Source organism: Aulonocara sp. 'chitande type north' Nkhata Bay, linkage group LG1 (genome assembly GCF_057382095.1).
Source record: "Aulonocara sp. 'chitande type north' Nkhata Bay isolate Kocher_YH1m ecotype deep benthic linkage group LG1, A_spYH_male_GT1.1, whole genome shotgun sequence".
Classification (NCBI taxonomy): domain Eukaryota; kingdom Metazoa; phylum Chordata; class Actinopteri; order Cichliformes; family Cichlidae; genus Aulonocara; species Aulonocara sp. 'chitande type north' Nkhata Bay.
The window spans coordinates 14,113,205-14,257,383 of record NC_141344.1 but is presented as its reverse complement, the minus strand read 5'-3'; the positions used below and the strand labels follow the sequence as shown (position 1 = coordinate 14,257,383).

Below are 144,179 nucleotides of genomic sequence, written 5' to 3'. Positions count from 1 at the left end.
CCACTTTGATTTTTGATTGCTAAATATTAAGAAAATGCACCACTAAAACATTTTTTAAAATAACTCACACTGATATGCCACAGCAACTGTGTAAAACTTTACAAAAGTACAAAGCCTGAAAAGCTGAAAGACCTTGAGTGGTGATGGTAGGCTGGAGAGGTGAGAAAGAAAATAATATGTGGATAATAATGGAAAGTCTACAAAAAAAAGTTTTTAAAATCCCTCCAGTAAAAGTAACAGTTTGGCGAGACTGTGGAAAATGTTCTGTATGTGTTGGCAACTGCCTTATGAAAATGCATTAGCCTTGAAGACAAAATCTAAATAGCAGAAAGCAGTGGGGGCAAGATTAACAAGTCTATACCTGCTCTTGAAGACAACGACAATGTGCTAACATTTTACTGACACATTGGGCAGACAAATGGGAAGGAGGGAGCGAAAGAGTGATGATATCAAGGTCAAGGTCAATAAATAAATAGAAAAAGTCTGGAAGACCTATATTAGTCAGATATACATTTCCAGCCTTGCCACAAACTTCTGCATGTTCTTGACATTGCATCAGAGGTGGCAAGTACAAGTACTTTGCTACTGTACTTAAGTAGAATTTTCAGGTATCTATACTTGAGTATTTATTTTTCTGAAAACTATTTACTTTTACTTCCTACATTTTAGCATATCTCTACTTTATACCTTTTACATTTTAAAACATGCTTGTTGCTTTAGGTTTAGTTATTTCCCTTCACTGCACAACTTCCCAAAAATATCACATTAAAATAATTTTATTAGTGTATCCAGTAACAGCACAGACAGAACAGGAGAGAAAGAAAGGTGGTTATTTTTAGGTATTGCTCAGTGACATTTGATAAACTGAAAGCTTGTTGTATTTTTTAGTAAAGTTTGTATTTATATGTGATGTGTTGGTGAAGTTCTGTTTTTTCATGTTGTGTAAAACAAATTATATTCAAAGGTTGAATGAAAATACTGAGCAGTTAAGTGCAGGTTAAACAGGTTAGTTTGTTGTACTGTTGTGAATTTACAGTAAAGCACTGTGTTGGACTAGTGCAAAGCAGTTGTGGTGTTCATGGTCACTGTTAGGTTACATTAAGGTTTGCAGACAGCAAATTAAATTTAAGGTGATGATACTGGTTATATCCACTCACTGAATCCCACCTTTATGCTAGCTTTATACTGTATAGTATTACCCTTTTCTATGCATGTGTTCTATACAACACATGTTCAACTTGAGTTCATTCTTCGTATTAGAATTTAGATTGAAATAAAGATTTCATTCGTGTGCATTAATAATATTTCATTATGTTAATATGGCACAAGTTTCAGTTTCATTTACAAGCAAATAACTAGAAGATGTGCCCTCCACATAGTTACTTTTTACTTCTATGCTTGGATTAAATTTTAGGCCCTGTACTTTTTCACTTTTTCAACTTTTTCACACTTACATATGTACTTCTGCTTAGGTGAAGAATGTCTGTACTCTTGCCACCTCTGCTTGGCATTCTCTTATGGCTGACAGTGCACTCACTTATCTATCCCTCTACACGTACTCTATCTGTCTGCCTGTCTGTTCATCCGTCTGTCTGCTCTCTCTTTCAAACACTTGAACACTTGGTTATTTTGGGTTCGCCATAGGAAGTGCTGCTTCTCACCTGACGTCCCTGAGACATGGATTCATTACTGAGCCCGACGCCAATGGGATGCTCTGTGTGTGCGTGTGTGTGTCTCATGGAACTCATCTCAGAGCAATTAAGTTGTTTGGGAAATTGCTGAGAGTAGTGTAATATACTCCCTCCCTCTAAATTTTCATCTGTTTCCTCCTATTCCTACTGTTCCTGTTTTTTGTTTTTGTTTTTGTTCTGTTTTGTTATCCAAAGTGTAGAATCAATAAAGTACAGCTTCTTTCATGGAGTAGCCAGTTTTGGATACTTAGTTGACATCTTCTGAATTAACTGAGGGGCATTCGCTGTGAAGCAGCTACAGGAATTTTTCCTAAGTACAAAGTAGTCAAGTGTTTGTGTTCATTTTCTTTTTCTGTTGAGTTGCAGCGCATTGAACCCTATCGTCATCCATCCTTTCTTCTCTATTCACAGTTGTGGGGGGTGCTGGAGCCTTTCCTAACGGTCACAGGCAAAAGACAGGTTGTCAGTTCTCAGTTGTCAGTTCTCTCACAGGCTTACTGCAGAGTTCATGCTGACATTCATACCTATGGCCAATTTACATTCCCCAGTAACCTAACACACATGCTTTTTAACTATAGGATGAAGCCAGATTACCCAGAGAGAACACACACAGACACAGGGAAAGACATGAACTCCACAGCATCCCAAATGGCTCAAGCCCAGGACCTTGTTGCTGTGAGGCTAACTACTGTACCAAGTGCGTGCCCTCAAATCTAGACTCATAACCCTGAGGTATGAGTTCCATGGCCACTGTCTTTATTTGAAAATCTGAGAAATTAAGACGGACTTAAATCAGAAAGATGAATTCTGTTCTGAATTGTAGTAGTTTAAAATAGAAAAACACAAATTTATACAAGATGTTTTTTGAGGGACTGCTGCTTTAGCAAATCGTATCACATTTGATCAAGGTAAGCAACACTTCTTGCTTTCTTGCACATGTGGGGAAAGTTGAGCCTGTGACTGCAGTAACTTGTCTTATTAAAGTTCTTTTGCTTTTCTTTCCAATCTTACACGCCTTTTCCCTCCTAACTCTTTCCACTGAATATTTGTGTCTTTCTTCTAGCTCGCCTCTCTGTCTCCATCTCTTGTCCCTCTCTCCTTTTCCTCCTCCCTCTCTCCCTCTCAGTCTCCAGCGTCTCCCAGCAGTGCCCCCAGTGAGAGCAGCTAAAATTAAGTGGTGCCACTTCTCAATGACACTTTAATGATAGCACCGCTGCTCAGCACACAGAGAGACGGGAGAGGTATGAGCATCTGCTAAAGATAGGCCCCTCAGACACAAACACACAGTATACAGCCACACACACACCACAGACACACACAGGCAAAAGCAGACACACTCACACGTCCAAACGAGTGAACCTCCCTTTGTCTCGCCTGCCACAGGGACCATGGGGGACGGGTGGAGTCTAATTAAGAATGTCTGTAGGGAGACGTTTGTGTATACTTGTGTATGTGTGTGTCATTCCAGCTTGGCATCACCATCACCTGCCTGGCACTGCCATTATGGCTGGCATCTATAAGAGAGAGTGAGAGAGAGAAAGAGAACTAGAGATAAGGAGGAGACTGGTAACAGAGAGATGCAACACTTTTAACATGAAAGCAAAGAGGAACGGTTGGACATGTGTGAAGTCTTACCAAAGCATGTTCTCGCTATCATTCCTCGGTGGAATTCTTTTGGTAAGCTGATTTAGCTAACATATGACAAAGGTAGGGCCTTGTGTGTGTACGCATGTATGTTTTCCACTGAGCTCCTTCAAGTGCCCTGGTGATGGAGTTCCAACATGTTCTTAATGTTGTCAGCATTAAGCAAGTGGTTAATCAATTAGGCCACTACTACCCTTACAAGATCAATACCCAGACTTTAAACCTGTATCAATAATGTAACAATGACTGTGAAAACACATACCTCTCACTGTATCCGTCATATCTCAACAGTAAAAATTACAGTCTTTACTTTTTTCAGTGTTTTTTATTTATCAATTTTCTACTATTTAGAAAACAGGAAAGCAAGAAAAACTATAGTATTAATGTGTGTTTGGGTGTGTGCGCTGAGGTCACTGTCAAGTTAAAAATGCAGCTGTAGGCGAGAGTGCCAAGTGACATTTTAAGAGTCCCTCTCAACCCCGACCCACCCCCAATCACAACCACATACTCGCAGGGGTCTGACTAGACTAGACAGATCATCAGCAGTGTGATTCAGGGCCTCATCTTAACTTGCACACACACACACAGACACTCACATAGACAGACATGTCACTTTTGTGGCAGTTGAGATCAGATGTTCTCTTCTCAGCAGACCTCATGTAGTGAGCTACATCTGCCTCCCCTAACACACACAAACACCAAAAAATACTCGTACCAGGCCAAACTATTTTCATTCCTTTTTTCAAATCATGTCTCTTCCATAACATACAACTGAGTGTTGAGGTATTTGCTACATTGGGTCGGTGGTTTAGAGCACATGCTCCACTTACATTGGAAGTGACTGATCACAAACACTATCAGAGACAGATTTGTGCACCTCTTCTGCACAAATGAAACAAACAGGAAAAAAGGGAAACCAATGGTGGAAAAAAGCTAATCACCTGTTTTTTTGTGTTTTTGTGTCTGTGTTTAGGTTTTTTGTAGTTGGGAATTATGGTAGAATAACATCAGATCACATCACATAAATGTGTAAATAACTCCACACAGATGCTACAGTTTTATCAAAATACAAGAACAAGTGCACAGCACAGTGTATGGCCTTTATCATCCTACATATATTATATATTCTACAAATTTGCACATAGTTTCTCATATATTCTGGTATATTATTATAATTACATTGAACAAAGAGTAAGATTGGAGTTCGGAATATTTATGTGTTCATAATAACATGTTCATAATAAGCTAGAACCGTGTCCCGCTTGCTCATTACGCTAATGCACCAACTTATATTCTTGTGCTTTACACTTGTGCTTTTCTTGCTTTTATAGCTCTGACAATATGTATAGACTCAAAGTAAGCTCTGAAGTTATATATATTTATGTACATATTTATTTACACAGCACCAAATCACAACAACACTCGCCTCAAGGAGCTTAGATAACTATAGTTTACTATTTCTGTGATATCTGTTTACGTGGCATCTGGAAATTGAGTTCCTCAATTCCAGCCCATCAGCACTGGTGTCATATTGAAGCCATCATGTTATATTCCATCAAGGGGAAAAAAGAAACCATTGTCATGAGTGAAAACAAAGGTTGACATGATGCAAAGAAGCAGCCACCTGAAGCTAGGTGTGTGTGTGTGTGTGTGTGTGTGTGTGTGTGCGTGCGTGCGTGCGTGCGTGCGTGCGTGTGTGTGTTCCATTACACCTTTGCTTCAGGTACATTTTGTGTCTCAAAGGGACAGAGAGAAGCATTAAGGCTGAAGCACATCATACAATAACGGCATGAGACCTTCCCTTTCTGGATACACACCTGCATACACACACACAGTATATTAAAGAAATTATTAATTATACAAGATAAAATAAAATATTGGCAGGTTACTGAAGAGATTTTGATTTTCAGGATAAGAACTTCTCTTTGAAAGACACACACATATACACACCGGCCTTACCATACACACATGTTACGTTATCCTTCTGGAGGTTGACGCACAGTAATTACCCCTGACATCTAAAAAAGATATTTAAGGTGCGTTCATTATAGATGCCCCTTTTATACACACAGGTATATATGTGTGCGTCCGTGTATGTGTATATATCCATGTGTGCGTGATTGCTGATAAAATGTGTTGCACTTGATTTTATTTGACAACTTAAAGGGTGTATAAATAAAGTTATTGAAGTAATTTAAGATTTTTTTAATCCGGTATGCTATGTTTTTTAACAGAACTTGCAAGTGAATAGCTCATTATATACAAAAGAATAAATACTTGCAAGGACAGCCTAGAAAGAAAAGAAAAAGCATACCATGCAATCCAACCGTAAAGGAAATGTATTTGGACTGTGTGTGGTATGCCAACTTTTCCATTTAGTTTTAGACTCATCTCCACTAAACGGGTTGTAGCTAAGCGTGCATTTTGTGCATTTTACTATCTCATGCAGTATTTCAATTCTTTGTTTGTTGGTTGATGTTAGTGAGCTGTTATTAGGATAGTCACTAATAAAGTGTTCAGGCAAAAGTTAATAATTGCCATGTTATATGCGTTAGTCTGTACACCTGAAGTCACACCAGAAGATTCCAGTTGCTACGTAATATTGATAGATCATTCTACATTACACTGATACGTTAATGAAAATTCTGTAAATTTATGCAAAGCTATATCCTTAACGCTAAACTGATACACAAAGAAACAAATCAGTATTAGTTTAAACAGCTTCAGCGCAAGCCACTAGGTGGCTTTAGATTAAAAGCGGGGATCCATTGGTGGTGTCTCCTGGGACTCAAATCTGAGCTTGATCAACTTCCATTAGGTAACTTTGATGAGGGTGTCTGATGTTGAAAAATTTGAAACATCCTATGGTTACTGGATTACTGAAGTTACACCCCAAAGAGAACATTTAAAAGATATATCTTAAATACAATTATATCTTTAAAAATGCTTGAACTGATATCATACAGAATTCACATAACTGCTTTTTTGCATCTTTAAGGTCTTTTAAAGATCACATTTTGCATATATATTTTAAAAAGAATAATATTAATTGAAGTTTACCAATAATAATAATGACAATGATGGAAAATGTAAGAAAGGTGTTAAATATTGTCTGGTTTTAATAGTCCATAAATTTAAGTGGAATTTACCTGGTATTTCTAATAAAAATATCAATCAAGAAGTGAAAACTAGAAAAAGTTGTAAAAAAAAATGTTGAGTTTTTCTAGAACCTTTGAGTGGGGTAGTGTAATATCAAACTTCCTGCTTAACTGCTACAAAAAAATTCCCTCCTCTCTTTAACTCCCATTTTCTCCATATATGTGTTTGTCTTCTGTTCATTACTCTCAGTCTCACTGGTTTTGCCCGTTGATTTGAGGTGTCCACACTGAGCAGACCTGCGTGTCATGTCTGTGGGAGTCATATGCCATATTACCAGCTCTGCTTGCAGTCATTGTTGCATTTGTCTTCGCAGGCAGCCTGGTAAAGAGAATCAAATCACATTTACCTGTCCTGTCATGTTCTCATCAAAGAGATTGTTGTGACCCTGTTTATGTACAAAATGTGTGTGTGTATATACAACACTTTTGTATGTACAGTATGTGCAAGCGTGTGCTACTGAAACAACTACCACATAATGAAGCCGTATAGAGCAGTGAAACAGGACAGGGACAAATTGCACTGCAGGCCCTTGTTAACGCCACTCTGATAAAGGGGCATTGTTCTGAAAACTATCTAGTGAACTGTTTACAAAGAGTTACAGAAAGTCATTGAGATAAAAATGAGAAGGGTTTTTGTTTGTTTTTTTAGAAAAAACAATAATAATAATGTTATGTTTTAGACTTTACTTGTAAGTACACAAAATATTGATCTCATAAGATAAAACATTATTTTAAAGATAAGGTTAACACATTAACTTTCACATTTTAAGACTAGAAAGATAAACACAATGTACATATTATAGGAGGGCTATAATAAGGAGAGTGATGTTGGACAGATTAATTTACATGGATGAAATGAAGAATAAAAAACCCAGAGTGGATACACAGGGCCAAATCATTTGTCTACAACTTACTTGTGAGGAGACCCCCCCCCCCCCCAAATCCACTATCCACCTTTAGCACACACACACACACACATAAATCACATGAGTTTTGCTAATGAAGCAAATTATTTTGGTAATCTTCGTTTGAACTAAGACTCGTGGTAAGAAATGCAGGATATTACTGGGCAACCTGGGTGTAGAAAGACTGGGCATATGGCAGAAATGCAGAAAGAGTTATTAAACTGTAACCATCCAATTTATTTCCATTTCTTTTCATAAAGTCTGTTCTTTGTCAGACATTACCTGTGTGTGTGTGTGTGTGTGTGTGTGTGTGTGTGTGTGTGTGTGTGTGTGTGTGTGTGTGTGTGTGTGTGAATGTTATTAGAGACCTGCTGGCAGATTTCCCAACTTTCAAGTTGTCAATCTTCAGACAAAGTCAGTTGATCTGAACTAAAGCTTTGCGTCTTAAAAGAGGTCTGGAACATTTTACGCTTCAAATGATTCCGTTTTTTGACGACTTTTTCTTTGGTTAAGAACATTAGTCAGAACCCGATTTTTTTTTTTACATGGGCGCTTGTCAGAAAGCTGGAAGGTAGGAAGGCAATTCAGACATCTGTGGTACAATCAGTATTAAAAACTAAATAATTATTTTTAAATGTTCTCAGAAGAGACTTAAAAAAAGCAAACCTTAAAAAGTATATCAGTGTAGATTTCCATTTCCTTAAGCTGCTGGTGGAAGTTTATCAACTAAAATTTGCTAATGTTTATAATTTCGATATATATACTGTATGAATTCCTCTTTGGGCATCAATTAAAACTCTGATACTCATCCCCTTTCATCAAAATGCCCTACTTAGAATCATTTATTTTCCAATGAAAATATTAATTGCATCACCTAATGTGGACTGGGTTCCTAATATGCTATATATAGATCTATGGGTGTGCAAATTATTGCCCTCCCTATCCTTCAGCCGCTTGCCTGGAGCCTCAATGTGCCTCTGCAACCAGTTGCCCCCAGTCACGTTCATGTTTTCCAGATACTCATGAAGGAACATAGAACATAAACCCAGTCCACAGAGGCCCACAAATGGAAACATCTCCACTTCTTGGTTGTCATGAAGACTTTTCCAGAGTGATGACTGTGTGACATCTGTTTCTATGTACTAGCTGCAGCTTTCTCTCAATCAGTGGTCTGTAGCCGGTGAGAAATGACAATCTTAGGGCACTGGTTGAATTTCAGCTCAATGTGTGAGTCTCTGTGTTTTATTTGAATTTATGGTCAAACTCAAAGAGGATTCACTTGACAATAATGTTTGAATTGATTGCAATTCCTTACGTTACTTTAAATTCAGTAACTTTTTCCATTAAAACAAAAAACAAAAGTAGAAAGAAAACAACGGAATTTGAATGAAAACAACGGAATTAGAATGTACAGAACAGAGTTTGAATGAAAACAACGGAATTAGAATGTACAGAACGGAATTTGAATCAAAATAATGGAATTTTAATGAAAACAACGGAATTGGAATGTACAGAACAGAGTTTGAATCAAAACAACGGAATTAGAATGTACAGAACAGAGTTTGAATGAAAACAATGAAATTTGAATGAAAACAACAGAAGTGGAATGTACAGAACAGAGTTTGAATGAAAACAACAGAATTGGAATGTACAGAACAGAGTTTGAATCAAAACAACGGAAGTAGAATGTACAGAACAGAGTTTGAATGAAAACAATGGAATATGAATGAAAACAACAGAAGTGGAATGTACAGAACAGAGTTTGAATGAAAACAACGGAATTTGAATGAACAGAACAGAATTTGAATGAAAACAACGGAATTAGAATGTACAGAACAGAGTTTGAATGAAAACAACGGAATTAGAATGTAGAGAACAGAATTTGAATCAAAACAATGGAATTTGAATGAAAACAACAGAATTGGAATGTACAGAACAGAGTTTGAATGAAAACAACGGAATTAGAATGAACAGAACAGAATTTGAATGAAAACAACGGAATTAGAATGTACAGAACAGAGTTTGAATGAAAACAACAGAATTAGAATGTACAGAACAGAGTTTGAATGAAAACAACGGAAATAGAATGTACAGAACAGAGTTTGAATGAAAACAACGGAATTTGAATGAACAGAACAGAATTTGAATGAAAACAACGGAATTAGAATGTACAGAACAGAGTTTGAATGAAAACAACGGAATTAGAATGTAGAGAACAGAATTTGAATCAAAACAATGGAATTTGAATGAAAACAACAGAATTGGAATGTACAGAACAGAGTTTGAATGAAAACAACGGAATTAGAATGAACAGAACAGAATTTGAATGAAAACAACGGAATTAGAATGTACAGAACAGAGTTTGAATGAAAACAACAGAATTAGAATGTACAGAACAGAGTTTGAATGAAAACAACGGAAATAGAATGTACAGAACAGAGTTTGAATGAAAACAACGGAATTAGATTGTACAGAATAGAATTTGAATCAAAACAATGGAATTTGAATGAAAACAACAGAATTGGAATGTACAGAACAGAGTTTGAATGAAAACAACTGAAGTAGAATGTACAGAACAGAATTTGAATGAAAACAACGGAATTAGAATGTACAGAACAGAGTTTGAATGAAAACAATGGAATTTGAATCAAAACAGTGGAATTTGAATGAAAACAACAGAATTGGAATGTACAGAACAGAGTTTGAATCAAAACAACGGAATTAAAATGTACAGAACAGAGTTTGAATGAAAACAATGGAATTTGAATGAAAACAACAGAAGTGGAATGTACAGAACAGAGTTTGAATGAAAACAACAGAATTAGAATGTACAGAACAGAGTTTGAATGAAAACAACGGAAATAGAATGTACAGAACAGAGTTTGAATGAAAACAACGGAATTAGAATGTACAGAATAGAATTTGAATCAAAACAATGGAATTTGAATGAAAACAACAGAATTGGAATGTACAGAACAGAGTGTGAATGAAAACAACGGAATTAGAATGTACAGAACAGAATTTGAATCAAAACAGTGGAATGCGAATGAAAACAACGGAATTTGAATGAAAACAACGGAATTAGAATGTACAGAACGGAATTTGAATCAAAACAATGGAATTTTAATGAAAACAACGGAATTGGAATGTTCAGAACAGAGTTTGAATCAAAACAATGGAATTAGAATGTACAGAACAGAGTTTGAATGAAAACAATGGAATTTGAATGAAAACAACAGAAGTGGAATGTACAGAACAGAGTTTGAATGAAAACAATGAAATTTGAATGAAAACAACAGAAGTGGAATGTACAGAACAGAGTTTGAATGAAAACAACAGAATTGGAATGTACAGACCAGAGTTTGAATGAAAACAACAGAATTGGAATGTACAGAACAGAGTTTGAATCAAAACAACGGAAGTAGAATGTACAGAACAGAGTTTGAATGAAAACAATGGAATATGAATGAAAACAACAGAAGTGGAATGTACAGAACAGAGTTTGAATGAAAACAACGGAATTTGAATGAACAGAACAGAATTTGAATGAAAACAACGGAATTAGAATGTACAGAACAGAGTTTGAATGAAAACAACTGAAGTAGAATGTACAGAACAGAATTTGAATGAAAACAACGGAATTAGAATGTACAGAACAGAGTTTGAATGAAAACAACGGAATTAGATTGTACAGAATAGAATTTGAATCAAAACAATGGAATTTGAATGAAAACAACAGAATTGGAATGTACAGAACAGAGTTTGAATCAAAACAACGGAATTAGAATGTACAGAACAGAGTTTGAATGAAAACAATGGAAGTTTAAAACAAAAAACAAAAGTAGAAAGAAAACAACGGAATTTGAATGAAAACAAAGGAATTAGAATGTAGAGAACAGAATTTGAATCAAAACAATGGAATTTGAATGAAAACAACAGAGTTTGAATGAAAACAACGGAATTAGAATGTACAGAACAGAGTTTGAATGAAAATAACGGAATTAGAATGTACAGAACGGAATTTGAATCAAAACAATGGAATTTTAATGAAAACAACGGAATTGGAATGTACAGAACAGAGTTTGAATCAAAACAACGGAATTAGAATGTACAGAACAGAGTTTGAATGAAAACAATGAAATTTGAATGAAAACAACAGAAGTGGAATGTACAGAACAGAGTTTGAATGAAAACAACAGAATTGGAATGTACAGAACAGAGTTTGAATCAAAACAACGGAATTTGAATTAACAGAACAGAATTTGAATGAAAACAACGGAATTAGAATGTACAGAACAGAGTTTGAATGAAAACAACGGAATTAGAATGTAGAGAACAGAATTTGAATCAAAACAATGGAATTTGAATGAAAACAACAGAATTGGAATGTACAGAACAGAGTTTGAATCAAAACAACGGAATTAGAATGTACAGAACAGAGTTTGAATGAAAACAATGGAAGTTTAAAACAAAAAACAAAAGTAGAAAGAAAACAACGGAATTTGAATGAAAACAACGGAATTAGAATGTAGAGAACAGAATTTGAATCAAAACAATGGAATTTGAATGAAAACAACAGAGTTTGAATGAAAACAACGGAATTAGAATGTACAGAACAGAGTTTGAATGAAAATAACGGAATTAGAATGTACAGAACGGAATTTGAATCAAAACAATGGAATTTTAATGAAAACAACGGAATTGGAATGTACAGAACAGAGTTTGAATCAAAACAACGGAATTAGAATGTACAGAACAGAGTTTGAATGAAAACAATGAAATTTGAATGAAAACAACAGAAGTGGAATGTACAGAACAGAGTTTGAATGAAAACAACAGAATTGGAATGTACAGAACAGAGTTTGAATCAAAACAACGGAAGTAGAATGTGCAGAACAGAGTTTGAATGAAAACAATGGAATATGAATGAAAACAACAGAAGTGGAATGTACAGAACAGAGTTTGAATGAAAACAACGGAATTTGAATGAACAGAACAGAATTTGAATGAAAACAACGGAATTAGAATGTACAGAACAGAGTTTGAATGAAAACAACGGAATTAGAATGTAGAGAACAGAATTTGAATCAAAACAATGGAATTTGAATGAAAACAACAGAATTGGAATGTACAGAACAGAGTTTGAATGAAAACAACGGAATTAGAATGAACAGAACAGAATTTGAATGAAGACAACGGAATTAGAATGTACAGAACAGAGTTTGAATGAAAACAACTGAAGTAGAATGTACAGAACAGAATTTGAATGAAAACAACGGAATTAGAATGTACAGAACAGAGTTTGAATGAAAACAACGGAATTAGATTGTACAGAACAGAATTTGAATGAAAACAACGGAATTAGAATGTAGAGAACAGAGTTTGAATGAAAACAATGGAATTTGAATCAAAACAGTGGAATTTGAATGAAAACAACAGAATTGGAATGTACAGAACAGAGTTTGAATCAAAACAACGGAATTAAAATGTACAGAACAGAGTTTGAATGAAAACAATGGAATTTGAATGAAAACAACAGAAGTGGAATGTACAGAACAGAGTTTGAATGAAAACAACAGAATTAGAATGTACAGAACAGAGTTTGAATGAAAACAACGGAAATAGAATGTACAGAACAGAGTTTGAATGAAAACAACGGAATTAGATTGTACAGAATAGAATTTGAATCAAAACAATGGAATTTGAATGAAAACAACAGAATTGGAATGTACAGAACAGAGTTTGAATGAAAACAACTGAAATAGAATGTACAGAACAGAGTTTGAATGAAAACAACGGAATTAGATTGTACAGAAAAGAATTTGAATCAAAACAATGGAATTTGAATGAAAACAACGGAATTTGAATGAAAACAACGGAATTAGAGTGTACAGAACAGAGTTTGAATGAAAACCACTCAAGTAGAATGTACAGAACAGAATTTGAATAAAAACAACTGAAGCAGAATGTACAGAACAGAATTTGAATCAAAACAGTGGAATTTGAATGAAAACAACGGAATTAGAATGAAAAAAACGGAATTAGAATGTACAGAACAGAGTTTGAATGAAAACAATGAAATTTGAATGAAAACAACAGAAGTGGAATGTACAGAACAGAGTTTGAATGAAAACAACAGAATTGGAATGTACAGAACAGAGTTTGAATCAAAACAACGGAAGTAGAATGTACAGAACAGAGTTTGAATGAAAACAATGGAATTTGAATGAAAACAACAGAAGTGGAATGTACAGAACAGAGTTTGAATGAAAACAACGGAATTTGAATGAACAGAACAGAATTTGAATGAAAACAACGGAATTAGAATGTACAGAACAGAGTTTGAATGAAAACAACGGAATTAGAATGTAGAGAACAGAATTTGAATCAAAACAATGGAATTTGAATGAAAACAACAGAATTGGAATGTACAGAACAGAGTTTGAATCAAAACAACGGAATTAGAATGTACAGAACAGAGTTTGAATGAAAACAATGGAAGTTTAAAACAAAAAACAAAAGTAGAAAGAAAACAACGGAATTTGAATGAAAACAACGGAATTAGAATGTAGAGAACAGAATTTGAATCAAAACAATGGAATTTGAATGAAAACAACAGAGTTTGAATGAAAACAACGGAATTAGAATGTACAGAACAGAGTTTGAATGAAAACAATGAAATTTGAATGAAAACAACAGAAGTGGAATGTACAGAACAGAGTTTGAATCAAAACAACGGAATTAGAATGTACAGAACAGAGTTTGAATGAAAACAATGGAATTTGAATGAAAACAACAGAAGTGGAATGTACAGAACAGAGTTTGAATGAAAACAATGAAATTTGAATGAAAACAACAGAAGTGGAATGTACAGAACAGAGTTTGAATGAAAACAACAGAATTGGAATGTACAGAACAGAGTTTGAATCAAAACAACGGAAGTAGAATGTACAGAACAGAGTTTGAATGAAAACAATGGAATATGAATGAAAACAACAGAAGTGGAATGTACAGAACAGAGTTTGAATGAAAACAACGGAATTTGAATGAACAGAACAGAATTTGAATGAAAACAACGGAATTAGAATGTACAGAACAGAGTTTGAATGAAAACAATGGAATTTGAATGAAAACAACAGAAGTGGAATGTACAGAACAGAGTTTGAATGAAAACAATGAAATTTGAATGAAAACAACAGAAGTGGAATGTACAGAACAGAGTTTGAATGAAAACAACAGAATTGGAATGTACAGAACAGAGTTTGAATCAAAACAACGGAAGTAGAATGTACAGAACAGAGTTTGAATGAAAACAATGGAATATGAATGAAAACAACAGAAGTGGAATGTACAGAACAGAGTTTGAATGAAAACAACGGAATTTGAATGAACAGAACAGAATTTGAATGAAAACAACGGAATTAGAATGTACAGAACAGAGTTTGAATGAAAACAACGGAATTAGAATGTAGAGAACAGAATTTGAATCAAAACAATGGAATTTGAATGAAAACAACAGAATTGGAATGTACAGAACAGAGTTTGAATGAAAACAACGGAATTAGAATGAACAGAACAGAATTTGAATGAAAACAACGGAATTAGAATGTACAGAACAGAGTTTGAATGAAAACAACTGAAGTAGAATGTACAGAACAGAAGTTGAATGAAAACAACGGAATTAGAATGTACAGAACAGAGTTTGAATGAAAACAACGGAATTAGATTGTACAGAATAGAATTTGAATGAAAACAATGGAATTTGAATGAAAACAACAGAATTGGAATGTACAGAACAGAGTTTGAATGAAAACAACTGAAGTAGAATGTACAGAACAGAATTTGAATGAAAACAACGGAATTAGAATGTAGAGAACGGAATTTGCATCAAAACAATGGAATTTGAATCAAAACAGTGGAATTTGAATGAAAACAACAGAATTGGAATGTACAGAACAGAGTTTGAATCAAAACAACGGAATTAAAATGTACAGAACAGAATTTGAATGAAAACAATGGAATTTGAATGAAAACAACAGAATTGGAATGTACAGAACAGAGTTTGAATGAAAACAACTGAAATAGAATGTACAGAACAGAGTTTGAATGAAAACAACGGAATTAGATTGTACAGAAAAGAATTTGAATCAAAACAATGGAATTTGAATGAAAACAATGGAATTTGAATGAAAACAACGGAATTAGAGTGTACAGAACAGAGTTTGAATGAAAACCACTCAAGTAGAATGTACAGAACAGAATTTGAATAAAAACAACTGAAGCAGAATGTACAGAACAGAATTTGAATCAAAACAGTGGAATTTGAATGAAAACAACGGAATTAGAATGAAAAAAACGGAATTAGAATGTACAGAACAGAGTTTGAATGAAAACAATGAAATTTGAATGAAAACAATAGAAGTGGAATGTACAGAACAGAGTTTGAATCAAAACAACGGAAGTAGAATGTACAGAACGGAATTTGAATCAAAACAATGGAATTTTAATGAAAACAACGGAATTGGAATGTACAGAACAGAGTTTGAATGAAAACAACGGAAATAGAATGTACAGAACAGAGTTTGAATGAAAACAACGGAATTACATTGTACAGAATAGAATTTGAATCAAAACAATGGAATTTGAATGAAAACAACGGAATTTGAATGAAAACAATGGAATTTTAATGAAAACAACGGAATTGGAATGTACAGAACAGAATATGAATGAAAACAACGGAATTAGAATGTAGAGAACAGAATTTGAATCAAAACAATGGAATTTGAATGTACAGAACGGAATTTGAATCAAAACAATGGAATTTTAATGAAAACAACGGAATTGGAATGTACAGAACAGAGTTTGAATCAAAACAACGGAATTAGAATGTACAGAACAGAGTTTGAATGAAAACAATGGAATTTGAATGAAAACAACAGAAGTGGAATGTACAGAACAGAGTTTGAATGAAAACAATGAAATTTGAATGAAAACAACAGAAGTGGAATGTACAGAACAGAGTTTGAATGAAAACAACAGAATTGGAATGTACAGAACAGAGTTTGAATCAAAACAACGGAAGTAGAATGTGCAGAACAGAGTTTGAATGAAAACAATGGAATATGAATGAAAACAACAGAAGTGGAATGTACAGAACAGAGTTTGAATGAAAACAACGGAATTTGAATGAACAGAACAGAATTTGAATGAAAACAACGGAATTAGAATGTACAGAACAGAGTTTGAATGAAAACAACGGAATTAGAATGTAGAGAACAGAATTTGAATCAAAACAATGGAATTTGAATGAAAACAACAGAATTGGAATGTACAGAACAGAGTTTGAATGAAAACAACGGAATTAGAATGAACAGAACAGAATTTGAATGAAGACAACGGAATTAGAATGTACAGAACAGAGTTTGAATGAAAACAACTGAAGTAGAATGTACAGAACAGAATTTGAATGAAAACAACGGAATTAGAATGTACAGAACAGAGTTTGAATGAAAACAACGGAATTAGATTGTACAGAACAGAATTTGAATGAAAACAACGGAATTAGAATGTAGAGAACAGAGTTTGAATGAAAACAATGGAATTTGAATCAAAACAGTGGAATTTGAATGAAAACAACAGAATTGGAATGTACAGAACAGAGTTTGAATCAAAACAACGGAATTAAAATGTACAGAACAGAGTTTGAATGAAAACAATGGAATTTGAATGAAAACAACAGAAGTGGAATGTACAGAACAGAGTTTGAATGAAAACAACAGAATTAGAATGTACAGAACAGAGTTTGAATGAAAACAACGGAAATAGAATGTACAGAACAGAGTTTGAATGAAAACAACGGAATTAGATTGTACAGAATAGAATTTGAATCAAAACAATGGAATTTGAATGAAAACAACAGAATTGGAATGTACAGAACAGAGTTTGAATGAAAACAACTGAAATAGAATGTACAGAACAGAGTTTGAATGAAAACAACGGAATTAGAATGTACAGAACAGAGTTTGAATGAAAACAACGGAATTAGATTGTACAGAATAGAATTTGAATGAAAACAATGGAATTTGAATGAAAACAACAGAATTGGAATGTACAGAACAGAGTTTGAATGAAAACAACTGAAGTAGAATGTACAGAACAGAATTTGAATGAAAACAACGGAATTAGAATGTAGAGAACGGAATTTGCATCAAAACAATGGAATTTGAATCAAAACAGTGGAATTTGAATGAAAACAATAGAATTGGAATGTACAGAACAGAGTTTGAATCAAAACAACGGAATTAAAATGTACAGAACAGAGTTTGAATAAAAACAATGGAATTTGAATGAAAACAACAGAAGTGGAATGTACAGAACAGAGTTTGAATGAAAACAACAGAATTAGAATGTACAGAACAGAGTTTGAATGAAAACAACGGAAATAGAATGTACAGAACAGAGTTTGAATGAAAACAACGGAATTAGATTGTACAGAAAAGAATTTGAATCAAAACAATGGAATTTGAATGAAAACAACGGAATTTGAATGAAAACAACGGAATTAGAGTGTACAGAACAGAGTTTGAATGAAAACCACTCAAGTAGAATGTACAGAACAGAATCTGAATAAAAACAACTGAAGCAGAATGTACAGAACAGAATTTGAATCAAAACAGTGGAATTTGAATGAAAACAACGGAATTAGAATGAAAAAAACGGAATTAGAATGTACAGAACAGAGTTTGAATGAAAACAATGAAATTTGAATGAAAACAACAGAAGTGGAATGTACAGAACAGAGTTTGAATGAAAACAACAGAATTGGAATGTACAGAACAGAGTTTGAATCAAAACAACGGAAGTAGAATGTACAGAACAGAGTTTGAATGAAAACAATGGAATTTGAATGAAAACAACAGAAGTGGAATGTACAGAACAGAGTTTGAATGAAAACAACGGAATTTGAATGAACAGAACAGAATTTGAATGAAAACAACGGAATTAGAATGTACAGAACAGAGTTTGAATGAAAACAACGGAATTAGAATGTAGAGAACAGAATTTGAATCAAAACAATGGAATTTGAATGAAAACAACAGAATTGGAATGTACAGAACAGAGTTTGAATCAAAACAACGGAATTAGAATGTACAGAACAGAGTTTGAATGAAAACAATGGAAGTTTAAAACAAAAAACAAAAGTAGAAAGAAAACAACGGAATTTGAATGAAAACAACGGAATTAGAATGTAGAGAACAGAATTTGAATCAAAACAATGGAATTTGAATGAAAACAACAGAGTTTGAATGAAAACAACGGAATTAGAATGTACAGAACAGAGTTTGAATGAAAATAACGGAATTAGAATGTACAGAACGGAATTTGAATCAAAACAATGGAATTTTAATGAAAACAACGGAATTGGAATGTACAGAACAGAGTTTGAATCAAAACAACGGAATTAGAATGTACAGAACAGAGTTTGAATGAAAACAATGAAATTTGAATGAAAACAACAGAAGTGGAATGTACAGAACAGAGTTTGAATGAAAACAACAGAATTGGAATGTACAGAACAGAGTTTGAATCAAAACAACGGAAGTAGAATGTACAGAACAGAGTTTGAATGAAAACAATGGAATATGAATGAAAACAACAGAAGTGGAATGTACAGAACAGAGTTTGAATGAAAACAACGGAATTTGAATTAACAGAACAGAATTTGAATGAAAACAACGGAATTAGAATGTACAGAACAGAGTTTGAATGAAAACAACGGAATTAGAATGTAGAGAACAGAATTTGAATCAAAACAATGGAATTTGAATGAAAACAACAGAATTGGAATGTACAGAACAGAGTTTGAATCAAAACAACGGAATTAGAATGTACAGAACAGAGTTTGAATGAAAACAATGGAAGTTTAAAACAAAAAACAAAAGTAGAAAGAAAACAACGGAATTTGAATGAAAACAACGGAATTAGAATGTAGAGAACAGAATTTGAATCAAAACAATGGAATTTGAATGAAAACAACAGAATTGGAATGTACAGAACAGAGTTTGAATCAAAACAACGGAATTAGAATGTACAGAACAGAGTTTGAATGAAAACAATGGAAGTTTAAAACAAAAAACAAAAGTAGAAAGAAAACAACGGAATTTGAATGAAAACAACGGAATTAGAATGTAGAGAACAGAATTTGAATCAAAACAATGGAATTTGAATGAAAACAACAGAGTTTGAATGAAAACAACGGAATTAGAATGTACAGAACAGAGTTTGAATGAAAACAATGAAATTTGAATGAAAACAACAGAAGTGGAATGTACAGAACAGAGTTTGAATGAAAACAACAGAATTGGAATGTACAGAACAGAGTTTGAATCAAAACAACGGAAGTAGAATGTACAGAACAGAGTTTGAATGAAAACAATGGAATATGAATGAAAACAACAGAAGTGGAATGTACAGAACAGAGTTTGAATGAAAACAACGGAATTTGAATGAACAGAACAGAATTTGAATGAAAACAACGGAATTAGAATGTACAGAACAGAGTTTGAATGAAAACAATGGAATTTGAATGAAAACAACAGAAGTGGAATGTACAGAACAGAGTTTGAATGAAAACAATGAAATTTGAATGAAAACAACAGAAGTGGAATGTACAGAACAGAGTTTGAATGAAAACAACAGAATTGGAATGTACAGAACAGAGTTTGAATCAAAACAACGGAAGTAGAATGTACAGAACAGAGTTTGAATGAAAACAATGGAATATGAATGAAAACAACAGAAGTGGAATGTACAGAACAGAGTTTGAATGAAAACAACGGAATTTGAATGAACAGAACAGAATTTGAATGAAAACAACGGAATTAGAATGTACAGAACAGAGTTTGAATGAAAACAACGGAATTAGAATGTAGAGAACAGAATTTGAATCAAAACAATGGAATTTGAATGAAAACAACAGAATTGGAATGTACAGAACAGAGTTTGAATCAAAACAACGGAATTAGAATGAACAGAACAGAATTTGAATGAAAACAACGGAATTAGAATGTACAGAACAGAGTTTGAATGAAAACAACTGAAGTAGAATGTACAGAACAGAAGTTGAATGAAAACAACGGAATTAGAATGTACAGAACAGAGTTTGAATGAAAACAACGGAATTAGATTGTACAGAATAGAATTTGAATGAAAACAATGGAATTTGAATGAAAACAACAGAATTGGAATGTACAGAACAGAGTTTGAATGAAAACAACTGAAGTAGAATGTACAGAACAGAATTTGAATGAAAACAACGGAATTAGAATGTAGAGAACGGAATTTGCATCAAAACAATGGAATTTGAATCAAAACAGTGGAATTTGAATGAAAACAACAGAATTGGAATGTACAGAACAGAGTTTGAATCAAAACAACGGAATTAAAATGTACAGAACAGAGTTTGAATGAAAACAATGGAATTTGAATGAAAACAACAGAGGTGGAATGTACAGAACAGAGTTTGAATGAAAACAACAGAATTAGAATGTACAGAACAGAGTTTGAATGAAAACAACGGAAATAGAATGTACAGAACAGAGTTTGAATGAAAACAACGGAATTAGATTGTACAGAATAGAATTTGAATCAAAACAATGGAATTTGAATGAAAACAACAGAATTGGAATGTACAGAACAGAGTTTGAATGAAAACAACGGAATTAGAATGTACAGAACAGAATTTGAATCAAAACAGTGGAATGCGAATGAAAACAACGGAATTTGAATGAAAACAACGGAATTAGAATGTACAGAACGGAATTTGAATGAAAACAACAGAATTGGAATGTACAGAACAGAGTTTGAATGCAAACAACGGAATTAGAATGTACAGACCAGAGTTTGAATGAAAACAACAGAATTGGAATGTACAGAACAGAGTTTGAATGAAAACAACGGAAATAGAATGTACAGAACAGAGTTTGAATGAAAACAATGGAATTTGAATGAAAACAACAGAAGTGGAATGTACAGAACAGAGTTTGAATGAAAACAACGGAATTTGAATGAACAGAACAGAATTTGAATCAAAACAATGGAATTTGAATGAAAACAACAGAATTGGAATGTACAGAACAGAGTTTGAATGAAAACAACAGAATTAGAATGTACAGAACAGAGTTTGAATGAAAACAACGGAAATAGAATGTACAGAACAGAGTTTGAATGAAAACAACGGAATTACATTGTACAGAATAGAATTTGAATCAAAACAATGGAATTTGAATGAAAACAACGGAATTTGAATGAAAACAATGGAATTTTAATGAAAACAACGGAATTGGAATGTACAGAACAGAATTTGAATGAAAACAACGGAATTAGAATGTAGAGAACAGAATTTGAATCAAAACAATGGAATTTGAATGTACAGAACGGAATTTGAATCAAAACAATGGAATTTTAATGAAAACAACGGAATTGGAATGTACAGAACAGAGTTTGAATCAAAACAACGGAATTAGAATGTACAGAACAGAGTTTGAATGAAAACAATGGAATTTGAATGAAAACAACAGAAGTGGAATGTACAGAACAGAGTTTGAATGAAAACAATGAAATTTGAATGAAAACAACAGAAGTGGAATGTACAGAACAGAGTTTGAATGAAAACAACAGAATTGGAATGTACAGAACAGAGTTTGAATCAAAACAACGGAAGTAGAATGTACAGAACAGAGTTTGAATGAAAACAATGGAATATGAATGAAAACAACAGAAGTGGAATGTACAGAACAGAGTTTGAATGAAAACAACGGAATTTGAATGAACAGAACAGAATTTGAATGAAAACAACGGAATTAGAATGTACAGAACAGAGTTTGAATCAAAACAACGGAATTAGAATGTAGAGAACAGAATTTGAATCAAAACAATGGAATTTGAATGAAAACAACAGAATTGGAATGTACAGAACAGAGTTTGAATGAAAACAACGGAATTAGAATGAACAGAACAGAATTTGAATGAAAACAACGGAATTAGAATGTACAGAACAGAGTTTGAATGAAAACAACTGAAGTAGAATGTACAGAACAGAAGTTGAATGAAAACAACGGAATTAGAATGTACAGAACAGAGTTTGAATGAAAACAACGGAATTAGATTGTACAGAATAGAATTTGAATGAAAACAATGGAATTTGAATGAAAACAACAGAATTGGAATGTACAGAACAGAGTTTGAATGAAAACAACTGAAGTAGAATGTACAGAACAGAATTTGAATGAAAACAACGGAATTAGAATGTAGAGAACGGAATTTGCATCAAAACAATGGAATTTGAATCAAAACAGTGGAATTTGAATGAAAACAACAGAATTGGAATGTACAGAACAGAGTTTGAATCAAAACAACGGAATTAAAATGTACAGAACAGAATTTGAATGAAAACAATGGAATTTGAATGAAAACAACAGAATTGGAATGTACAGAACAGAGTTTGAATGAAAACAACTGAAATAGAATGTACAGAACAGAGTTTGAATGAAAACAACGGAATTAGATTGTACAGAAAAGAATTTGAATCAAAACAATGGAATTTGAATGAAAACAATGGAATTTGAATGAAAACAACGGAATTAGAGTGTACAGAACAGAGTTTGAATGAAAACCACTCAAGTAGAATGTACAGAACAGAATTTGAATAAAAACAACTGAAGCAGAATGTACAGAACAGAATTTGAATCAAAACAGTGGAATTTGAATGAAAACAACGGAATTAGAATGAAAAAAACGGAATTAGAATGTACAGAACAGAGTTTGAATGAAAACAATGAAATTTGAATGAAAACAATAGAAGTGGAATGTACAGAACAGAGTTTGAATCAAAACAACGGAAGTAGAATGTACAGAACAGAGTTTGAATGAAAACAATGGAATTTGAATGAAAACAACAGAAGTGGAATGTACAGAACAGAGTTTGAATGAAAACAACGGAATTTGAATGAACAGAACAGAATTTGAATGAAAACAACGGAATTAGAATGTACAGAACAGAGTTTGAATGAAAACAACGGAATTAGAATGTAGATAACAGAATTTGAATCAAAACAATGGAATTTGAATGAAAACAACAGAATTGGAATGTACAGAACAGAGTTTGAATCAAAACAACGGAATTAGAATGTACAGAACAGAGTTTGAATGAAAACAATGGAAGTTTAAAACAAAAAACAAAAGTAGAAAGAAAACAACGGAATTTGAATGAAAACAACGGAATTAGAATGTAGAGAACAGAATTTGAATCAAAACAATGGAATTTGAATGAAAACAACAGAGTTTGAATGAAAACAACGGAATTAGAATGTACAGAACAGAGTTTGAATGAAAATAACGGAATTAGAATGTACAGAACGGAATTTGAATCAAAACAATGGAATTTTAATGAAAACAACGGAATTGGAATGTACAGAACAGAGTTTGAATCAAAACAACGGAATTAGAATGTACAGAACAGAGTTTGAATGAAAACAATGAAATTTGAATGAAAACAACAGAAGTGGAATGTACAGAACAGAGTTTGAATGAAAACAACAGAATTGGAATGTACAGAACAGAGTTTGAATCAAAACAACGGAAGTAGAATGTACAGAACAGAGTTTGAATGAAAACAATGGAATATGAATGAAAACAACAGAAGTGGAATGTACAGAACAGAGTTTGAATGAAAACAACAGAATTAGAATGAACAGAACAGAATTTGAATGAAAACAACAGAATTAGAATGTACAGAACAGAGTTTGAATGAAAACAACTGAAGTAGAATGTACAGAACAGAGTTTGAATGAAAACAACGGAAATAGAATGTACAGAACAGAGTTTGAATGAAAACAACGGAATTAGATTGTACAGAATAGAATTTGAATCAAAACAATGGAATTTGAATGAAAACAATGGAATTTGAATGAAAACAACGGAATTAGAGTGTACAGAACAGAGTTTGAATGAAAACCACTCAAGTAGAATGTACAGAACAGAATTTGAATAAAAACAACTGAAGCAGAATGTACAGAACAGAATTTGAATCAAAACAGTGGAATTTGAATGAAAACAACGGAATTAGAATGAAAAAAACGGAATTAGAATGTACAGAACAGAGTTTGAATGAAAACAATGGAATTAGAACGTAGAGAACAGAGTTTGAATGAAAACAACAGAATTAGAATGTACAGAACCGAGTTTGAATGAAAACAACGGAATTAGAATGTACAGAACAGAGTTTGAATGAAAACAATGAAATTTGAATGAAAACAACAGAAGTGGAATGTACAGAACAGAGTTTGAATCAAAACAACGGAATTAGAATGTACAGAACAGAGTTTGAATGAAAACAATGAAATTTGAATGAAAACAACAGAAGTGGAATGTACAGAACAGAGTTTGAATGAAAACAACAGAATTGGAATGTACAGAACAGAGTTTGAATCAAAACAACGGAAGTAGAATGTACAGAACAGAGTTTGAATGAAAACAATGGAATTTGAATGAAAACAACAGAAGTGGAATGTACAGAACAGAGTTTGAATGAAAACAACGGAATTTGAATGAACAGAACAGAATTTGAATTAAAACAACGGAATTAGAATGTACAGAACAGAGTTTGAATGAAAACAACGGAATTAGAATGTAGAGAACAGAATTTGAATCAAAACAATGGAATTTGAATGAAAACAACAGAATTGGAATGTACAGAACAGAGTTTGAATGAAAACAACGGAATTAGAATGTACAGAACAGAGTTTGAATCAAAACAATGGAAGTTTAAGTGTTTGCCGCTCATATTCCTGGACACGTGGGAGAACATATCCAGGGAGATTTCCTCGGGGGTTTGTTTTTTCCCATTCTGTCTCTCCTGCACCCTGACTAATCAGCACTTGGTATTTAAAGACTCGCTGCCCTCCACCAGATCATTGTCACCATCATGATGTTCCCTGCTTGAAGCCTGTGTGGTCATTCCTAGATCACTAACCTGCATTTCTCAGAGGAGTTTGGAGAGCACTGCTGAAGAGCACTACTGAAGAAAAATAGGCGGCTATTTATCTTGAACCAAGCTTCGGAGTCAGAGTTTCAGCAGAAGTCCTGCAGGACATGTGGCTATCCTGAAGATAAACTATTCCTCCATCCAATAACATAATGAAGCAGTTTGCATAAACTGGCATTAGGTTCAGTCAACAGTAGGTCTATGTGTTTAGGTGAGAAGAGGATATAGAGATGACTGCTAGATGCCAGGCTTTTATCAGTGTGTGACTTTGTTGGTATTACATCTTGACCTTCTCCACATTTGTGTGATGTATAACCAGGTATTACATACGATCTCTGGTCGTCAGGTATTTGTGTGACCTTCACCATTATTAACTATGATTAATCAGTGTGTCATCATAGCAAGCAGAGCTGTGAGTTTATGTGTAATGTACATGGCCCTCTTCATTTGATTTGCATATTCTGTATGTTGTCCCCCATACCCTGATTACTGAACTATCAAAAAGTCAGATTAAAGTGTCACTACCCCAGCGGCTCAACATTTATTATTAAATTATTTATTATTAAACTGAAGATAACTTCCTTATCTATCTTGCGTTTTCTTATATATATTTGAAATATATACATATATAGAGTTACTCGCACCTTTTTTTTTCTTTTCTTTTTTTTTGGCAGGGTTGGGGGTATCCAGGTCTGAACCACCTGACTTTCCACTTTATGGACTGAGTCTTACTAAAAGAAAAATGTAGGTTGACTATACACATGTGGCAAGATTTGTCAGAGGTAGCAAAGGAATAGTTTCAGTACTGTGTGCAGAACTGTACACATATTGTTGAAACAGGGGAGTTTGGTGTGAAACACGCTGTCTGTTCTGAAAGCAGAGCATATGTGCGTGTTTGGGCTTTTGTGTGCGCCGTAGCTGTGCGCTCTACTTTCTAAGAGCACAGGGCGGAGGGAGCGAAGCGGAGCGGGGTGTAATTAGGCCACGATTTGAACTCTCTTAGTTCCTCCCTGAGAGGGGGCACATGGTCATGCCAACTATTATAAATCGAGCTGGGTTGTATACTGTATGTGTTCACGTGGGTGTAGTAGTGTGTGCCTCAGTAATTTCTGTATGTGTATGCATAAAAGATATAGAAGGAAGAAAAGAGATAGCTTCTGATTGGTTTAAAGTATGTTAAATATAGCTTCAGGAGGGCAACCTAATTTGTCACTGGTTTAATTTGGTTGGCTTTTTAATATACTGTAAATTCAACCCAGAACTGATGTGTGATGTTAAACTACACCCTCACAGCTTTTTTTTTTTTTTTTTTTTAAAGACTTCTTTAAACCAAATGGCAATGTCACGAGTCAGTAAAGCCCCAAAATATTAATAATACTGTGTCCATACGAATGTTTCCTCACCCGTCATCCTACCAGTGTGGTACAGATGAGGTATGTGTTTTGTCATATTTCAAAGATGCATTATTATATAAATGCTTTTTGTGATTTTATCAATCAATTTGTACTTTACGACTTCATTATGTCCTGTTTCAGTTTTTATCAATGCTTTTAAAAAATATGAATGTATTGGCATCCTGGGGACCACCGGCAAAAACTTTAATTTGCATGTGCTCAGTTTTAATATTAAGAAGTATTGAATAACTCTAACTGTATTTGCCATGGATTTTATTTCAAAATATCATATGCATGGAAACATTATGAACAAGCTGAGATGTGTCACATATCATGTATCACGATATATTTTTAACAAGCAATTTCAGGTCTACAGACATTTATGTGCTAATAGGTAATGTAAACTAAATAATACTTCTGGACTTCCTTAATGTTTGTTTATTTTTGGTTTTTGTGAAGACAAAATACTGTATAATGTTGTTGTTTAACATGTGTAAATGCTCTGTATTTAGTATTCTCAGCCATTCCAGCCATGCATTTACTTTTCTTCTAATATTACCTCCATAACCATGTTACCTGAAGGAGCATGTTACACACCTTCCCTTGTGTTTGCGTCCTCTTTTCTGCTCCACTCTCTCATTTCTCTTTCTCAGGTTGATGTAATTAATGATTGACCTGCACCTATTTAAATGAGGCTCTTTCTCCAGACCAAGAACCTCTTCAGCATCCAGTGATACCTGCTTCTCTGTGGGGATGTGTTTTCTTTCCTTTTTTCCTTTTCCTTTTCCTTTGTTTTTTTTGTTTTTGGTTGTTTGTTTTTTTATTTTTTTTTATTAGTTTAGGTTTAGGAGGGAAGTTTGAATTCCTACGGCCGACTCCGTGGCGGTCTCAGAACCTTTAGTTTATATTGCTTTCTGTTCAAATGAAATAATTCTTATTGGTAAGCTGGAATTCTAGGTGGTAGATGTATGTCACTAAGTCATAAGATGAGATGAAGTCTGGATGGAGATATGGTTATACTATATTTGAGTGCTAACAGGCGACATTTTCACACACATTAGTTAGTGGTTCACTGGTTGTTCATAAAGTTTACATGAATTAATATTTTTTCATGGCACAGTGGTTTGCATGTTCTCCCCGTGTTTGCGTGGGTTCCCTCCGGGTACTCCGGCTTCCTCCCACCGTCCAAAGACATGCAGCTTGTGGAAACTTTTCCAGCCAATGTACTTCAACATTTATTCTGTGTTTATGTACAATTTTATTGCATTATTTTTTTTTTTGCTACATCACATTTTTTCCAAAACACTTCTCCTACTGTGGCTAAATATTACTCTATCAACAGATTTTTCTTTTCTTTTCCATCTTGTAGCATCAGTATAATTCCATGTTATCTTGCCTATAGAAATACTCTGCAGTGGTTGATGTGTTAGTGTTAAGCAGGAGGATTAGTTGATGATCCAGTGACAGGAGGAGTAGAAGTACTTAGAAGTAGCAGAGTAGAAGTAGTGTCCGCATCGACAACAGGCTGAAATGAAAGACTAACATAGAGGATCCTAACTATGAGAGAAGGGAAGAAGAAACGTTTTGTCACTCATTCAAGTGATTTATATAAAGTGACTGAAGAAGTGACGAAATGTTTCTCCCACTGAACACGCTACATCCAGATGAACAGAATCAACCTTTTGGGATTACTGAAAAAAATGTTATCCATCATGTGTAATCCTGATCACCACCACTTACTAGGCAGACTACTTGGTTTAACCAACAGAATAAAGCATTAGTATTGTTTCTATGGTTACTTGGAGTATCATATTGTAAAGTGGTCATTTGACAAGATGAAGCTTTTAACCAAGTAAAAGCTGCATTCATTTGGTTTCATAATTAGTTGTTGTGAAAAGAAAATCTGACACCTTTTTTATAAATTATTTTTCAGGCTCCAACTTGATGATAGCCCACTTTGGGGTCACTGATCAATTAAAGTCATTTTGTAACCTCCCCCGAACACACACGCACAAACACACTCAACCCATTAATGTATGGACGGCTAATTAAGACTCAAAAAAGCGAGGGAGTCACTTCTTTTTGATTGATAGCACCCACTGTCTTCCCTTCCTGCTATTTTGCATTTTAATGTTCATTAATAAACTTTTATTGTTTTGTTAATTATAATATCAACCTCCCCTGTTGAGATAATAACTGAACAGAGCAATTTGTTCAGAAGGATTTTCTGCTACATGAAGAAAGACGACAGATGAACTGCTTGGACAAAGAGAAGAAACTAGATGGAAAGACAGAACACCAAAGAGGCAGAAAATAAATAATAGAAAGTGGAGGGTTGTTAGAATTTAAAATGGGCCCCTTTTTCATACTCAAACAATACGATGCATTTCATGATTGGAGTATAATTGAGTTTTTAATAGCAGTTCCTTTTAAAGCAGCAAGTGTCTGATTTAAATCTATAACCTCTTGTTTGCCTTTTTGCAGTAGCTTTGTGTGAGGAACTGCAAAGCAAAAGGCCCACAAACCTTTTGTAAAACAGTTGTGATACAATTTCACAACTTTCTCATTTAACAGTAGTCTTAAAAGGTAATGTTGATTTGAGAGCAACTGTGTATTCAGTATTTTTTACAGTGTGTACATTTGTCCATGGGGGGGGGGATTCAGAGCAAAAGAACCGTTTGCTAAATATTTTCATGCTTAAATACATCTGCTTGTTTAGGTGCGTGAGTGTGTGTGTGCTCATTTAAATCAGAGTGCACATGTGCACTGTGGGCCTAAAGGTGCTAGGCCAGGGACGTGCATGATGGATCGTGGAGGCCAGTTGATAGCGCCATTACTCACTGACACACACACACATTTAAAACTCGCACACATACAGTGCACACCTGCCTGACACCTGTACCCCGTGGGGGTCTGCCTGCTCCTGAGGCCATTGCCCCAGAGACGAGCAAAGCCCAAAATTATTCTGCATGCCAGCAAATGCATGTAAAGTTTAAAAAGGAAAGAACTTCAAAACTTTGTAGGACATGCCCAAACATTTCCTCTCTTCTCATTTAATAAATAAAGATATGCTGTTATACTGTGATAGTGATGGCATTCGTTGTAAGATCCACTGACTTTATTTCATCTTGACAAAGAAAGTATGCATATTCAGAATATTAGAGCTCACTCATAAGCAATTATTATTTACAAGAAACTGTAAAATTAGCTGACAGTCTCACATGTCTAAAATGTAAGCATCAGCAAATACAAATAACAGCCCTCTACCATAGTGACTGTACTTTCATATATTTGGTACCAGTGCATAGTGGGTGAACATTTCAGACTATGCATTAAATAGACTGTGAAAAATTGTTTCGGCTTTAAGCTTGAATTTCAGTCTTGACATGTTTTTACAGCATTAAAATGTAGTAAAGGATCCTTATAACTTTTTAAACCACTCATGCAGCACACCTCTGAAAAAGCTGCAGAGCTTTAAAGCGTGTGCTGAAGTGTGAAGTGCTGCCGTAAACTTGAATGCGTATCCTATGTATTTAGGTTTAGCAAACTTTACAGTGGTTGAGCAGAGGAAAGATAGTAATTCTCCTGTGTTGACTTACATTATGAGAAGAAAGAAAAGCTCAAAAGAATAAATAACTCTGCAAATTGAGGTTCAGTGGCCAATTAGCATTAAATGGGGCACTTAATTGGCATCGAGAGCGGTGAGAAAACACTCATATCTCACTTCATCTTCATTAGCAAAACTGATGTGATTTGTGTGTGTGTGTGTGTGTGTGTGTGTGTGTGTGTGTGTGTGTGTGTGTGTGTGTGTGTGTGTGTGTGTACACTTCAAAAGGAACAGTAACCAGCCGACAATGATAAAAAAAAAAACAATATTACGAGGTCAAATGCATATGACCCAGTGATTTTGAATCACTCTTTTTTTTCAGCATATGACTAACAACAGTAATACAACTACATTGCATTGGTTTGCAATGCTTTTAGTCTTCATGCTGATTTTCCATTGGCTAAAGAAAAATAAGATCAGTAGTTTTAAATTTATGTAGTATGTGCAACTGACCATAACTTGTGAATAAATTCAGTGTATAACATATGTGACATAAGTGGTTGGATAAGGTATGCGTCAGTTTCACATACTGAATACTCCACCGCAAAAGTAAAATGCAGAATAGACTTTATGTAAAAGTCATTTTTTTCTGATATCAATCATTCCACACTGTGACAAACTACATGTAAAGACAGGCCCAAAGCTTTATGGTGAGTTGTTTAACTCTATATGGAGATTTATTGCTTCCTGTTGTTGTATATATATTGAAGGGGGGGGGGGGGGTTGTGGTCCATTAGTATTTAGTTACATTACTAATATCACGTGTGCATCTTGGAAAGCCAGTCAGAACTTTTGAGGCAGATAAACACTCTGAAGTGGACAGACAGAAAGGGTACTATTCTGGTACACATACAGGTAGCTAATGTTATATATAAGGACTCACAGGGACTTGCTAGAGCACACAGCATAGCACCTGGGGACACTGCAGCCATATGTTTAAGCTTTGTCTCGTCCTACAAAACTCAGTCTGCCCTTCACGTGATTTGTCAAAGGGCCGTGCACAGTGACAGGTACAGGGTACAGGAGGACCTGAGATACTGAAACACACAAACCAAAGGAGAGAGGTGGATGGAGGGAGAACAGCCAGAAGAGGGAAGGGTGAGTGGTTGAGGAAGGTGAGGAGAAACTAGAGGCTCAAGATGCATGGAGAACAGCATGAGTGTTGGTAGCCAGAAAGACTAAATCTGAGAGCTGAAGTGTTGTAGGGAACAAAACGGGTGTGTCGAGGGGGTGTTTGAAGGAATTTAGGACACAAGTAAGCATATAAGGGGGGGGAAAGGAAAGGAAGGATTGAGAGAAACATGCAGGGTGAACACAGGAGGACCACAGAGAGTTTAGAGATGAGGTGCGGAGGGGGGGGGGGGTGGGGGTAGGTTAAGAAGAGGAGTGCCTTAGGGCTCCTTTTCCTTTCATTCTCTCTGCTCCCTCTCTCCCTCCACCCACTCTTCTCTTGTCCTGTCTTTTAGTCCCCCTCTACCTCCCACCAACCCACACCTCAGTCACCCCCACCTCCCCCACTATGTCTCTGTCCTTCTGTGCAGGGGGTTGAGGCGCTGAACAGATTATAGCGTAATTAAGGCGCTAAAGCAGCACATTATCCACCTGGTGGCTTATCCGGGGTGGCTAGCACTAGGGCTAGGCTAATCAGCCTATCTGTGTGTATTTGAAGGTGTGCATGTGTGTTCCTGTTTATGTGCTGTATGTATGTGCAGCCAACACACTTTGCATGTCTGTGAATGTGTATTTGACGTTTATGCATGTGCGTATGTACAGCCAGTAACATCGGGGCCCATCTCACATGATTAAGACCTCTTATAGGGATGTGTTAAAAGCATTAGGTAAGGACAGGAGTGTAATTCGTCATGTGTAAAGGGTAGAAATTGAATCAGGGATTAGGTGCCACATACTCAACTAATGTCTATGTCTTTCTCTCTGCTTCTGTTTTTCTCGTCGTCTCTCTTCATTGATCGTTTTATACTCTCTTATTCTCCATTTCCTTCTAATTTCTGCTTTTCAATCTCTCATATCCACCTCTGTCTCTCAACACTCTGGCGTTGTCTCTGAGGATAAATATAGACAACACATCTCCCCACACACTTTTCTGCTCCCGTCTCTGTCATCTAAGTGGTTAAATTGAAAATAATTGTGCAGACAGACCCCCAGAATGCAATCAAAGACCACGACAATGTACTTGAAAGAGAAGCTGATATTATTAGGTTGAAGAGAGTACTAAGTGTATAGTGAAATACCTCAGAGAGTAATTTTATACCTTCGGACTTTATTAAAGCTAATAGGTTTATATATACCTCCCCGAGGCTGGTCAATTCATTAGTTTTAACCGTTAGGAACTATCATGCAAAAACCAAAGTCAGTGCACTTGGACAGACAGGAAGAGCGAGAAAGAGTGTGTCCCTCCCTTGCCCTATTGTATTCTTGAGACATGTCATTTATGGCATTGTTTATGGGAACATTGAATTTAGAAACATGGAAATCTAAGCAAAACTGGCATTTGTGGTGAAACACGTTATGTGTTTTATTTAAGACAATAATTAAAAGACACTTGATAGAAATAAATGTAACATAAAAATAATGTTGGGCAATTTAAAGAAAAAATAGTATAATGTCTTCTTTATTATTATTTGTAATTTTCTTTTTTTCTTTTAAATGTATATATCAGCATTTAAAGTAGTTACGTTGATAGATACTAATAATAATTTCAGTATATTTTCAATATTAACAGTTTAGCATTAAATGTGGTTTTAAAAACGTACGCTTATGAATTGTTTTTGCGAGTTCTGTCACGACTCATTTGACAAACTCCTCATGCAGTGACGAAAATCCAATCAGGAAACTTGAAAGAAAAAACAAGGCTGACTCGCAACGCTGGTGTGTCTTTGGCAAGGACGCTGTCTTTATTTTCATACACTGCTGAGTGGGACATGTGGAACAGTGAAATGGTGAGCGCTAAAGAGGCACTAGTGTGTGTGTGTGTGCGTGTGTGTGTGCGTGCGTGCGTGTCCTTATATGTGAGAGACACCTTGAGGGTGTATAAAGGTGATGATGGCTAAGTCGAAGCCTGTCTGAACTATAAAAAAACGATGAAACAAATTACAGCACATTTTTGTTGGCATGTCTAAATCGAATGCTTTATTAATAAATGACATCAACACCTTTGTGACCTTTTCATTGCACTCCAAAAAGCCATCACACTTTGTTGAATATAAAGTGTGTATGTTTAGGGAAAACACTGTTTAGGAAAAATGATTAAAGCTAAATTGATAGCATATGCAGTATACTGGACGCTGAGTGGTTCCCATACATGTCAGTATATAGTTACCCTTTCTCTCTGACCTCCCCTGTGGCTGCAAATAAAAGAAGTAACACTACAAGAGAGATTAAAATGCAAAAGTTCCCCGATTCCTTTAAAAGGTACACGTCTGTTTGGTCAACGCACACAACATCACAAAATTAAATGCTGTTATCCACATCATATAAAGTCTAAGAAATATATTAAAAACAATCTGGATGGTCTAAAGAAAAGCTGGAATATTGTCCCGTGTTTAATCAACAGCTTATGAAAAGCTGCGATAGAAAACAAGAGTTTGACTTTTACCTCTCTCCCTATCTGAAACCTCATCTGGGTTACAGCAACACTATATCTTAGAAAAGTTCAATTAAATAATGATAGAAAGCATCAATACAGAGGGCCTGAGTCACTGTCAAGGACACCTTTTTTATATTCAGAGCAGGAGCCAACATATGTAAACGTGCATCTGCAGTTTCTGTTAAATCACAGCATATGGCCCAAAAATCTTCTGCAATATTTAATCAGTGACTAAATGCTGAAAAGGCAAAATATGTGACATTGATCATTTCCAGGATATTTTATTGAAACCAAATTCTGAAGAATATTTTAAAAGTCAGTTTGATTTAGAGTTAGCATTTAATTTTGTTTTTTCCCTGCGATTTGCACATGGATAGTCAGCCTGACATCTGAGCCTTCAAATCATTTGAAGAAAAATGCAAGGTAAAGCACTACTACTAATAATAGTAGTAATAATAATTGTTTAAACAACAAACCAACAAACAAAATAGAGGATTAAAAAATAAAAAATCTAAAAACTAGGCAAACTTATTTTAAATTTACTTGAATATATTTTTACTATTTTAAATTGATTTATTAAATACTTCTCCAGTTAATAATAATAATATGGATTTGACCTTAAAAAAATCTGCTGTCTGCGTTCTCTTTTTGTCACTTTGTTGTAAATCACCACTTTTCACTTGGCTATACATACACGCTTTTGCGACGCGCAGTGAAGACCGCAGCACTGAATGTGTCTTTTGGTCACATCTGTCTTTCTATTTTTAGACTGGAATCCCTGTCAGATTAATGTCATTCCCAGTAACACCGAATAAACAGATTTTACCCTGAAACGCCTTCATGCAAAAGGTGGATGGAAACAATATGACATATGTGTCACTCAGTGGCTCTTAGATTGAGGCAGGAATTATTCAAGCTCTTATCCACAAGGTGCACGTTATTATAAAGAGGAACTAGCTTAAGATATGTAATTTTTTTGCAGGTGATCTGGAAAAAAAATGCACTTACTGCTCGTGTCTCAACTCGACAAAGAATCAAAACGCTCTATGTCTGTGTTTGTTGCTGCTTAGATTCTGTAATTACAGTGTAATTACTGTGTAACTGTATGTAACAAAATGTGGCAGCTGCTTAACCACTGGGTCAGTTATTCACCTGACCTTGAATAAATGATTCTCTTCACATAGATGTGATGATAATATAACAAATATGCACAGTCTATTCTGTATGTCTTCCTTACTGCGACATATCACTAACCATTTTATTTCACTCTATTTTATTACACTCTGCTCACCGAGAGGAAAAAATCCCATTATGTTGTTGTTTAAATAAAATATTTTTTTCTTATTGTTTGAGAAATAACAACTTCTGCTAGAACGGTAAAACAAAACCCTAATTGTAATTACAATTACATTTACCCTCAATTATAATTTACATGTGTGATGGAATGTATGTTTCTTCTTTTTTTTTCCTGTTATGCTTTTATTTGTAAGCCCGTTTTCTGTCATTTAAGATGTAAACCTGTTCAAGCATTAAATAATCAGCTTTTTTCATTTTCTTAATAGAAGTTTAGGCACGAAACAATAGTTTTCATAACTAATTGAACCCAGAGGAGTTTCCAGTCCAGGTATGCAGGCGATTCTGTGAATTATGTGAGAGGATGCAGTTATCAGAAGGAAATGTCATCCTGGCCCTGTCTCTCTCAGTAATCTAGTGTGCTCTTTTTTGTTTATAACTTCACTTTATGCGTGGTTGTTCTGTAGCTATTCTGGTGCTGAATGTGCTGGATGACTCTGTCTGCGGGCTCAAAGACAAAGAAGGACGGTCATTAGACTATTCTGTAACATCAGGTACTGTACACTTCTCTCTTTCTACTCCCTCCTTCTTCTTCTTTTTATAACACACACACCCAGATACATACACGCTTTCCATCTTTCTTGTTCTATTTTCCCTTTTCTCCAGCTCTCCCTCTCTCTCCCTCACACACACGCGCACACACACTCTTATTCTGCGCTATGGTCCACATTCCACCACAGTTCTGTATCATTTCCTGGTGCAGAGCTCCATCTACAGGTCCAACACTGTACACCTCAGCTGCTGCGCAAGTCTCAGTCACCAGTTTTTTAGAGACAAACATTTTTTTAGACTCAGCAACATGCTCGAGAGGACTATCCGCTGAGAAATGACAGCCAGCATTTATTAATATTTTTAAAATGAATACAATAAAAGGCCATTTTTCTTCAGAGAATTATAGGCAGAGATCCAACCACTATTCATAAATGGGGACTGTGTAGAAAGGGTGGCAAGCTTCCGCTTCCTGGGAGTCAATATAGAGGAGAACCTTTCCTGGAGTGTGAACACCTCCGAGCTGCTGAAAAAGGCCCAACAGAGACTGTACTTCCTGAGAATTCTCAGGAGGAATAACATCACACAGAGACTGCTGGTGTCCTTCTACAGAGCCACCATTGAGAGTGTTCTAACTTACTGCATATGCATCTGGTACACTAGCTGCACAGGGGCTCAGAGGAAAGCACTCCAAGGGATCATTAACACCGCCCAAAAGATCACTGGCTGCCCTCTCCCCACACTGGAAGTTCTACACAACGCCCACTGTTTTAAAAAGGCCCAAAACATCATAAAAGACACCTCACATCCTGGCCACTCCCTGTTCGAACTGTTGCCCTCAGGCAGACGGTACAGGGCAATCAGAGCAAGGACTAATAGACTCAAACACAGCTGTTATCCAACTGCAATAACACATCTGAATACTACAAAAAAATGTCCATCACGCCACTCTTGTGTTAATCTATGCACGGTCTGAAGCATGTGTGTGGGAATGTATGTGAATGTTTTACTGTTATATCTTATTAGTATTTTAAGTATTCTATCTATTTTATTTATTGAATTTTATTGTTTTATTTATATTTTGATATTGCTAGGGATGATGCAATGATCGGGGACCATTCTTAATTTCGTTGTTCTCATGACAATGACAATAAAGTTTCTGATTCTGATTCTGATTCTGATTCTCTGATTCTGATTCTGATTCTGATACTCAAATAGTCAAATAGTCAGTCAGTCCCAGGTTGGGTTGCTAGGAGAAGAAAATACTGAAAGTGTTTTTTATGAGGTGTTGGTAAAGTAGTGGTACATTAAGTACATGTGAAAGTGATAAAATTGTATTTATTTTAAAGTTGCTCAGCTGTATTATGACAAAAATTCAGATAAAACTTTTTAATTTTTACTAAATGCACTGAAATGTATGTCCATGCAGATCTGTGCCTGCAAATGTGTGCACAGTAGGTGGGTAATGTGTCAGACTAAAGTGCAATTGTTTTGGCTTTTGTCTCCTGTTTTGCAAGCTCTTACAATAGCCTGTTATATTTGCGAAAGTGATGAATGAGTTTGCCCATTCCATTCTTCATTGTGTGTGTGCGTGACTGTGTGTATGTGTGTGTGCGAGAGAGAGAAAGAGAGAGAAAGCATACATGTGTGTTCCAGCATTTTCAAAGTCATTGTTTCCCTAGAGAGAGGTCAGTGTGCTGGTCAAAGCTTTCTGCTGCCACACTCACCTCCCAACCACTGACCAAAGAGGGAGCGAGGGAGATCTGCTCACTTTTACCTGCAATGTAGGAAAATTGTGACCACTTTTTTTCTCATTGGTGTTCTAAATTCTATTTAGAACTATGATTGGGGGGGAAAAAGATCAGTAATAAATAAAGGTTTAAAAATACAAGGTATTCTTCCACTAGACTGGTCGATAACTAAATAAAAACTAGAAAAGTCAGATAAACTGAAGTTGAGGAATAAATCTGATCCTAAGTTTTAAATGAGGCGTTATGGTCACAATTTCAAGCTTGCTATTATAAATTTAAGAGAAATGTAGTTTGGAATAAAAGAAAATACCACAGGACCTGCCATCTCTACACACACACACACACACATACACACCATTATTAAACAGTCCATTGTGGGGTTTGAGTGTGTCCCCTCTCTCCCTCCTTCGCTCACTGCCCCTAGAACAATTTCAATCTTAATAGCTTTTACTATGTATTTGAAGCACTGGAGACACAGAAAGAAAGGGCAACCCACGCGCACAGAGTGAGGGAGAGAGAGCGAGTCCCCCGCACCCCCTGTGTTGAAAATAGAGCCATCAAAAATGAAGGCCAGCCCAATAGAGCCCACAGACAGACAGACAGACCCCAGGAGCATCTTGTAATTATCCCTATGGACGAGTTGCCTCTAGCTGGGCTCAGCTACCCACCCCAGAACCCTCCCCCCTCCTCTATCATCCGTCCATCCTGCTGCTAACCCCTCCACTGCTAATTTCATCCCAGGGATTAGCCCCTGCTTGCTTGTCTATCTTGTAATATTTCTGGAGGGTGAAATGGTGAAATATCGCCTTCTTCTAATTATAATAGGACTTACTGGGCTGGGGCGGGGCATGCTTATGACTCCCTCCCTCATCCCTCCTCTCTCTACTGCTATTCAGAGATTGGGGGTATAAAAAAAATGAGATAAGGGGAGCGAGAGAAAGAACACCCCAGAAAGTGCTGCTGCTGCAGCACAAGCTCTACCGGGAAGTGACCGCAGAGAAGGAGTGAAGGTGAAAGTGAAGGCAGTGCGCGGCGGCGCGACGCTCTGGTAGTACCTGCAGGGCAATGCAAGCTGTTTTCTTTATGCATAAAGGACAAGGAGGGAGGGAGAGAGGAGGTGAGGGAGTGAGAAGAGACTGACAGAAGTGCCACACACTGCATAGCCACCACCCAGTCTTTTGTCTACATATCGAATGATGATCTGCAATGCATGTCTGTCTCTCCCTGCCTCACTTCTGTCATAGCTAGTTTTAACTGGTCATTCAATATGTTTGTCTGAAATTTGCTAGAGTCTGCAAATACAGCCTGTCCAGAATTCTAACGCTTTGTTAAAGGGCCTTCACCAGGTAGTGAATTAGAAAATCATTACACTTACTGCACTACATTCCAAGAAATGAAAAAAAAAAAACCCAAACATAAATACATATTAAAGAAAAAAATAAAAAGAATGTATTAAATTTTCAAAAAAAGGAATTTTAGCATTACTTGTGTACAGATGTGTTCTATTTACATCTCGGTTTCTTACTTGGATTTCATGTATTTGATCTTTTTTGCTTTTTGTTGAGTATGCAGAAATGCCACAGGTACTTGTCACAGGTTTTGTTTTTGTGTGTCTTACTGTGTTGATACACGGAGACACAGGCAGAGAGACAGCAAGCAAACTCCACACAAAAACATGAGAATATGCGCACTTCACATAAGCAGGAGCCAGCTGGCTGGTGAATTTGAACCCAGGACCTTCTTCCTATGAGGCAACAGCGCCAAACACTGCACCGTAATGCAGCCCTTACTGTGGAGGTGTGAGGAAAATGATCAGCAGCCAGTTTCAACTTTGTTTCCCAGGATGGCAAATGTCAAAATATCAAGCATTAGGGAGCATTAAGGAGCTGGTGCATCCTGATTACTGGGATGGATAGCATCTCCACTGATCAGGATGCTATACTGCATCGGCTGACTAGTCGTCAAAAGGTGTAAGTTGTGCTACATACTGATTTTGATTACAAGTCTTCAAAATATAATGCATGGGAATCCCGATATTATTAAAATTGCATTTTGACTCCATTTCTATGTATATTCTTTGTTTACCTATGTGTATCGAAAGTCATGTGAGAGTGTGTCTATATATTTATATCTTTCAACATGCATGCTTGTCTGTCCATCTGTGTGCTTCTGCATGCGTGTTTGTCTGTTCATACACTAAATGACCTATAGCCCTCTGTCTCTCCCACACTCCTCTCCATCACTCCAGCCTCTCATTACAGCTGCAGAACCCCAGCCTGTCACGTAATTAAAGGCAAAGTTATAAATGACCAGCAGGCCAAAAGCCATATTTCACAGGTGGCCGCATATTTATTTATAATTTTTCACCTTTAAATGTGTTTCTTATGCAAATGAGGGCCAGGACACTTTTCAATTAACTTTGGGGGCCAGTCCCTCTAAGTACCACAGAAGCTTGTTATTGAAAATAGAGTATTTTTGTTATCAACCATAAATTATTCCTGCATGTCAAATGAATTGGAAGATGTAATGTAAGGAGCTATATTTGGTTCTTCCAGAGGTGGCTGGTGTGTTTCCCCTCCCTTAAAAACTTGTTTGATGATTGCTTTTCAGGAAAATAATAAATAAATAACTACGATTCTTGAACAGGTGCATTTACTGAATGATGTGTCCCTCCCTTTTTTGTTCTCCTGCCATACTCTCATCCTCTTTCACATGCGCTCTTGGAAGTGGGCGTGCACACAAAGCCACAATTTACCCTGCACCGCAGTTTAACAGTGTTTTATATGAGCTACTGGGAGCAGGTAAGTAGGTATGGTTCTTTTATGGTGACAGACAGTAAGTGTCCCCCTCTGCCTCATTTTCTCCTTAACTGACCCACTGAGGGAAAGCAATGGAGCGACCCTGCTATACTATCCTGAAGAAGACTGAGAGAATGCAAGACTCAACACAGCTGACTTCATACATCCAGAAAAAAGAAGACAAAAAGTTAAGAGAGTAGATGTGACAAAGTGAGGAGAGCACCAAAGAGAGATGGTGACCGGTAACTGGGGAAAGAACATGCTTTTCACCTGCTCCTCCTGTCCCATCAGCTGCCCCTCGCTGTGCGGGACATGTAGGATATGCTTGGAGATATGTGTATGTGCATTCGCAGATGTGTTACCTTTCTTACACTGTGTGTGCATCACGCATTAAGGTGTGTGTGCAGCTGTGCCCTCTCCCTGGTGCGTAAAAAACGTCCATTAATTGAATTCCCCCTAATTTCCCGTCAGCCTTGCCTTGCAGAGCGAGACGCCTGCCTGCCAGCCGCGCAAAGCCACACTTCAGGTATGGTGGATAATGGAGGATGACATTTCTGTCCCACCATGCCTGGGGGCAGCATGTGATACATGGCTTCCTCTATGAAGGTTAAACTCAGCTAACCTGCCTTTGGCGTTTCATTACCCACTTGTTAAATACTCTTTTGGTAATAAAATGATTAAAAATTTTATTGCTTCTCTCAAATGAGGCCTCTTTTCAAAGGGATTTAATGACTTTAGAGATGGATATGAGTGTGTGTGTGTGTGTGTGTTTGTGAGGGTGTAGTCTATGTGTGCATGCAAGCATGTATGTGTGTGTGTGTGTGTATCCAGACAAGTGCATCTCCAGTTAGGCACGACCAGTGTGTAAAAACCTAATGAGAGTGATATGCTTTACAGCGAAACCACCATTATTCTCAACCAAACGACCTGGGCCGTCATTATGTGTAAAGTAGCAATACCTTTTCCCTCTGCTAGGGCACATTCAAATAGACATGTTTTACATACAGCTCAGTCTGTGAAGCGAAGTGAAGTATTTATACTAAAATGAATGGGCCTGACTATTTTTACATCACAAGTTAAGCACCGTGGCTATAGCAACGGGACATAAAATATTATATTCAACCCATTAACAGGAACTACAAGCCTTGCCTAGGCCAATATGGCTCCACAGCGACTTAGCAAATCATCATACCTAGTGTCATTTTGGCTGTAAAATTAGCAGTAAAGGGACTTGAGAAACTGATCTCAAAAATCCAATAAACCAGTTTCTTAAGGTCTGAGTCACAAAGTACAAGTTAGTGGGGAGTCTGTTTTAAGGCCACCCAAAATTTAAAAAGAAAACAAAATCAATTAAATTTGGATGTTTCATTTACTGAGTTAATGTTAAAGCATAATTTGTCGTGTATCTGTCAGACAGTGCTGACAGAAAGTCTAGAGCCTTTTAATGTGACTTCTTCTCTTTTACTATCAATAAAATGTCTCCTTTTTGTCTTATAAAATTATTAATTGCTTCAAGGAAGCCTTTATAGTTTTTCTTAAGGGCTTTCCCAGCTCAGCCTGGTTCCCTGTAGCAGCTTTGGGTCCCAATCATTTTTGTTGGGTTTCATTGTTGTACCGCTGCTGCCCTCACAGGACCTCTACACACACAAACACACAGACACACACTTAATAAATGGCCGGGTCCCCCTCCCTGGGGCCAGAGGAGTCGGTGCTGGCCGGTTCATCTGATATATCATGGCAGCCCACTTCGCTCTGCTCCACTGGACCCTGTCCAACACCTGTTCTCCCATCAGGGGATGTTGTGTTGGCGTGGCATGGTTATGCCACTGTACAGATTGGCACTGCCCAGTTGGGGTAGTAGAACGATGAAGTATGAGAATCCCTGTGACAAAATATAAACTGTAATCAGCAGGGAGGATAACATGGGAAAATTTTTATGTCTTTTACAAATATCTGGATTTTTTTAAGTATCCCTGCACATTATTTTAGCAAATGAATCACACCACTGACTTTCATTTTGAGGTTGGTGTGTAATATGGCATTTATTTCATCTGTTATACCAAATGATAAATTAATATTTCACAAAAGTGATTGAGGTATGATATGATCTAGATTTATTTGTCACATGAAGAATGCATAACGTTTGCATTTGCACCTGAGATATACAAATATTTGTACATTTTTAGATTTGATATTGTTTTTAGAATTATTTACATAAGACCTGCCTCTAAGCTGTTACTGATAGAAATTCTGTGCAAAACTTAGAAACAAAAATGACACCCCAATGCAGCAGCACCCAAAGGACTGATTCAAGCTCCTATCTACAGCATAACACAGCCACAGCTGCATTTGCTGTGACTGTGCTCCCTAAATGGGTTCTATGGGACCAACAAAGCTATCCTTATGAGACAAATAAAAATATTACTTCTGTCACATGAAGTTTTACTTCTTAAGCGCCGAGACTTAATGTGTCATAGGGGAATATGGTGGGGGAATAATGATGAATGAGAAATGAGTATTTGTGCTGCTGTGTAGGTGGGTTTTCTTTTGTTTGGCATGCTCTTTTCCCACATGGACACTACACCCATGTTGATGAAAGCAAAGAGAGTGGTCACCTGATGCACAGTTTTCTTTTTTTACTCTCAGAACAGAGTTCTTTTTTTTTTCCTGCACATCATACTCACTTACTTCACTTGTTTAAAGGAAACAAGCAATATTCAACTGCAGGAAATTTAAAATCTGGAGCATTTGTTTCATTCACTGGCTGTACGATGTGGTTTTTATTTTATTATTTATTTTGAGATAAATATGAGTATGTTTAAAAAACACAGTTCCAATCATCTTTGATTAACGTGCATTATTAGCAGTATTCCTGGGTCCTCTCATGCTTCACACTATAAGCTCATTTTTATTCCACTGGAGGGCGACAGAGATCTATCAAATGACTGCTGTGTGAGCCTCAAACGTTAGCGTTCAATAGCCGAACTGTAAGAGAAGAAAGTTAGGTGTAAGTAGTACACTTTTGCATTTGCGCATTTTTTTTTTCAAACTAATAAAGGAACGTTATTTATCGGGGAAGCTTATTTTTTGCAGTGGCTCAGGAGCGATTAAATTACTAATCAGAAGGTAGGTGGTTCGATCCCCAGGCCTCCACATTAAAGTTTTGAGGAGCAAGATGCTGAACGCCTAAAAGGTAGACTTCTTTTAGTGAATTTATCTGAGACACGGTTAAGGGTTTTGCGGAGTGTTTAGTGTAAAATTATATGCGAATGACAGTGAATCTCAAAAATGCAGTAATTTTTTGGAGCCTAATGTCGTTTTTTATTCTAACCTCTAGAACAGGGCTGCCCAATCCCAGTCCTCGAGAGCTACTATCCTGCAGCTTTTAGATGCATCCCTACTCCAACACAGCTGAATCAAATGGTTTGATTACCTCTTCAGCATGCCATCATGTTTGGCAAAGGCCTGATAACAAGCCATTCATTTGATTCGGGTGTGTGGGAAGAAGGATGCATCTAAAAGCTGCAGGACGGTAGCTCTCGAGGACCGGGATTGGGCACCCCTGCTCTAGAACCAGCATACATATTCTTGAGAAAATGTAATTTTGACTATGTCCTAGTGACCAATTGCAGCACCATGTCGTGAAAACTGACGTTAATAATCAAAGTAATGTGATTCATTGAGATGTCAAACGTTGATATTGTTGGTGAATTAAAGAGTCTTGAAGCATCAAATAAATAGCAGTACCTATAATAGATATGCATCTACTTGCTTTTTGTGTTTTCGTTGGCACAGTCATTGGTCCACTAAATTCTTCCTAATACAGGAGAGACGATTTTTCGTGCTCAACTGAATCCATTTTCTCAACCGTTTTATCCTGTTTCATAATTTTCTTTCCCTTGAGGTCTGATTCTCTCAAAAGCGGATAAAAACTTTGAGGCGAAAGGGGGTTAATTGAGGTAAAAACCATTCAGTCTCTTCCTTGTTCACTTTGCATGGCTGTACCATTGGAGTATTTTCTTTATCACCACGATTCTATTTTTTTTTTAGTGTAAATTTGGGTTGTTTGTTTTTTTTCTTTGAAACTTCAGAGATGATTCATTGGTTGTCGAAATGTTTACAAGGCTGACTAATTATTTAATCGCTAGCTAGGAGAAAGAGAGAACGAGGGGGAAAAAATTCCCATCTAAACATTTTGAACCATTTTCTTTTTTTTTCAGGGGAGCTCATTGTGTGACAAATAACTTTTGCAAAAAAAAATCCCCACAGCTTTACTGTTGTCCGCTCCTAATAATAAATAATAATAATAATAATAATAATAATAATAATAATAATAATAATACAGTAACAGAGCAATGGTATCTTGTTGCTTTTGAAGAAAAAGATACATGAATTAGGGTTTAAAAAAAAAAAAGGCAAGCGCTCGCAGTCGGACTGTACCATTGTTGAGGAGAGAGGGGGAGGGGGGACCTTTCCACGCGGAGGATCAGAGGTGATGACACGCGCGATCAGTCCCGCTGTAGTCTCTCGCACCGGAGACATGGTGACACAACACCAGATCAGCTTGCAGGCTTTTCTTGAAGAGTAGTTGCTCGATTTTTCTCGCTGAATCGTAGAGGTAAGTGCGCCCAGTAGCCAGTTCATTTTTTGGTGTAATTTCTGTAGGCATGACACATTATCTTTTTGGGTTTCTTGCTGATGAAAAACATTCTCTGCCAGCTCGGTTGTAGATGATGTTGTAGTGATCACTGCGAGCAGAGTGGGTATGAGCTGTGGCGCTGTGTCTTGACTGTTTGCTTGAAACCCCCGTGGTGTATGTGCCTTTAACCTTTTACGTTTGTATTTATTTAATAGTGAGGGACAGCTGTCTATGTAACATAGGATTTAGGTTGGCAGCGGAAGAACATATATATATATATATATATATATATATATATATATAGTATATACATTGGGTGAATGTGCAGTAGTAGCAGCAAGCAGGTGAATTCTGTACATTAATATGAATAGACATCTGACTATTTTACAGGATTAGTTATGTTTGCTAGTGCAGATAGTTTGTTAGTTTGTCCCCATCTCCTACTGTACCAACGTAATGAAAAAGTTTCTCATAAGGTCAGTTTGACTAATTAAATAAAGTTTAATTTGGGCTGCAGTTTGTAAGATGAACTAATAATGATGCCTACTTGTTGAGACATTTATACTCCTGTTATGTTACTTTGTTTATTATCTATGTAGATGTGTCAACAGATCATGTGTTGTCTTGAAAATTGCCTATTTTTCTCTTCTATTAGGTCCTTAAACACAGTGGTTACAGCCTGTACATCAATCTTTTTGTGTCATGAAAATTTATTTCATGTTAGGTGTAATGTGTAGCTAAACTCAATTTTTGATACAGAGTAAATAACACAAATAATATTTGGGTAATGAGACCCTTTTTAGTCACGTTGTAAGCCATCCTGCAGCTAAACTGTTTTACATCGTAAGGTGCAGGTTCATACTGATTTTGCATGCATGTAGACAACACAAGTTTCCCTGGAGTCATGCATGATAGAGAGAACAGAAGAAACAAAAACTGCTGAAGGACGCTGAGTGAGATAGCGAAGCAGCAGGCGTAGCAGACACTGAAAATTCAGGGAGTTGGAGCTTTGTAGTCCCTTCCAGCTATTTATTTTTGTGCACAAACTCCAACAGATGTATTGTGTACTGTATGTTGTCAGATGCAATGTTGTGTTTTATTATAAAATTGATGTACATGTAGGCATGCTCAGAAAGAAACATCAGTGAAAAATCGCTGAGTTTCAGTGATTGGATATCTTTGTGTTGGCAAAGGCGAGTGGTTGGCTGAGTGGCTTCCCAGTGCAATGTGTGGATGGCTGGCTGAAGAGTTGCCTGACCAGTTGGCCAGTTGGCTCCCTTACCATCGATTCAGTGTCAGCTGAGCAAAGTGTGAATGAAAGCATTTACTGTGGGTCAGTGGTCAGTTATGGACCTATCAAAAGGTCCGCTTGTGTGTTTTTGTGTGTGTATTATTGACTTCCCCTTACATATGTGGCAGGCTTTGGCTCAGTGCTCACAGAGCATCTGCAAAGCTGGAGGCTTTTTTTTCTTTTCCATTTCTGCTGTTTGGTGCCGAAAGACATGCTGTACTGACCAGCTGACCGTGCTCGACATTCCTTTGCCTTATCGTCTTATCTCTCTCACACAGTCACATGCACAATTAGCTGAATATATGTATATGACCAACAGTGTTAGCAGGATCATTAACAGGAACTGTTATGTAATGGTATCGTATGTGTTTAGCTATGTCTTACTTCTAGGAACACATTTTTTTTTAAATCCATGAGGTAAATAATTAAATATAAAGCTGAGGACATGTTTCAAGGTTAGGTTCCAGTTAGGCAATTAAAAGTTGAATTTAGAGTTAGTCTTCAGAAAGGTAATGTAAATTAATATAATGTCCTCTGAAGTCAAAGATTTATGGCTGTATATTTGCGGTGTGTGGAGACTGCAACCCTTCATGTCTGACTGAACATAAAGAAAGAAAAGCTACTGCATGTGTTTGTGTGTGGCTGGTATGTGTGCCTGGCCAACGGAGAAAGAGCCTGGGGTTCTTATCTGACCTCCCCGGGATGACCTTTCACCCCTCAAGACAAGCCTTTTGTGTCAGCTGAGCTAGAGCCTATGAGAGAGCATGCGCGAGTGCCTACATGTGCGTGTGTGTGTGACTGTGCATGTTTGTGCATATGTGTATAAGAAGTATAAGCCACATCAAAGCCTTAGCTAAACATTGTTATCTAAACCCCCCTTTGACCTCACGGTCATGAGACGTCTCTCAATCAAATTCATCCATGCCCTCAAAAGTCAGCATGTGCATGAAAGTTTGCATATATTAGCAAGTAGGGACTCACGAGATGTGTGCTGTGTGTTGTTGTTGTTGTTGTTTTTTTTCATTAAAAAAAGAAAATAAACAAATCGAGCTCATCTTCTTCATTTGTTATTTAAAGGCAGCTACATCCATTTATTTAAAAGTGTTGAAGTTCTCAATATAAATGTACTGGTGGCAAAGTGCAGTGTGTGGATTGCGTGGTGCTCAGAGCTTTGGGAGGATCCTAACTGCAGGTTTGTATGTGTGAGGTGCTGTGTTTGAAGCCAGCAGTGGGAACAGGGTCCAAGAGGTCATAAACCACCACAATAGTGCCTCTCTCCCCAGGGTGAAACAGAGGCAGAAAGAGAAGAAGGGAAGGGTGGTGGGGGGTGGTGGTGACTTGAAAGGATCTCCCACTTCCATGCCAAGGAGAGAGGAAGGTGGGGGAGATGGGAGGAGAAAAGATCAACAAAGCTTCCTTAAAAGTTTTAGTTCAGAGATAATTTCTGTCATCTCGGCTGCATGTCTTCCTTCATGTGTAAGTGATCTCTGTTTTGCTTGGAACATGTAGTAAAAAGAATTAATTTAGGACCTATAACAGTAAGAGTACAGAAGTAATATAATAGAATGTAACTGAATAAATAGCACTAGACTATTTGTCCTTTACCTAGGTATTTTACACTCATACTCGAGTACATTTCAGAAACAGCTTCAAAGATGAGGTTTCCTCATCCCATTAAGAAATGTATTTATTCCTTTTTATATAGAAACTACGATAAACTCCCTTTTGCAACTGTAAACTGCATTGTCACAAAATCGTGACAACAAAATGTTTCTGAGCTAATAAAAAGGGGACTGTTTAGAGATATTTGGTACTCTTTTTACAAACATTCAATGATCTTCTAGCATGTGATGCATTGCTATACTGAAAAGTATGCAGCTTGATCAAAAGTGGCTGAAACAAAAGCATCTACAACAGTAAAATGCATTAATGCTGCAGTAATGTTCCTGCTAATTCTTAGCAAGATTTTGCATTGTGTTGGCACTTTTACTTAAGTAAAGAATCTGCATCATGTCTTCCTCCTTAGTTGTGCAGCTAGAGATTAAAGATGAGGGCATTTTTATTGAACAATACAAGTCCCAGAAGAAGATTACTGTCAGTGCTTTGTATGCTTTGAGAGTGTCCCATAACAATATGTGAAGAAAATCTCTCTTTGAAGTGATAGCACAAGGAACCACTTTTTATTAACAAGTAGCTACAAAACCACACCACACAGCTCAAGGGAAAGCCAATTCTGTTTCCTTAGATTGACAGCATTTGCCTATTTGAAGTTTAGGATTTTGGTTAAGATTCAGTAAAAGGTGGAGTACACCTCTCTGCTTTAATCTGCTTTCCCTTCCATTTCCCTCCCCACAGTCTCTTTCTGTGGTTGTAAAAAGATCAGACTGCGCTTTGGTAGAAGGTGTGATTACTTCCTCTCAGTCCCGACTGTGTTATGACAGGGCTTTTTGTCTTCTGCTCTCTACAAGACGGTGCAAGGCATTAAAAGCCAGCTCTGCTTCTTTACATATGAAAGTGTGGAAGCAGAAGGTTGACTGGTAAGGTATGTGTATGGGAAATGTGAGAGAGAGGACGTGTGTCTCTTTCCAACAAGTGTTTCAAGATGAGAAAATAAAACTGAAATCAAGAGAAGACTTGTCCCAGTAATAGATAGATAGATAGATAGATAGATAGATAGATAGATAGATAGATAGATGTTTAGGGAAAAGTTTAACCAGGTTTAACTTTTGTAAAGATATTAAACTCTTTAAAGGTCAGTTAAGTAAATGAATACAGCAGTTTTTATTATAAATGGCAGTTCATGTCAGTTTAAGTTAAAGACGATTTGTTTAAGCTGAAATTACAGAAAACTGAGACCGAAAACTAACATCTGTTACTCATTAATCCATATACCACGATATTTAAAACTGGATGTCATATTTTGGCTTTTAAAGATTTTGTACATGAGCCTCATGGTTTAGAGAACCATAGTGTAAGGTACTTACTCAGCTTTAAGGCTGTAATCTGACATGCAAGCCTTTAAAAAGAAATTAATCTACCCTTCAGGTTTCTGACTATTTGGTTCGTGTACCCAGGTTTGCCAGTCAGTAATGTGCAGCTTGTGTGGGTCTGTGCTTGTAGCAGCTAGTATATGAGCACTCAGAGGTTTGGAGGAGGGGGATTAAGTTGGTGTTTACTGTTCAGCCTTGTTTTTTTCTTGTTTTTTTTTTTTCTCCCCCTGTGTTGAATCAGTTTGTTCTCTCTGCAGCACATTTGGTTCTGACAGAAGTCTTTTATGAAAATACTCAGTGTTTTATTACATTTTGTATTATTATGTAATTGACTTTTTAAAAAAAAGAAAAACAGACTCATCTGTTTTAGAGTAGAGAAGCGAAACGAAGCAGGGAGAGAGCGGAGAGAGAGCGAGAGAGAGATGCACTAGAGCAGAAAGGAGAAAAACAGAGGGAGGGAGTAGCGTCTAGGTCAGGGTGCCCTGACACTGTCAGAGCAGCTGATTTTATATCATGCTGTCTGGACAGATTCCATCCACCAGTAACCACTGATTAGACGTGTGTGCGCATGTGTGTGTGTGTGTGTGTGTGTTTCTCCCTGTGCTTCTTTGTGACTAGATGTGTGTGTGTGTGTGTGTGTGTGTGTGTGCTACTTCAAAATCAATTCTACCTTAAAAGGAGGCCTTTTAACTATTTATGATTAATAAGACTTGAATGTCACCTTTGTAGGCTTTGTGTGTGCTTGAAACATGCACCTGGACCAAAGATAAAAAAAATATAACATACCGGTAGCTATTTTTTTAAGAAGTCCTGAAATCCTCTTCCTCTGAAATCATCTTCCATAGAAACCACAAACATCACAGAACTTCTATGTGGTCTTTTTCCCATCTTGCAGTTTCTTTTTCTAAAGTAACTAAAAAAAATACCATTAGCATGGACAAATTGTCCTGTACTGTCCATCACAAGATAAGGTCACTTTGTTTTTACAGGACATCAATGGGGAACTCTTATGCAGGCCAGCTGCGGACCACACGTTTTGAGGAGGTCCTCCATAACTCCATTGAGGCTTCACTGAGGTCGGACACGATAATACCCCGACCTGTCTTCTCACAGTTATACCTTGAGACAGAGCAGCCACTGGCACGTGACGGTGGGTTTTATGGATGGTCATGAGAAATGATATTTTGAACAACACAAGGGTTTGATGACTTTCTGATGTTCAGCTGAATCTCAGTTTCTTTAGTTTTTATTTTCCTGTCACGTTTTTTATGCTGAAAATGTAAAGATTTTGGTTGTGCTTCAAACATGCTAAACAGATGAAGATGGCTCAGAGTCTAATAGTCCTCCGATACCCTACCAGATGAAGCCCCCACCTGAGGGATGCTGCACCACTGACGGTTTGTATACATACACATAAACACCATATAAAACCAATAAACATACACTCTCAGGAATACATGTGCAAGATAGTGACTATAAATAGGATTCGGAGCTGGAACAGTGACAAGGAGATGTACCTTTTAGGCGTTACGTCCTCTGTGAATGCGTTGTACATGATGGGTGAAGTAATGGAGAAAAAATCAGGATTTGTACCTACTCTTGAGTTGAGCTGTCTTCTGTGTCTAATTTTGTATTCACTCTTTAATAAAAATAAATACAATAAAAATGTACTACTCATTAATTAATTTTCTTGACCACTTATCCAATTAAGGGATGTGTGTGTGCAGAATCTGTTCCAGCTGTCATCGGATGAAGCGCAGGTTACACCCTGGACTGTCAATCACAAGGCACACTGCCCTTTCATTTACTGAAAAGCACTTTTCTGTCCTGATTTTCCACTCCACAGGCTTTTGTCAAGCAGGCAAGGACCTTCGCTTGTCCTCCCTTGCTTCTGATCCCTTGGATGTACCCCCTGGGTTCATGTTGGTTGGAGTAAAGTCTCCTTCTCTTCCTGAGAACCTGCTGGTCTGCGCTGTGGACCGCCGCTTCCTGCCAGACGAACGGGGTCGTTACGCACTGTTGGGTGAGGGAGAAGACTGAAACAGGAAATTGTTGTTAACAAAAAATCAGCTGAAAGAGGAAAATAAAGAGTGCATTTGTGCCATTCAGTTGTGTGAATGTAGGGATACGCAAAAAATACTTTTTATTTTCTATACTTTTTATTGTAATAATTTTTTTTCATTTTGGTACCCCCAACAGGTTTCTCAGGAAACTGTATGGGCTGTGGAGAGAAAGGTTTCCGCTATTTCACAGAGTTCTCCAATCACATTAACCTGAAGCTCAACACCCAGCCCAAGAAACAGAAGCACTTGAAGTACTATCTGTACCGAAACAGCCAGGGCTTGCTCGTCAGAGGAGCTCCCATCTGTTGGAGGGGAAATGGTAAGAGGTGCACACATGTTAATGTAGTCAGACAGTTAAGTTGACTTCCTGATTGTAGCACAAACACCGATTTATTCAATTGTAGTGACTAAACACTGTAGGTCACAGATGTGCATAAACGTCTTTTTTCAAGAAACATTTGTCTTTGATCAGATTTAGATTCAGCAATTACTGGTGTCCATCTTCTGCATTAAATAGGATTCACATAAAGAAAAACATAAAGCACGGGGCAGAACCTAGATCTGCCTTGAAATATAGTTTACCATTTTCCAGCAGTTTATAGATGAGCCCTATCCCCTCTTAAACATAACTTAAACATAAGTGCTCAGAATAAAAAGTGGACTGTTAAAAGCATCATGACGCAGTAAAGATAAAAGGTGCTCTCTGCTGTTTTAATTTGTGGTCTTTTGTATTTATTTTTAAACAGGTAGTAGTCCATTGAATAAAATAAATTGCTCTTGATATGTTTTGTTTTTTTTTTTTTTACTACTCCGCTCAAATTAAAGACAGGGAATGAAAAACATTGCCACTAAATGATGGTTTCATTGACAGATTAATTAACTTTATGAGAAGGTCTCAAGGTCTGATTTTATTTTGAAAATCCTTCTCTGTATATTTCAGTTAGCATTGTTAGGACAAAAAAAACAAAACACCCAATGCTTGTTTTAGTGTAAACAATGACCAAACTCTCACAGCTAATGCTGTAGCTTAGTCATGTACATATACAGCATTGTGGTTTTTTGTTTTTTTTTATTCATTTAACATCCAAAAGCAAATCATATTCAAAATAATTATCCATTGTGTAGAATCTTTGGCTCATGTATTCCCAACCAAGTGAATAAGTAGTAAAGCCATAAGTGCAAGTGAGAGGTCATACTGGAGAGCGTAGACTGTAGACAGAGGCATAATAGTTTACTGATGAACTTTTATGAAGTGAAAGCGCTTGTGTTTTTTCATGATTTGTTAATCCTGAAGTTTAGGAGTAAAATGTGAGACTTATTTTAAAAACAAAAATCGGAGCTCGGGGTATGTATTGCTGCAATATTACCAGTCAAGAAATCTCTTAATGCTCGTTTTCAAAGCACGAAGGAGTGTTGATATTAAGAAGTGTGGAATATATATGTTGTGCTCATGGATGAAGCTCTTTTCCTATTTGCTTATTGTTTAATAATAAACCAAACTAGGTTAAACCCAGTGACGGAAGTTCATGTGTTTGGCTGGTTAAGTAAGTTATCGTCATCGTTCCCCACAAACGTCTCCAGGACCGTCGCGTTTTTACTCGATACTGTTTTTAATCTTTTCTGCTACATGGTTTTCTGATGCGCTTGTAACTCTCACTGACTGCTTATTAGTATGCCTTCCTCCCTGAGCCCAGTTTTAAGAAGGATGCCATTATTATTATGCCGTCTGGATAACTTTGCTGAACTTTCAGACCATGACTGGAACACTTTGTCTTCCCATGAACCTCGCACACCTGCACATTGATGCATACACACATTTAAAGCTAGCCGTTACAGCAGCTTGTTGCTGCGTTTCTGTCTCAGTGGTGATATTTTTTTCCATATCAGATGGCAGGATGAGACAGTTGGGACCCACCCTCTCAGAAGGCCAATCGACACCAGATGAACAGCCGCCAAATCAAGCATTGAGCCAGCCATCAGGTAACAAACAACACAGAGATAAGCTCCAGGAAAGACAAGTTGATTCTTGGGTTCCTTTTTGGTTTTTTGTCATCATTTTTTGTTTGTATTAAAAAAGATTTAATTGAATCATTTTCAGGGTGCAAGTCTTATTTAAACACAAGGCTGCTCAGGGTTATTGGCACGTCAAAAATTTGTAAACAGACAATCTGTATTTTGCTTAAATGAGCAAAAGTGAAGAGTGAATGCAATTATTACAGAAATAGTTTCAATGAAAAGTTTCATTCATTACTGTTGATTATTTTGACTCAACTTTGTTGTTTGTCTCTGCTAATGGCAGCTTCACATACGGAGGCACAAACAGCTGACGTCTCCCACACTCTGATAAATGACAACCAGGCTGTTCCCTCCAACACTCAGCCACCTTTAAATCAGTCAGGGCCTGGAAGACCCTCAGCTACAGGTACACTGTGCACTCCGGTGACTTCTGCAGTTTATTCCAGTTGGTTTAAAGGCTTACAGATGATATTTTGTTTAAAGGGGTTTTGGTTATGCTACAAATCTAATATCTCATAAAGTAGTTGCATACACAGCTTATGTAATGTGTTGCAGAATTTTTTTAATTTGCTGTTTTAACCTGATCTCTTGGCTTCTGTGTGCATGTAAACACAGTGAGTTTTGTGTCTATTGTCACTGACCCCCTCCCAAGGGTCCTCTCACCTCTCAAAGCAGAGCTCCTGCCTCCATTAGTCAAAACACTGTGTGTGAGTGTGTGTGTGTGTGTGTGTGTGTGTGTGTTATAACACCCCTGCTATACAGACGCCAGCCAGCTGCATTGTCTGCAGAGGGATGTCTTTTGTTTTCCCTGCTTTCATTTGCCAGCACTTCAGGCACTAAATTTCTACATCCCCTTTTTCTGTCTGTCTTTCTCCCGCCCTCTGCTTCAGTCTGTCACCTCTATAAACCAAGGTTGTAAAATACCCCGTCTCATCTTCTTTTTCCTGCTTTCTCTCTTATTGAAAAGCTTCCTTCCTGTCAGTGTTGTTTTTTCATGGTCCTTTTAACAAGTGGGCCTTTTATGTGTCCCCCATATTACAGTATTACAACAGAAACTGAAGAGGAAAAGACAGGTTGATGCATGACTAAGATGCAATTCTTTTTTCTTTTCTTTTTTTTGTTGGATTAACCAAAATCACAGATGTTCTGTTGGTTTGTTGACCAAGATTACTCGATGTTTTACAGAAAATCAATCCTAAAACAACCTGAGTTGTAGAAAAAAATCTAATTTAACAAATTAACTGTCAAAACATGCAGGAGAAGTAGAGTTTGCGCATCTGGAAAAAATGAGAAATGGTGCAATTTAAAGATTTAAATCTAATTATATTCCAGTTGAGTGTGTCAAGCTCAATAAGCTTTTTCTTTTTCTTTTTATTCATCTTTCAGGGGTACATGTAAATACTGGGCCTCCCAAAAAGAGGCACAAGGGCTGGTCACCTGAATCGTCTACCAGCAGTCTGCCTGAGAGCACAGCGAAAACGCCACCATCTTCATTGGCCTCATCAACTTTATCAGTGTCCTCTGTCGCCACCAACGGCTCCAGAGCAGGTACAATCAGGAAAAAAAGACTATATTTTACTTCTACTATGACTCTATAAACGTATCAACAAGACAGTTGTGTGTTGTATGATCTTCTTGTGTGTTTTTCTGTCTAAATATTTGTATTTTCCTTCTGTATGCAGAGACTACAGCCCAACAGGGTTCATCACAGTGGATCTCAACACCGCTTTCTCCTCCAGAGGTGCCAGTAATAGTTCCGGATCAGCTGCTGCAAACCTGCAGACTGCAACCTGTCATTTTCAAAGGTTAGAAATTTGAGTGAGAGCTACTCTACCTTACTAAGGCTGGAATTGTGCTCACACTTGGTCAACTGTGGATGCCATGAATGTGTGGTAGTTCCTATATTATTTATTTTAGTCTGCCTGGATAAAATGATATGCTGGTGTCCTTGTAGTGTAGGTACTGCAGTGTCACAATAAACTGGAGGACATGCAGATGTCTGCAAGGAGCTTACCTCTGATGATGCAATCAATGTCACTCAGACCCAAGCAGGTCCTCGCGGACTCATGGATTAGGAATGTGTTGCACTTGAGTAAGAGAACATGCTGTTAGGTTTCACAAGATTATTTGGATTTGTGACAGTCCACATCCAGCTTGTATTTCATCATAATTTTCCATTCAGCTGAACTCAGCTTTTCTTACGGGTGAGTTTTTTTTAGTCAAAGGCTAGTTTAGCTTGCCCCTCCTCGTGGATCAGAGCCCAGCCAACACCTGATGGTGTTGGTCAGCCTCCCCTCCACCCTTTTAGCCCCTTTCTGTTTTCTGTAAACTTAACTTTGTGTTTTCACTAAATTTTCCTAACCTATCTGCCCTTCACCACGCCAGCCAACATCTTACCACATGTTGTGTTTTTTAAATATTTGGTTCCTTCCGTCACAGTATTTCCATCCAAGTCTTCCAGTCTGCCAAAAAGTAAGACTGAGGTTGTGAGTTAAGTATGATGAATCAACAGCTGGAGCCTTCTTGTGGGTGCTGGAGCAGTAAATTAGTTGAAATAACAGGCGGTGATGCAGGACAACACCAGTATTGACATGCCCGAGGTAGAGGTGAGAGAGTCTGCTATGTAAATAGATAAATTGGTCCAGTTTAGTCTGTGTGAGGCCAAAGAGTACGAGGTGCCTGCCTAAACCAGCTTACAGACTTCACTGTGTTAACTGAAGAAAAATACAAATACATAGGTCACCTATGTCTCTTTTTTCCTTTTTTCTTGCATTCAGTTTTTGCCTTTTCTGCACCAACAACTTTATTCATTTGCATTTGTCTGTTAATGTATTACTTCAGAAAATGCTTACTTTTTTACATACATACAAGCCTTTAAGACATAAAGACTCATAAGACCTTTATTTTACTAATTATAAATTATTACAAAACTGAGGTTATTGTACTCGACCCTAAAAATCTTTCTTCATGCATTCATTACTTCTGTGTAGGGCTATTGTAATTCATGATTATCAGGTTGCTCTAAAAACACCCTGAAACATCTTCAGTTGATCCAGATACCCTCTCTACTTTTAAGATGAGTCTTAAAACTTTCCTTTTTGATAAAACTTATAGTTGTGACCCTGAACCATCCCTTAGTTATGCTGCAATAAGCTTTGGGTACTGGGGGACTTCCCAGCACTTCACTCATCATAAACCCTCTTTGTGTTTATACACCACTACTGTATTAAACCATTCAGAGATTATACTCTGGCTCTGTCTTTTGTCCTGTCTCTGTCTGAGCTCTTCTCTGGACAGCTGCCCCTCCCTGAGACTTTTTCTGCTGGAGTTTACTTCCTGTTAAAAAGGAGTTTTTCCTTCCTGTGATTGCTCATAGGGGGATTTGTTTTTGAAGTTTCTTTCTAATATTGTTGGGTTTTTCACTACAATATCAAGCAACCTGAGACAACTGTTGTGAATTGTATCTAAATAAAACTGAATTACATTTTTTTCCATCCTATTTCCAGCTGAGTTTCATTCTCCCTCATTCCCCGTTATGTCTATATTTTTCTTTATTTTATCTGTGCACTGCTTTTAATGTGTGCAGGTCATGGCCCTCTTCCTCAGCTGACTGGCAATGTAAGTGATGTACTTGTCAGTTCTCTACTTCAGAGCTGTTATCTGAGCTCACAAACACTACCCAGAGTCTACCAGCACTATGGGCCATCACCCATTCAACCACTGTCCACTGAGATGCAGATTCTGCTCACTGTCTATTACCTTGTTCAGCTTGGTAAGTATGCAATCTTTATTTCAGAAACACGCTGTTGTAGTAAACAGTTCATCAAAACTGTGGCTTTTTTACTTGCTAAACTGTTTTAAATGAATAAATGTTAAGTTTTGTTTCTCACCTCTATTTCCAAGGGTCTGACCAGGTGCCTCTGGTTGAGGACTTGGAACAAATATTCATGAGATCCTGGAGGGAGTCCCACCTCAGTGAGATCAGACAGTACCAGCAACCTCAAACAACTGGAACCCCAGGGAGGCACTATGGCATAGAGGTCAGATGCTGCAAGAAATAAAATAAAAAATAAAAAAAATTTATACATCTATATTTGAATTTAGGAGACTTTAAGGTACATATCTACAGGGCTTTTTAAACACTTCATGACACCACAGCTTTCTTTTCAGCTGTTTAGTACAGTGAAGCAAATATTAATAACTTTTTCATGCAAAATATTTGAGAAAAAAGAGAGAAAACATAATGACAATAAATTAACAAAGTTTTCGTCTTACTCTGTCTCCAGATCCCCCCTGTATTGCCTGGGCTCCCCCAGTATCTGTCTTTGCCCTCACAAAGCCCACAACCCTTGACCCCCAGCCAGCTTCCCTGGCTTGCCCAGCTGGCTGCATCATCTTATGGTGAGGGCGTGGTAGTGTTGGGGAAGGATGTAGGATCTTTGACTCAAGGCCTCCACCTAACTTTCAGCAGGTTAATGGAAGGACGGCTTGAAAACACCAACTATGTGGTCATCATTGTCACTGCTCCAGGACAGGAAACACAGTCCTGTGTGGTAGTTACAGGTGGGATCTGTATTTTTAATGTATGCCTTTTATACTGTATGTGAAAAATGTGGTCTTTATCGTCTTTGTGTATTTTATTGTATTGTATTGTATTGTAGGTAAGCACCAGTGTCGTGCCTTGGCAGAGAGTATGTTCTCTCCCAGTCAGGGTCTGAAAGAAATTGCCCATCAGCTCTCCACTGGTGTTGCACAAGAACTCATCCACTACTGCAATTCCCTCGGACAAGGTGTGTCTCTCTATCTGTGACCTGTTGCTCTGTTTTAGTGATTGTTTCCTAACTTGTTGTGCGGCTTTATGTTTTGCAGATGGTGATATAGATTCCCTTCTGGACAATGCCATTCTGGACAGCAGTGAGCCATCTCCTTTATCTAGCTGCCAAGAATCAGCTGAGGAGAGGAGTAATAAAAGTCCCATAGTCACACACAGTCCAAAGGACTCACATGCACACCTTTCAAAAGACAGCCCAAAAGACACAGCTTCAGGTCCCAAAGACACCTGTTCAGGTAAAGCACACATGACTTAGTGGATACAGTAAGTGGATACATCAGAGTCAAGTGACATGGCCTAAAATTTGTTTTTGTATTTGTGTAGAATACTCTGTTGATTGGCGAGAGGTGCGTCCCATCCAGCTGGCAGTGGCTAGAAAGCTGTTGTCCCATGTTTGTGCTATAGCCGACTCCAGCACACAGAACCTGGACCTTGGCTCCTTTGACAGGGTCAGCTTCCTCATCCTTGTACCGCCCTCTGAGGTTACATTTCAGCAGACTATTCTCCACCTCTGGAGTTCTGGTTAGTCACATAAGTCTTTTGCCAGCAATCGTGTTCATGGTTCTTCATTAATCAAAAGAATCTGAATTAATGTGTTTATTCCTATATATATTGTGTTTTCCTCTGTATTTGTCAGGTGTTCTGCAGGAGCTTGGCAGTTTAGACCAGGCATGTGTTTCTCACAGAGAGGCTGAACGTTATGTGGTCAAGATGGACCACAGCGCTCAGGCACGTATTGACAGCCTGATCCGGGAAGCACACAGTAACTCGTACACACTTTACATCCTGGTCCACGACCATGCCCACTGGGATATTAGCAGGTTTGTGTGCAAAGTAAAAAGAAAAATGTAATGATTATTGTTTTCAGTTGTCATTGTTTTAACAGTATCAGAACTGGTACAACAAGAGCAAATCGAGTGTGTTTACTCAGTCTCTTTGGATCTCTTCCCTTTTGTCCCTCTTTAACACTCTCAGTGCAACCTACAGCAGCTCAGATAGTGGTTTGGGTCTTGTGGACCAACTGTTAAACTCCCGACAAGTCAGAGATGCTACAAACATCCTGATTCTGCACGTCACTTCGTTTCCCTTTGCTCTTCAGACACAATGCACCCGCATCAGTCCCTACAACGAGATCCACTGGCCGTCTGCATTTAGTAATGTAAGATTTAATTTTCTATGTGATTGGTACTCTCTTTTAGTGTAACATTTTTAGACTAGCAATGCCTATATGTTCACACAAGTGGCTAAATCTGTTGGCTGTGTGTATACAGGATGTGGACCTGTATCATGAGAGGACACGGTACTTTGGTGTGTCAGAGCTTTTGGAGTCGACTCATTCAGGGAACAGCCTGCCTCTGATGCGTTATGATTCCTCATTTGAAAGCATGGCAGCTACCTTGGAAGAAAGGTTGTGCACTCACATGTGTTAAATCAACATAAACACTGTATGATTAAAAAAGGAGTTTTAAAATGATATCAAGAACACAGCAAGAAGGCTTTATGATCTTTCTGTCTCTGATTTCCAGGTTTCCAAAGCTGCACAGTGCTGTGATCCGGACCACAGTTTTGATCCAGCACTACTGTGTTGCTCTGATGGCTGTGTCTGGAAGGTTCAACCGTTCCCACAATCTCCAAAAACACACTTCAGTGGAGACCATGGAAATTGTACAGTCACTGGTCAATGCTGCACAGCAGTGTCCGGTCCATCATGGTCACATGGTACTAGTGCGAATCCCCTCTTTGGCTCTGGCAGCGTGGGCCCACCAACGGCTGTCCAGAGTGAGGAAGCAGCTGGGTTTGGAGGAGAATTTCGAAATCATACTGGGGAATCCCAAGCAAGCTCTGAGTATTGGACAGTCCTTTACAGATCAGATCAAGGTGGGGTAGTAATTCTTCAGAAATATGTTATATATGATTTCACCTGCAGAGAACTACAAAAGATTCTCAGATACTTTGAAAGCTGCATGTAGTCTGATTTGTCCTTCTGTTTCATGTAGAAATGGTTGAAGATCCAGGATGCTGACTGGGTTCCTTGTACCTACTTGGAGCTGGAAGCCCTCCCTTGCATCCTGATCCTTTCAGGGGCTGAGCCATTAGGAGAGTCACTTCCCAGGTATGCTTACTTGAATTTTATTCATCCCTCCCTGATTTTTCACATGACAGTATTTACCTTTGTTCTAGTGTTAGTGTTACTTTCTGTTTTGGCCTTAACAGATTAAAAAGGTATAACCCCACATTTTCTTGCATCACAGTCAAAAAAGCTGTCATAGTTGTAATTTTGAGTTTAAACAAAGGGGTCGTTCTTTCAACAGGTCCCTAAAGTACTGTGACCTTCGAGTGATAAGCTGCTCATACCTGCAGCGTACCACGCTTGAACAAGAGTTGGGACTGGCTGCTTATCTAGTGAAGAAAGAGTCACGACCACCACAAAACCTTGGATCAGGAAGTGACCTGCTCGAAAGCGATGCTGAAAAACTCAGTAGTACTGACAATGAAGAGGAGGAAGGACAAGATAATGGTAAGATTTCACAAAAACTATATTTCATATCTAAAGAGATAGATAAACTCATTTTGTTTGGGAAAATGATAAATGCTTCTTTTTTTTTTTTAAAGAAAACATGCTATATATTTTCTTCTTCCTGGTATTTTCAGGGGAGCCCAGCCAGCCACTCCAGGCATGCCCAGATAGTGGAGCTCTGGATCTTAACCCTGCTCAAAGCGCCACCTCTCCAAATGTTGAGAAGGTGGCCTTGGATGCCCCACAGTCTTCCTCACAGTCACAGACTCATCTTCAGCCACAGTGCTCCTCTCAGTCTTTTCCATGTCCCCAAACTGCACCAGAATCCCAAACGCAACCTTATGCTCCATGTTATTCGCAGTCTCAGCAGATCTCCCAGCTGCAGTCCCAGACTCAAATTCAGCTGTTATCTCAAACAAATTCTCAACCTTACCTTCAAATGCCCCCACAACAACCGTTACTTTCCCAGATGCAAATACGCTCTAAATCAACATCATCGGGCTCGTCCTCTCCGCGAGCCTCCTCGCCTGATCCGAGCTGCTCCTGGGCACGGGGAGCGAGTCGGCCACCTTCTGTGCTCCTGCCTCGTGCCCTCTACAACGTCATCACTGCAAGTGACAGCAGCGGGCTTCCACGATGTACTTCATTCCTGCCACACATGTCTGTTGCATGGGCAAGCAGTTTCAGGTAGGGGACATATACAACAATTTATAACACATATGTGCGTATATTTCCATGTTTTTCATATGAACATTGAGCATATAGAAAGTGAAAGAGTCTAAAAAATATTCCACAGTAATATTTTGTGAGTCAAAATATATACAACCAATCTTGTATTTTGTGTGCAGGCCTTTACTGAGTAAAATGATGACATGTACAGAGCAGTCACTTTATTATCGTCAGTGGACGGTCCCTCGCTCGTACCACATGGACAGCAGCAATCGCACAGAAGGCCGAAGTGACAACTTCCACCCTCGCAGGTTGCTGCTCAGTGGCCCCCCACAGGTGATTTCTGTTTTTATTCGTTTTATTCAAACTCGAGCATATGTTGTACTTTATATTCACATTATTTTATCTTTGTTGTTTTCCGACATCAGGTGGGTAAGACAGGAGCATACCTGCACTTCCTGGGCATTCTGTCGCGCATGCTGATCAGACTGATGGAGGTGGATATCTACGATGAAGAAGACATCAACTGCAGTCAGTGCATTTCCTGTAGCTTTCACCAGTTTTTAGATTCTTATGTTACTGTTTTTGCCGCTGCTTGGATCATAAAATCATATCTGTCAGTATTTATTAAGTAATCAGTACAGATTGTACATAAACCTGTTTTCAATGTATTCATTTGTAAATGTTTTGTATCTTCAGATTCCCAGACAGAGGAAGTGCAGTACCATCCAGCCAGTGCTCCCTGGCCCAACCCAGAGATTGCGAGGACGATGCCTTTCGACTACACCATCCACGACTCCAAATATGATGACATCAGCACCATATACTGCCCTGGATATAAACCGAACTCTGAAGGTAAGTAAAGCTGGAAAAAACTTGATCTATTTATCAATATATTAACACAAAGCCAAAACTATATGTGCATAGTATGAATATTACCTGTAGCTGTGCTACCTGTTACTTTTGTATTTTGTTTTTTGGTCCTTATCTGCCTTTGGTTGTTTGTTCTCCAGGAAATCCTGTGCGACAGGAAGATGTGTACCTACGTCGGCGGACAGCTAGGATAAAGTTGTCTAAGTATGCAGCCTACAACACATATCATCACTGCGAACAGTGTCATCAATACCTGGGCTTCAACTCTAGATACCAGGTCAGGACAGTACATGCAAGCAGACAGAGTTAAAAAATCGCACTCAAACTGTCTTTGACATGTGAACATGACCGTTGTCTCTACTCATAATTTAGATGTGCGAGTCAACACTGCATGCTTTCACATTCACTCATCTACTGCTTGGGGAAGAGATCCAGCTCTACTTCATCATCCCAAAGTCTAAAGAGCAATACTTCAGCTTCAGCCAACCCGGAGGCCAACTGGAGAGCATGCGGCTGCCGCTCACTTCTGACTGGGTGTGTTCTTGATCATTTAACTTGATCATTGAAAATAAATGTTCCCCTTTCTGTTCACCTCACATCAAGAAAAAGGTGGTAATTATAATAGAGAAGTAGAATTTAGAAGAAGAAGTTTTGTGTGTCAAGATTTAAAAGGAATTCTTTGCCTTATCTGCTTCCATGAACATTTTCATCCGCTGTTTTTGTTGACTATTTCTGTGAACAGATTTGTGGGGTTTGCCACAGTGCAACACCCAGGTGGTTCCACTAGGTGGTGCAATTAGCTTAGCAATTGCTAAAATTGTCCCACCAGCCCAGCAGTTCTTATTTGTTTTCACAAAATTATGCAAACAAAAGATTCGGGTTTGAGAAAGTATTGTTTGAAATTACAAGATTTGTTTCTTGCATCAGTCAGAAATGCTCTGATCTGTGACTATTTCCTGGACTTTAAATAGAGTTTAAATTCAACATAATCTATATATTTTTTTAATAAAATCCTGGGGTATCCTGAGGACGCTGTTAGTATAGCCTGCATGCATTATTTTAATTTATTTTTCCACATAGTAATACAGAATTTTATTAATGAAATTCACGTTAAAAATAACAATTTTCTTTTTATTAGCATTATTTTTATTTTATTTATTTTCCCCCTTCTTTCCCAGAGCCCAGACTGCATCAAGAGTCCAATCTTCACCCCAACCACCGGCCGTCACGAGCACGGTCTGTTTAACCTGTACCACGCCATGGATGGAGCCTCTCATCTGCATATCCTGGTGGTCAAAGAATATGAGATGGCCGTCTACAAAAAGTACTGGCCCAACCACATCATGCTGGTGCTGCCCACTGTCTTCAATGGTGCTGGAATAGGTATTTTACTCATGTTAGTAATAAGTAAACTGTTATCCATAGTCTTCCATAATCTGGAGGGTTGACAGTTAGTTTACCCCCAATAAATGGGAGGATTTTATCCTGGATGATGAAGCCCATGCTGTGTAAAATCTATGATGCAGATCAATCAACTGTGGGGACTTCTTATGGAATAAGGCTGTAGTCAAAAGTGTCTTCTTCATCACCATTTTGGTGGACTTATTCTTATATAGCTGCTTTCTACTCAGCTTGAGCACTTAAAGCACTTTATGCTACTTGCCTCATTCACCCATTGACACAGCTTCACACAAGCCCTTTTTTCTAGGCCTAAGTGCTCTTAATCTATAGCATTCATACGGATGCATGGCGAGCAACTTGGGGTTGCTATCTTACCCAAGAATACCTTAGCATGCAGACTGGAGCAGCCAGGGATTGAACCACCAAGCCTCCAAGTATTCTCAGCGACAGTCAACCCAAGTTTTAAAGTTTTTTTAACCAACTCGCAGGTGCTGCTCACTTCCTGATTAAAGAGCTTTCCTATCACAACTTGGAGCTGGAACGCAGCCGACGTTTGGAGGGAGGGGGTCCAGCAGGTGATGTCTGGCCTTTCATCATCCTGGCTGATGACTCCTGTGTTATGTGGAACACAGTAGACCTAGAAGCACGCAAGTACATAGTGACAGATTATTTACAACATAATTCATTGTATGAGTTAAAGGACTTGTTGTTTGTTGTTTTATTTTCTGGTTTGATTTAACACAACCAGTGTTTGATTTCTGTTTTACTTAGTGGCCCACTAGAGCACGCTGTGTCACTGAAACAGGTGCTACAGCACATGGAGGCCTGTCCAGACCTATCTTACTATGGTCTATGTGGCATCAGGAAGTGGAGCAGCCGTGCGCTGACAGGTCAGTGGTGACCATAGCAGTAGAGATGCACCGACTGCAATATTTTCTTTTTTCTGATTTTTTTCCTATGACCAGTTGATACTGATTTTTGGCAATTTCTTTTTTTTTTTCTAAGTGCTATAACTGATATTATATACATGCAAAAATCAATTTTTCTTCATTGAAAAATATTCTTTTCATAATAAATAATTAAACTTTATAATATCTGCCAATTTGCAGTACATTACAGGTTCTTGGTCTCTCTTAAACAACTGAAAATAAAGTAAAAAGAGAAGAAGGGGTAAAGGTCAATGGGTGCACCCAACTTTACTTGATGTATTTTACCTCACCAAAAGCAGGTGTAGCAGATTGTTTATAAGAAAACAAATCACAGTTGCTTCCATTATTTCCCCGCATTTTTCTAACTTAATCCGGCAAACAAACTTACTGATCAGAGATTATTTTTTTCACATAAAAAAGCAACTATTTAAAATAAGTTGTTTGTGCCTTCAAATAATATTTATGGTAACTTTTTTCCCTTTGTATTAAACCAGGTAATGTACTGCGGGAACCCTTCTCTCGAGGTCATCTCCATGATTTCTTCCTCCTCAATGTTGACCGGAGTCAGAATGTCCAGTATGACCAGAACCGCTTCACCTGTCATGACGTCGATTTCACTCTGAGGCTGCACAGTGCCGGGCTGCTTGTCTGCAGGTTCAACAACTTCAGTGTCATGAAGAAGCAGATCGCCATTGGAGGATACAGAACATTTATTATCAAGACAAAGGTATCGTCCACAGTCAGCAAAATCAAAACATAAACTAGCAATCATAAACTGGGCAACAGATAGTCATTGATATTTTTTTCCTTGTCATTCTGCAATTACATAAAAAAAAAACCTATTACTTTCACAAGCTATTGTTAATAAGCAAAGAATTTTGTCTCCAGATGACAGATGTTCCCACCTCTGTGAGCCCCTCACAGTACATCTGTGCCCCAGACAGTAAGCACCTTTTCTTGGCTACACCAGCTCAGCTCCTTCTGGAAAAATATCTCCAGCACAACAGCCATAAACTGTTTCCACTCAGCACCAAGAACTACACGCACCCTGTACTGTCTGTGGACTGCTACCTTAACCTGGGACCTGAGGTATACAGACACACACACTCCACATCTACACATACATGTAGACATGGTTTTAAAAAGAAATTACACAAATAAGAAATTCTAATATCATAATATCATAATATCTAATATTATATTTCAACATACACTTCATAAAGACTCTAATCTTCTTGCTTCCTGTAGGTGACTGTGTGTTTTGTGAGTTCCAGACCTCATTCTGTGAACATCAGTACAGCAGGGTTGCTGTTCAGCGGCCTCCTCCTTTGTTTTGCAGACTCCTTTGTGACTCCCGGGTTCCTCAAGAAGTTCACCTTCCTTAAAGGTGCAGCAGCAGACCAAATGTAGACAATAAGCATGTCTGTTACAGGTGACTCATTTAAGAAGAAGTCAAAGCAGTGTGCAGTGTAGAATTTGGAGCGGATTGATATCATTCTGAATATCAGACCAGCAATCTTCTTCACTTCTACTTAAGTAAACAAATACCAGTAAAGCTAGAACAGTTATAATTTACATTAAGTCCCACAAAATAAGAGCAAATTAGTCAGTAGTTATCACTTTATATTGATCAAAGAAAAAAAGGGAATAAAGATCAGGAAAGTACTTCAAAAAGGTGAAGCCATGCTCTCGTTGTTGTAATTATTTCTTGCTCTGTGTCACTGTTGTTAAAGAGTGTCGCTCTCCCTCCTGTCTGCTTGCTTTAGGTGCAACTCTGTGTGTCATCAGCGCAGATCGTAGCTCGCTGAGGGAGACGGTGGGCAGGTTGGAGCTGGAAGAAGAGTGGAGGTTTAGGCTCAGTGATGAGTTCCAGACTGCCAATGCCAAAGAGGACCGGCCGCTCTTCTTCCTGACTGGAAAACACATATAACTGAAGCAGATGTGCACTTTTGGCTTGTCGTAGACAGGACTGAAATTACTAATTGTCAAACAGAACAAAAACAGGAAAGGGATTTTTTTTTTTTGTTCTGTTTTTTTTTTTTTTTTTTTTTTTTTTTTAAGCTTTATGTGCTGCTCCATGAAATAGGTTAATGTTCGTGTTTTGGAAATACATTTATGTTCTCAGCGAGATATACTGATTGTCTGAGATGTCTGGGGACTGTACGTGCACAGGAAAGAGGCATTTTTATCCTTGAAACAAAGTTGCTAGGCTCCGTAACTCACAGTGCTACTTTTGAGTTTTGTGATATCTGTTTGCAGATTCAGTTGTTTAGAATTACTCAGTGTTTAGATTTCTTTGCAGGTGCAGGCAACACGGAGAGCTTTAAGGAACGTGGAGGCAATCATTTGTGTGACATGGTAGCTGGCTTCTGTCGATATTTTTGTAGGGTTATTTTTGTAGATGCTTGTTTTGCATGTATGTTCTTACATGTCAAATATTTTCAATTATATTTCATCAGATTGTTATCATGTAAAAAATAAATTTGTTTCAGTGTGTGCAAGAATAAGAATTCTGAGCTGTTTATATCAGATGCAGGGCATTTTTTGTGCTCCAGAAGGCTGTGTGATTATTTTGTTTGTACGTGTATAAGAAACATTAATTGACTGTATTTTGTATGTACAATTTTGTATGCTTTTAACTGTATAAATGTACAGACATTTTAAATAACTTGTGTTTGTTTAAATGTAAAACCTGAGACATCATAAAGGCTCACTTTATACAAAAAGCAAACTTTAATAGCTACATTATGTCTATTACTGGTCCAGTGCATACTTTAAGTACAAAGATTTTATAGCCTATCTAGGTAACATTTCAGTCCTATATAATTTTGCTGTCATGTGGTGTCAGATCAGCACCTGAAGCAGCAGGATAGTACAGCAGCAGTGGATGCTCTCAGATTTCCTCCCAAGTACTCCATTCCCAGAAAACGCTTGTTGATAAATTTAGTCCAAAACACTTGCTGCCCAAGCATTAGCAGCTCAGTCAAAACAACAGTACACATTACAGTCTAAGGACTCATCCAGATACACTAAGAACTGCTTTTTCACTGTCATGAAGATAGTTTTTTCATACCAGAAGACAAAGTTTTCATAAAATATAGCTTTAAATAAATCAGTAACTACTACACAGCTTTTTGACATATCGACCATCTAAAAGGACTGAACTGCTTCTTTGTTGATTTTTTTTTTTGTCTGTTACATGTAAGGAATATTTCCTGATTTCCTGCCAGATTTCTGGAGACTCCTTGAAGAACATTTCATTAAGAAGCAGCCATTTATGACATGGAAGAGGAAGACTTCACCAGCCACAGTGAGGATGAAAGCCCCAATGGCAGCTGGTCCTGGGTAACAGAACTAAATATATACTGCACGGATGCATGAGGCAGGCAGAATAACATAAGTTCAGGCTTGTACTATAAACTTAATTGACATTAAATCAATAAAATAAAAAGGAACCCAAAACACTACAACCAGTGAGGAAATAGGTCTGGAGTGTCCACATATGGGACAGAAATTGCTAGTATAATCAAATGTAAAGACAGAAAGATTTCAGAGGGACTATAGAAAATTGCTAAAAGAGGAGCACTGTGTGCAGATGGAGGAAGTGTAGGATGTGTATACTTTACACAGCATTTTCTGCATGTCTGCTGGTTTTGTAGTTAGAGTTGATGAACTCTTATCTGTGTGCAGTCAAATCACGTGTTGGATTAACAGCTGATATCTCCACACATTACCTCAAGCCCACATGTGTTATAAAGGTATATAACACATCAGTCAGTGATGCTGTTCCACAGCAGTGCTTTGACCCCACATTTTTCTTTTGCACCTTTAACATCTTCCTGAACTTGATCTATAGTTAGTTGTTATTGGTATTGATTGTTATTGATTGCCCAGAAACTCTCTACGGTGGTTTGCAAGGGAAGGGCAAGATTCATTCAAATATAGACGCAGTTTGGAATATAGAATTTCAAAAGCAATCAGTGTTTCATGCACATGCTGCTCCAACATGCTGTACGTTAGTGTTGTTTATACAGGATTGGCAGCAGTGGCTTTAACCATTCACGTCTGGCCTTGGAATCCACTCTAATCAGATTTCTCTAAAGCCCTGTAGCACGCACTGCAGTACTGCAGTGGGGACAGACTCAGCAGGTCTGTAGTGTGTGGCCCAGGCAGCTTTACCATTGGCTCAACCAGGCCAACCCCCCCAAACACCACCCCCATCTCCGTGGTGATGAAAAGATTGCATTGTGGCCCAAAGGGGGAGTGCCTGTGAGAGATCAGGCAACCCCTGCCTCAGGAAACGACCCACCTCCCTCCAGTCGTTTGCAAGCACTCTCACGTGTCTGATATGTAGTAACACTGCAAGGCAATCACTGGAGCAATTGAAAGCTTACCGGCCAGCAACCACCCACCCCCACACGCACACACATGCACTGTAAACACACTGAGATGAAACACTTAGCATGTACATACATGCACAGTCACATATAGTTTGAGGCTGAACAAGGCAAATATTAACCTGCACACATATGCACGAAAACCACATGGCCACAGTCTAATTAATGAAATTCCTGAGATTACACTAAAACCTGCCTCAGCTTTCACTTTTATTCCCTTCACACATAAAAATGCAAATGTGTATCTTTCACACAAGATATTATGGTACTTATTTTTATTGCAAATCATTATTATTATACATTTAACCTTGTTGAGCACCTGACCCACTGATGACCTCACACACTGCAGTAAATAAACCATCACATCTCTACACTTATTTCTTTCTGTCATATATTCACACACAGCAGTAACAAGTATTAGCATTCTCCAGATTCGCTGTTGTCTGCTCCGTATTCTTCCAGTCTCTTTCTCTCCTCTCCTTCTCCCACTCTAGTTGGCTATGTTTTCCTGCATGTTGAATGCTCCAGTTCTTAGAAAACCCAACACGTGTTTCCTTTCTCCCCCCCTGCCTGGCGCAATGTATGTGTGTGTGACACCATGATAAAGTGCTCCACAGCAAGGCGGTGCAAAGTATATTTGTAATGACAGCAGAATTTGATCCACAGTCATGAACTGTATCACATGGGATTGCAGTTTCATGCGGACCGCATATACACATAAACACACACAGAGGTCTAGAACAAACAGGCGTGGGGGCAGTTGGATGGGAGTTGGGCTGGTTCTTAGAAACACTGAGTAACAAGAAAAAGCCATGAGACCCAGTTCGGGGAGACTTTATGTCGAAACTTTTTTGTTTGTTTTTCTAAAATGAGAACTCTGAGTACAGACTCAACTCAGGGCGCCATATATAAATGTAACTTTATCAGATTATGGATTATAGTTAGGAACATCTGACAGAGGACTATAGATATGGGAGTTATCAGTTTTCTCATCAAGTCAAGTCAAGAAAGTGAATAAGAGCATTTCGCCAAAATGATGAAATAGAAAAAATACAACATTACAAGCATTCATTCACAATTTAAAATCTGCTGCTTTATATTGTTGGAATAAAGGATTATATTACCCTCCTCGTAGGATATGATTTTGCTTAAGGTTGCAGTTGTTGAACTGTATACATCTATAAAGTATATACACCAGTCGAGCATAACATTATGACCACTGACAGGTAAAGCAAATAACACTGATTATCTCATCATCATCATTAATGCTGGTTCTGATAGAAATGTGTCAGATTACACAGTGCAACACAGTTTGTGATGTATGGTGCCTTGTATATCTTTTCTGAATGTTTTTTGAATAGTTTTGCATTTGGCTAGGGCCAGTGTAACTATTGCTAGCATGAGGTGATACCTGGACCCTACAGAGTTTGCATAGGTAGTCCCACTCCTCTAGGATGGTGCACCAATATGTGCCATTGCCAGAAGGTTTGCTGTGCCTCCAAACATAGTCAAGAGAATGGAGGAAAATCCAGGAGGCAGGCAGTAAGGTCAGTTGTGTAGGGCTGTAGAAGATACCCATCAACAGGACCAGTATTTGCACCTTTGTGCAAGGAGGAACAAGATGAACACCACCAGAGCTACAAAATGACCACTGGTGTGAATGTCTCTGACCAAACAATCAGAAACAGACTTAATGTGAGTGGCCTGAGGGCCCAACTTTCTCCAGTGGGCCCTGTGCTCACTGCCAGGACCATGAGGCCTGACTGGCGTTTGCCATAGAATACTAGAAATGGCAGGTCCACCACTGGCACCTTGTGCTTTTCACAGATAAGAGCAGGTTCGTCCTGAACACATATGACAAACGTCTGGAGGGTCTGGAGAAGATGTAGAGAATATCATGCTGCATGCAAAATCCCTCAGCATGACCAGGATGGCATACCCATGGAGAGACACACAGATCTCTACAGGCTAGGCAACAGCACCCTGACAAGCGTTAGGTATTAGGATGAAATCCTTGGACCCATTGTCAGACTGTACAGTGGTAAAGTGGCTCCTCTTTTCCTCCTGGTGCACGACAATGTCCCACCTCATGTGCGGTGAGTATGTAGGCAGTTCCTGGAGGATGAAGGAACTGATGCCATTGGTTGGCCGCCATGCTCGCCCAGCCTAAATCCAATAAAACACCTCTGGGACCTGTTTCAGTCCATCTTACACTGCTAGGTTGCACCTCAGACTTACTAGGAGCTCAGTGATACCCTGGTCCAGCCATTGTCTCGTTAGAAGCCCCAACGCTGTCAGGCATGCGGAGCCCATACAACCTGAGGACTATTTTAAATAGATGCTAAGAAATTTGGGCAAAATCGATTAGCCTACTGCTGCATCAATTTTTCACTTTGATTTTTAAATTCAGTCGATGTGTTTTCAAAGTGTTCCTTCATTTTTATTTTTATAGCAATGTATTAGATAGATAAACTACCAACTGCAGTTACAGGTTTAGTTTCTCCGGACAGATGGGTAGACTTTTGACCACTGAGACACAGTCAGTACATTGCACAATGCTGATGCCTTCAAGCTCTCTGAATGTCAGTGCTATTCTTGTCTCCTTGGCTGCTCATACCAGGCTTGCATGTCTTCAGAATTAGAACAAGGTTCTTTTCCTTTTCTCTTGGGTAGATTTCAGTAGAAATGAATACAGTGTGATTTAATGATGCCATATCTAAGTAATTTGAGTTTTCCAATGATGTTACAGTCAATACTCTGCTATGTACTGTATTATATGTAGAATGTGACGTTTCAATCAACTAAAACATGAAAGACATTAATATGTCATCACTGCTGAAGAACTTAATTCTTATTTAACCCCAATGTGTCCTCAGAAAATGTCTCAGATAATCCTCCCTGTTTCCAAAGAAGGATGCTGTATCACATGTAATATTTAATTAATGTAATTTTAATAAAACGTAATGATTTTCAAACTTTTTAACCTATATTTTACTCTAAGGATATTTAGTCAGTTATTAAAATAAAGTTGTTAAAAACTGTAAGCTATGTATGCATTGCTTTTAGACAATCCTTTTCTCACTGAACCAAGAAGTGAATTTACACTAACATATAGCATTTACATATTTTATATATTCATTTATCTATATATAGATATAGTAATTGATATAGTACGCTATCTATATATAATTAGAGGTATTATTTAATTACATTAGTATATAATATTGAAATGTATAATTCGGTTGTGCATTTGTGAAATATTTTCAACGAGCTTTGAGGTCAAATTGTCCCTTTTCAACATAATTAATTACCTTTATAGGGGCTTATGATAAGATTTTAAATTACTTTATTAATAAAGTTGTTGCATGTAATTTCTTTTTTTTAAAGAAGTATTAAAGTATAATGCAGGAATTAGAAAGTGTGAACAGTAAACACAAGCAGAGACAAAACAATAATATAGTCATAACTGATTTTTTAAGGGAACTGTTCAGCAAACATTGTGTGGCGTCATCGGTGCTCAGCCAATCGATCAGTCCGAGGTTGCAGCTCTGTGGTGGAGGGAGGAATATTTAATCCACGTGGTGCGTTCCAGAGTAATTTGGAAGTGTAAAGTTCCGAGTTTGCAGTCTTATTTTTCGTCTGGAACGACCCGTCAGCTCTGACTTCCAACCGGAGAAGTCGGAGCAACCCCATTAATATCGAGTTAACAATCCGAGATGTCATAAATTAAACTGTAAAACTTGTAATCTGCACTGTCGTGCTCGCTAAATAAGCCATAGGCGGAGAACTGAGCAGCTTCTGTGCACAAGTGTGTGTTAAAAACAGTAAAAGTATTTCCCAGTAGTATTAGTGGTGCACAAAAGACTGTAGTTTGCTAAGAAGTAAAAACAAATCCTGTTTTTTCCTGTTTTCCAGACGTTAATACTGGAGTGACGTCACTCCCGATTCATGCGTCCGATTTCCAAGGTAACCTGAACGCGGCATACGATTTAAAACGCATATCATCCTCGAGCACAGAAGCCACGATCAGATGTCAACAAAGCTGTAAGAGTGTGAATATTACCGATGATGTTTGTGCTGAGCACTGACACTTAACGCCGTAAACCAGTATAGGACCCTTAGTGGAAAAATCGGAAGGAAGAAATATTCTGGAGGGAAGAGCGACGTCCATAAATAATGTAAGCAAAGACTACATTGCTTCTGTAGCATGCTGTGAGAAACATGTCATGGGGTTTAGGTATTTTTGAAGTACAGGTGTTATATATTGCTTGGGCTGTTTGAATGAAGACAGAGCCCTGATGCAGACTGCAGAGCCTCACCCCGTGTGCAGATGTTTACATGTCGCCACAGAGCCACACTACGACGTAATTATCAATCCCGTACTGATGCAGCTTCTCTTCACATCCTGCATAAGAGAAATATCCACAATATTTGTGACAGTATTTGTTTATATATTTGTATATATGTATAATATATGCATCTATGGTTTTATTTCGTGGTGTGCGTTTTCAGACGGTATAGTGATTTAGTAAAGTGCTGTCTAATATATAGAACCCCCCTCCCTTTTTTGTTTTATTTAGCTATCATTTGTCACAGACAATCATCCCGGTGTGTCTGGCTGCTCCAGTCACATTAAATTGATTTAATTGGATAATCCTTCACATTATCATCTGTCTGTAAATCCCTCAATCTCTCTCTTACCTCTCAGCTATCCTGTCCGTGTTTGCACACTGTCTTTCCTGTGGTGAGAGGCCACTGATGTTTTATGTTTATAAATAAGCCTCAGCACACTATGTCACACACTGTGAATGCAACTCAGCGTTGTTGCTCACTTATCCGAAAAAGAACAGCAGTGACTGAGATCAGGTTCTTGTAGCCTAACTGTTTTGTTTCTTGTGCTGCATGTCCATTTAATGACACATAATGACCCCTTGGGTGGACTCGTGATAGGTTATTACGTAATTGAGGCGCAGTGTGATTGGCTCTTTAACAGAAACGTCCTGGAGGACTGGGCATGGCTTTGGCCGTGTGTGTGTGTGTGTGTGTGTGTGTGTGTGTGTGTGTGTGTGTGTGTGTGTGTGTGTGTGTGTGTGTGTGTGTGTGTGTGAGGGAGAGAAAGAGAGAGAGAGAGAGATTAAAGGAGAGAGAGAGATGTGTTTGCGGGAGATTTCTGTTTACCGTAATGTCAGGTCTGTGGCATGAAAATTGATGGACTCATATTCATGGTGTTGAAATAAATGGACAAGAGGTCCAGGGAGTCAGAGTTGGGTCAAGGGATCAAATAATTATTGCCTATCCCATTTGTAATGCTCGAAATTGCACCATAGAAACTGACATGTTGAAACAAACTACCAAAGGAAAAAGAACATATTTTCTCCCATGAGGTTATATGCAAATTTGTTCATTTGCAAAGTATGTTCGATAGCTATCACTACAGTTTCTATTCCATCCTATTATTTTCTTTCCATGTTAAAAGAAAGAATGTTGAATAAACATTTAGAACACATATTAATCATTTTGATTTCCATGAACAGCATTATGGGTTACTTTGTACGATATACAGATATCACTGAATTTAAGCCGTTTTCTACCACACTCCTCTGCAGAAGCAGAAAAAAGAAGGAAAGGTGCACAGCGTGTAGTCGTTATTCTAATAACAGTGTTGTGGTGTGTTGTGTTATTATTGTTGTGGCCTGGTTAGACCAAGGGTGTGATGATTGACTTATGTGGCTTTGATGAGCAGTGGAATAAAGCTAGGCCATTAGAACAAAAGATCCCCAATCTGTGATGTTCAATAATTGATGTGTGTTAATGAATCATCCTCATCATCAGCGTTCTTGCACAGTTTGCTGAAGCACGAAGCCATCTGCCGACTGGGCGTGCTGTAATGTTTGTGTATGTGACACTATCTTAGTCAGCACAAGCAGGTGACAGGTGGTTACAATTTTCTTGAATGTGTTTAAACCCATGTTACACGTGGCCTCACCGCCCTTTCGTAACCTTTTCCCGCTCTCCCTCTTGTTTCTGTATGCCTCTCACCAAAAGGGGATTTATATATTTTTAAACATTCTCTCTAAAAATATCTGGTTACAATTAACATTGACTATTACATAGTGGCTACTATTAATAAGCCATCATACCTGTAGGGCCATTAGGTTGTACATTGCAAAGACAGTACAACAGAAGAAGGCTTATGAAATATCAACTTGTTTATTCATAAAAAATTAATAAGGCTGTTCAGTTCATAACAGATGGGTTGCTGTTCATTTCTCCATTACTCACAACCATAAATCTTGGAGGACACTGGAGGCATTTCCCTGTCTGTGATGCGCTCAAAAGAGCATGTTTGCCGTACTAGAGTAATGCCAGACATCCCTAATGGACTGTATATTTGCACTACAGAAAGGAAAATGCACTGAGTTTATAATGCTGTCTTTTTTGGTGGGGGGTAAACCCACCCCCTCATTCTGTCTTTTTTGAAAAGCACAATGCTCTCATATACCAACTTTGGTCAAACCCACAAACATACCCCGCACTCAGAAGCACCACAAGAATAGAGAAAAGAATGATGAAGCTGTCTTTGCTTGAGGTATCAGCAACCTGCCAGAAACCACTTGAGATTATGCAGTTAGCTGGCATGAGTGGGCACAAACTGGACTCAGTATATCAATAATGTGTCTTAATGTGTAATTATGTAACAAGATGGCCTTGCATTGTGTTTTGACGTTAAAGACATGAAACGTGACTAAAACAGATGAATAATCTCCTATATTTCTTCTCTCACTCTCTATCTCCCAGTTGCAAACCATGAATTATGTGGGTCAGCTGGCGGGGCAGGTGTTTGTGCAGGTCAAGGAGCTGTACAGAGGGCTCAACCCTGCAACACTGTCTGGGTGTATAGATGTCATTGTGGTCCGGCAGCCAGATGGTTCCTTACAGTGCTCTCCGTTTCACGTCCGCTTTGGCAAGATGGGTGTGCTGCGGTCACGTGAGAAAGTGGTGAGATCATAGAGCGCTCTCTAACCTGCACATGTTTAAAATCTATTTTATATTTCACGACAGCTAAATGTAAATTTTAATATATGTAAATTTAATCTGCATTCATTTGTGCAGCGCTATAGTATATTTTTTGAAAAAAAGAAACTAAAACAGTGCATTATAACAGTATATTTAAAACAGGACTACAATCAGTAAAACTCATGAGTCAGTATCTTAATGATAACATTAGGTTATAACAGATTATTATTTATTTTTTATAGCCTAAAGGTACTGCATTGGTCTTCTCAACCTTCCAGTCTGGAGGTTGTCAGGGAATGCTAATGAAGTCTAAGGCATTAGTCTTAATCAATTCTTTTTCTGTTCTGTTCTGCAGGTGGACATAGAAATTAATGGAGAGCCAGTGAGCTTACACATGAAGCTGGGAGAAAATGGAGAGGCTTTCTTTGTTAAAGAGACTGAGAACAAAATGGTGAGTAGTGATTGACAGAGTCATTACTCCTGAATCAGTAAACACACACGAGAATAGCACAGAACATTACTCGCAGATATGAAGGTCATAAAGCCTGAACTAATATACAAGAAGTGCTTGATTTATCACTGTGCTCCAACAGAGCTAAATTATTATTTGCCCTCTTAGGTAGTAGCGATTCTCACTGGTTTTACCACTCGCTGATTAATCTGCAACTACACGTTGTTGTAACTTTAATTGCCAAACTTAAATGTCTTCTCGTCCTGCCCTGACAAGCCCAGAGTAAGAAAAAAGATGTACCTTGACTCACTCGCGGCGTCAGTTTTACCACACAGCTTTAAGGAGTGTAAAATATACTTCAAAATTTCTTAATATTATGAGGTTTTCTATGAATTGAGTACCTTTTTTATTTACACGTGCATATAAAATATCCTAGTGTTGTCATACTTGGGGGAAAAAATCCAAGCATAGACCTTATCAACTTGTTTGTAGATAAGTAGCTAAACATTTTAGCAAAACACTAGGCTCAATAACAAGGCACAACAAGTGCTTCTGTCCTCCTGTGGCATCTTCTTGGCAAACACGAGTTTAGCTTCCCAGAAGACAAGCAGAAAGCAGAGACAAACACTGGTCAGTCAGACACTAAACACACAGTCGACAGTCTGTCATTGTCTAACTTTGATATGTGGGTGGAGAAAAAGAAATTTGATAGAAATGAATGACTGATTCATATAGTGTCAATTCATAGCAACATTTGCCTAAAGGTGTTTTGTGTTGTTTTGGACCTGTAACTATGTTATACAGGGTGTTTTCTTACTTCCAACAATTAGCCAGGAGCAGGCAACACTTTGTCATTTTCTTCCCATTTCAGCCAGGGAAACAAAGACATTTGTTTTTCAAGTCTAAAAGCTCTTATGAACATTTACGCAGTACAAAAGTGTCATGCGAGGACAGACAGACATTGACTATTGCCAGTGCCAGACACCAGTTTATTTGCTTCCAGGCAAATGGCAACAGATACAATGTTCAACTGATAAATTGGGGCATCTGTAATAGAAACGGCTCACATTATTCAACCATAGACTTTACCCACTGGTTTGCCTCAATCCCCTGAAGCTGAATTTATCTGTCAGATTTTAGCTTTTCATGTATCTGTAATACGCCGTATTACACAGAAGTATTTGCAGCGCACATGCACATACACGTCACAGGAAACGGCATAATCTGGGAACATTCCCTTCTGTTTTGAAACCTGATTCTGTAACGCGATAGGTAACGTCTCATGGGAGGTAGGAGGGAGTATGGGAGTATTTGAGGTTGAGAGGTACTTCAAGGAAGATCTATTGTAGTAAACAACATCTATCAGCAGTCACAATGTTACTCGTGAAGTGGTGAGTAACCAGGAGCTCGCGCTTTCCCCTGGCCAAGAATGAAAAGGAATATGTTGCAATCTGAGAGGTTCTAATTCCTTTTCCGAAGGATTACGTCCATCTAATGCTGCATCCATTACTTACTGTCCATCTTATAGAGAAGCTATTAATAAATCAATACTATAATACCTCTTTCCACAACAGACAAGAAAATAATGGCTTTTAGTTTCAGTCCCACATAGAGTTATTTGCGAATTCGGTTTGACCATGTTTGTCTTATAGTTTTGGTCTCGACTTGAATCCTTTCCCTTAACATAACTCTCTCTCCAGAGAGTGGAAAACCACCGGAGACCTATTTATAGGTCTGCCATTTCACACACTGTATAGTCTGTTACACACAGACTGCCCTCGGAAATTACTGAGACATACTGTACATGTCATGAAAGAGGAGCAGTACAAGGACATAAAACCTCTAGCTGGTAATAGCACATTGGTAGCACAGCACGGTGTGTTTGCCACTCACATGAAGAGGTAAAAGAACAAGCATCATGGGAGCTTGCAGACTGTGTCAGTCTAAGTTGTCACATCTCAAGTCCTAATGTACACTCTGTACACTCTTCATCTGTGTTTCTCAAGGTGCAAAGTTTGCAGGGGTTTGTGCATGATCAAATAAATGCACAAAAATTGAGCCCAAAATTCTCATCTTCATGCTACAACATTAGAAATCTTTCAATACCAGTGCTTTAATAAAAGAAACATCTCCGATGATGTAACTTAATGACTTTGTGCCCTAAAGGGTGACACATAAAGAGAATTATTACTCTCTTTATCTTTATGGCATGTGCATTTAACAACCCTTTAATGCAAATATCACAGATGTAAAACCAAAGTGTTGGAAAGATTTTTACTCAGTAATTGAAGTAATCTTATTTATTACATTGCATTTTGCAGCATATAAACAAATCGCTTTATAGTTGATCTTGTGTGGTTTAAGAACTCTATATTTGTGCACAAATGCTCTTTTTCTAAGGAAATTGTGGGAATAACACTTATAGTTCAGTGAGAAACTGAAATATCAACAGACTGGAGTAAAAAAACAAAAACAATTTAAATACTGGAACTGAAACTGGCTTTAGAGCTGATATTTCCCTCTGAGTATAGAGCTCAGAGTAGATCTGTACTCAGTACTATCCCTTTTCCTCTCCAGTCTAAATGAATTGTGCTGTGTTGGACTGTGCAATGACACGTGAACTGCAAGGCATGTGTGAGTCTGCTCTGTTTGGATCATCCCTTTATCATGCCTCCGCCTCCCCCACTCTCTCTCTCTCTCTCTCTCTCTCTCTCTCTGTCTCTCTTTATTCTTCTAGCAGCCTCTTGGCAGTGCAACGCTGATGAGCAAATCTCTGTGATTTTGCTAATCTGAGCTCAAATTTTCACCAGATTATTTAGCTGGCTGTTTGGCAGTAGGAATGACCATATCTGTTGTTGCAATATTTCATTTTCTTTTAGAATAGAAAAATCAGCAATCTGCAATATGGACTGCTATGACATTTTGACAGAGAACAAACATATTTGGCCTGGTCATTACCTGCTATACTCAAGGCTTTTTCATCACCCCCAGCTGTAGAGAGGGTGATGGGACCTTAAAATGCTCCACTTTATTCTTGCATCTTGTCCTACATGATTGGATTCTCAATCTATTTTATATTACAACTGTTCTGAGGGCAATTTTTACTTGCTGTTGTGTAATAATTCTTAAAAACTCCAGATATAAATGTCAAAGCTAATGGCTTAAACCAAAGAAGACAATTGCATCATTAAATGTATGAACAAAGAGTTCTCAATAACGCAATAATAATAATTAAAAAAAACAAAAGTAGAAGCACTTTTCATGTCAGTATCAGCAGCTATTATAGATGCTGCGGTCTACACAAGAGATGGTACAGCAGAAAAGACTTGCGTCAAGTATTGCTAATTTCAGACCTTATCTCACTTTCCCTGGAAACAGGAAGTGGTTCCATCCTACCTGGCAACATCACCAATCATGTCAACAGGGCAGGAGTTAATGAAGTCACATCTGGCCAGGGGCAACTCTCGTCACCATGGTAGGCGCCGTTGGAAACAGCGATGTTAGAATTTGTGACAATTTGCATTTTCTTAAACAGTTTTTTATGATACTCTTTCCCATCATATAGACTCCATCCCATGCGGCCCGCTTCCTGTTCAGAATCTGGGACTGCAGCAAAGTGAAGGAGGGTTAACCAAGAAGAGGAGAAAGAGAAAGAAGAAGGCACGGCCAGAGGGAGGTGGAGGAGGCGCAGGACTGAGGAGAGAGGAAAGTGGAGAAGAGTTCTCAGATGATGAGGACATGTTCACTATTGACCTGAGCTCAGATGAGGAAATGGAGGGGGACAGCAGCAGGTGTGTGTGTGCAAGAGAAAGTCTGAATATGTTTGCGTGTATGAAACAGAGAGGGGAAAAAAACATTTGTTGGTTGTCACAGTGTTGTTTGCGAAGCCGATGAACCACTGCCAATAATTCCTTAACTGTGTTAAGTGGAAAACCTGTGTGTGTTTGTGTGTGTGTGCTTACATTTTTCATGCATGGGTATGTGTTTAAGTGGCTGTTTGAACTGTCTAAAAGCTGGGTGTGTATTTATATCATTTAAATCACAGATTACATATATATATATATATTCATATCTGGGCCTATGTCCTCATTTTAGCTTTCACAGCGTTTTAGTAGATAAAGGTGAATGGCTTGGATGTGAATTGAACTGCGATTTGGGGAAGACCTCGAAGGGGCCTGGTGGCGGCTCCCGGGCCAAGCAGATCCCCATGTACTAAATAGAAGTGAAGAAGTTAAAGAATTGAAGAGGGGATGGAGGGTGGGGCACGTAAACAAGAAGGAACTGCTTGTAGAACTGGGGGAACATATATACAGTGGGGCAAAAAAGTATTTAGTCAGCCACCGATTGTGCAAGTTCCCCCACTTAAAATGATGACAGAGGTCAGTAATTTGCACCAGAGGTACACTTCAACTGTGAGAGACAGAATGTGAAAAAAAAATCCATGAATCCACATGGTAGGATTTGTAAAGAATTTATTCGTAAATCAGGGTGGAAAATAAGTATTTGGTCAATAACAAAAATACAACTCAATACTTTGTAACATAACCTTTGTTGGCAATAACAGAGGTCAAACGTTTACTATAGGTCTTTACCAGGTTTGCACACACAGTAGCTGGTATTTTGGCCCATTCCTCCATGCAGATCTTCTCGAGAGCAGTGATGTTTTGGGGCTGTCGCCGAGCAACACGGACTTTCAACTCCCGCCACAGATTTTCTATGGGGTTGAGGTCTGGAGACTGGCTAGGCCACTCCAGGACTTTCAAATGCTTCTTACGGAGCCACTCCTTTGTTGCCCGGGCAGTGTGTTTTGGATCATTGTCATGTTGGAAGACCCAGCCTCGTTTCATCTTCAAAGTTCTCACTGATGGAAGGAGGTTTTGGCTCAAAATCTCACGATACATGGCCCCATTCATTCTGTCCTTAACACGGATCAGTCGTCCTGTCCCCTTGGCAGAAAAACAGCCCCATAGCATGATGTTTCCACCCCCATGCTTCACAGTAGGTATGGTGTTCTTGGGATGCAACTCAGTATTCTTCTTCCTCCAAACACGACGAGTTGAGTTTATACCAAAAAGTTCTACTTTGGTTTCATCTGACCACATGACATTCTCCCAATCCTCTGCTGTATCATCCATGTGCTCTCTGGCAAACTTCAGACAGGCCTGGACATGCACTGGCTTCAGCAGCGGAACACGTCTGGCACTGCGGGATTTGATTCCCTGCCGTTGTAGTGTGTTACTGATGGTGACCTTTGTTACTTTGGTCCCGGCTCCCTGCAGGTCATTCACCAGGTCCCCCCGTGTGGTTCTGGGATCTTTGCTCACCGTTCTCATGATCATTTTGACCCCACGGGATGAGATCTTGCGTGGAGCCCCAGATCGAGGGAGATTATCAGTGGTCTTGTATGTCTTCCATTTTCTGATGATTGCTCCCACAGTTGATTTTTTCACACCAAGCTGCTTGCCTATTGTAGATTCACTCTTCCCAGTCTGGTGCAGGTCTACAATACTTTTCCTGGTGTCCTTCGAAAGCTCTTTGGTCTTGGCCATGGCGGAGTTTGGAGTCTGACTGTTTGAGGCTGTGGACAGGTGTCTTTTATACAGATGATGAGTTCAAACAGGTGCCATTCATACAGGTAACGAGTGGGGGACAGAAAAGCTTCTTACAGAAGACGTTACAGGTCTGTGAGAGCCAGAGATTTTCCTTGTTTGAGGTGACCAAATACTTATTTTCCACCCTAATTTACGAATAAATTCTTTACAAATCCTACCATGTGAATTCATGGATTTTTTTTTCACATTCTGTCTCTCACAGTTGAAGTGTACCTCTGGTGCAAATTACTGACCTCTGTCATCATTTTAAGTGGGGGAACTTGCACAATCGGTGGCTGACTAAATACTTTTTTGCCCCACTGTAGATAAGAATCGGAAGGAGCATGTTTGGAGGTGTGGTCCCGCTCCTGAAATTCCAATACTTTATCTCCAATTAAAATATGTGTTGAAAAAGTACTTAATGAGAGAAGAATATAACACTGAAAACTTTAGAACACGTGCTTCATGAGGACTGCTGTGTCGGTGTAGTTTGATCAGATTTGAATGGCAATAACAAACAGCCCACCTGCTTTCAACAGATTCATATTCAAACATTGCTAGATTTTAATTTGTCTAAGCAAGTCCTGCACAGCTCAAAACAGTGAGAAGGCATCAGAAAAATCAATGTGGTGTGTTTATGTTGAAAACCAGGATCAATTTTCTCTCTAACCGGTGTTAAATGGAATTAAGGTTAGTTTCTGTTTAATAAATAAATAATTTTCTTAAGTGTTTAAAGAGAAGCAGTTTTATGTGTGTGTGCAGGTTTGTGCATGTTTGTGTTCATGTGTGAAGCCCTCTTGGAAACCAGCTCTGCTTGTTGGACTTGCTCCAAGGATTTGTCCGTTTCCCACAGCGCGCACTGTCTCTTTGAAAGAATGGCTCACGGGGTCATCCTTACTGGAGGCATTCCAAGCCTTTTTTAGGAAGTTTGCCACATGATCCTGAAACCCTTAAAGACAAGCAAAAAAAGTGTGTGTGCTTCAAGTCATTCTCTAAATTGTACTTAATGAGTGTATTTCCTTGGCTGGTTTATGATATGCGGTCACAGTCAAACAGCCCACGACATTTCAATTTTCAACAAATAAAAAGACCATACCATAGTTTCTTGGATGTGATACGACTTGCATCGACGCACTGTTTACATAGTAAATACCAGTGTCTGCACTAATGATGAAATAAAATGGTTGTGCACATGACTGACATCTCACTGGATGTGTGTATTTGTGATCAGACCTGTGTATGGTGATCAGGGATTGACTGCCAATGCCCACATTCTCCCCAGCACTGACTGGATTCATTCACAGAGGTATTTGGATGTAAGTGTGTGTCTGTCACACTGACAGACACACACTTGAACTCTTTAATAAACTCTTCTCATGAAATAGCATATTGCACATTTTAATATGTTTTTTTGTCCTCATGATAATTAGATGGAATCACAATTCACTGTCTTTCATTCTCTCTTTTCTTCCCTTCTCTTTTTTTGTGTTCTTTTTGTCTTTTATTCTTTCTGTAGTAAATTGATTAAGAAGACTCTGTCCATTCCTCAGCCCTGTGGTCTATCCATCTCCTGTCCTCAGCAGTCCTCTCACTTCTCTTCTCCTACTAGGTATCACCTTAGATTCCACCCTCTCTGAACACTAAATATGAAATAATGCACTAATTTTAGTGCATTATTTATGCAATAAAAATTTGCACAAAGAATGATACATTTTGTAACTTTGTAACTTTGAAACTGTGAAGTACCAGACAATCCAAAACAAATGTTTGACTTTAACTTTTCCAGTAGCCCAGACGATTCGCAGTCATCAACACCAAAGAGTGACTCAGAGCTAACAAATCCATCTAAGGACAACCCTGAGATGCTATGGACCTGGGGGGAGTTACCACAGGCTGCCCAGGTACATAACCACACATGGCATCACATGAATTGAGTCTGTTGGCTTTGCCTTTTGGGGATGGCAGCATTAAATCAACTGCATGGTCATAAAATACAATATATACATATAACTGCATGTTGTAGCTGTTTACTGTGTTAAGGTGTGAAGGTAAAATAAAGTGTGCAAACAATGAAAACTGTCCACCGCACCCATTATTAGCACTTCTCGTGCTGCTTTTTTTGTTTTTTCATGCTTCTCGCCTTTGGGTTGTGCTCCACAGTTGCTCCCTTTACTACTCACGCTGATCCACTTTGTGTATCAGTCGACACACAGCTTCATCAACATTAGGCTGCACACTGTTAGTTTCTTGGAGGACTACACTAAAGTATGTCTGCATAGGTTGCACACCCAAAGTCAAACAAATGGACACAAATGTGCTGATTCTGAACTGATTCCACCTGCTGATCAGAACCAACAAAGCCATATCTATTTTATAAGTAATGTTAAGACTTCAGCCTGTATGAGTGGAGAAAATGAAACATGACTAAGGGGTGGGGTTAATAAAATGTATGTAAGAAAGCAAATATTGTCTGAACTGACTGTCTGTTTTTCTTTTACAGCCATCTTTCCTGACCGCCCACCAGAAGCAGGATTCTGCCGCTGTTGTCTCCATACCGGTGTCTTCTAGCACTCACTTCCGAGCCATCAGTGACATGGGAACTCTGTGCAGTCCAGTGCCACCACTGGACAAAGACACAGAGGAAAACAGAAATGGACACATTGTCAGAGAACAAGGTAGAATAAAACTTTGCACTGAATGTACAAATATCTAAAAGCAGGATAAATTTGCTCAGCGTCACATTAAAATGCTTTGAGAAATGCTGTGTTTTTTCCTTTAGAGAGAGAAGTGAAAAGTGTTGGGCCGTCATGTGTACAGATGGAGAGTTTGACAACATGCTCAGTGTCTCAAAGAATTCTTCCTGATCATTTGGAAGATAGCAGGAATAGTCCCATCAAAAGGACCGATTCACCGTCCAAGAGGAAAGGTACTGTTTGAGTTTTCTGCTCGTAAACAATGGATATCTTGATCTCAGTGTGTCTAAATTTCTGTTTCCTCTTTTATGCACTGATAAATGTCTCTTCTAGAAAAGAGAAGTCAACACCTGGGTGCTGATGGTATTTACCTGGATGACATTACAGAACTGGAGCCTGAAGTAGCTGCTCTTTACTTTCCTAAAACGTACGTACAGCATGTGTTGTAGCACCCTCTGGTGGCCATATTAGGGATCACAGTATTTCTTTCCACTGACACTGATTTTTGTATAACATTAGGTTTTTTTTTTTCAATAACTAAGCACTTGCTTCACTGTAAGTGCTTATAATAGCAGATTATTTGAACTTGATAGCATGAAGAAGATTAATGAGGTAGCTAGGTTACGAGAAAGAAGGAGACCTTCTTTCAGTTGTATTTTTGTCACCACATGGTAACAGCCATTGAACTTCTTTATAACTAAGAGAAGACAGATATTCCTCCTCTCAAGGTCTTCAAAAACTCCAATTTCCAAAACTGAATTTAGCCTTGAAGAACTTGAAGTGTACTAAATACATTTTAGACCATTGTTTACATAGTATATGGCATGATAGTATGAAGAATTACTGTGTGATCCATGTGTGTGTATTTTTCCCTCCACAGTGACGGAGGCAGCAGCTCGATGAAGGGGGACACTGAGATGATGGTGGGTGTGCGGAGCGCTAACCAATCCCCACAGTCAGTCGGCAGCAGCGGGGTGGACAGTGGCGTGGACAGTTTGGTGGATCAAGTGTGTGATCTACCTCATGTTGCTATCTCTTTGTGTGGAGGACTCACTGATAACAGGGAGATTACAAAAGGTGGGACAGGGAATGATGATGTTGGATAATAATAGTGAAATAATGTGCATGAAATATCTGCAGTTGTCGAGATAAAGCTTATATGAAAGAAATTAAAAACAACATATTATATTTTTTAATTTGAAAACTTTAACAATATTCATAAATAATGTTGCAGGTCTGTTTGCGTTTTACATATTTTAAACAGAAATGAATTGATTTTTAAGATTTCACACAGTTAGATAAAAATAAGTTATTATATGAAAAAACTATCTTATCAATCAGATCTTTTTTTCTCATTTGTTCTTGCCTCTGTCTGTTCCTGCTACAGAGCAATTCATGGAGAAGGCTGTTTCCTACCAACAGTTCTCTGAAAACCCTTCTATTATTGATGACCCTAACCTTGTGGTCAAGATAGGAAGCAAGTATGTACTTCTACTGCTCTTTATTTGAACTGAGCGTCTGACATATACAAGCTTTTTTTTTTTTTTTTTGCAAATATGTAAGCTATCCTTTGCCAGTAGATGTCTTTAAGAATGAACGGGTGCATAATAGCTTCCTCTGTCACCTGTTGTAGGTACTACAACTGGAACACAGCTGCTCCTGTCATGCTGGCCATGCAGGTCTACCAGAAACCACTGCCACAGGTAAGACCACCACAGTGATACACAAGTATTTACTCCTGATTCTTTCCATTCGACATGAATGCCACAAATTCTGCCCTCTCAAAAACTGTGAAGACGGACCTTTACGTTTTGTTGTATTTAATCAATAAAATGTGTAAATGAAGAGTTTTGTTTTTTGTCTGAAACAATGTGTAAAGCCACATTTTGCTTTGATGAATATACATTACTTTGGCTACTATCTACTGTTGTATTCAATATTGTTATTTGTTATATGGTGTGTTTGTTGTGTTGCAATGTTATGGACCACCTTTACTCCAGAGCATTTCTGGCATTTTACAATTTATCCTTAATCTGTTTTTTTTTCCCACTCTGGTTCACTATTGTTGTTTGCCAGCCACCTCTCATTAATACAACAAAATAACACCAACTGAAATGTGTTCACACTCATTCCTTGTTTCAATAATCAATATTTCAAAACTAAGTGAAGATTTAAATGTTTTCACTTTATCCCAAGTGAACAAAACTTACATGCTACCGATCAAAATTACTCGACACATGGGAGAGCTTATAGCATATTTGCCAGTCCTATATCACAGTGAACTGTTGTGGTAAATTCATTGACCTAACACTTGATTAATGTCATGTCTTTGTCCCCCTTCTTATTTTTCCCTTTTATTTAAATCCATTCTTTCTTTCACCATCCACCCGATGTTTATATTTACCAAGTGTTGGTGTTTGAGTTATGTGTTTTCTGCTTTTGGCTTCTTCTCATACTGCCTCCCTGGTCTGTTTGGCTCCAGTCCTACCCAGCCTGTATGATGTTTTCTGGCTTTGCTTGCTTCATGACTTTATCTGCCTGCTTTGTTGCTTTATCATTGTTACCCTTTCCGTCAGCCTCTCTTTTTCCCCATATTTTCACTTGAGTCCAACCATGAACATCATCTTCCTTTTCATTTAATCTAGCATCTGCTATTTTTCTATTTGCATGTCTTATTGTTTTCAATTCTAATTGTTTTACAAGCAAGTTAGCAGGAGTTTAGTGTGGTTTGTCATATTTTACTTTGCCTTTTAGATTTTCTTTTTGTGCTTTCTTGTGCTCTCTCTTTTTTGTCAGCTTTAAGTTACATTTTCGGTCAGTTTTGAGTTGTATATGCATGATTGTCTCCAGGCATCGGTGGAGAACATTATGAAGGACAAGATGCCAAAGAAAGGAGGACGCTGGTGGTTCTCATGGAGAAGCAGGAACAATGACTATAAGTCAGTAAGTGCACAGATAGATATGCAGATGATGAACTTGTTTATCTACGATTCACCGTATCATTTACTGGACATTAGGAAGAACGGGGAAAGGATTAGTCAAATTTCTTCCTTGGGTCATACATGTGACCTTTGACCTTTTTGTTCCTCAGGAATCAGTGACAGAAGCAGCTGGAGACCAAGACGAGACTTCCATAACAATGGCCCCAGTAAACAGGTAACGTTAGATTTAAAACTGTGTATTTTTCTCTCCGCACCTATTGACATATTTTTTCCTACTTGTTTAATCTTATATGAGCATTTTTGTCTTGTATAATTCAGGCTGAAGGATGAATCATCCTCAAGTGATGAAGACCACAAATCATCCAGTCAGATATCAGGAGTCTTTCAGTCAGAGCCCCTTGAGAGTTCTGGTGGCATTTGTTACAAGAAGACTCTTCGGCTCACGTCAGAGCAACTGGTACAGTGTTTGTTTCTACACTTGCTTTTATTGACATCAACAGGAATACAAATTACCTTATTTAAGATATTTTGCTCATGTGGTTCACTACATATAGAAGAATCTGTACAGTAACAAACAATAATACACTGTCTTTAATAAGACCATCTGAAAGTTTAAATTACTTAGCAGTCGAGGCAAAGTGAAAATAGAAATACGTCCAAAACCTCAAGAAAACTTCTCAACCTTCCTCATCTGTGTGTTTACAGGCTAGCCTGCAGCTAAGGGAGGGTCCTAATGAAGTGGTGTTCAGTGTGACCACTCAGTATCAAGGCACGTGCCGATGTCATGGCACAATCTATCTTTGGAGCTGGGATGACAAGATAGTCATCTCCGATATAGATGGAACCATTACAAGGTGTGAAATAACACTTAGTGGCCTACATCCTGTTCAGTTCTATCATATTACCAGCAGGAGTCAGACTTTACACAGTTTTTGGGTTCAAAGGGACAGCTTTATTCTGTGACGTTGTCTGTCTTACATTACGCTGTAGATCAGACACTCTGGGCCACATCCTCCCTACGCTGGGTAAAGACTGGACACACCAGGGTATCGCACGGCTCTACCACAGAGTCAGCCTGTGAGTGCTGCTTATTGTCCTCCAGCTAAAATACAGTATGTTGGGGTGAAGCACAATGCTATGTTTCTGTCTCTCATATTTTCTTTTGTTTGTTACAGAAATGGATATAAATTCATGTACTGTTCTGCAAGGGCCATTGGCATGGCTGACATGACAAGAGGTTACCTCCACTGGGTCAATGAAAGGGGAACCATGCTGCCAATGGGCCCAGTGCTGCTCAGCCCAAGCAGTCTTTTTTCTGCCTTGCACAGGTCAGATATAGAGCAAGGGGTAGAAAAATTCTACTCTAGATTATTTTTGGCCATTAACACAAAACCTAAAATATTTAGTTGCAGGTAATAATAGGTAACCTTTATTGTTTTTGCATATTTAAACTACGGCAAAAGTATTTACTCTGGCAAGTTAGTGGTTATTACTTAGATGTACCCTTTGAAAAAAGTTAGCTGAGGCAGATTTACAATGAGGACAAAAAAAAAAAGAATGTTCAACATTATGTTGTGTTTAGGGAGGTGATTGAGAAGAAGCCCGAGAAGTTTAAGATCGAGTGTCTCACAGACATCAAGCACCTTTTCTACCCAAACACTGAACCATTCTACGCTGCTTTTGGCAACAGAGCTACGGTGAGAATACTGCGCTGACATCCACAGTGTGGATTACTCGCTCGTATTTTGGCCTCAGTGATTTTTAAAGCATGCTGGTTGTTTGTGTTATTTCAGGATGTCTATTCCTATAAGGAGGTGGGCGTTCCACTTAACAGGATTTTCACTGTCAATCCTAAGGGGGAGCTGGTGCAGGAGCATGCCAAAACAAATATTTCCTCGTAAGCTATATGCCTAGTTGCTTTTTGATTTTCATCAGTCTCGTGTGCATGGCCATGTTTTGATGTCTGCATTCTGCCTTCTAACAGGAAAAATGACAAAAGTCTTGTGTTTCTTTCTCAGCTATGGCCGTTTGTGTGATATGGTGGATCATGTCTTTCCGGTCTTTATGCAAGGTGAGGAAGCAGACTTCCCTCACTCTGATGATTTTGACCAATGCAATTACTGGAACAAAGTACTTCCTGAAGGCACTATTGAGGGAGAGGAAGACCCACAGCCAGCCAAGATGAGCTGAAGAAACTGCTGAATCGAGCATGAAGCAGCTTTAGCATAAATGTGAAGATGAATGAAGCCATCAAGCTTTTCCTAATATGGTAAATCAAGATGGCTCCTTAACTCACAGGTGATACTTAAAAAAATAACTGAGTACCAATTCAAAGGAAATGAATGTTTTTTTCTACAGTAAACACAAAGAAACAAGCTGTGCTAACATTTAGGAGTGATAACGAAAGTAGTCAGGGAGACGGAGATAAAAGCAGAGGACTAAAAATGGCAACCTTAGGATCAATTGCTAATGAGACTGCTGAGTGAAAAACAAAGCAAGAAAAGAGATTTAAAAAACAAACAAACAAAAAAAGCAAAACCAAAATAATTCTGTGATGAAATTCAGCAGCTGGTTGGGAATTAAACTAACTCACATTTGCAAGTGTTCTGACTCTAATGCATACACATAGTAAACCTTGCAAACAGCATGAGTATAATATTTCTTTAGATTTTTTGTTATGCTACAAAATGTTTCTCAAAACATGTTTGTTGGTTCTCTAAAGGCACCAAGACAGAACTAACTGATTCCTTCGACTGGTTACCATTCTTGCCTTTAACCTACACCCATCATGTATATTCCAAAGGATAACAATTAGTAAATCAACTATTTCAACTATTGCCTAAATAGCAGACAATAAAACATAAATTGCCAATTTAGTTCAGCTTTTGAAATGCTAGATGGGCCCTTTGCTGCGGTTTCTGTTCTGCTCGTAGCATGCAGTATTAGTTGTACTTAAACTACAACTTTAAATAAGATTCTACCTAGCTATGTGGCTAAAGGTTGTCTTCTGACCTCAAGTACAGTGGACATTTTGCACCAGAAAATGCAGACTATATATGGTAAAACCATCCAGAGCATGCAAAAATAGCACAAATAGGGTATGCAAAAATCTCCTGTGCCAAACTCCTTTGCAAAGTAAAGCTAAGCGTGTGGTCTTTTGACCGTGCTACTGTGAAACATGTGGCCATGGCACATATTATAGTCTTCAGTGACTATATTCAAGACAAGTGCAAGACAATGCAATGAAATTCTGTCTGTTTCTATCTATTGTTTTTAAATGTACAAAAAAGGACATTCTGTGATATCGTACAATGTAATATACAAATCTCTCTACTCATTCGAATAACTAATGCCCATCAATGCAATTGCTTCATAAGCTAATTTAACACTAAGTATATTTTCAGTTTTGTAATGCAATATGATATATTGCACAGGTTAGTGTACTTCATGTAAAGCACTTATCTGTCCTGCAGAGGGAAAGTAAAGGAAGAGTATTCAGATTCTGTAAAGTTTTTGTATGAAACATGCCTATTTTTTGTAGTTTGTACATACGGGGTTTTTTCGTCTGTTATCAGACGTTTGTATTTTCATCACTTATCTAATAACATCCACTAAACAACTTTTATGCCTAATGTAAACCTCTCTTTTAATTTATATTACTTAAAATGGGAAAACCACTGCGTATGGTGTTAACATACTTTTTGTGACCGTACTATGATACAAGTTCTTGTGAATCAGTATATTGTCTAAAATAACTTGATGCTGGTGCTCATTCAAATATTCACACCCATTTTAAGGCCTCAAGGAAAATCTCTTTTTAAGTCAACTAAGAGGTGCCATTTTCATCACGCAACCACTGAAGCAATAAATCAACACCCAGTTGTTTTAGTGCTGCCTGTGGTTTGAGGCGTTAATGGCAACCAAGATAAAACCTCAACTGTTTACAAAAAGAGATATGTTTCCACTGCCTAACTGGTTTTAAATCGCATAAAGATTTATTCCCAGAGTACTTCATTAGATTTTTAGTTTGAAATTAACAAGTATATTTTTAGTACACAAGTATTTGTTCATGTGTCTTGTACTGAAATACCAGAATGCCAGAAACAAATCTGACTGATTGTGATTCACCTGGTTATACTGTCACTGTTTGTACATATAACAGATACTCTGTGTATTGTGATTAACTTAAAAGAAAGTCAGGAATTTATTTTTCATTTAATGAAAAACTGTCTTTGGGAAGTCCAGTGTAATTTGTGCCAGAGGAAAAAGATGCTCAGAACGCATGCTCTTAAGTAATGACTGTTGTGTTGTCGCCTGATCTTTTGAGGAGGCATGTTGCTCTGAAAAAGAAGAAAAAAAGGAGATGAGATCATTGTGTCAAAATTCAAATTTTGCTTTCAGCATTTTTAAAGAAAATCCCATTTGGTGATTGCTAATTTCTTTCTGTGAAAGATTCATTCAAACTGTTGACTAGTTTTCACTCTGACTCTGTGTTGATTTAGATGATTACTTTGCTGCTTCCCATGTAAATGTTATGTTTTTGGCTCTAAGCAACAGGCCACCAGTATCCAGTGCAAACCATTGTTAACATTGTAATTCAATCTGTACAATGGACACATCTTTAATAAACTTAAAGTTAATATTGATTTTGTGTTACACTTTTTTGACTCTGCATGCAGTGCTTGATTGTTTTCTTGCGTAAGTTCCTAATTCTTCCTTTAACCTCGGAAATTTGCCTATAGGCTCCTCATAATGCTTTCTTTAAATTTGTACTTTTTCTTTTATTGAACTGTTTTTGGTTCTATATTATAATATACTAATTTTGAGAGGCAGAGCTCATGAGTGTGCTGCAGTAAAATAAAAGTTATTCTACCACAGACGGGAAGTGTTTAATCTTTGTAGTTTTGTTATTAAACCGCATCTGTTTTATATTTTAAAATTCAATCCAGCCAATCGTTTCTTCCTTACCAGTTTATCACTTTAAAACTTTGTCTTTCCCAAACTTCTGCTGTTCAATTTGATTTTTTTTTTCCATCTAGCACGACACCAAACAGCATATAGCTAAACAGGAAATCAGCTCTTTCTGTGTTTTCTGCTCTCAGGATATTTTGCCACAGTCCACTTCTTCATTTTAGCCCTGCCCCATTTTAGCCCCCACACAAAAACAGTTCATCCCTCCCCTCTGCTGCTTTGGCTGGAGTGATGAAAAGTTTCACTCGATTTTAAGGAGTCGATCATTTCGATTCAGCACATTCCACAGAGTGAAAGTGTTTATAATTAGTTGAAAAAGATTTTTGTTGGAAGATGTATGTCTGTTCTCATGCATGTGCACCTATTTACACATTTGAATATTAATGTACTTAAAATGGAAAAAAATAACAATGATCATAATGTCCACCTGATTGTTCAGTACATAAAACTGACTAGTAAGTAAACACTGTAATGAATAGTTCACAGTAATTCACAGTAAAAAGTAAAACCCTTCAGCTACACAGAAATGAGTAAACACTTTGGAGGAATGGGGAGAAAAAGAGAAAAACACTCCCAAAAATCTCAGAGTTCAAAATGATGTGATCGTCCAGAGATTACCCATAAGCTGCTCCAGATATGAACCTGATATGAGGAGTTTCCACACTGAACTACAGCTCTGACTGCACAGCTGCCTACGGTCTGTTTTTTCTCTTGTTTACTAGCTTTCTTTTTGCTTGGTAAAAAAAACAACTTTATTTTGTAGTCAGTCACTTCAAAATGAAGTACAGTTGTAGCTTAAAGCAGACACGCTTTTGAGTGTCGGTGGATTGGTGGAACAGCAGATTTTCCTTTTTTTAATAGATATTTTATAGTACAGTACTTCTGCTTATGTTGTGAATGTGCTTACTGTCTACAGTTGCTCAGTTTACTTACAGACAACAAGCTGAAGCACCAGGCAGCCAGTCTATTGGACTATTGTTGGTCAGTTGCTAGTAGCTAATCTGTTGCAGACTCCATGCTATTTCAGCAGCATCTGTAGCATCAGGCTTTTGGGCTTCTCAACAAGCTTAAATGGACTCCGGGAGCTTTTATCTCCTAAGATACAACTAAAAATTAATGCTGTAGTGTATAATTATGATTAAAAGTGAAAAAATATTTTGCTGTCATAAGAAGAAATCCCATTAGCTACACACATGCTGCCAGAGTTTTTCAGATGATAAATCTGACATTTGATACATGCATTTGTTAAGAATTGATTGAGAATAATGATTGTGAACCATTGTGTGTTAATGGGTTAGATGTCTGCTGAGCTCCTCTCTGTGAGTGATCCAGGTGGGAATAATGGAAATCCTCAAGACACCTCAGTGGGGGGCACAAAACCTTTACACCGCTTCTTAAAGGGACAACCCAAAATTATTGGTGTAAGACACTGACACATACACAAATGCACATGAATGTTTGTTGTTTTGTTTCATTTCAGTATCTTTCCACATTTGAGAAGAACTTGAGGCTTATATTGCCACAGAAAATAAAACATAGCTAACAAAATCATGCTAAACGTTGTTTATGTTTTCTCCTAGACAATTGTGCTGATCTTGGGTGCATCCTTCTTTATCATATCCGTTGCGATCACGGCAGACTCCCAGATGATGTATGTATGGACAGTCATCCCACCAGGCTTCCTGCTGGGGACACTGGTTGGTAGTTCAACAAGGGAATAATAAAGAGTGCCTTGGGAAGTTTGACGTGACTCAATATTTTTTAACTTAACATTAACTTAACATTAACTTAAGAAGTATTAAATAATCAGAATTTATATTGCACTTTATTTTAGTGTCAGTGTTTGCTTTCCTGTCACCTTACAAACATCCAACACATGGGATATGTAATAAATCTGTCTTTCTCTCTGTCTTCTCATAGTTAATCATATGTGGAATTACATACATTTTGGCACAACATAACACCACCAAGAAAACAGTAAGTTCTACTGAAATATGATGAATGTTATATTATAGCAAAATTATACTAGAACTAGAAATTGAACAAGAGGTTTCTTCAAATAAAAGTGTTTATGGATGCCTTAGAATTTAATATTGCATTATCGTCAGTGATTTATAGTTTAATTTATAGTTTGACTTATATTTGAACATTGTTAATATCTTAACACCTGTGAAGATAAATCACACCTTTACTGCTTCCATAGAAATAAACAGGGTATGTAGTGCTGCAAATGCACTTGATTAATAGAGCATCTCTGTAAAAGTAGATGTTTTTGGCAGTTTGCTGGTCTGGAGCATTCAGATGTACAGTGGGGCAAAAAAGTATTTAGTCAGCCACCGATTGTGCAAGTTCCCCCACTTAAAATGATGACAGAGGTCAGTAATTTGCACCAGAGGTACACTTCAACTGTGAGAGACAGAATGTGAAAAAAAAATCCATGAATTCACATGGTAGGATTTGTAAAGAATTTATTTGTAAATCAGGGTGGAAAATAAGTATTTGGTCAATAACAAAAATACAACTCAATACTTTGTAACATAACCTTTGTTGGCAATAACAGAGGTCAAACGTTTACTATAGGTCTTTACCAGGTTTGCACACACAGTAGCTGGTATTTTGGCCCATTCCTCCATGCAGATCTTCTCGAGAGCAGTGATGTTTTGGGGCTGTCGCCGAGCAACACGGACTTTCAACTCCCGCCACAGATTTTCTATGGGGTTGAGGTCTGGAGACTGGCTAGGCCACTCCAGGACTTTCAAATGCTTCTTACGGAGCCACTCCTTTGTTGCCCGGGCGGTGTGTTTTGGATCATTGTCATGTTGGAAGACCCAGCCTCGTTTCATCTTCAAAGTTCTCACTGATGGAAGGAGGTTTTGGCTCAAAATCTCACGATACATGGCCCCATTCATTCTGTCCTTAACACGGATCAGTCGTCCTGTCCCCTTGGCAGAAAAACAGCCCCATAGCATGATGTTTCCACCCCCATGCTTCACAGTAGGTATGGTGTTCTTGGGATGCAACTCAATATTCTTCTTCCTCCAAACACGACGAGTTGAGTTTATACCAAAAAGTTCTACTTTGGTTTCATCTGACCACATGACATTCTCCCAATCCTCTGCTGTATCATCCATGTGCTCTCTGGCAAACTTCAGACGGGCCTGGACATGCACTGGCTTCAGCAGCGGAACACGTCTGGCACTGCGGGATTTGATTCCCTGCCGTTGTAGTGTGTTACTGATGGTGACCTTTGTTACTTTGGTCCCAGCTCTCTGCAGGTCATTCACCAGGTCCCCCCGTGTGGTTCTGGGATCTTTGCTCACCGTTCTCATGATCATTTTGACCCCACGGGATGAGATCTTGCGTGGAGCCCCAGATCGAGGGAGATTATCAGTGGTCTTGTATGTCTTCCATTTTCTGATGATTGCTCCCACAGTTGATTTTTTCACACCAAGCTGCTTGCCTATTGTAGATTCACTCTTCCCAGTCTGGTGCAGGTCTACAATACTTTTCCTGGTGTCCTTCGAAAGCTCTTTGGTCTTGGCCATGGCGGAGTTTGGAGTCTGACTGTTTGAGGCTGTGGACAGGTGTCTTTTATACAGATGATGAGTTCAAACAGGTGCCATTCATACAGGTAACGAGTGGGGGACAGAAAAGCTTCTTACAGAAGACGTTACAGGTCTGTGAGAGCCAGAGATTTTCCTTGTTTGAGGTGACCAAATACTTATTTTCCACCCTAATTTACGAATAAATTCTTTACAAATCCTACCATGTGAATTCATGGATTTTTTTTTTCACATTCTGTCTCTCACAGTTGAAGTGTACCTCTGGTGCAAATTACTGACCTCTGTCATCATTTTAAGTGGGGGAACTTGCACAATCGGTGGCTGACTAAATACTTTTTTGCCCCACTGTATGTTAACAACAATCTTCACTATGTGGACATAATTCACCCCAAAGTCAGATCATGCGACAAACAAACTATACTACAGGTCTTTGTTAGCATGTTAAATGTTAACTTTTATGACAGTACAACTGGAAAAAGACTGAAGGAGAATAGTTTGTTTGGAAGGGTTTCCATTAGAAAGCCTTTTCACAGCAAAACCTTGGACACCAGCAAATCTACAAGAAAGAAACTGGGAATAAAAATACTTGAGGTGCTGAAATGGTCCAGCTGAGTCCAGCTGAAATTCTGTGGCTGGACCTTAAGAGAGCTGTGCATAAACAAATGCTTACCAACCTCAATATAATGGGATTTTTTCTTAAGAAGTTGCTCAGAACCCTAACCCTTGAGGTTGTGATTTCTTTATCACATTTTAGTTGAAGTTATTGCTGCTAAAAGTGGTTCTCATGTGTACTCAGTTTTTCACAGAACTGCATAGACTCCAGTGGAATTTATTTGTTTTAAATGACTGTGTATCACCACCATCTTTGTCTGTTGGTGTCTGCAGGTAACCATTTCGTTATCTCTGAGCATTGTCTCCATACTGGTCGCATGCTGGACTTTAATACACATCCTGCCTGACATAGAAGCATATTCCTACCACCTAGATTACATCTATGATAATGGAACCTTTTCATTTACTGAACCAATGGAAAATCACCAGGTAATTGTTTTATCATATTTCTCAGCCTCAGGTTTTATGTCTCTGTTATTGTTATTGTTATTTACCTATCTTTTGGACAGCATGATGTATTTTGACTGGAGCTTTAAATTTAACTAATTAAATTCTTAAATGTATTAAATTAAATATAATATAGCGTTAAATGCTATGTAACAGTGTATTTCATTTCTTTAATGTCAACCTTTTTTTTTTTTTAGCTCATGGGATTGGCTTTGGAAGCAGTTTTGGTGTTCTACACTTTTGTTGTAGCGGTTATTTTCATTGTAATGTCAGCTCTGGCTGGCATTGCCCTGCGATCCACAAAAAGCCAGGTAAGAGGGCACACTGCAGTCATTGCTTAGTGTTGGGAATGTCCTACAAGGAACTTATTACCCAATATTTGTTTTAAAAAGTTGCAAAAGGTCAAGTTACGCTAATTTTTTCTCCTCCTTTAGGCCATTGTAGTGATGACTGCTGCATCGCCTGATTCGTCAGTTGAATAGCAAACACAAGAGGACTGTCTGAAGTGTGAAAAATTAAGAGAAGAAATATATATATACTGTATAAACAAACCCTTTAGTTTTAGTTTGCTGAAGCGGCAGATTCAATGCATCGTTTTGAAATTGCATGGTGTATAACCTAACATAAACTTGATAAATCAATAAGGAACAAATTAATAATCTGTTTCATACAAGTATGGTTCATATTCCATGTCACATGCTAATATTATCCTTAATAAACCAAATTTATGTACAAATGTATTTACTGGTCCAATTTACCTTAATTAATTAGATATTGCCATTTAATTCTGTTGGGGCACCTCCTCAACTGAGTTTTAGCAACTATTCTGATGGTTCCTTATAAAATTAATACAATTAATTAATTGCATTATTGCATGTGTTGCACCTTTTTTCATATTTCCCTACTAATTGTATTTGTTTGTAATGTGTGCTGATATATGTGTGTCTGTATGTTAGTAAAGAAACAGAAAGGAGATGCAAGAAAGACACACACACAAATATTTTTAAGGTATCGTAACATTTTTCATGAAACCTTTTAATGCAGTTAAAGTACAATGTTACATTCTTATAATATTAAAGTTAAATGATCTCAAAATTAATTACATCTTTTTTATCAGAAATGTTTGTCTTTGTCTCACTTTGCAGTTTGACTGTTCCAGTGTTCTTAGATCAGCTGGTTGATTTTATCTGGAGACTGCTCATCTCACAGCTAATGTTTCAAAAGCCATAGAGCCCAAACTATTACATTAGTATAACAAAACAATATTAACAGTCCTTATTAATCATAAGTACACAAGTAAATGTCCTACAAGGGTTTTTTTTAGCATCACAAGTTAATAACCCAACTTTAAAAAAAAAATTAAAATAGGCGGGAACTTCAGAACATGAAAACACAATCTTAGGAACTTAAAGCACCTCTCATAAATTGCATTGCCCTTTTATTTATATATGTATTTACATATCAAAGGTACCAATAGTTCATACCAGGTGTAAGATACCAAATAATATGATCCTTTTTGGAATAGACCAGACAGAACATGCACAGAACCTCATAGCTGCCCTTGACTCGTGTTTCACACCATTGGCACAAACACTGTGACACCCAACAAGCTGTCCTCTCTTACAGGGAACACTATGTGAGACATATAACTATTACATATAGAGACATTCAGAATCACAACACTAAATGGAATGAAGTCAATATTATGGCAAAGATCTACTACACTACTTAATGGCTAAACATGTAAAGTTAATAAGAGCATAGAATATGTGTGTGTCTCCCTCTCTGCATTAGACTAGACAGCTCTGGTACCTGTGGAAGTGAAAGGCCGTGAAAGCAACTTTGGAATATAATGTACCAGCCAGTTAGTTGACATGGTAATACCTTAAATTAAATCACACACAGAGAGGAAATGTCATGGTTCTGGCTACCTGGTGAATGTGAAGTCATTATTGAGTTTTACTCGGTTTGGTCTCTAATAAACTCTATCATTTAGATACTAAATGATCTACTTTGTGCATGAGCTGGTATCTGTCTGTTGTTTGGTGCCAGTAGTATACCGCAATCTTTTAGAGTGTTTTACACTGATATGCGAACGCAATAGCTGCCAGTACGGTAAACTGCAAGCCGAACAGATAAAGTAGAGGGAAGCTGCAGAATGGTATTTTCTGTAGATTTGGCCATTATTTTCACATTGTTATTGTGAAATACCAAATATATAAACATAAAATATTCATTTGTTCTACACTTAGTTTGCAGGGAAATGCCACCTTGTTTTCCAGGTTGCTTCTGGGTTTCGTACTGATTTGCAAATCAGTCATACCATATGTTTAGCTTAAAATAGTAAAAAGGGAATATATCAACTGTTAAAAATTGTATACTTTTGAATTTGATGTAAGCAAATGTTATAATGGGGCAATTAAAAAAAATGGTGAAGAATGAAGGATATGTAAATTTAGGGCTAACAGGAGAATGCTAGGATAGGGTGACATGGAGGAAGACAATGACTAAACAACATGACTGGTTATAAAAGGAACAGAAAAAAGAGGACACATCTTTCAGAGGAATGGAGGAATTCACAACTCTGTAAGAGACAATTTAAGAACAATATTTCCAATTTAAGACACAGCTACATAATATCACTGAAAGATACAGAAAATCTGGAGAAATCTGTGTATGCAGAGATATTCACAAAGGCCAATGGTGACATGGCAGCTAAGCAGAACTGTATTTAAAACCAAATTTGTTCTGTACTGGAAATAACTGCATAGGCTCAGGAATATTTAATCACAAGATTTGTTGTTGCATTCACAAATGTTAGCGGAAAAAAAAAATGCAAAGATTAAAAATGAACATCCTCACATGCACACATGTATATATGAAAAACAAAATCTGCAGTAAAGAGAAGTGGGGCCATGTGGTTTGTTATCAATGCACATTTCAAAGTACTGCATGGTATAGAGGTATATTAGTGGATTAGTATACAGGTTTTGGAATAAGTCCTTTCATCCAAAGGAAAACCTTTTTAAGGAAAGGCTCATTTCAACAAGTGAATGTCAAAATAACATTGCAACAATTAATTAGTCTTTAAAGGCTAAAATCTTCCACTAGGGTAAGAATGGGAAACATATTGCCTTTAAAACTTCAGCATTTAGTTACCTCAGTTGCCAAATACTTATACAGGGTTTCTGATATCAGAGATGATGCATCACTGCCAACATGGCCTTGTCTCGCACTCTGTTCTTAATGTGTTGCTGGCATCAAATTCAAAAAAGCATTTCATTTGATTCATTCTCTGTTTATGCATTTGATATGTTGCCTTTGCACTATGTTCAGTTAATAGATTATTTTATTTAATGGCTGTAGGAAAACAAATTCTCTATACTGAACACATTATGGGAAACAACTCCCACCAGTTTTATTACCTTTGTCAAGGGCGCAAGAACACTTGTTTTTGCTGGTGACAGAAACCAGATATCCCAGAGGTCGGATGAAATGCACAGACTCCAAACAGGAGGGCCCTGCCCTGGTTTGAATCCAGGATGCTCTAGCTGTGAATCAACAGGATTACCTACTGCTGCATATTAAAATGATTAAGATCCACAACATTTATTTTTCTTTACTTTCTTGCCCTCCTACTGTTTTTGCTTATTTAGAATAGCCTATATTAATTGCATTAAAGTCACTAACTTTCATCTGCAAGTTCTGATTTTAAAAATCGAACATGTAAAAAAATTCCCTGTCTTACATATATTTGCAAGACACTAAAGGAAACTGTCATCCTAACACACATTATATTATAATGAAAAATGCATTTCAGTTTCCTAGCTTTTCCTCAAAGTCTCAAGTTGATGAAGCAGGAGGCTTTTGAAAATCATTCCCAGGGGTACATCGCTGATGAACACGCATGTGCTCGGTGACACGGTATTGGCGTGAAAAAGTCATAGGGCAGCGGGGGCAGGGGAAGGGCCTTACACCAAGGTGGCTCCGCACATGTCTATTTAGAGAACCTCGCTGGCTAAAGGAACGGTCGCATAGAGAGCATTGGAATGGGTGGTGAACAGGAGATGACAGATGAGCTGATCTATTGGTTGGCATGCTGGTTGAAAGGCCAGATGCCATGCAAAAAGACACAGAGGGTTGCATGGAGTCTGACACTCCAGGAGGTGAACAGTGTGTCGAGGTAATGGTTTGGTTCTCACCTTCTTTAAGGTTGGAAACTTCAAACACAATGCAAGAATTTTGAATAGTCTCAACAGCTGGACTACTTTGAACAACAGGCTTTCTTTCCTCAGCATTTGTCTTTGCAGCCCAGTGTGTGCCACCCATATCAAGTCTCCCAGTTCCAAATTTAGCCCTAGCCGTAACTGTTTTCATTTCAACAGATGCTACAGATGTTTTTTCGTACCTCTCTGCTCCATCATATGCCCAGATTCCAGTTTCAAACATATCCCCTTTCTCTTCTATGCCAGATCGGTGTTTGCAGGATACTAATAGTTCTGCAGGTCTTGTGCTAATATCCAGAAGAAGAAACTGGTCTGTAGTCTCTGTTGAGCTGTAGTGCTGCTTTAGGGGACTCTCAAAGGCACCAAAGTCTTCCTCCTCACTTGAACCATCAGAATCATCAAAGTGGTTTGAGTGGGAGCGTTTGTGATCAGAACCACCCTGCAATAAGTGCACATCCTCTTGCATATCATCATGCTGTAGGCAATGATAACGAAGATGTCCATGATAAGAGTGTCTCACAGCACTGTCAACACTGGTGTCAGACATGTTTCTGTCCGCAGGCATTGTAAAAATCGAATGTGATTCTGTGATGTCAGTGCCTGAGGTCTTTTCAGTTTGCAGAGCTTTCGGGAAGCTATCAGCATGGTATTCTTTGGTGTCCACCGCTGTAGGACTGTAGTTTGAATCATGGTTAGAAGGAGCATTGTTTGCACTTTTGTCAGCTCTGTATATGTTTGAGTACCCTTTCTTTGGTTCATAGTTGCAGTGGCTGTCCTGTATATCACTTTCAGCTGGAACTCTATTAGAGTAACTGTGTTCCTCTTTCACCTCTTCCTCTGGACCTAGATGTTCTGTGTTTAAGTCCTCCACAGGATGAGCAATAAGTGGAACTTCAGCTCTCAGACCTCCTGGTTCTGCTGTTGCTGTTGCCAATTTGCTGACATTGTAGGATTCAAAGAAATCCAGCTGCTTTTTTTTGGTTGAGAAATCATCAAACCTGAGATCAATTTTATGCTTCAATTCTTGACTCCAGTCCTTACTCTGCAGCACTGAATCTTCTCTAAGATTGTGTGTATTTTTCTGAAAGGAATCACAATAAGCATGCTGATCATTATTGTTGGTAAAGTGAGATGATCCTCTGTCAACACATTCATTGCCCTGCATTGTAAAATGATCTGAATCGCTGCTGTCAAAATGAGATCTACCTCCACTGGATTTGTAATATAAATCTTGTAAAGCACATTGATCTAAATTATCCTTGTTATTCAGATTTTGTGTAATAGTGTGTTTTTTATTGTGGCCGTATTCCTGGCTCTGTGCTTGATATTGACGTTTGCATTTAGATGTAATACCTTCAATAATGCTGTCATTTTCTATGCTCGCTGAACGTGAGACTGGAGACCTGCTGGAGTTGCTTGAAGTCTGGAGGGCTGAATGGCAGGGAGACACAGGAGACACATCTGCTAGCTGGGGGATAGCTGCTCTGCTGCTGTGACAGATGACAGGTACTGCCGCACAATATGAATGTGGGGATGAAGATGAGCTCCTCCTATTTTCAGCTGTCCTCACCAGAGTGTCACCTGTGTACCTTTGCCAGATGCCAGCTGGATTAAGCCGATCCTTTTCCGTCTCTTTGTCCACTTTAGACGTGTGATACACTTCAGCAATGCTAGGGACATTCAGAGTCAAATGCTGTGGCGTTAGATAAGTTGCTTGTCTGGCATGTCCTGCATTTGTGCTCCTTTCAGTTCTTTCAAGTATACCACAGGGTGCACTTGGATAGCTTAAAGTCCTTGCATCCCTTCCACTGCAGTGGTCTCTGCTATTTCTACCTGTATCTATTTCTACTTCATCAGTGCTGCAATCCATAGCAGCTGAGAGCATCTGACTTTCACTAAACGGATCCACATTGTCTGAATCCTGATACTGAATATCGCTGTCTGGTGAAGTTGTCATACTTTGTTCACTGGAGATGTTTGTTTTGTCAGGTTTTCTAAAGGTAAAAACGCTGGATGTTGATGGCATATGAGGGGAGGTATTCACAGTTGTCCTATAAGAATTCTTTTCAGCTTCAGCAGAAGCCTCTGCGCCATTTGCAGTGCAAACCTCAGTCTGCTGTTGAGCCCTCAGAGCCTTTTGCAGTTCATCCATCTGCAGGTAGCAGGCAGCTGTGAGCAGACTATAATACTGTTGCTGGCCGTAACTGTAGGGCAAATCCCCTGTGTAAATATAGTCCAAAAGAGGTGTTAATACAGAGTCAGAGAGACATTTGGCCTGCAGCTCCACCAGAGCGCCAGCAGAGGACAAGACAGATGCCAACACTGGACTAGAGGCTGCCAGCACACATCTGGGGGAACAAAGAGCAGTTTTGTGGTGAGGTCTGAAATCCTGAACATCGTGTAAGACATACACTGTTAGTATAATCATGATATCATTGGGCAGTTTGATGATATGTATATGTTGGTGTGTTTGTTTGTTATTAGCTTATTTTTCTCACCTGTGTGCGGGGTAAAGTTGACCTGCATTCTGTCCCGGTCTGAGCACAAGGTCACAAAAGTGGCCTTGTTTTCTCTGCAAGTTCAGATAAGCCAACAGTAATGCCGCATGTCTACCAACTTCCTGGGCACAAGGTGCCACCTGGAGAGTACAGAGCAGTAAGTAAAAATAGATTCTTGCTTATTATAATCAAGTGCTAGTACGAACACGTTCATAAAGACACTTGACACAGCATTAATCAGGTGACAAAATCAAATTAATCAAAATCAGTGCATTGAAGCTAATGAGATGATTCCACTGTCCATGTTTGATGAACTAGGGCGGCGAATCTCAATAATACACTTCCTTAATTACCAAATTTTGTCAGTTTATCACTTGCAGTTTGTCACTGCAAAGAGTAAATACACCTGATAATTTTGCTCACACTGCCAAAGCGCCTTATTGCCTTCAGATAAGCGGGGTTACATTTTTGTATCGATTGGATTTGGATTGTATCACCCATCACTGAACAGTGGCAAGGTTAGGTTACTTTGAACAGAAGGAATAATTAAAGTGATCAAAACAAATCTGAAAAAGCTCTGCGTGCTTCCTAAACATTTCACTATCTAAAGCATATTTTAAGGCTTAAAGATTTTGTCCTAAAATGCACTATCCAACAGATGTTAAAACTTAGTAAGGACATGTATTCTAGAGCTTTATGTCCCCATTTCTGCCAAATTAAAGAAAATGTGCACACACGAAGAATATAAAAGCAGACTGCCTTTCTCTTAAATATATAAGCTGTTAAAATCATAAGACATTTCTTTATGAGGTTTTCTAAATTTCTAGAACTACTTTGAGCACATGGGAAAAAATCAGATTTTAAATACACACAGCTGTCAATAAATGTCTTTGTTTCTTGTTAATATACAACAAAAATGCTAAAAAATCTACTCTGAACTCCAAACTTATACCTGACTATTAAACTGATCAAACATACTATTTCAAATGTACATTAGGAAAAATGATCCCTTACCTCCATATTATGTTGGAAGAAAAACAACAAACCTCGGCTGTCTTGCTTGCAGTGAAATGAAGAAAAGAACTGTATATGCAGGATATATAGTACCACTTTACTATCTACGCACACTGTCTCATTCGGAAAACAATCACACGCTTTTCCTATTGGGAGCATGGCGTGACATGAATGGACAGGTGCTTATAAGGAGTGCTAGCGTCTAACGTCAGAATCTCCATAGCCTCTTTTGGGGAGAGGACTGAGACCAGCCCACGGACCAGCCAACAAGATACCACAGAACTAAAGCAATCAGAACCAGTATTTGTACTCACATCAGACAAAAGACAGTGCAAGCTCCTATTAAGTCCCTCATACCCATAATAAAACAGAAGCAGGAACTATTTTAAGGAGCTTTTATTTTTATTGAGAGGTCAGAGGTCATGGACAGTTATAAAATAGTCTGCAATTAATGTGAATATAGACATTCAGAGTGCACAGCTGATTTTAATCTTATCAAAACATTAATTACTCTGTTAGCTCTGAGTCTCCACCAGTCTTCTGCTGAAATGGTAAAGTTAGAGAAAAGCATTATGATTAGCACTAAAAAAGAAAAGTGGGATGTATTTAAGTATTTCTATTTGCTTTGATTCTACAGAGGGGAGCTTCTCCAGTGTCAGGACTACGAGCCAGTCCCCCTCAGCTGACGTTTTGTTGACAACGCCATACTAAGCCATTTCTCCACCCTTCCACACCATGTGCCTGTCACGCCTTTCTAATCTCTTTAGCTCTCTAATGTCACAGCCACACCTCCGTCCACAACGCAGCAGGACATTTAACCTAAAAAGTGTGCAGTAGCACTACTACTGCATCACAAAGTAAATAATAAAAATAAGTCCAGTGGCACTAAAAAGAGGGTCACAACCCTTAATGTCGCAGGAAATGTCGAGGAAGGTCAAGGACTGAAAAATTCTTAGCTGCTATGAAATATTTAAAGTATGAAGAATTAAGTGCATAGTTATTGCATATGCTACAAATTATATTCGTTTTTCAAAGTATACCATGCATATAAACCAATATATATATATATATATATATATACATATATATATATATATATATATATATATATATATATATATACTGTATTTTTTTAGTCAGCTTCATTATAACATGTTTATAAAGGTACAAGAAAATGGAAAATGAATATTTTGCCAGGTGTTAAAAATGTCTGCTTTAACATTAGTACTTTTAGTATACGCAATGTGAAGTCATCGAGTGCCACAGTGCAATGTAGGTAAAATAAACAGGCAAAGTATCACAAAATTGTATCTCTTAGCTGGCCAATGGTTGAGGTGCATGACATCACTGTATGATTAATAGTACAACTCCAGCCAGGTGACTCTTAATGCATGACTCTGTGTCTCATGATTTCTGCCTCTCACTGCAGCCGAATTTTAAAAGAATGTCAAAGAAAGCATATACATAGTATGAACAAAAACAGAATTTTAATAGTTAATCGATCTGCCCTATATAGTAATTATTTGAATTACGTAACCGTGCCCCTCAGCCCCTCCCACCCCTTTCTCTCTCAGAGTACCACACATACTTTAAGCTTGGCACACCGTGGCTTTGAATGTTTCCATTCACTGGGTGCTTGGTGACATAACTCACGTACTGTACTGCTGCATGCAAAGGCAGTGTCTCCCTTGCTCACAGACACAGCTGCAGGTTTTGGAACAATATGATGTTATGGGGCTTCACTCATAAAGCCTCAAAAGGCTAAGGACTAATTTACATAGAAACAAAAACAATCCCATTTATCCCATTCACCTATATTTTATGTAAACTAGTGCAGTAAGTTGCAAATTGCAATACTTGCTAGTCCTGAATCATCACATTTGCATTTCCACATTCATTCAGAATATGAAAACATTCATTTTGTGTTTCCTATTTGCATAAATCATGTAATTAAACTTACTGAAACTAAAGGATACATTTTTTTTTATTATTAATGAAGCAGCTAACAACAGATAGCAGAATAACCACATTGCAGTAGTAGCTGGATGTCACTGTGACCTAATCCAAAAACAGGCACCAAAGCAAAATTTCACAAAGAAATTGTCAAGTACTCATAAAACTCTCGACACCAAATACATGGTCTGTTTTTCATCTCTCCACAAGAAGAAGCCTTGCAAAAATACACTGCACAGATCCTGGAATCCATTCGTGACTGAAAATGTCCTTTAGAGCATTATTAGTTGGCTGTTAACCATGGTTGCTGGAGGACATCAAAGCATAATGTTGAATATGTCGTTTGACAAGGTTAACAGAAGAGAAACAACAATCAAAACCAAGCTAGTATAATAGGTTCTTTTTCATTCTTATCTGATAATGGTCTTTGATGACTATCACATGCAGCATGGAAGTAAATCAAAAACGTTTGACTTATTTCCAATAATAATCTCATTTGGCCTGTGCTCCTAGTGGAAAAAAATATATAATAAAAGCAGGGGATCCTCAAAAGCAATCTTCTGCCATTGCATCAAGTAGATTAACATATAGTGGGATCATAGGTATCGTCACATGGCCATTACCAACATCATGGTACATGGGATTTAGAGATATTTCGGTCTCAACCACCTGTCTGGCAAACCAAGACTTTGTGATACACCCATGCATAATCATTTGCGAAACCAAATGAACAGCAAATTCACATGTCACATGTATTCACATGAGTTTTCCAAAATCAGTTAAACTGTGCACATAAGCATTTTTAAGATACAAGTACCAACCAAAGAGGCACGTGCATTCACACACAGACACAATAATGCCGTACCCAGCTGACTACATGCCAATCTTGTTTCTGTAACACATGCAGTACAAGGCTCCAGCTGTTCACTTGTTCCACTTCCAGTTTTACCAATGTAACATCGTCTTCATTTCTCTATTTTGATCACACCCCCAGAACATTGTAGTCATTGCTGCTATTCTTGGCTCTCTGGCATGACACCTTACACACTCATCCCAACATAAACACCCCTCGAAAGGCACAACTGCAGTGTGAACCCAGGAGAACAGTAGGTCTGCTTAGGACTCTGGTGTGATTCAAATTATACTGGAGAGCTTTCAGGATGTGACAGTGTTGTTGGCTTTTGTGGTCTAAAGCATGCCTTAAACTATCAGGGGACCTTTGTTCCATAAATAATCTTTTGTAATAGTATTTAATCTTTATTTATATTGACATGTATTAATATAAACAAATGAAAACATAAAATAAAAATGTTATTGTCCTTGAATAGATAGCAATTAAATATCCACTTAATTACATATTAACCTTACAAACATCTTAAAGTAAATAGCTATAATTTTTCATACGCTTGTGAGCTCAAGCTTTTAGTCACTTGAGCCTTTAGAAAAAAGCCTTAATGTGTTCAAAGAAGACAGTAATACTTTCAAAAATATGGATCTATAAGTATGTGGACATACAAACACATTCTATACATGTTTCAAAAACCATAGTCGTTGATGAGATTTTGCCCCACCTTAACTGCTGCTAAGCTCAGGTTGTAATAAGACCAGGCAATGATTGTGGTAAATGTAACATGTTTATATATTTCATTTAATTAAAAGCGCTTTCTAAACAGTGCATAAAAATTAAAAACATTGAGTTAGACTAAGCATTTGATGAAAAAGGCGGAGGAAGAGAATTCATTACACTTTCAGTCAAAGTGCAAACTTGAAGGTCAAGACAGCATCTCTCTTCTATCTATAGTGTTTAATATATGAGCCCTCTTTTTCTGTTTCACACAGAGTAAAATAACAGCAGTATTACTCCAATGGAGCACGATTTCTTACAAGTCACTCTGCAACACAATGTCTCAGAAAGAGTCAGAGAACAGATCTCTAGAGCAGTCACATGTCTGGCTCCCATGAATCCCTTCGCTAACCTCTTCACTGTCACAATTTTCTGTCTTTCTCAGCACACACTCGATGGAACCAAAATTGTTGCGGGTGTCTGTCAGCTTTCTTTTGCGGATTGGCACACTTTGTTGGATTTTACTCGCAGGTGTAGGAGGAACAATTGCTTCATTGTCATAGCCACACTCTGACACGTCAATAAATCTTGCTTTACAGTTGATTGACATGCGGTTTAGAGCCTCTTCCTGCACCCTAAGGTGCTGCAGTGGATGTAGACTGTTTTTATGCTCGACTGGTTTCAAGAATTTTCTTTTGGGGGTAAGTTTGTGGCTGTGTCTGCTGGATGTAGTTCTCCACACAAAGTTTTCTTTGACAGATTCCATCTCACTCTGCAAAGCCTGGTCAGCATTACCACAGTTCAGTTTATGAACAGAATTGTTTTTACTCTCCATTTCATGTAAATTTGCATTAAAACTTTTTTGATTGACAGGCTGTGAACTGAATTCACCTGTCACGCTTTTGTACAAGTCAACACATGAGTATGATACGACGCCTAGTTTTACAATGGGTGTGGACTGAGAGGGAGGGACAAAGTCAAATCCTTTTGTGTCTTGTGGAATCAAACTCTCCCTGCATTTACTTTTTTTAAATTTCCCTTTATCTGGTGTTGATTGTGTCACATTCGCATTTTCATAAATCAGATGATGCTCATCTGCCTTGGAAAACTGTGAGCAAGCTTCCATGCCATCACCGACGGCTTCTGCATGCATGGTGAGCCTCTCCGTTTCAAGATTGATCGTGTCTGAGCTACCAAACAGATCTGCTGAACAGTTGTAGGCATCCCCCTCAAGCTGCTCTTCTTCCTCCTTTTGAAAAGACAGTGAACTAGCTGTGCCATCCACCTGATAACACCCATGGGAATAAATGTTTCTATCTTGACTCCTTTTGACAAACAGAAGAGGGTTCTTACATTCTTTGCTGGCTGAATCATGTGAGCCACATCCATTTGTTGCAGGGGTATTAGTGGCATCCAACAATGCTTGCAAATGCCTGTCTGTTATTTGTGCATTTCTTTGGGAAGATGTTTCACTTATTAAGCTGCTGTTTCCCAGGTTATTTCTTGCCTTTACTTCCTTCCAGTGAACATTCTGAACTTGTTTCGTATCTCTATCAGTGTCAAAATCTTTATTGGCTTCACATAAAAACTCTGTCAGACTTTCAGAGAAAGGCAAATCGTTCCAAGCCAATGAGCTTGATGAAAATGTTCTGGTGAGCTGTCCAGTAGAAAACTCCTTTTCTTTGGGGCTATTCTGACAATACTGGGACGGCCTTAACCAAGTCTTTAGGCTAAGGCTGTTTCCAGCTCCCTTCTCAGATGATGGACTCTCATAAAAACTGTGCTGCAATGAGAAAAAAGGAGCCAAGTCCTTTTCCACTTTTTGGTTTTCCTGGCAACCCCTCTGTGCAAGATATGGTGTTACACTTTTGTCAGCCTGACTTCTGTTTTCATCTCCACATTCCTGGGTACTGCAGCCTTCTTCCTGCTCTGCTGATGATGTAACCAGTCCAAGTGATTGCTGCCATGGAGCTGTGGGAGTAAGGGTGCAGTCTATGTAACGTGATCTAGGAAGGAAACAAAAGCTATTATCAATGATCATTTTTGCATGTAATGTAACAGCACCTCCACCCACATGCTTAGAAGTCAATATCAGTAGCTTATGAGAATATGTGTGGTTTTTACTTTGGCTTTCAGAGCCATTTATTGTTATTTTGTAGTCCCTACAAAGAAATAGTACATAGGAGTACATGACTCTCTAGTTAGTAGGGGTTTTTTGGACAGAAAATACAGAAGATTGTATCATTTCTTAATTTCATTACCTTTGAAGTGATCGGGGCAAAAGATGAGAGGCAGATAGTGTGGCATCACTAAAGCTGCTAGTTGGAGAATGATCATGAATGAGGAGCGGGGTTGTTGCTGGAAGACTGGAGATTCTGCTGGTATCAGCAGATACAAGTTCAGATTCAGAAGCTTTCTGAAGAAGAACCCGATAATAACTGACCACGGTGCATCCTCCCATTCCCGTTGCTTTGGGAAGAATCATCTGAGTAGCAACAAACTGTGCTGCATTTTTACTGCTGGAGCCACTTAGAACAGGTCCTCCAAACCAAAGCGCACTTTCTGCTTCCATCACCTAAACAACACAGATGATACCACAGACAGCTAAGCTCAAACAATGCAAAAATAAAGTAAGCATAATTAGAACACATTTTGGACATATATTGATCCTATTATTTTATTTTCTTTAATGGTGAACTGAGAAACTAAAATTGTGAAATGTGGAGAGACGTTTATTATTTAATTGTTGCATAGTTTGTCTTGCTTTTCATGTTTTTTTTAAATCATTTTATGTTCAAAGTAACAGCAGGAATAAAAAAATATGGACAATTGAGTTTGAGTTAATTTCTGCTGTTTTGTGTGACCAGGAAGTCACTGATTTCAAGTTATATAAAAAGAAAACAAAAAAACCTCCAAACAGCAATAGTGACTAAAATGTTGAATGCCTATTTTTAAGTCTTCATATGTATTTGAATAACTTTTGATCTTGCATGTCACATAATACTTTTACACACGTGATTTACGAATGTACCTTTATACCAAAAATGAAATGTCTGCCAATGAAACAGTCCTCGACTGCCTTCACCAGCAATGTGAGTCTTCTAGATTGTTCCACGGGTCTGTCCAAGTTTTCCACCAATCTATAAAAGACACAAAGCCCACACAGCTCTTCACTTAACCATCAGAGAAGATGTTATGTTCTTCACACGTTGTAGTCATTTGAAACTGACAAAAAACCACTAAAATCTGCACTTTAAAAAGAAGAGGTACAAAACAAATAGCATGTATCCATATTATTAGGTACACCTGTTAAATTTAATACAATAGGACTGCCATTTCTTTCCTTCTTTTTGGGGGGGTTAATAGAAACTTGCCAAAAATTTTAAATTCTGGCATTTTTGTGGATGGTGGTCCTGGTGTTGTACTGAACTGCAAAGCACTCACTGGTGTTCTAATGTTTTCTCCACCCTCTTATATTCGGAGGGAGGTGTAGTAAACCCTAAGTGACAACAACCAGTACACCAACTCCATCACATACTATGACCTCAACTTATATGTATCCATGGCCTCTGCTTTATCCCAATATATACTCCTAAACCTGGGAAAACATTTTAACAGTTATTCAGTCTTGATAATAGGAACTTGCATTGTGTTTTCTGTACTCACCTTTGTAATTCATTTGCATGAATGCCAAAGAATGGTTTCAAGCTGTTTCCAAATACTGTTATCCCGAATATACGTCCGTCCCGGGCCACCCTCAGTGAGAGACGGTACCTGTAATCCACCTGTTCTCTCAGGCACTTGTAACCACACTTGAAGCATCTGCATCTGTGGTGGGTACACAGAGACGATTGACCAGTATCCATATACTGTCAGGTAACGGAGGTAACATACATTGTATAAAAAAATATTCTAATTTTCTAAAAGAAATCCATTCACTTTTAACTGGACTGTATCTCACTTAGATACAGTCCTCTCAGCACAGTTTCTAAAGGGATTTTCACAATGCTACCGTTTCTCGGCTACAACTGAACCTTTGTGTTTACCTCGTAGTGTCCTGCTGGTCAACATCAATCCTGGAGAAACAGCATCTGCAACACGGATAAAACACACAGGGATCTTGCAGAGACAACACCGCACAATCCACCAGTGCCCGTCTATAAGACATTTCAGTCAACTGAGACACGCAGCTGCAGATAGCAGGCTAACCGCTAGTTAATTACCCACTTAATACATGACTGTTTATTTGATCTGTTTTTGTAACCGAAGGATTTGAGCACGAAAAACTATTACAAACGTTACGAAAAACATAGCAAAGCCCGCCAATATCTAACTTTAATGCCGTCATAGCAAACATGCCCTTTTGCTAACTGTACACAAAATGCTACTTCTTCGTGTCTTCATTTCCATGTTGTACGTGAGTCAGCTGGAGGATGCACCGCCACCTACTGTATAAGACGATCACATGAAACGACATTTCTTGATGAATCTACGATAATTTTAATAAAATAATGTTTTCAACTACTGCATGATATGTATTTTATTTAATTATAGATATATTAGTAAAACAAATCAAATTAATTTCTGTTAGATACATTTTTTGTCCTTTTGCCTATCATTTTCGTCTAAAATTGGAAAATTTGTCAGAGTGAAGTGTCTGTATTCATTTTTTTCTTCAAATCCAGTCATTTAAGACTTGTTTGGATAACGTGTAAACTGAAGTTATGTCCAGTATGATGATTCAGCAGTGTCTGAAAACAAACTCTACTGCTCACTTTTAACATCAAAAAGTTCAATGCACAGTGCCTAAAGGGACCAATAAGGGAGAAATTTCTGAGCATTTGTTTTGACAAATAAATGACAGTTTTTCATAAAATCCCATGATGCCACCTAGCCTTTGCATATTATGTCGCAATTGGATATGCATAATCCCCTTCACAAGAAAAATTACTGAACACTGTGTGACAGACCTGACCGGTTTCAGTGCTTGCATCATTTGTTACAAAGGCAGGAAATTGCCCAACATTTGCAACCATTGTCTTTTTCACAACCAGTAAGAGAAAACAACAACAAAGATTCTGAGCATAAGAGTTCCAAAATGAATAAATATTAATAACAAATAATGCAGTCAGACTATTTTTTTTTCCTTCAATTATTTTATTTATTTCAAGGTACACACAGTATACAGTCAAACTCATCGTTCACCAGTCAAAATGAGTTTGCTACTTGTTTGCTACTCAAGTAAGTGAAGGTCTTACAGATATATTGCTCTTATACTTGGGTGGGTGACAGGAATATATTCACTACATTTGAAGACAGAAAAGCAGTACACGAAAGAACTATCAGCATTAACCTGGAGAATACAAACACGAGTCTGTGATCTAAATGTTTAAGGCCTTTTTGTCCAGACTGTGACTAGATGGATGGCTACAGGTGTTTGAAATCCTAATATAAATAATATAGTTGGAAACACTATAACATAGGAAACACAAATCATGAACCAGCTGTACATAGTAACATGATGCACCATGATGGCAATTATAACCATTGCTCTGCAGTTGAAATGCGGCTCTCAGTTTACCACAGAGGGGCTCTGATCAACACCCCTTTCCATGTGTGAGAATTTGCTACCTGCAACAATTCAGAGCAGAACCAACATAAAAGAAAAACACCTAAACAATGTAAATATGTCTAACACACATTATTCATTATACTCAACTGTATTTGAAATAAAAGTAAATAAAAGTGCTGTATATCTCAATCTGTTATTTAAGGTGCAGATGAGTGATAAAGCACATCATAAATAGACAAATCCCCAATGTCATAATAGAAAAAGGAATTATATAAAAAAAGACACAGATTTTGCTTTATTTTAATTTATAATTTAAAAAAAAAAATACGCTAGGTTAATTCTCATGTCAGCTTGTGTTTGTTCAAGGCACTGGCTTCTAACTGGAGTTGGTCCACCAGATATTTTGACAGTGAATACCAACTGCTCCTTATGCTGATGAGTGAAAGGAAGGGAATGAATTGAAGGGGATCGATAAAGGATATCTTACCCTGCCTTATCCTATGTGAATGTGCCATAATAGATTTTCACTTTTTAAGTTAGTTACTAAACTACCCTGTGTGCAGAAGTTGGATGATAATTACTTTTGATTTACCTGCATTCTCTGATGAAGAAACCTCAACTTCTGGTTGAGACATTCAATTTCCTGATACAAACAAAAAGATAATGACCAGGTGTTTGATTTTTTAAAAACTCACTGTAATATTAACCCATTTAAACCCACTGGGAACAACTTTTGCTGCTCTAAGCCCCTACGACATTAAAAAATAATTAAACATATTGTGTGTAGGGGATGTCTAAGGAGTAAAATGCATGCACTTATTTTGCAGGGAAATTTTGGGGATTTAATGGGTTAAGAGATTTGATGAAGAGGCTAAAACTCTTCAATATGGTTCTGCGTTTCTCAGTGCATTCACCGCTTTAAGAAAGTTTAAATACCTGGGTTAGTTTTTCATTACGCCTGAGTTTGACTTGAGGAAGAAGGTCTTCCAGTCTCTGTATCTATAATTAAAAATACAATCTAAAATCATTTACAGACAAGTAGCATCTGTTATTAAGTCGTTAATATATTCATTCGGAGATCAGTCTGTGGACTACTGCCAAACCACTAACTGTACTGTACTCTCATTAAAGAATACTTGCACTTACCCTTCTTTCAATAGTCTGTAGTCTTGTGTTCATAGTTTTATTGATCACAGTCATGGGGATGGTTCTCGGCTTGGGACACACTGAAGTAATATGAAACCAAACAGAAATCAAAAAGGTGCCTTTTTGTTCAGGACTATACATTGTAGTGATCTTTCTTTCTGTATCTTCTTTACTATTTGTAGAATAATTTAGCCATGATAAACTGATTCATGTTTAAGTGTTTCATGTGTTTCCCATCCAAAATAAAGGAAAACGAGTCCATTCACTGCTACTATTAAAGCTGCGGTTCCATTCACAGGATGTGGATGCTGACCAAGAGTAGTCTTTAGGATATTCCATTTGTGATACCTTCTAAAATTTCTGTCTGTTGTTTAAAAAACTGTCCCATGACAAGAAAATCTAATACTTTATATTATGTTCTATTTTTCTTTTACAGCAAATGAATCATTGCAAATACTTTTTCCAGAATAGAGGTGCTGGGACCCCTCCCAGCACCACATTTGATACAAGGTTTGTTCATAATTCCATTGCCTTTGTATATCCCATAAGCTAAGCTGATTGGCTGTAGTTATTCCATTAACAGGATTATGAAATGTAGAAACATTTACAGACTGTTAAAGATAAACACACTGATTACCATGCTGAAAGATCTTTGCAACCTCAAGCACGTAAGGTCTGTGAAGAAAAATATATAACTGCTTGATTATATATTTTCAGTATGCAGTGATTAAATGTAAAGACTTTTACATCACCAGACCACATACATGTGCTTGCTGTTAGCAGGGATGGAGCTGTTCAGAGGGATAAGATGGCCATGATGGTTCCTTATCTACACACAGAGGAAACTTATCAGCTTGTTGTGTTTTCAAGAGCTCCCACCAATTTTTTTTTTCATTAATCATTTTTGACACATGGACCCACTTCCACTAAACGTTTAGAGAAATGCCTGTATTTTACACATGTACCTTGAACACAACATTGGAGCAGTTCAGCCCAAAAGCACTGCTGACAATCTGAAAAGGTGATGTAATATAATATAATATAATGGGCAATATTTTAATAAGTAAACAACAAAAGAGCACATTCATGTTTTATACTTAATAATATTAACAATCAATGATTTAAAGTCAAAGTCAAAACAACAAAAACAAAACAAATCAATCCAAAAATACACATGATAAGAAAGAACAATTACATAATTACACATAAAAGATTAATCAAATCTCAACAAATGCTGTGAGGACTGTGATCATTTTAAATCTTTAAATTTAATGTCTGCTTTAAATGCATATTTGTGAGAATTAAATGTATAACTTTGGAGATTTTAAAGTTGATTGGCTGACTCAATGGATGGATGAATGCATACCTGTACAATGATGGTAACATCAGCAGCTGGGGGAATAGACACTTCTCGAAGAGTAGCCACTTTTTCATCTGCAGCAAAGTAAATGTAAGAGTCTACTTTTTACAATGTTACCATTACATAATTGCAAACAGTGCATTTATTAATGGTTAATCAATCATTCACTTATAATTTATAAAGATATAAGCCAAAACAGCCACCAATGCTGTGGAAAACATGCCAGTAGCTGGACATTTGGTTAGTATAGTTATAGGCACTTTGAGGCAACTGTTTTTGTGATTTGACGTTACATAATGGAATACTCTCCCTCTTCATATTCGTGCGTCAGATTCCATTCAGTCTTTTAAATCACGTTTAAAAACGTATTTGTTTGATCTGGAATTTAAGGCGAATTAGGGTAATTTACATCTGGCTCTGTATTTAGATTATGTAATTATCTTATTTTATATATTTGTAATTTATATTTCATTGTGATTTTATTTGTACTGCGATTTTAATGGAAAGCACTTTGGTGTACTTCGGTCTTAAAAATGTGCTATATAAATAAATTTTGATTGATTGATTGATTGATAAATAAAATTAAATTGAATTGGATTGAACTTAATTGAATGTTATCAGTGCATCAGATCTAAAAAGCAGTATATTTAGTATAATCTCTCTCAACACAGAAGTGCTTATTTATGTCTTATGGCCGTCATGAGAAAGCTGGATTTACATATACTGTGTTTGAATGCATGGTAGCACACTTCACATGAGTATCATGAAAAATCAAATTTACAATCCAAGTGAATGGACTTTATAGTTAACTAGAGACATTTGTTGTGTTTAGTATTTTCAGTTAACTGCAGATTGTTTAGATATACATTATGTGTAAGTGTTATGTAAATATATATATATATATATATATAGGCTATTAGGCACAAATGTTTTGGTGTGTTGTTTGTCCATGTTTGACATGGATTTTAAACACTCACATCTGAACACTTGATTGTTACAGTATTTCATTCATCTCTTATTAAAATTAACCGTTTAATATATTTGCTAAATACCCAATTGCATGATTCTAGTAATCCTATAATCAGATTTTTGTTCCCTCTTTGGTTCTTTTGAAGAAAAAAATAAAATAAAATAATTTTAGATGTGAGCTCGCGGTCTAATATAAAAGTCACCAGCGAAATGCTCCTACCCTTTTGGGGGGTTATTTATGAGTACGTTATTGCCTGATAAAGCAAAAAATAATATATAAACTTTTTTTAAATGGATTTAACTTATATTATCTGGAAAAAAAAAAGAAAAAGAAAATATGAGCACATAATCCTCATTTTGACTTTAACGGGTTAAAGGGGCTGGTTGCCATGGACACAGACGCACAGACTGACATCAGTGAGTAATTAAAAAAAAATCACGGCTGACGAGAAGACGAGAAACTCACACAAACTCACGAACCTTTTTTGTCAAGCCGCCTCAGAGCGATCCAAATCTTTGATACCTGAGGTAATTTATCAAAACTGACGATAGACATTTTAGTCAGAGAGCAGAAGCAGCCGCAGCCAGCGAGTATAAAAAATAGATTATACATCCGGCAAGAGACCTTCAAAATAAGGCTTGAACTTCAGCCTTAATAAAGTACCATTCTAAATAAATAGAATGGTACTTTATTAAGGATAGCTTTGCAAATAAAAGAAAAACTGCTGTTCTTTAAGTGGTCACCACCCTAAGTTATTCAGAGAATGTAATGTATGGGTGCGGAAAATGCACACAGCTCTTCAATAATAGTATATCCTCTTAAGGAAATATAAACATGGCATTTCATTTTACATATACAGGTGGTTTAATTTAAAATTAAAAAAACCCACAACCTCTTTTTGGTTACTTTCAAACACCATATGCTTTATAAGGTCTGAGACGATGAAAAAATATAAATGTGACGTGTCATAATATTTAAGATACCGAAGATTTCTGAAAGAACACTGCTTAAAATGTGTATATATGAGAAGTACCAGTAATAATACTAACTGACAACCTACTGATAGACATCAGGAATCATCTTTCAAGTCTGTTTTAGACACAAACAGATGGACTGAACCAGAAGAGAACTTGAAGAACTTGAAACTCAGGATTGTCTCATATTTGTCAGTGTGAAATTATTAGCTGTCTTGAAGAGCACCAGCTTGTCTAGTTTCTTCATTAAACTTTCTAAAAAAAAACTGTAGTTTTGTTTGTTGCGCCAAGCCGACATGTTAGTTGTACAATCCAGAGTCTAAGACAATTTCGTGTGAAAAAGAATCAGCTTGTCCAATGTTAGGAACACAACCGAGTCTTGAGATTTTATATCCATAGCTGGTGCAGGATTGGTTAGTGTTTTGAAAAACCTAAAGGGAAAAACGAAACTGTCTTCTTTAACAATGCACTTGCAAGACCAGACAGATTCCCTGCAATGTGTTGTAAGCCTGATTGTTCCGTGTTTAACAGACCGTGTCTGCAATAGTTGATCGGTTAGTACGTCAGACTATTTTTTCTTTCTTTTGGCACCAAGCCACTTTATGTTTGAGGAGAAAATTGAAAGCTGTGAAACAAAACCTACAGGAAACCTAACAGGACAACTGAGAGAGAGAAAAAAATCAGACATTATTTAAGAAAGCCCTTTTAGGACATTCTTGTGTACATAATTCACCACAAAAAAGGCTTCAATATCATACAAAGACTTCATGTAAATTAATATATTCTGGATCTGAAAAGAAACTCAATGGTAAGAGAAAAGACTGTTTAAAGAGATGTTCTTGAGTAGGGCTGGGCGATATGGCCTAAAATCCATATCATGGTATAATTTGAAGCATGTGGGGTAACGATATATATCGTGATATATTCTTTTCTTCTGTATAACGTATTTTGCACACTGTAAGGCACACTTAAAATCCTTTAATTCTCTCAAAAATCAACAGTGTGCCTTATGTATGAATTCTGGTTGTGCTTACTGACCTCGAACCGATTTGATGTAGTACATGGCGTGCAGAAATCTGTCAAAAATGTTTTAGTACGACTTTGGTAAGCTATGAAGGCACCGCCTGATGGCTTGGCGGAGCGGTACGGCTGCCGTAGTCAGGAGCCTTGCGGAGTAATCTGGGTTCAAAACTCCGTTTGCTTCAGGTCCCAAAGTCAAAGGAACACTGCGGCATTACTGAGAGTTAAAAACTGTCTAAATTCTTTCATCTTTAATAAAATGATTAGCGTTGCTGCTTTACCAGGTGTAACAATTAAGTTTAACATTCAGGCATCCATGAAAACAGATTTAATAAATTCAACGGAGTTAGAAGTTAGCAGGAAATTAGCTCGCTAGTTTCCACCTAAACATGATATGCCATGTTCTGACTAAGATTTCTGAAAAAATTAAAACGTACAGCAGTGACTTTTGTAGGGTTACTGAAGTCGGACTAGCTGGTATATAATGATGTCCTACGTGATCACTAGCAAAACAGCTACGTTAGCATAACATTAGCACAGTGAAGCTGACGGATGAACGCTAACCTTTTTCCACATGATAAAAGTTAACGTGAGGGTTTCTGGTGGTTAGGGACAAATGCAATTAATAATAATAATAATAATAATAATAATAATAATAATAGATTTTATATATGAGCGCCTTTCAAGTCACCCAAGGACACTTTGCAATAGGATAAAACACTTAGTAAAACAATGGCAAAATAAGAACAATAAAACAAAAGCACAAGATAAAATTAACAAACAGTGGATTCACAGTGAATATGCAGATTTGAAAAGATGAGTTTTGAGTTGGGATTTAAACTGGGGGAGAGAACCAATGTTTCTTATTTCTGGGGGCAGAGAGTTCCACAGCCTGGGAGCAGAGCAGCTGACAGCTCTGCTTCCCATGGTGGTGAGGCGGAAGGAAGGTACAGTAAGCTGGATAGAAGAAGAAGATCGAAGTGAACAGGTAGTGGTTAACAGGTCAGAAAGGTAAGGAGGAGCGAGGTTATGAATGGCCTTGAAGGTGAGCAGAAGAAGTTTGAATATTATCCGGAATTTCACAGGGAGCCAGTGAAGTTCCTGAAGAACGGGGGTGATGTACTGGTAGGAGGGGGTTCTGGTGATAATGAGAGCAGCAGAGTTCTGAACCAGTTGAAGCTTATGGAGGGATTTTTGGGGGAGACCATGCAAAAGAGAATTGCAGTAGTCAATACGGGAGGTAACAAGACTGTGGACAAGAATGGAGACTGGGTGGAAAGAGAAGGAAGTAATCTGTTAATGTTGCGTAGATGGAAGTAGGCAGAACAGGTGAGATTATTGATGTGAGATTTATAGGAAAGTGAACTGTCTAGGATGACACCAAGGCTCTTAACCTGAGGAGAAGGGAAAACTGTGGAATTATCGATGGTGAGTGAGAAATGGTTTGCCTTCAAAAGGTTGGATTCAGTTTACTGCACACAAAAGCAAACAGTTTACTTCTCACACAACAAGTTTTAAACATGTACATTTTATGTCTCTATGTCTCATATGAAATACTTACACTTGTATTTAAATTATGTATCTTTTTATTTATTTGATAATATCACAAATTAATTTCCATATACTTCAAATACGTGATGAAATTATCTTTGCACATACATACAAAAGCACACATGTTTTTCCCATTGTTTTCCATGCTGACTTCCTGTTTTCAGTGAACTTCAGACAGTTCAAGGAAACATCCTGGCTCATAAGGCCATGACAAAAAGTGAGGATCACTGTTTTGGCAGTTAAACAAAACACAGTATAGAAACCAGTAGGCTCAGTCTTGGGCGTGGATACATGAGTGTGGAGTGCCAGTAATATATTTGAAGTCAGGGAGCACACTGCCCAGGTGTTCTAAGTTGGCAGAGATCCGAAAATTACCCTGAAACACATACAGAGGAAAAACTTAAAGTAAAGTAAAGTGTAACCCTCAATACATTTATATAACCAAAATACATCCAACACAACTCAGGTTTGACTCCTGCACCCGAACAATGGCAGTTTGACTTCCAACAAGGAAATTCCTCTGAGAATACATTCATGTTAAACACCACAACTTGCTTTATATACATTCCACTTTGTGGAAGAAGATGAAAGGGGACATATAAACCTCCTGTCAATGTGACTAAAACATGTTCCTCCCCTTTTACATCATCAGTGAATGAAAATTAGTGCTACACTATACATGGGTATACATTCATTAAAATGTGCCTGGTATGGGTCTAAGGTTTCTTGTAATTGTGTGTTATGTTTTGAACCTAAAATAAGTCTATATATAAATTTATGTCACGTCATGGCTATTGACTGTGCAAAAAATGCTGAAAATGTGAACTGTATTTTTTTAAATCAAACTGCAAAACTGCAGCAGTAATTTGCCAATTAGAAATATCCTTAAGAATAGAATAGAATCATTTGTGTTTGTTGTCTTGTTTATTGTCTAGCTTGTCACAAATAATCATACTGTGTTTATCATAACTTTTTTCCAAATTATTTATACATGGTTTATTTTTTCCTCTCATGTTCTCCATATAATAAAAACGACCTTTGTGCAAGAATGGCATATCGCAATTCTAGAATCAAGGCATTATTTATTATGTGCAATAGTAGGCTTAAAATGTTTCCATGAAAGCTGTATAATTTCATGTTCAGGTTCCGTTTACTATACGTAGCCTAACGCAGGTCTATGACAGTATGACACACAAGCGGTCAGAGACTTTTAGCATAAATGTAATATAAAACAGCTGAGGACAGCCAGTGAACTTTAGAGACCCAACAAAATATAATTGGTAATGTTAGTTCCTGTCGATAATGTGCACGGGAAAAAGAAAGAGGAAAATTTTGCTTAATTTAAATGATTCCATCGTTTTTATTCCATAACTTTCCATATTCCCACTCTACTGCCAAACTGGGATTTTACAGTGTTTTACAGTAAGCCTACTCCCCCCTCCCCCGTTTTTATACGCACGGTTCTGTCCTTCCAAAGAAAAGTCAGTGAGTCTGACTTCCGCTAAATGAGTGGTGCATTCTGCAACAGCTTTCACATGAGAAAGACTGTGAGACACACTGTGCGAATGGATTTAGGCTGGAGCCGAGCAGACCGCTTTCTATGAAAATACGCGAACTAAATTGTCTCGTAATGGATTCAAACAGGTAACCTGGATAACGTAAATTTGACTTTCTTCACGAATCCGTCAGGTTTGTTAAAAGAAAATATCTTATTTTCGTTTTTTCTTCCAGACAAGTTTGCAACTGGATCTCTTATACCGTGCTTCTTTTTGGATACATAACTGCGGCCGTACTTCCTGGTATGTAGCTTACAGTAAAATAATAATAATAATATTAATACTGTAATTAGATAGTCTGTGTGAGCCCTGTGTGAGCACTCATAATTTTCGTACTTGTATAATATGTTTCGTTCAGGAAAGAATCCGACAATTGGCTTCAACCTTGAATGTACGTACGACTTTGACCAGGTGATGCAGTGTGAGCTGGAGCTGCAAAACTGCACTGAGTACAGCATGACTCTCCAAGTCCAAGACAAGTATGCCCGGTGTGTTTTTAATCGATGATTTTAGTATTACACCGATCAGCCATGGCATTAAAACCAACAGGCTTACTTTGACTGGGTGCTGCTTTTGCTACTAGCTCCTACGTGTCCGGGTATAGACACGATTTATCTGAGGGTATCTGCCCTGTGTGGGGGTTCCTGGGTCGGCTGTATGTGGACCGGACTTGCATTGGCACTCTGAGTGGATTCTCAGTTAGATTGGGATGTTTGGATTTTTGCTCTTCGTTGTGTTCCTCATTCACTTTCTAGACAGTTCTTGTTGTGTGGAAGTTCTCAGTGGAAATCCCAGCAAACTCGGTATTACTGGTGCTGAGAGGTAAAATGAATGTGCACAGAGTTATATCAAACTTTAAAAAAAAAAAAAAAAACAGCAAAAAACTAAAATAATAAGCTATGGCAGTTAAATGGTTGGTACATTCTTGTGAAGAACAAACATATTGTACTTTTACAATATGTACAGTTTTCCCAAATTTGTTTTTGTTTCTTTAGGCTGTTTTTTTAATCAATAAGTGTTAAACAGTTGACAAATTTCAGCTGCTTTTCTGTCTGTTAATCTTCTTTGGGATTCAGGGGAATATGTCAATAGATGAGCACTGTTAATTTTATTCCATAATTTTTGTGCTGTTTAAACAATGACTTTAGTAAACTAGAGTAACACTGCCTCAGTATGTGGGACATGTGTACAAAGGATAAAAATGTGGCGTTGTTGTAGCAGGAGGTCAGCATGATCCAAAGATGATTGGTTGGGTGTAACTGGAATCCAAGGTTAATCATTAACACTGCATTTAATGTGTAGTCATTACTTGTTACTTTCTTCATCTGTCTGTGGTTTCAATGCTGTGGCTGACAGTGTAAATATGCTGTGGCATATGAATGTTTAAAGTGTTTTGCATATTATCCTTTGCTCCCCAGTGAGGAGAACTGCGCTGTACAACAGTGTGGCATTGGAAAGTGTTGTTGCTCCTTCAAACTGATGCGTGTGTTAGGAGAAGCTCTCACAGCAAAAGTCTGGAAAGATGGCAACATCATGGAGTCAAAAGCTATCAATGTCATGGAGAGCAGTACGTTGGCTTCTTTCAAATTATTTCCCATAACTCTGCATCTGCCAGAAAGACTCTCTGGAGGTGAACAAATATTCACTTTAATGCTCTTTTGTTTCTGTACAGTAAAACCAAAAACTCCAACAATCAAATCAGTCAATGAACTCGAAGGGAATTTTGAAGTCAAGTGGACGTCAAACATGAAGGGATTTTTAAACAATGAAATGACTGCTGTGGTGACTTACTATAAAAAAGGAGAAACAGAAAAGGTAGGAACAATGCCACAGTAACTATTTGTTCTGGAGATGTAAACATGGACAACTGTCAAACTCATTTTTGTTCCTCCATACTAGACATCTGGACCTTTCAAACCAGCCACAGTTGATGAACTAAATTACTATGTAATAAAAGGTCAAGACCTGGCTCCCAGTTCAGCATATGTGGTCAGCGTGAAAAGCTTCTTAAGTCTGAGTGGCAAGTTCAGTGACAGTAGCAAAGAGTGGGAATTTGAAACTGGTAAGAATTGTCTTTATTCAGTTGTAAAACAGTAAATTCTGTATTTCTTAACTGTGTTAAGAGGCCCTAATTATATTTCTATTACACATTCAGCTGAAAAATAATATGAGTTTTAATATTAACTCTCAAACTAACTATCATGTAAGCTGTTGTCTCCAGAGAAAAGTGGAGATGAGCAGCTTAGATTGTAACATTAAAAGTGAATTTAGAAGTGTATTCGAATATAAAGGATCTGTGGAAATCTCAAAAGCAAAGAGATAAAAAGTTTGTATGTATAATATGTACAGTTTTAATTTCTCTTTTTAAATCTCCTGAACAACAAAGCAACAATAAATCAATAAATTATGATGCTATGTCCTGTTTTAAGTAGTATCGATCTGAACATTCATACCGTGTATAGCATAAGATAGAGTATGAAGACTTTTTAAAAAATGTATATTTTATCTTTGTAACTTACATTTTGGAGGCTGCATAGAGTAAAAAAAAATGCAATGGGACACTCATTGGTATAAAAAAATAACTAAAAACTATCCTTTTGAGGCAATATGAAGAAACTGTTTAGGAATTATATAGCATTAAGTAGTGACACAGTGTCATCAACACAACACATCTAACACAAAATACAAGTCTGTTAGCAGACATATAAGCATATGCTATGCACTTTATCCTACTATATCTCTCTGCTGTATAACATCTGTGCAAGATTGCAATTATTAAACTTGTTTCATACATGTTATTTCACAGGTCCTTCCCGCCACAACCTGATGTTGGTTATCATTATCACCCTCAGCATTGCTGCAGTCATCCTCAGCGTTGCTAAATATGGCTGTTATGCAAAGTGAGTCATGTAGATCAACAAGTTTTTCTTGTGCCTCGGTCAGTGCATATTTCCCCTAAATATTTGAATGGGGTCATCATTTTTTTCCTACATTTCCTTTTAGGTTGAGAAAAATCTATTACGATGCAGTTCCGAAAACTACAAATCCCTCTTTTCTTAATATTAATCCAAGTGAGCAGAAGGTGAGACAGGTGAGGTCAAAAACTTCTAACTTCAATGGTTGCATTCATTTACTTTATTATTAATAATTATTAACAATTTAAAATCTGTTGGTGATTTTCATTAAATTATTATATTGCATCACTTTTTCATCATTTGCCATAATTGGATTTACATTTGGTCTATAAATAGCAGTTTTATCAGGACTGTTATAGTCAAAAGAAAATCTAATGCATCTAGTGGACAACATTTGGCGATTAGAATAGAAATGTATCTGCTTAGCCATCAGCTGATGAAGACTGGCACTAAAAATCAGCTGATCTGCAGGGACTACAGCTGAACTTGAATTTGTGGCCTGTCTTAAGTGACACTATATTTAATTTTTCATTGTTCATGGCATAATCAGCCCTGGAGTCAAATGGCCTTCACAAACGCTATGATTTAACAGAAATTGTGCTGAAATCAGAAACCAGCTCTGCATTTTTTAACAGGTTTTTTCTACGGTAAAATCAGTCACTAAATCCTATTGTCCCAAAAACAGGGCAAACTAAGTCAACCAGAAATGATATCTTAAGGAATACAAAAGGCACTTTGAGAAACATACTAAAGTTCCAAAAGATTTTCCTCCTTCAACTGAAATGTTTAAGACTGTTCATTCATTTTGCTTAGGTCTTGAAACTTGAACCCATCATTACCATCCCCATACATGTTGAGACCCTTATTCCAGATGACAGTGAACTGGGGTTAGTATTGACTGCATTGATGCATCACCATTACAAGACATTTCCTTGAGGATTTATATCTGGCAGTTTCAGTAATTGTTTCTTTGTATTCAGGTCGAAGGTGTCATTGACAGACACAAGCTGTGGAAGCCTTCAGCAAAGCAGTGGGGTCAGCACGGGTTCCTCTGATCTAAGTTATACAAATACTGCAAGCCCCGTTGCTGTGAATGGAGAATCTTCTATTGCTAAAGCTGCTAAGAATGAGCTCTGTAAAATATTCCCAAATATTTGCCCAATATTACCAGTGAGCACCAGTCTCCCGACACAGTCAAACAATACACAAGGAAGTGAATTATTCTCTGAAACGAGTTCTGGAGTATCTGCATTTGAAAATAAAACCTATCACTTCCTTCTTCCTGGCTGTTTACATCAGACTATGACAGACAACTTAAACACCCAGGGGACGGCTGAAATGCTTTGTGACTCTATTTACCATCCCAGTAACAGTGGAATGGAGAGATGTCCGGATCACCAGATACCAGCTTGTCAAGTTCCTGCACAACTAAGTGGTATTTCACCATCAGTGGTTTCACCTCTTCTATCAACAGACATGTCCTATCAAGAGGTCCCCATATGTGTGCCCATAGGGTCACACAGTTTTCTTGCAGTGGATGACGACTATCAGGAAATTCCAAGTTTGGTGAGGCAGCCTGATGCTTCGCTTTTAGAGCACAGAAATACTGAGCATAAGGAACATTTGGACAAGTCGGAGGAGGAGTCACTTAGAAACAGCCCTGAAAGCATCTTAAGCCCAGTTGTTCCAGTTCAGGATGGGCAGCGTGTCTCTGAACTCCAAGTACCCACCTGTTTTAAATCTACTAACTGCTCTGTACCAATAATCACAGAGAGTGGCTATCAAAGTGTGTAGTGTTGTGACCATAACTTCAGTTTTAGCTCTTTCTAATACATGGATGCATGAAAATGATCTCATGATAACTGTTTCTTATAGAATATGATCCTGCTGTCATTTGGAAATTATTCTATATAGTAAGTCAAAGATTTGCACTGTGAGAACACTTAGGTTCAGCATATTTAAAATGTACTCATAACAAACATTATTTTATTTATTTAACTTTGATTTCACCAGTTTAGTCCCATTGAGACCAAAGATTTCTTTTACAAGGGAGACCCGACCCTTAAAGGTCTGACTTGACCGGTGGATTTGAGGGGTGAGCACAGGAGGTAGAGCAGGTCATCTACTAATGTAAGGTTACTTCAGTCTGCATGCCAATATATCCTTGGGCAAGTTTCTGAATGCATTCACCAGAGGGTAAATCTTAAGGTCTATTTTGACTTTTGCGATAAATCTACTTCATACATGACGCTGGAACTAGAAACTCCATTTATCCCTACACCACAGCCTTCCACACCATTCAGGTCGTCGTGGTACGTGTCGACTGAACAGTGGTTATTTTTCTCGGGAAGTGCAAGTCAGTTACGTAGAAGGTTGTTGTGTAGGTTTGAAATGGGCTTTCAGTTATGGTGTACGATCTCAAATAAAAACAAACTTAGGGTATAAGTGATGTACATGTTGCCATTAGAATGCTTTTCAATCAAAGTGAATTACCCTGGGCTCTGTTTGTTTCAAAGAAACATTGCTGAAGAATTTTCAGATATTATATGGCTATAATTATAACCGTAATTTATTAAGTGTTTGTTTTCAACAAATGTTTAGGAAAAAAGTTTTATTTGTCATGTTGTTTTTATATCCAAAATTCAAGTTATTTTCTTTTGTTTTGTTTTCACTTAATTGTAAATAACACATTTGAAATGAGGCAGCACAGTGGTTCGCATTGTTGCCGCACAGTAAAAAGGTCCTGAGTTTAATTCCACCATCAGGCCAGGGTCTTTCTGTGTGGAGTTTGCATGTTCTCCCCATGTTTGCGTGGGTTCTTCCTCCCACAGGCCAAAGACATGCAGTTAGTGGGTTACGTTAATTGGAAACTCGAAATTGCCCATAGGTGTGAATGTGAGTGCGAATGGATGTCTGTCTCTGTGTGCCAGACTGGCGACCTGTCCAGGGTGTAGCCCCATGAGAGTTGAGATAGGCTCCAGCACCCCCCGTGACCCTGAAAAGGATAAGCGGAAGTGAATGGATGGATGGACATTTGAAATGTATTACTGGAATGTATAAATACTGATAAGACCAAAATATGTTAAATTTGTCATGAATGCTAAAACAAGTGAGCTTTAATCTCTTTGCTTTTCCCGAGTTAAAAAAATGTTCAAAGTGAATTACTCTGAGATGTGTTTGCTTCAAATAGACATTACTGAAGACTTTCAATGATCTACAGTATGCTGTACTTTGTACAGTCTGCACAAACAATTTAATATTAAATTCTTCAAGCATCATTGCGTATCATTTGTAACTTGGATCCCAATGCGGTGACCCATTTTAGAGATTGGTACTTCAAATTAAAGTCGTTAATAAATGAGAGCACAAAACCGATAGCAAAAACAAAACCCACAAAGAAGAATGTAATCCTGTTAATGACAATGGAGGGGGTCACATATCTGAAAGCTTGACTAATGTGCATATAGTAATGATAAACACAATACATTTACAGCTACACTGAGTCATACAAATAGTGCTGCATTTATTATAAACTTTTCAGTAGTTAGTCAATACTCCTGATAATGTAGCTCTTTTCTGTTCACGTTGTTTAATTCAGATGTTTAATATTGGCTTCCTTCAGTGTTGCTTGGAGGCTGGATGTCTATCAGGGTCCGCCTCCATATTGTGTTCTCAGCATGAGCAGACACTGTCGCCTCTGCACTGTGAATTTGCATGAAATCACATGACCAAAACAGACTCACCTGCAGAATCAGAATCAGAATCAGAATGGGTTTATTGCCAGATGTTGAGGTTTACAACATTAGGAAATTGCTGCGGTGCTTCAGTGCAAACAATAAGAATTAAAGTGCTATGTAGAAAGAAAGATATGTGCATGAGATATACATGAGATATATACATGAGAATAAGAATTATGAGTGCTACGTAGAAAGATATATACATGAGTGCAGGTGGTGATCAGTGCCAGACATGAAATGATGCAGTGACACAGCGTAGGGTCATGTGTCAGTGGCGGGGACAGTCATGTGGTTATTGTTCATGTGTCCAACAGCAGAGGGGAAGAAACTGTTCTTGTGGCGAGAGGTTCTGGTGCGAATGGACCGGAGCCTCCTGCCTGAGGGGAGCAGGTCAAACAGACTGTGTCCAGGGTGAGAAGGGTCAGCTGAGATCCGGGCTGCACGCCGCAGTGTCCTGGAGGTGTACAGGTCCTGCAGAGATGGGAGTCTGCAGCCAATCACCTTCTCAGCAGAGCGCACAACACGCTGCAGTCTCTGTTTGTCCCTGATAGTGGCTCCAGCGTACCACACGGTGATGGAGGAGGTGAGGATGGACTCGATGATTGCAGTGTAGAATTGCATCATCGTCCGTGTTGGCAGGTTGAATTTCTTCAGCTGCCTCAGGAAGTACATCCTCTGCTGGGCTTTCTTGATGACGGAGGTGATGGTGGGCTCCCACTTCAGGTCCTGGGTGATGGTGGTACCCAGGAAGCGGAATGAGTCCACAGAGGTGATGGGGGTGTCAGTCAGGATGATGGGGGGGGGGGGGGGGGGGGGGGGGGGGGGGGCTGTGTGCTTCCTGAAGTCCACAATAATCTCCACTGTCTTCTGGGCATTCAGCACCAGGTTGTTGTGGCTGCACCAGGACACCAGACGTTCAACCTCCCTCCTGTAGGCAGACTCATCCCCGTCAGAGATGAGCCCAATGACGGTGGTGTCATCTGCAAACTTGATTAGCTTGACAGACTGGTGGGTGGAGGTGCAGCAGTTGGTGTACAGGGAGAAGAGCAGAGGAGCATGTGGGTGAGCATGCAAACACGCATTAGATATTCATTGTTTCATTTATTTAATTGATTGTTTGTGTCTGGCCCAGAGTTTTTCCTATTGGTATGGCGTAATATGTAGAAAATGTACTAATAATAAACAATAGCATATAATAGTAGATTTAGTAGGGGTTAACTAGTCTCATAACTGACTCATAAATCACTTACAAATTGATCACAAGCCAGAATAACTTTATGTTACTGTTACATGCTGAAGGAAGACAAGGTTCATCCAGGTGCAAATTGAGGTTTATTGCTCTGAAACACAGCAAAACAGCAGTTAGGTGTTACTGAAGGCTTCCATTACCAAAACTGGCCTGCGTTACTTTTGTAAGGGATTTGCCAGTCACTCATTTGTTTGAGTCGCTACTGCCACCTACTGGCGAAACTCAGTATCGCCTTAGAGGCACCGGCACAAGAACAAAAAATTGAGGTGGGCCGGGGGCAAGATCAGTATTACAGTATTACACTTTGAACACTGACTTCATTGTAATACGTTTATAAAAAGATATCTATTTTTTTTTACATCATAATGTTGAGTATATGCAGAGTTTGATGGCTGTAGAAGGCTCTTAATAAAGAATAAACAGGAGTCAATGACTTAGTGTGATGAGAAATTCAAATCAAGAGCACATAAGGACTTTGAACTAGAGTCAATTTTGATTTCATAATTAACTTTTTACAATGAAAAATATTTATATTATTCTAGATTGCCAAGTGAAATTTTGAGCATTGATGTCATAGAAAATCCAGATTACACTTTTTAGGATTTTTCAAACTTTAGGAGGGATGTTAGATATTTACAATGGAATAACTATCATTCTAAATACATTATTTATTCCATTGTCTTTTTAAATTAATCATTGTATATTTGCTGATGAGCTGATTGCCAATAGTTGTTCAGAACAGGTCAACCTCCAGCCTCACACAGCACAGAGGAAAATGCACTCACCTGCATGCTTCACAGTGGAAACCATGCATGTAGAGACCTGGCTTCACCTTTTCTGTGTCATGCGAAGGCAAGGCGGGTGGATTCATCAGACCAAAGCACAGATTTCCATTAGTCTAATATCCATTCCTTGGTTTCTTGGCTCAAACCAATCTCTTCTGCTTGTTGCTTTTTCTTAGTAGTCGCTAGTAATCTTTAGTAGTCCCTAGTAATCTGTTAATTTTGGGAATGATTTCTGAGGCTGGTGACTCTTCCTTTCCTGGGGCGGTCCTCATGTGAGCCAATATTGCCATTTGTTGGTTTTGCAACTGCACTTGGGGACACATTCAAAGTGTTAGCAGTTTTCTGGACTGACTGACCTCCAGTTCTTCAAATAATGATGAACTGTCATTTGTCTTACTTAGCTGGTTGGTTGTTGTCATAATATGAATCCTAACAGTTGTCAAATAGGGCTGTCAGCTGTGTTACCAACCTGACTTCTGCATAGCACAACTGATGGCCTCAACCCCATTAAAAGGCAAGAAATTCAACCAATGACAAGCCACACCTGTAGAGCGAAAATCATTTCAGGTGACTACATCGTGAATCTCACTGAGAGAAGGCCAAGGGTTTGCAGCACTGCCAACAAAGTAAAAGGTTTTATGTATGTATGTATCTACAATGTAGAAAGTTAAAAAAAAAAACAAAAAAAAAAACATCAAATGTGTCCAAACTTCTGACTGGTAGTGTATATTCTTTATATATATTACAGCACCGGATCCCCGCAAGGCTGCGTTCCCAGCCCCCTACTGTACAACCCTGTACATATATGACTGTACATCAACCCACCCAACCAACGTCATCGTCAAGTATGTAAGTAAGTATTTAACCAATGTTGGTTTTTCTTTCTGGCCGTTGGGCATAGCAGGAAAATAACATCAACCTTAATGCAGTTGAGTTACATGTCAGCCGTTTTGTGCTGCAATACAGTAACAGTTATATCAGTAAAGTTTTACTGATTGTATGTGTGTGAAAGAAAACCAACAGAACAAATCACAAACCAAAACTGAGCTCCTTTAAATTCCCCTCCTGACTTTGTGGGACCTTTTTTTTTTATATATTTTTCAGACTACACTTCAAAAACAGTAACACATTCACAGTGTAACAACAGATAATATAATATATGAAAAGGGGAGAAAATAACTGAATCTTTTTTTCATTTTTTTGTACAGCACCAACCACAGCCTAGCATGATTATGCCACATGAACAAGATCTACAACTCTTGCAACACTTCCTTTCTCAACATTTACCAACTATCTAAATTGTGAGTGGAAGTTTACAACACGTCTTCTCGTCACTTTTTATGCTGTGTATGCTGTATATCTCTGCTGCAAGATACAACAAGATATCACGGCCTTATTATTTTATGCATAAAGTATGCCAATAAAAAAACTACTCACTGGATATAAGTGTTTTGGGGACAAAATTTGAGTAGCAAGGCTGAGATGGTTTAGGCATGTGTAGGGGAGCGATAGTGAGAGGAGGGATATATTGGACAAAGAATGTGTAATATGGAGACGAAAAGTGAGAGACAACAAAGAAAATCACAAGATGCAGTAAATAAGGACATGCAGAAGGCCAGTGTAAGCAAAGAGTATTCAAGTGACAGCAGGAGAGCCATTGTGCCCCCTTCAGGAGGCACCCAAGAGAAGAATATTAAATGTCAATGATGGGTTTCTTTCTAAACATTTACATGTCAATGTAAATGTCAATGTTGGTAATACGTTACCAACAAAGGTGATAATACCTTTGTTGAAGTATAAAATAGATTTTATTAAGAGTATTTAATACGGCTGTGTCAGATAATGCATACCCAATTTCTCACTCTACACAAACACTGGGATTTCAGTAGCTTTTTTGAGTCAACTCCCCCTCGACTACTGTTGTGGGCTTTATGCGCACGGTTCTGTCTTCCTTAAGAAATGTGAGTAGGACTGACTTCCCCTAATGTGGCGCAATATATCCTTCTATTGCTCCCATAACAGGAAGACTGTGAGACTTGGGCGTAATAGTGATGGGATTTCCAGCTCTTTTTAGAGATCCGGCTCTTTCGGTTCGGCTCACTAAAAAGAGCCGGCTCTTTCGGCTCCGAACCGGCTCTTCAGGTTGTTTTGTTGCTTTAATTAATTTATTATTAACAATAATATAAAATTATGCACAAAAGGAATTACTAACGTAAAAACAAGTGGTTTTATTTATATATGTTTATATATAAATATATGCGGTGGCCCCTAGAGACAAAACACGTACAAACTCCAAAACACATTTCTAGCATGAACTGAACTTCCAAAGCAGAGCTACTAGATCACTTAAATTACACAATTGAAAGCATGTGTGTATTGTTTGTGTATTTATACACAGGCACTCATATATATATTCAAATAATTTTAAAAAAAGTTCATTTACCTGTTATTACCACACACCAAATCCGGTCATTGGTACTTGCTGGCTTGTGTAGCCACAAGATAACAAAGGCTCAACACTGCGCCCAGCATCCTGGAGCACTTCTGTTGTTCTTTTGTACGTGTTTTGAGTTTTTATGTGCTTCTGAGTTTTTATATGCTTCTGAGTTTTTACGTGCTTCGGAGTTTGTACGTGTTTTTACGTGTTTTGGAGTTTTTACGTGTTTTGGAGTTTGTACGTGTTTTTACGTGTTTTGGAGTTTGTACATGCTTCAGAGTTCGTACGTGATTTGAAGTTTGTATGTGCTTTGTCTCTAGGGGCCACCGTAAATATACTTTTATTTATTCACTCCACATAAAATGTAATAAATAAATCATCTAATACAAAAATCAACTATTCACATTTCAAGTTTTAACTATTTACATTTTCAGCTTTTTCCTTTCACAAATTTAAAGTGAAAAGAACACAAAACACTGCAAACCACAACACAATTAAATATAAATTATAATATGAAAACTAAAAGAACATGCATATTCTCTGTCATATGGACCTGCATGAATAAACTTTCTCAATCCTTTATCATCTGCAACCGAAAATAGTTGTGGATGATTACTATACCTTTCTAATGTTGTTGTCCCTGCCTCTCTTTCTCTCTCTCTGGCTCTGTTCCTGTGCTACTGAGTGTAACTACCGCCCCTCCCCCCTCTGCCCAGCGTAAAGCACAAGGCTCGCGTGCAGAGTGAAGCGGAAAAAAAGTGCGAGAGAGAGGCTGAGAGAAAGAAAGAAAAAAAACCACGTGACGGCTCGCGATAAGGAGCCGGCTCGCGTCGTTCACGTCAAAGAGTCGGCTCTAAGAGCCATTTCGTTCGCGAACGACCCATCACTAGGGCGTAAGCAGCGTTCGCATTCCCAGGATATAGACCGTAGCTGAGTGTTTTCCATAGCAGAAAAAAATGCACTCAGTTGTTTCATAATGGATTCAAATAGGTAAACTGATTAACTTGGAGTTGTCTTTCTTACTGAATCCGCCATGTTTGTTGAAAGAAAAGATCTCCTTTTGCGTTTCCCCTTTTCTTTTCCAGACGAGTCTGCACCAGGATCTCTGTTATCTTGCTTCTTTTAGCACACATCGCGACTGCAGCAGTTCTCTCTAGTATGTACATTACAGTGAACAAATGCTGTAATGGATTATTCTATGTGTGAATTCTTAATGAGCCACAATTTATAATTTATGTTTCGTGCAGGAAATATTCAGACAACTAACTCCAGTCTTGACTGTACCAACGACTTTGACGAGCTGATGTTGTGTCAGCTGGAGCTACAAAACTGCACTGAGTACAGTTTGACTCTCCAGAGTGTAGACGGGTATGACTGAGATGGTTTTTTTGGGGTTTTTTTTAGTCTTATTATAACACTGGCTTTTGTAAGCTAGAGGAAATAAAAATGTGGGATGGAGGCATTGGGTGAAAATGCTGTACATAAAAATGTAAGATTAGCTTAATCAGCATAAGATGTCATAAATATCATTTGTTTTAAACATTTTGTATTATTATTTCCCACAGTAAGAAGAATTGCTTTTTACAACAGTGTGGCACTGGACAATGTTGTTGCTCCTTTCGACTGATACTCGTGCTTGGAGAAACTCACACAGCAACTATCTGGAAAGATGGCAACATCATGGAGTCAAAAGTTTTCAGTGTCACAGAGAGCAGTATGTTGACTTCTTTTAATTCAATTCAATTCAATTTTATTTATATAGCGCCAAATCACAACAAAAGTCGCCTCAAGGCGCTTCATAGATACAGAGAAAAACCCAACAATCATATGACCCCCTATGAGCAAGTACTTTGGCGACAGTGGGAAGGAAAAACTCCCTTTTAACAGGAAGAAACCTCCGGCAGAACCAGGCTCAGGGAGGGGCGGCCATCTGCTGCGACCGGTTGGGGTGAGAGAAGGAAGACAGGATAAAAGACATGCTGTGGAAGAGAAACGGAGGTTAATAACGGATATGATTCAATGCAGAGAGGTCTATTAACACATAGTGAGTGAGAAAGGTGACTGGAAAGGAAAAACTCAATGCATCATGGGACTCCCCCGGCAGCCTACGTCTATTGCAGCATAACTAAGGGAGGATTCAGGGTCACCTGGTCCAGCCCTAACTATATGCTTTAGCAAAAAGGAACGTTTTAAGCCTAATCTTAAAAGTAGAGATAGTGTCTGTCTCCCGAATCCAAACTGGAAGCTGGTTCCACAGAAGAGGGGCCTGAAAACTGAAGGCTCTCCCTCCCATTCTACTTTTAAATACTCTAGGAACAACAAGTAGGCCTGCAGAGCGAGAGCGAAGTGCTCTAATAGGGTGATATGGTGCTACAAGGTCATTAAGATAAGATCAGGCCTGATTATTTAAGACCTTGTATGTGAGGACCTTTTAAATTACAGCCCATAACTCTGCATCTGCCAGAAAGACCGGGCGAACAAACATTCACTTTAATGCTCTTGTTTCTGTTTCTGTACAGGGAATTCTGAAGTCATGTGGACGTCAAACATGGAGGGATTTATAAACAATGAAATGACTGCTGTGGTGACTGTAAATAGTCACTGTACTTGTTCTCCAATCTATTATAAAATTCTTGACAAATATCTGTTGTAAATTTCCTCTTCTTAATATTCTTAATATATAATGATCTATTTACCTTAATGTATTTCCATGTCCATGTAGGCCTTAAAGGCAACAATAATGTCTGACTAAATTCTTTGTCATATACTTTAAATGCTCCAGCTCTATCATCCCCAACCCACCCAAAACTATTTTTAAAATCCTTTCCCCTCTCCCAACAATTTCCTAACACTTTCTTAACAGATTGATTTTTTTATGACCTTTCAAATGTATCCAATAGTTAACCATTAACTGTTGCACAACACAACTGATGTTCCCAACCCTATTAAGAAGGCAAGAAATTCCACAAATGAACCCTAAAGCCACACCTGTAGAGTGAAAACCATTTCAGGTGACTACATCATGAAGCTCGTTGAGAGAAGGCCAAGGGTTTGCAGCACTGCCAACAGAGTAAAAGGTGGCTACATTGAGGAATCTAAAATATAAAACATATTTAAAGTTTTTTTTTCTTTGCTGCATAATTCCATATATCTTTTTTCATATCTCTGATGTCTTCAGTATGTATCTACAATGTAGAAAAAAAATAAAAATAAATACATGAAAAGGTATGTCCCAACTTCTGACTGGTAGTGTGTATTCTTTATATATATTTCAGCACCGGACAAATCACAAACCAAAACTGAACTTCTTTCAATTCCCCTCCTAAATTTGTGGGACCTTTTTTCATATTTTTCAGTCTACACTTTAAAAACATTAATGGAACACATTCACAGTGTAACAACAGATAATATAATATATGAAAAAAGGAGAAAATAACTAAAACTTTTTTTCATTTTTTTACAGGCGCAACCACAGCCTAGCATGATTATGCCACATTGCAACACTTTCTTTCTCAACATTTTCCACCTATTTAAATTTTGAGTGGAAGCTTACAACACATCTTCTGGTCACTTTTTATGCTGTATATGTTACAAGATACAGCAAGATATCACACCCTTATTATTTTATACATAAAGTATGCCAATAAAAAATACTTATTTGATATAAGGGTTTTGGAGACAACAAAATTTTAGCAGCAAGGCTGAGATGGTTTATGCATGTGTAGGGGAGCGATAGTGAAAGGAGGGATATATTGGACAAAGAATGTAATATGGAGACGAAAAGTGTGGATGATGTGAAGAAGACTCACTAGTATGAGAGGAGTATTCATGCAACAGCAGGAGATGGAGGCAGATGAGCCATTCAGGAGGCAGCCAAAAGAAGAATATTAAATGTCAACGATGGGTTTCTTGTTGATGTGAAAAATTTACATCATAGTTCACCATTATCGCTCAAAGCCTCTTAAGCCCAGTCTAGTTCTCCAGGTTGAGTTATCCACACCCATAATACAATCCAACCATCCTTTTCTCTGCAATGTCTACTGACAGGTTTGATGACCCCTGCGGGGAAAGGCTCATCAGTGCCATCTGAGAACTCCTGGGCTCTCTGTTCCCCGATTATATAGCTGTGGTTGGCACATCATTCTGCCTCTCATGCACCTGCCTGCCTGCCACCTCGCCATGCTTCAACGTACTTTCTTTATGTTGTTTAAGCACTTGTGATATCCATACTCACCTAATACTAAAGGAATATCAACGTGTGTCACACTCACTCATTCGATGAATCACTGCTTCATGTTTAATGTGAAAGAATCACCTTAAAAAATTTTGCACAGAGGAGCAAAGCAAACACAGACTTGTAGCTTATGATTACTAAATTTCATCTTTCATCAACTGTCAAATTTACAGAATAACTGTTGTTGTTTCTTGTCTTGTCATGTTTCATGCAGAGCTGTTATGACAGAGGCATCTTTGAAAATTAAGCTGTTTGTGTAGTGTAAAATTACACAAGCTAAGCTAAAATCATAGAAAAAGCATCTGATTTTATTTGAAATAAACAAACCACTTCCTAAAATGTAAATGTTTAGGACAAATACAGTAAGATTGTGCTAATACTTTTTCATAAACATATTGCTTAATCCAGTGTACCGTGAATCATTACAGAAAATGGAAGATGCTCCTCTGTCAAAGTGGTGCCTGCTAACACTTTGTAATCTAAGATAAATGCAAAATCACAGTTTGCAGGGTTGCTGTCAGGGTCCTACCCGGTGTTTTGATTTTGTATTATTATCTTTTATTAGTCTGTGGTTTCTTCTTGATTCGTGTTTACTAGTGTTTTGGTTTCTGTTTTGTATTTCTAGTTCGTAGGTTTTGGATTCCTTTGCTCCTCATGCCACTCTGGTCCCTGTACTCTGGCTCTCTCTGTTTCGTGTCTCTGAGTCTGTCTGTAAGTTCAGTCTGTCTATTTCCTGTTTTATTTTGAAGGTCCATGTCTGGTGTCACTGTATTCAGTTTTCCGCCATCCCTGTTTCGTCATGTTAATTAGGTTCAGCCGTGTCTCCCTCCTGTTTGCTATTCCTTGTTTCCCTCCGTGTATTTAAAAGTGTGTGTTTGCCTTTGCTCGTTGTCGGTCCATCTGCGTTTCTCTGCTCATCATCCCGTGTTCCTCCCTGCATGTTATGATTTCAGGTTTGTTCACTAGTTTTCCCAGTTCAGCTTAGTTCTGTCCTCGCCATCCTAGCTTTTGCTTGTTTTCACCTCCTGATAATAAAGCTCACTCGCATCAAAGACAGTGCCTGCATCTTGGATCCTTCTCTTAACCCCATAGCTGCTTAATGAACAGTTCAAAGACATACAGTTTTAAATTTAAAATAATTGATTGTTTTATATATATATATATATATATATATATATATATATATATATATATATATATATATATAAGGGGCAGTACCCTCCATGGAGAAGGAGGCTAGAGGGCAAGATCAAAGTAGCACGGAGGGAGGTTAGCCAACTAACGGAGTTGCAGCAAGGTGCGACAAATAAGGTGCCTAAGAAATACAGCAAGCTGTCCATACCTGAGGCCTTGGAAACTGCCAAGCAAAGACTCACAGCCTTGGCCAGCCGCTTGAGGAGGTACACCAGAGAGATAGAAGGCAGGAGAATAAACCAGCTGTTCTCCACAGAACCAGCAAAGGTGTACTCTCAGTGGCAAGGGAACAATAAGAGAACAGCACCACCAAGGCTGGAGACGGAGCAATACTGGAAGAGCATATGGGAGACGGACACAACCCATAACGGCAATGCTCAGTGGCTAGAGGATCTGAGGGCAGACCACAGCGACCTCCCTGAACAGGGTCCAGTAACCATCACAGTGGCAGATATCCAAGAAAGGGTCTCCAGTATGAAGAGTTGGACAGCACCAGGGCCCGACATGGTTCACGCCTACTGGCTGAAGAAGCTGACTGCACTCCACGAGCGTCTGGCAGCACAAATGAACCAGCTGCTAGTTAACGAGAGACACCCGGAATGGCTAACTGAAGGCCGGACGGTCCTGATCCCCAAGGACCCCAAGAAGGGACCGGTCCCCTCCAACTACCGACCAATAACCTGCCTCAGTACTACATGGAAGCTCCTGTCAGGCATCATATCGGCTAAGATGAACAGGCACATGGGTCAATACATGAGCGGGACACAGAAAGGAATTGGCAAGAATACCAGAGGCGCAAAACACCAGCTACTGGTAGACAGAACAATCAGCCGAGACTGCAAGACCAGACTGACCAACCTGTGCACTGCCTGGATTGATTACAAGAAGGCCTATGACTCAATGCCCCACAGCTGGATACTGGAATGCCTAGAATTGTACAAGATCAACAGGACCCTAAGAGCCTTCATCAGGAACTCAATGGGGATGTGGCGTACAACACTAGAGGCCAACTCCAAGCCCATAGCACAAGTCACCATCAAGTGCGGGATCTACCAAGGAGATGCTCTGTCCCCACTGCTGTTCTGCATAGGCCTGAACCCCCTCAGTGAGATCATTAACAAGACTGGCTATGGATACCGACTACGGAACGGAGCAGTTGTCAGCCACCTCCTGTACATGGATGACATCAAGCTGTATGCCAAGAGTGAACGAGACATCGATTCACTGATCCACACTACCAGGCTATACAGCAATGACATTGGAATGTCGTTCGGACTGGAGAAGTGTAGTCGGATGGTAACAAAGAGAGGGAAGGTAGTCAGAACTGAGGGGATTGAACTACCAGAAGGCAACATTGCAGACATAGAGGACAGTTACAAGTACTTGGGGATCCCACAGGCGAATGGGAACCATGAAGAGGCCGCTAGAAAAGCTGCAACCACCAAGTACCTGCAGAGGGTCAGGCAAGTCCGGAGGAGTCAGCTGAATGGTAAGAACAAGATCCGGGCCATCAACACGTACGCCCTGCCCGTGATCAGGTACCCTGCTGCGGTAATAGGCTGGCCAAAGGAGGAGATAGAAGCCACTGACATAAAGACAAGAAAGCTCCTTACCATGCATGGAGGGTTTCACCCCAAATCCAGCACCCTGAGGCTGTACGCTAAGCGGAAGGAAGGGGGCCGGGGACTGGTGAGTGTCAGCACCACAGTCCAGGATGAGACAACGAACATCCAAGAATACATTGGGAAGATGGCCCCAACTGACCGAGTGCTCAGTGAATACCTCAGGCAGCAGAAACCCAAGAAAGAGGAGGGAGACGAGGAACCATCATGGAAGGACAGGCCCCTGCACGGTATGTACCACCGGCAGATAGAGGAGGTGGCTGATATCCAGAAATCCTACCAGTGGCTGGACAAAGCTGGACTGAAAGACAGCACAGAGGCACTAATCATGGCAGCACAAGAACAAGCTCTGAGCACAAGATCCATAGAGGCTGGGGTCTATCACACCAGGCAAGACCCCAGGTGCAGGCTGTGTAAAGATGCCCCTGAGACAATCCAGCACATAACAGCAGGGTGCAAGATGCTAGCAGGCAAGGCATACATGGAACGCCATAACCAAGTGGCCGGCATAGTGTACAGGAACATCTGTGCCGAGTATAACCTGGAAGTCCCGAGGTCAAAATGGGAGATGCCCCCAAGGGTGGTGGAGAATGACCGAGCTAAGATCCTGTGGGACTTCCAGATACAGACGGACAAAATGGTGGTGGCTAACCAACCGGACATAGTGGTGGTAGACAAACAGAAGAAGACGGCCGTAGTGATCGATGTAGCGGTTCCGAATGACAGCAATATCAGGAAGAAGGAACATGAGAAGCTGGAGAAATACCAAGGGCTCAGAGAAGAGCTCGAGAGGATGTGGAGGGTGAAGGTAACGGTGGTCTCCCCGTGGTAATCGGAGCACTAGGTGCGGTGACTCCCAAGCTAGGCGAGTGGCTCCAGCAGATCCCGGGAACAACATCGGAGATCTCTGTCTAGAAGAGCGCAGTCCTGGGAACAGCTAAGATACTGCGCAGGGCCCTCAAGCTCCCAGGCCTCTGGTAGAGGACCCGAGCTTGAAGGATAAACCGCCCGCAGGGGCGTGCTGGGTGTTTTTTTATATATATATATTTGCAATCACGCACAGTATACTTTTAGACTAGATCTTTACGGTCCTTTTTACTGACAGTTCAACACAACAGTTAATGTGTTATCCAAATTGCACCACACTACCAAAACACTTCTAGTTTAACTCAGGATCAACTCTTGGACAAGAACAGTACAAGACATATTTTTGGTCTTCAAACAAGGAAACGTCACTGAGAATACATTTAGTTAAAAAAAAGAAAGAAAGAAAGGTAGCACAGGTAGCATCATAACATGTCTATTAATATGTTTTTTGGTTGTTGTTTTCTTTTTTCAAATAAAGATCCCATCAAAGCAAAATGTCACATTTTATTTTATGACAGTTGTGAATATATTGATTAAAAGTGTGCAAAATGATGCAGTAGAGCAATACAACTGTAGAACTGCAGATATCTTTTGTATATACTGTACATCTGAAGTTGAAAAGTGTTCCCTTTTAAATGTGATCACAAATTCTTCTCAACATTGCATCTGGTCTAATATATGAATCAGAAAAATAAAACTAAAACTTTTTTCTGTCTGATCCATCTTGGCAAAGTTTAGCACCTACCATTACATCATCAAGTATTTTGTACTCTCGTCCACCAGTGTCTAAACTCCAGGTGGTCCTGATCTAATCCCTATCAACACTGGGATACCGTTCCGCCAAGTGGTGCCATCAGAGTCTAACCACTAAATACCTTTATTTAAATTCTGTACATCATGTTCATTTCATTTTAATGATTTCTCCTTATATGTGTGTGTGTGTGTGTGTGTGTGTGTGTGTGTGTGTGTGTGTGTGTGTGTAGAGAGAGAGAGAGGCAGCCCATCCAATCCAACACACACATAATGTTATGTGTAATTGTCAATGGAAAATTGTATTTAGTAGTCAGTATAATCTTTTAGTGATATAAGTTTGCTTATGGTAGGATGCTGTTTGTAGTTATTTGTATTAGGAAATGTTTAACCATGTATACTTAGAGGCATATAATCAATTGTGTAGTGACAAGATGTGTGATCTCTAGCAGGCTGCAGGCTTGGTTCACCCCCCACATCCTGGGAGCGTGGGAGAGGTCGCACCTTGTTTTATTGTTTTAACGTAGCTATGTCTGTTTTAGTCTAAGTGCTTTAACTGCTGGACTTCCTCACCGTGCCATCTAGGGTGGGGGAGACTACCCTCTTTATGACCAAGGATGTACCTTTTGTGTTTGTATGTTATATGACCCTTTTGATCAGCAGTGACACACACACACACACACACACCACACACACACCATACACACACACATACGCTCAAGAGTATAAATAAAGACCAGGGCAGTTCTCTCACTGGAGTCTCTTAGTGTGGAGACTGCCCTTGCTAGCAAGAACTTCTGTGTGTTTCTCTTCTCTGAGTCTTTACTGAAGAAGTGTTTTAGAACATTTTCCCTAACAGTAATGATGACAAATAACTAAGGCAAAAAATATTCAACACAGGAAGAATGAGAGGTGCAAGCAAAAAAAGCATGGGATTTCATGACACCAGCTGAAATCTATCAGTAATTAGAAAGCAATGCTCCCACTTAATACAAATTAAGTTTAGCTGGTTCAGTCCAAACATATAGTCTGTGAAAAGCTTTCTCATTAAACATGGTGAGCGCTCTCACAACCTTCGCAACCCTATTATTGCAAAACAAATGTACATAGCATACAAACAATGGTTACAGAAGAATTTCTAAACTACTGAAGGTTCCAGTAAACATTGTTGGGGCCATAATTCGGAAGTGGCGAGGACATCATTTCACCATAAACCAGCCATGGCCAAGTGGTCCCTGCAAGATTTCAGAGATCGAGTGAAATAAATTATCAAAAGATTTGTCAAAAAGCCAAAAGTCACTGGTGGAGAGCTACAGAAAGACCTGGAAGCAGGAAGTACAATGGTTTCAAAGAAAACTATAAGTAATGCACTCAACTGCCATGGCCTGTGTGCACATTCACCACACAAGACTATTGCTAAAGAAAAAGCATGTTGAAGCTTTTTCAAATTTTAAGGAACAAGATTTAGAGAAAAAAAACGGCTGTGAAATACACTCGTGTATAATCTGGCCAGATGAGACGAAAATTTTACTTTTTGGATCCCCTACTACAAACATTGTTTGGAGGTCAAAAGGTACTGCATATCATGGTGTGAGGCTCTTTTTCAGAGCGTCACTGGCATTCTTCATATGACTGAAAGAAGGC

The 144,179-nt window shown here is 38.2% G+C and overlaps 8 protein-coding genes across 15 annotated transcripts; 5 read left to right on the top strand and 3 right to left on the bottom strand.

The window, feature by feature from the left end:
* Positions 1–44,958: 44,958 nt before the first annotated feature.
* Positions 44,959–67,361, top strand: greb1 (growth regulating estrogen receptor binding 1). The gene is made up of 34 exons (XM_086281147.1): positions 44,959–45,055; positions 50,347–50,507; positions 50,674–50,754; positions 51,204–51,380; positions 51,557–51,739; positions 53,308–53,400; positions 53,720–53,842; positions 54,823–54,984; positions 55,119–55,241; positions 57,023–57,208; positions 57,340–57,476; positions 57,723–57,999; positions 58,098–58,226; positions 58,306–58,503; positions 58,592–58,789; positions 58,905–59,088; positions 59,243–59,426; positions 59,539–59,675; positions 59,794–60,145; positions 60,265–60,380; positions 60,580–60,785; positions 60,920–61,472; positions 61,634–61,790; positions 61,883–61,985; positions 62,154–62,309; positions 62,468–62,604; positions 62,700–62,861; positions 63,506–63,710; positions 64,217–64,379; positions 64,500–64,618; positions 65,152–65,384; positions 65,546–65,746; positions 65,906–66,044; positions 66,424–67,361. The coding sequence occupies exons 2-34, from the start codon at positions 50,354–50,356 to the stop codon at positions 66,585–66,587; spliced, it is 5,892 nt and encodes a 1,963-aa protein (XP_086137273.1). The 5' UTR covers positions 44,959–45,055; positions 50,347–50,353; the 3' UTR covers positions 66,588–67,361.
* Positions 67,362–73,045: 5,684 nt separating this feature from the next.
* On the top strand, positions 73,046–92,605 carry lpin1a (lipin 1a). Of its 4 annotated transcripts, XM_086281231.1 has the most exons (24): positions 73,046–73,232; positions 75,853–76,053; positions 76,427–76,522; positions 79,901–79,997; positions 80,088–80,313; positions 83,345–83,419; positions 83,630–83,722; positions 83,900–84,014; positions 84,614–84,788; positions 84,893–85,039; positions 85,140–85,233; positions 85,687–85,883; positions 86,194–86,287; positions 86,440–86,509; positions 87,215–87,301; positions 87,657–87,749; positions 87,898–87,962; positions 88,067–88,205; positions 88,454–88,602; positions 88,739–88,825; positions 88,924–89,076; positions 89,331–89,445; positions 89,542–89,645; positions 89,767–92,605. In XM_086281231.1, exons 2-24 carry the CDS (start codon positions 75,862–75,864, stop codon positions 89,936–89,938), a joined length of 2,835 nt encoding a protein of 944 aa, XP_086137357.1. In that variant the 5' UTR covers positions 73,046–73,232; positions 75,853–75,861; the 3' UTR covers positions 89,939–92,605. The 4 variants fall into 4 exon arrangements, with proteins under 4 accessions (XP_086137357.1, XP_086137469.1, XP_086137395.1 ...); XM_086281343.1 differs by lacking the exon at positions 83,630–83,722; XM_086281269.1 differs by lacking the exon at positions 87,215–87,301 and having other exon boundaries at positions 89,767–92,602.
* A 745-nt stretch (positions 92,606–93,350) lies between these two features.
* On the top strand, positions 93,351–98,081 carry LOC147338806 (uncharacterized). The gene is made up of 7 exons (XM_086298648.1): positions 93,351–93,416; positions 94,018–94,140; positions 94,300–94,416; positions 94,640–94,696; positions 97,168–97,323; positions 97,539–97,652; positions 97,776–98,081. Exons 2-7 carry the CDS (start codon positions 94,018–94,020, stop codon positions 97,821–97,823), a joined length of 615 nt encoding a protein of 204 aa, XP_086154774.1. The 5' UTR covers positions 93,351–93,416; the 3' UTR covers positions 97,824–98,081.
* Positions 98,082–101,163: 3,082 nt separating this feature from the next.
* On the bottom strand, positions 101,164–105,238 carry LOC147338805 (uncharacterized). The gene is made up of 3 exons (XM_086298635.1): positions 105,080–105,238; positions 104,066–104,205; positions 101,164–103,915 (listed from the first exon to the last, which is right to left on the bottom strand). The coding sequence occupies exons 1-3, from the start codon at positions 105,236–105,238 to the stop codon at positions 101,185–101,187; spliced, it is 3,030 nt and encodes a 1,009-aa protein (XP_086154761.1). The 3' UTR covers positions 101,164–101,184.
* Positions 105,239–106,667: 1,429 nt separating this feature from the next.
* On the bottom strand, positions 106,668–113,023 carry ddias (DNA damage-induced apoptosis suppressor). The gene is made up of 5 exons (XM_086281028.1): positions 112,643–113,023; positions 112,263–112,424; positions 111,628–111,736; positions 110,858–111,171; positions 106,668–110,602 (listed from the first exon to the last, which is right to left on the bottom strand). Exons 1-5 carry the CDS (start codon positions 112,762–112,764, stop codon positions 108,940–108,942), a joined length of 2,370 nt encoding a protein of 789 aa, XP_086137154.1. The 5' UTR covers positions 112,765–113,023; the 3' UTR covers positions 106,668–108,939.
* Positions 113,024–113,748: 725 nt separating this feature from the next.
* Positions 113,749–118,320, bottom strand: LOC147338803 (uncharacterized). 3 transcript variants are annotated; one of them, XM_086298606.1, is made up of 9 exons: positions 118,124–118,313; positions 116,681–116,748; positions 116,280–116,327; positions 116,079–116,143; positions 115,952–115,989; positions 115,315–115,394; positions 115,105–115,167; positions 114,761–114,811; positions 113,749–114,227 (listed from the first exon to the last, which is right to left on the bottom strand). In XM_086298606.1, the coding sequence occupies exons 1-9, from the start codon at positions 118,254–118,256 to the stop codon at positions 114,174–114,176; spliced, it is 600 nt and encodes a 199-aa protein (XP_086154732.1). In that variant the 5' UTR covers positions 118,257–118,313; the 3' UTR covers positions 113,749–114,173. The 3 variants fall into 3 exon arrangements, with proteins under 3 accessions (XP_086154732.1, XP_086154741.1, XP_086154749.1); XM_086298615.1 differs by lacking the exon at positions 116,280–116,327 and having other exon boundaries at positions 118,124–118,320; XM_086298623.1 differs by lacking the exon at positions 115,105–115,167 and having other exon boundaries at positions 118,124–118,317.
* Positions 118,321–122,706: 4,386 nt separating this feature from the next.
* Positions 122,707–129,193, top strand: LOC147338802 (uncharacterized). Of its 2 annotated transcripts, none has more exons than XM_086280850.1 (10): positions 122,707–122,833; positions 122,921–122,988; positions 123,104–123,233; positions 124,164–124,312; positions 124,418–124,560; positions 124,645–124,807; positions 125,552–125,645; positions 125,749–125,836; positions 126,474–126,547; positions 126,641–129,193. In XM_086280850.1, the coding sequence occupies exons 1-10, from the start codon at positions 122,790–122,792 to the stop codon at positions 127,452–127,454; spliced, it is 1,767 nt and encodes a 588-aa protein (XP_086136976.1). In that variant the 5' UTR covers positions 122,707–122,789; the 3' UTR covers positions 127,455–129,193. The 2 variants fall into 2 exon arrangements, with proteins under 2 accessions (XP_086136976.1, XP_086137046.1); XM_086280920.1 differs by having other exon boundaries at positions 123,104–123,224; positions 126,641–129,192.
* Positions 129,194–134,722: 5,529 nt separating this feature from the next.
* Positions 134,723–138,237, top strand: LOC147338801 (uncharacterized). Of its 2 annotated transcripts, none has more exons than XM_086280752.1 (5): positions 134,723–134,858; positions 134,954–135,024; positions 135,116–135,236; positions 135,434–135,582; positions 137,916–138,237. In XM_086280752.1, exons 1-5 carry the CDS (start codon positions 134,845–134,847, stop codon positions 137,990–137,992), a joined length of 432 nt encoding a protein of 143 aa, XP_086136878.1. In that variant the 5' UTR covers positions 134,723–134,844; the 3' UTR covers positions 137,993–138,237. The 2 variants fall into 2 exon arrangements, with proteins under 2 accessions (XP_086136878.1, XP_086136809.1); XM_086280683.1 differs by lacking the exon at positions 137,916–138,237 and adding an exon at positions 136,388–137,104.
* The last annotated feature ends 5,942 nt before the right edge of the window (positions 138,238–144,179 follow it).

Bases quoted from the DNA above. Each gene is read 5' to 3' on its own strand.
- LOC147338801 (XM_086280683.1), top strand. The intron at 135,025-135,115 runs GTATGTACATTA...TGTTTCGTGCAG, and splicing joins GACTGCAGCAGTTCTCTCTA to GAAATATTCAGACAACTAAC. The intron at 135,583-136,387 runs GTATGTTGACTT...GTTTCTGTACAG, and splicing joins TTTCAGTGTCACAGAGAGCA to GGAATTCTGAAGTCATGTGG.
- ddias (XM_086281028.1), bottom strand. From the start codon at position 112,764: ATGTCTTATAGACGGGCACTGGTGGATTGTGCGGTGTTGTCTCTGCAA. The intron at 111,737-112,262 runs GTGAGTACAGAA...TGTCTTTTATAG, and splicing joins CATGCAAATGAATTACAAAG to ATTGGTGGAAAACTTGGACA. The intron at 111,172-111,627 runs GTACATTCGTAA...TGTGTTGTTTAG, and splicing joins ATTTCATTTTTGGTATAAAG to GTGATGGAAGCAGAAAGTGC.
- LOC147338803 (XM_086298606.1), bottom strand. From the start codon at position 118,256: ATGTATAATCTATTTTTTATACTCGCTGGCTGCGGCTGCTTCTGCTCT. The intron at 116,144-116,279 runs GTACATGTGTAA...CTCTGTGTGTAG, and splicing joins GCTCCAATGTTGTGTTCAAG to ATAAGGAACCATCATGGCCA. The intron at 114,228-114,760 runs GTAAATCAAAAG...GAATTGTTGCAG, and splicing joins TTCTTCATCAGAGAATGCAG to GTAGCAAATTCTCACACATG.
- lpin1a (XM_086281231.1), top strand. From the start codon at position 75,862: ATGAATTATGTGGGTCAGCTGGCGGGGCAGGTGTTTGTGCAGGTCAAG. The intron at 83,723-83,899 runs GTATCACCTTAG...TAACTTTTCCAG, and splicing joins CACTTCTCTTCTCCTACTAG to TAGCCCAGACGATTCGCAGT. The intron at 84,789-84,892 runs GTAGAATAAAAC...TTTTTCCTTTAG, and splicing joins ACACATTGTCAGAGAACAAG to AGAGAGAAGTGAAAAGTGTT.
- greb1 (XM_086281147.1), top strand. From the start codon at position 50,354: ATGGGGAACTCTTATGCAGGCCAGCTGCGGACCACACGTTTTGAGGAG. The intron at 60,146-60,264 runs GTGGGGTAGTAA...TGTTTCATGTAG, and splicing joins CCTTTACAGATCAGATCAAG to AAATGGTTGAAGATCCAGGA. The intron at 66,045-66,423 runs GTGCAGCAGCAG...TGCTTGCTTTAG, and splicing joins GAAGTTCACCTTCCTTAAAG to GTGCAACTCTGTGTGTCATC.
- LOC147338802 (XM_086280850.1), top strand. From the start codon at position 122,790: ATGAAAATACGCGAACTAAATTGTCTCGTAATGGATTCAAACAG. The intron at 125,837-126,473 runs GTGAGGTCAAAA...CATTTTGCTTAG, and splicing joins GTGAGCAGAAGGTGAGACAG to GTCTTGAAACTTGAACCCAT. The intron at 126,548-126,640 runs GTTAGTATTGAC...CTTTGTATTCAG, and splicing joins CCAGATGACAGTGAACTGGG to GTCGAAGGTGTCATTGACAG.
- LOC147338805 (XM_086298635.1), bottom strand. From the start codon at position 105,238: ATGCTCCCAATAGGAAAAGCGTGTGATTGTTTTCCGAATGAGACAGTG. The intron at 104,206-105,079 runs GTAAGGGATCAT...TGTACTCTCCAG, and splicing joins TCTTCCAACATAATATGGAG to GTGGCACCTTGTGCCCAGGA. The intron at 103,916-104,065 runs GTGAGAAAAATA...TTGTTCCCCCAG, and splicing joins CAACTTTACCCCGCACACAG to ATGTGTGCTGGCAGCCTCTA.
- LOC147338806 (XM_086298648.1), top strand. From the start codon at position 94,018: ATGTCTGCTGAGCTCCTCTCTGTGAGTGATCCAGGTGGGAATAATGGA. The intron at 94,141-94,299 runs GTAAGACACTGA...GTTTTCTCCTAG, and splicing joins GACAACCCAAAATTATTGGT to ACAATTGTGCTGATCTTGGG. The intron at 97,653-97,775 runs GTAAGAGGGCAC...CTCCTCCTTTAG, and splicing joins TGCGATCCACAAAAAGCCAG to GCCATTGTAGTGATGACTGC.